Source organism: Thalassophryne amazonica, chromosome 12, assembly GCF_902500255.1.
Source record: "Thalassophryne amazonica chromosome 12, fThaAma1.1, whole genome shotgun sequence".
NCBI lineage: Eukaryota > Metazoa > Chordata > Actinopteri > Batrachoidiformes > Batrachoididae > Thalassophryne > Thalassophryne amazonica.
This window is the reverse complement of record NC_047114.1, coordinates 87,907,888-88,011,279: the sequence shown is the minus strand read 5'-3', so window position 1 is coordinate 88,011,279 and position 103,392 is coordinate 87,907,888. Positions and strand designations below refer to the sequence as shown.

Genomic DNA, 103,392 nt, shown 5'->3' with positions numbered 1-103,392 from the left:
TTTGTGAATTCTGAGGTTTTGTATGAAATAAATTGAAGAAAAAAACAATGTTACAGTATAATACAATTTATGCAATTCAGCAGCACAGTCTGCAGCCACACAAATGAACACAGAGTGCCATGCCAACATCTACAGTTTATGGTATTAATTTCATAAAATTAGTATTGATCTGGACTGTTAAGTGCAATGAGTGTGTTAATTTTTCTGGTCACACAGACACTTCTTTGGTTATTATTATTGTTTAGAAAAGTTTACTTGTGAATAACTGTTCTTAAACTGCAAATGAGACATGTACGTATATTTACTGGTATGTCCATGCATGCGTTTTGCACCAGTAATGCTGATTGCTTTTGCCTAAATGCACTTTGCGTTTGTTAATTAACTTAATGTTCTGTTTTGTTTTTACAGAGGATTTCATGATATGATTTTCTGTTAAGGTTTGCATGTTTAGTTTTTTTCTGTGTAGCATGAATGCAACATGTCATGTTTTATTTCATTTTCTGAACTCACACCAGTCAAGATCTGGAGGTTTACATTAATAAATAAACGATTACAGGATACACCACTTCTTCTTTTTTACCTTCATTCAGTTTCTTTTTCTGGACTTATAGTTTTATATGTTAAAACAAATACATTTAATTTCTTAATAAATTTTGTATTGGTGTATATGACACAGGGGAAGCTTACTACCATTTAATTGTATTTGAATTTTTAAATATTTTCTCAATAATACTTTTGGTATGCTGTAACTCAGCCACATGGGGTGTGCAGCCAGTACACTCTGAGTGCCAGTCCCAAACCCGGATAAATGAGTAGAGGTGTGTCAGGAAGGAATTTCCATTGGAATCAAGGGCAGAAATGTGGAAGGGCAGATGCTAGGTGATTTTGCAAAAAAAAAAAAAAAAAAAAAGGATGGAAATGGCTGTGGGGAACACCTACTTTCCAAAAAAAGGGGAGGAGCACAGGGTGACATAAGAGTGGTGGAAGGTGCACACAAGTGGACTATATTCTTCATAGGAGATACAAGCTAAAATAAATTAGAAACTGTCAGGTGGTGGCAGGAGAGTGTACTTAGAAAGCATAGGATGGTGGTTTGAAGGATGACTTTAGAGGTGAAAAATAAGAGCTCAACGAAAGATCAGATGGTGGAAGCTGAAGGAGGGAGACTGTTGTGTGAAATTCAGTGAGCAGGTGCAAGAGGCACTGAATGGAAGGGAAGCAATTTAGGACAACTGGAAAAGTACTGCAGATGTGGTAAAGGAGACAGCTAGGAGGGTACTGGGTGTGACATCTGGACAGTGGAAGGAAGACAAGGAGACTTGGTGGTGGAACAAAGATGTCCAGGAAAGCATAAGGAGAAAGGGGTTGGCAAAAAAGGTTTTGGGATAGTTGACGAGATGAAGAAAGCAGACAGGAGTACAAGGAGCTGCGACATAAGGCGAAAATAGAAGTGGCAAATGCTAAGGAAAAGGCATATTTTGAACTGTACAAGACTTGTACTGATTGGCCAGACAAATGGACAAAGCTGGAAAAGATCTGCAGCAGATTAGGGTGGTAAAAGATGCAGATGTCTCCTCTTAATGTAGCTACATAAGCATTTGCATTGTCTTTGGACATTTAGATTCTAGCTGACCGCATTTTTTACTTTTGTTTGCCACTAGACATTTGGTTTTAATCAACCATTACATTGAAGAGTGTTGTGGATGGTCAAACTGTGACTGTAGCTAGCGTAGCACTTCATTTATTTTTGCTCAAATAAATGTTTAAACACTTCAAATTAAATTTTAGAGTGGCTACATTTTGATGAAGGCGAAGAAAACCCCACCAACCCCCCATGAACCTTAACAATGAAGTTTAAGAGGAAATTACCACATGCTCAACAGATGAAAAGCCGATTATGTTCTCCACTAAAACTTTTAACTAATGAACACTCAAACAAAAACAAAAGATTGATCATTTATTAGTAAAGCAGCAGGATTTTACAAGTAGTATCAACTGTACAGCTAAGGAATGTAAAATGAAAAATGAGCACATACCACACAGGTCTCTCTCAAAAGAGTGGAGTTTTTTTCAAAGTTACCCAAGACACACCAGATGGGGTACACTGACATTTCACAAATAATAATAATGCCAAGATCAGGAGGATTAAGGAACTGATAGCCGGTGTTATCACCTACAGAAAGTGATCTGTAAAGTAATCTTAATATTTTATGGATTCTTAACCAAGTATAACCTTTCTAACAGCCTTTGGTTAATTCTGTCCTTCAAAAGCACTGCTACTAATTTACAGTCTATAGCCAATTACATCCCAAGAATAGGAAAGTGTGACAGCAAAGGAAATAAAGAGATCACAGAGATAACGATCTTTCACAAAACAAGATGATTCCAGATAAAAATCAATGCATGTAATGATATGACTTCTAAAAGTAAAACTAATTTACAGTATATATTGCTTAGGAACAATCAGTTATGTATGTACAGTAGTCATAAATAATAAGACCAGCAAAGAAACGTCTAAAGTACATGAGGTATGTTTTGCTATTTTGCTTTTTTTAACATTGAAAACTAAAAAATGTAAATGAGCTCCCATATAACACATTCACTTGAGTGCACAGTATAGGCAGCACTTGGTAACTCAAAAACAATAAGGATATATGTAAAATATTTAAATTGGGTTGCAGCATTACAAAAAAAAAAAAAAAAAAATCTCCCACACAATGTGACAACCTACAGATATATCTTCACACCTTTATGACGTCACATACATACAGAAAAGACAATGCACATGGGAACAAGAAAAAAAAAAGGAAAGAAGAGCATTTTCAGTCCAAAGTGTGACATTAAAAAAAAAAAAAATAAATAAATAAATGGAAAACTAGTGGACTAAACGTTGCTCTTAAAGTGCAATTAAACGCCTAAATAATTCAAGAGGTATGGTTTGCAGTTGGTTTCATTGTTCGGAAGTGCTAGACCCTGTCGCATATCACCGTCTCAACCACAAAAGTGTTCTCGAAGTGACGAATACTGTGGCACTTCGTCGTCTCACGCCTGTCGATGCCTACAAGGGAGAGAAAAAAAAAAGAAGCTTCGTTTAGAAAAATGTGTCAGCCGAACACGCCTACTTTCATCTCAAATCAAAAGCAAGTACCCTCCAAAAACAAATCCATATATGTACTCTTGAGGAAGCCTCGCTGCATCATTATGAACAAGCCAATGGAACACGGGGCGACCATGACAATGTAACACCGCCTCCTCCGCAGTGTGTGGATCAGACTACTACTAGTGAGTCATCCAGCTCTCAGGAAGCTCCCGAGCTGAGCCCACACACGCACACAGACATGACCATCAGACTGTTAGAGGAGGGTTTCTCAAAGGTTCACGCACACGTGGAAGGAAGCCCCTATTTGGATTGGTTGTCATCTCCATCTCCAGTGACTCATTGAAGGAATAATTTCACCGTCAGTGCTGGTGGCCCAGCACGTCATCAAACTCATCTCACGCGTATTAGTGTGAAAAGAGGGTGACAAGTTTAGCGAAAGTGACCCAGCGCTCCATAGTCACGTCAGACTGGCAGAGGGACACCCAATGCGTGGGAAGTGCGGCACTCACGTCGACGTTGGTTGCGGCGCCTCAGGCGGTACGTTTCTTTGCCATAGCAGAGTCGGTGGATGAAGGGGCCGAGCTGCCTCATGTTCCTCACCCTCCCCATCACTGTCATCTCCTCCTGGACAAGGTACGTCTGAGGAAGGTACGTCCCCCTCTGTGGCAAAGAGACAACGAATCAGACCATCGGAAGAAGGACGAACAGGAACATTACCCTCTATTGTATCAGACAGGAATTGATCTCTAAAGACACTTTTACAGCCTTAATGACCTTGACATTGACGAGCAGCTCCCACAGGCTCTGAGGAGGCATGACCACGGATGTATTCAACTCGGTGATGTAGCATTTGTCCAAAGCGATGTCATGGTAAGCTGTGAGACCCTGAAATCAAAAGAGTGCAAAAACTTAAAAATGTAACGCAATAAAATAAATCTTCTTGTCATAGCTGACATTAATACACTAGACTGAGTACTGACCCTCGTCAGGAACTGAGCCAAAGGAAGCATGCAACGTTGGAAAGTTTTAGTCCCTGATATGGAACCAGGAGATAACTGGTTATAGTACCACAATGGCCTGATGCCAATAGCACGCTGAAAATGGAAGTATTTTAACTTGTAATGCTCAAAAAATGTTTGCAACCATATGTGTATGATACGTCTGTACGTCGTTCAAATTGACCGGTATCCTTTCACTAGCTCCTGATTACACAAACGAGCCCATGCTGTGGAAAAGTACCCTGTATAAGAGTTGACTGTGCCCCTTACTCGTTGAAAATCGTGGATGATATCGGCAGGGTCACTGCTTCCAAAGCGGGGCAGAGGGACGTTGATCTGTTCATAGTTGTCTTTGAGGTAGATGCCGACATTCTCTTCGATTTCTTGATGGCCCCTTAGAGGAGAGAAGAAGGAGTCCTCAAAGATGACGCGGCAGTGGAACAAGCTGTCTTCGGGCATCTGCTAACAGAGTGCACCAGAGCTGAATTAGTATACAGCACCAAGTGTTAGTTGTAAGATTTGCTTTTTAAATTCTCTACCAATCAGATCCATGAAAAATACACGAGAAACGAGGCAGTGTGAACGGACCTGAGGTACGTAGTGGTTACGATAAATGCAGACAGAAGCCAGCACCAGTCCTGAGATGAAGATAATCAGGCCAACTACGAGGCAGCATAGGCCAGATGGAAAAGGCTTCTTGGGACTGATGGGAAGAACCAGTTGCTCCTGTGGAAGACAATAATTAATTAGCCAAGAGACAGGATTCCTTCTCCAGAGTCGTCATAACCGAGTCATATTTGGCAAACACTTCAAACTGTGGGTGTAAAAATCCAACTCATCATGATGCACTGACAGCTTGATCTCAATATTCAGCTTTTTTGTTGTACACTCTAAAAATTGTTATTGTGCTCTACTCACTTTTTTTTTTACACTTAAAAATACTGAGTAAATTAAAAAGCTGTGAAATCATTTAACTATACTTGATGATCTTGGTAAATCTAAGTAAAAAATATTACGTATATTCATCATTTCCAAATATTCTGAATGAAATTTACAAAACACATTAAGTATATTTCAAAAAATCTAATTTGTTAGGCAAATGTTAATTTAATTCAGTGAAATAAACTCAAATACTAATTATAAATAAATTATTAAATAATAATACATTTTTAGGCATTTCATTTGGTATATCCAACTCAAACAATCAACTCAATGTATTTCATAGATTTCATTAAGTCAGCATAGTTGTTTTTTTTACTGTAATATATACACTGAATTACTTTTTAGAGCGTACGTAGTGCACATGCTGACTCTCCAGTTTTTAGTTTATTTTCCTATTGGTACCGTGCATATCTCCAGATTCTTTAGCATGAAGTGAATGAGCGTGTAGGATGCAACTACCAGCTGTTTTCATTACAGGTTAATTAGTTTTTGATGAATTAATTGTTCTATACAAACAGCAGAAAAAACCCCCAAACAAAAACAAACTCTGCTTCATAATTGCTCCTCTTGAAAACACACATTTTGTGCAACCAACAGTCTATAAAACCCCCTAGTAAAAATAGTTCAAGAGCATTCAAATTAAACTTGTTAAATTAAAATTGTCAATGTTTTTCCATTGGTTTATTGCTATTAAACAACAGACCCAAACCAGTCCTCGATGTAGTCCAGTTTAAAGCTACCAACTAGATTATCTCTCCTTTTTCCAGATTAAGCCCATTTAAACTAATATTACAAATGGTTTTAAGACAATTAAGCAATGCAAAAACTTTCTGGATTAAACACTATCTGGTGTATACCTGTTTAAGTTATGAATCCCTGGGCACAGGTCTACTCTTGTTGAACAACAACTTAAACCCAGATAAACCAGGTTTAATGCAAATGTGCAAAATCTGCAAATTCTCAGGGGTTAATTCTAACGTGAAGCAGCTGCCAAACAGTTAGTCAGGCGAGGAGACCTCGCAGATGTAGGCCGGACTGAGCTGTGCCAGATTTCCGCCCAGGCTTTCAATCTGCTGTAATCTTCCTACTACTGTTGCTATGGAGCATGGATGCAGGAGGAGCAGGTTGTGCCAAGCTCTGACGAAGACGCGAGCACACGCTCGTCTGGGTCTATTCTTAGAGGCCTATTTCCACACTGCGCATTTGCTGCTAGTTCCTTGGCACCCTGAGTGGGAGTGAAATCAGAACAAATGCGTGGAGCAGGACTCCCTTGGCGGGGGCGGGTGCATTAATAGAGCTACACACACTACCTCTGACGTCAGAGCCCAAACCTGTCAGCCAGTCAAGATTCACACAATGTTTGAGATCACACGTTATACGTCAACTGACATATGACAAGTGATAAACATGTGTGCACAAGCGGTGGTTGCGTCACTATGTGTTATTCAGTACTTGGAAGGTGGAAGGGGCTCATGTGCCAGATATCTAAATGTGTACAGCCCCTGGGAAGTGTTCCAGATATGAACACATCCCAGAAAAACGTGAGGCTTTCTTGAACAATCAAAGACCTCGTCCTCCGCAAGACTTTAAAACACAACCTCAGTCTACGCATCATACGAGAGCTCGAGTAGAGCGCTGCAAGAAGAAGTCTACCTGAAGCCCAGGGAGCATTTAAGCATTTAGCAGGTTGTTTTTGGGTGTGATTTAAAGAGATATACAAGATTACTGGAGAAGTAGATTTATAGGAACCCTGTAAAATAAAAATCCAAGATTTTCTATTTCTCAAATCTGGTTAATTTGCTAATCCTTTTTACATTCCTTAAATCTTTCCTGAGCCATTGATCTAAATCATCCACATGATCCTGTTACATCTTAAAAGTTGACTTTCAGACCATCTGTCCATTTCAGCTCTCAATTAATTAATACTGCTAATTCTCAGAAAGAACGAACACACAGACTATATGTTTTAGTTCATCAACACTGAAACAATACCAGCCAAGTCATTTGGTAACAGATTAAGTACTTAATTATTTCAATTTGTATTTGAAAATGTCACTTTGAATGCAATAATATACTGATTAGTGTGTTTAATATCACTGTAAATGAGATCTAGTTTATTTTTTACTTGCAGAATATATTAATATTCATAAAATAATAATTGGCATATTGATGGCCAAAGCCATCCTCGTTATTTGCAGACTATCATTATTCTTTGACTAATGCAATGATAAATAAAGATATAAAAAGAAAACACTTAGAATAATTTGCCAAGAAATTATGGTAAATGGACTGCATTTATATAGCGCTTTTCCATCTACATCAGACGCTCAAAGCGCTTTACAATAATGTCTCACATTCACCCCGATGTCAGGGTGCTGCCAAACAAGGCACTCACTACACACCGGGAGCAACTAGGAGATTAAGGACCTTGCCCAAGGGCCCTTAGTCATTTTCCAATCAGGCTGGGATCTGAACCAAGAACCCTCTGGTCTCAAGCCCAACACTTAACCACTAAGACCATCACCTCCCCAAATTAATACACTTTGACTAAAACCCAGTTTTTGTATGTGTGTGTGTGTGTTTTTTTAATACCCTCAAAATTCCTTGAATTTAGCTCCTTTAAGCATCTCCCTCCAATTTATTCTGTATGTATATGTGATTTTTATTGCAAAACGTACTGGTTACAGGCATGAGAATTCCCCAAGGATCCATGAGTTTGCACAGAGACTGATATGCTGCAATTATGATGATTTCACATTTTGTGGTGCTGGATAAGACTTGCAATTTTATTGGTTGAACCCATTATATTTAAGCCAATCACAATAACTGTAACAATCGTCAAAAGCTACGTCATCCAAACGTGGCCATTTGCAGACGACTGTTACATTTATCCCGATTGGCTAAAAATAAACTAGGTTGACCAATAAAATTGCATGTCTCATCCGACACCACAAAACGCTACACTGATACCTCTGCATTAATCGTCAAAGGAAGGACACATGCCTCCACACAAACTAAGAGGAATTCTTTCAGCTGTTTGTGGTCTTAATTCAGTATTAAGAGCAACATTAAGTCCTATAGTATAAAAATCAGTAATATTTTATGTGCATGATTTTAATCACTATACCCCCAACCCACACACACTGAAAAACCTGTGTACGCCCCTGTTAAAAGTGCACGAAACAACTGATGTAAAAACTCATAAAAAAGGAGAAAGAAATAAAGTTACATAATAAACATTATAACACTAATCAACCCATACAACATTTTTTTTCACTGTGACTAAAGAAGTTCACGTCATAACATGTTCAATAACCTGGAGCATTTAAAACAAACAAAAACAAACAAAAAAAACCCTGCATTTGATATTTATATTTATTTATATTTGATATGCAACGTAATAACATTAAATGTAACAAATCCCTCTTTCCCTTTTTATTTTACTTTAATGAATAAATATTAAAGCTAACAGACCGCTCACGAGCCCTCGTTGCCATGGCAACACGCAGGAAAAGAAGCGAAGAGTGGACTCACGTGACCCTGAGGAATGACAAACTTGTCGTCGTCGTTGTCTTTGTCGGACTTCTGCGCCGAAGTCGTGTGGAAGGTGATCTTCACCATGTCTGCGCACCGTGTCGAGTCTGTTTTAGAGCGCTGCCTTCCTTCACGCAAACGGGAAGCTTTTATAGCAGCCGAGTGGCGTCGCCCCCGACACACAGTGACGTCACACCAGCGTCTCTCTGACGACAAACGCTGTGTGGGGAGCTGCCTCCGCCCTGTCAAAATAAGAGCTCCTGCCCGAATAAAAATATTTTACCGTTGGTTACTTTCTCCGTATTTGTTTCCACTTAACACTTATGTTAGTACAAGTTTATCTTTATTTTTTAGGCAAAGAAATGCCATTATATTCCGTCGTTGTTGATCTTAGTGCACTTATTGTGAAGGAAAGCTCCAGATATGGTAGTGCTTTCCGTATTTTATTTAAAGCTGCGCGTTCCCTCCACACTATTCATCCGGAAATATACAGGTGCATGTCAGAAAATTAAAATATGGTGGGAAAGTTACATTTGCTGTCAATTAATTCGGAAAGAGAACATTTTATACAGTCTAGACTCATTGCATATAAGGTCAAGTATTATTTTTTTTTATTTAACTTTTTGAGAATTAAGGCCTATGGCTGAAAGAAGGGGGTGGGGGAATCTCAAAATATTTGAATATTTCATTTCAAGTTTGAATAACTCACTATTTATGCAGCATAAATAGCATGAACCTCTCTGTCTGGAGACTGCTCACTGGACAGCTGTTCAGAAGACACTCATTGTGTAGGCTGTCAATGAGTGTCTTCTGAACAGATGTCCAGAAGACACTCATTGACAGCCTCCGCAAGGAGGGTACACCACAGAAGGTCATTGGTGAAAGGGCCAGCTATTCATAGAATGCCGGATCAAAGCATACTCATGGAAAGTTGACTGGAAGGCAAAAGTGTGGTAAGAAAAGATGCACAAGCAACAGGGATGACCACGACCTTAAGAAGATTGTCAAGCAAAGCCAGTTCAAGAACTTGGGGGGAACTTCACCAGGAGTGGACTAAGGCTGGAGGGAGTGCTTTGAGAGCCACTTAGCACAGATGTGTCCAGGAAAATGGGCTGTTTAAATGAGCCATCCAGCAGGAGATTCCATCTGCTGAAAAACTCTCTGGAGATGCTGATTTCCTTTTCCAGCAGGACTTGGCGCCTGCACACAGCAGCAATTCTGTGAGTAACTGGTTGCTGATCCTGGTATTGCTGTACTTGACTGGTCAGCCACCTCGTCTCACCTGAACTTCATAGAAAATCTATGAGGTACTGTCAAGAAGAAGGTGAGTGACACCAGACCCAACGATACAGACAAGCTGAAAGCTGCTATCAAAGGAACCTGGTCTTCCACAGCACCTCAGCGGTACCACAGGTTGATCACCATCATGAAACTCCGCACTGACGCAATAATTCATGCAAAAGGAGCCCCAGCCAAATATTGAGTGCATTCAGAAATATCCAGAATTTTTCACATTTCTTTGTTATAAATCTCCTCCCTTTTTTGGTGTCTGAGTGTGTGTTTGTGTGTGTTGGGGGGGTTGATCTTTTGAAATATTCTAACATTTTCAGATACTTTTTTCTTTTTATTTTTTTTGGGGGGGGGGGGGGGGGGTTATATGCCATAATATATCAAAATTGAAATAAAGGAGAAAAGGCTGAAATATTTTATTTACTGTATATGTAATGAATTTAGAATATAGAAAATGTTCACTTTCTGAAATAATTGACAAAAAAATTAAAGTTCTTCACAATATTGGAATTTTTTGAGATACACTTGTAGTGATCGCATTTTGTACATTTTTAATAATAAAGAATATTTTGATCAAGGCACCAAGTGTGTGTGTGGTGGGGGTGTAATTAAAACTGCTGCAGGGTCCCACACTAGGGAGCAGCACTGCTTTCCTCTTCTGTTCTCTTCATCCTACTTTCTCCTCTCCTCTCTTCCTATATTCTATTCGTGTTATCTGTATACTCATCTCCTCTCCTTTCCTCTATTCTCTCGCTGTCTCCTCTCTCCTCCTTTTCAGGTCTCTCCTTTTGTCTTCTCTCCGCCTCCTCTCCTCTGGTCCACTGTTCTTCTCTCCATGTTTTTTTTCCTCTTCCCTGCTCATCATGGGGACACTGACATTACATTATCATTTTCTCACCTTTTAATACATTTGAAAGTAATGAAATAAAGAGTGCAGTGAGAACAAAGGTGAAAAAACTGTATCCAGTACCAATCTGGACCTATGTCAGACCCACAGCAAATTCTGCTGAGTGGGTGTCCAATCTGACCTCAAACTAGGACAGAACACAAATTTATCTGATTGATTTTCCTGCCATTTATTTTTGTAGTATGTTTTTCCTCCCTTGTTTTTTTTTTTTTTTTTTGTATAGTTCTACTTTCTCCTTTCATCAAAATATTAACACCTGCTTTGACACGATGAGTGGGAGTTATAGGTGGGACCCTCTGTTAAATTTGTGGGGTCCTACGAGATTTACTTTGTAATGATTAATTTGCGAAGTTTATTGATGATTATGAATACATTTGCTGTCTATTTTTGATGCCAATACTTAGTTCTCTGTCATATCATTCAATTTTTTAAGTATTTTTTGCATTTTGAGTATATTTCAATGTTGGGGGGATAACCCCCTCCACATCAGTATATATTATGACTACAGCTTTGGAAGGCACACATGAAGATACATTGTATGCATCAGTAAAATAGAAAGATACTGTGGGTCCACAACACCAGAACAATAAATATATCAGTAACAAATCACCCACAGGAAAGAGGCTTCTCCTCTTTAGGTGCAATAAAGTATCTCATTTAATGCCCATACAGTGCATAAACAAAAATAAATCAAATGATCAGTTATAAAAAGTGAGCAACTTAGTCTTAAAAGGTAGATTTTTGAATTGTAAAATTGAATTATCTGGTCTGTTTATGTTTATGTCTGGTGTGGCTACAGGATTTCTTTGGGGGGGGGGGGGGGGTCGCTGCCCTATCAAGCCCCCACGCTGGAGCCTCACTTTCGAGTTGCATGTTATTGTCAGTGTGGTGAATTTTTCTCTCCAGATGTGACTGCAGGAGTTGGAGCAGTTTGGGGACAAAAAGAGCGCAATTACAAGTACACTGAGGGGCGGGTGCGAACTTTGCGCGCACTCGCTGCAGCCAGTTCATGTATTCATATGCAAATGAGCCGTCATATATACCAGCACAGAGCTCTGGAAACGGCAGACTGGCCATCTGTCCTCCTAACGGTTCTTTGGGTCAGCGGGCTCCAACATGGCCCTCGTGCGTAAAGGCGCAAACGGAGCGATCAGAGGCACGGAGGGTCACGGAAACGGAAAGGTAAGACGAGTAGGAACGGCGTGCTTTTTAAGTGACAAACTGATAGAAGATCTGAAGCCAGTGTGGGTCTCTGCTTTTTGTCAGACGAGGAAACCTCTGGTGGAGAAGAGAAGAAGAGCGCGCATCAACGACAGCCTGCAGGAGCTCAGAGCTCTGATCGCAGACGCAGACGTAAGACAATCGGTCGCACACCTGCAGGAGTTACAAACTCACAATTAGTGTGCTGAGTGTTTGCACTAAAGCAGCTTTTCTTTTTTTGTCACTTGATTGCAGCTGCAGTCGAAGATGGAGAATGCAGAAGTCCTGGAGCTGACAGTGAAGCGGGTGGAGGGCATCCTGCAGAACCGTTGTCAAGGTAGACTAGGACATGTTTTATTTATATTTATTTCTAGGAAATTTAATAGTGACATAAAACTTTCTATATCTCTTTTTTCCAGCAAAAAAGTGTTGCTTTTCTAATCTGTGCACCACTTGCTTCAGTTGATTGTCTTATACTATTAAAAGCAACTTGCAGATACTTAAAACTCTTTTGGGAGACTGAATCCATTATAACAAACAAGTCATTAATTATGTTTTTTTATATAAGTCACATGATTTTAGAGTTTTAGTGTTGTTAAATTTGGGGTCCAAATTTGAGGTAGTGTACTGATATGCTACAGTATATGTATTTGTATGTTTAATTCATTATTTATAAAGGACAGGGCGCATGATTAAACATTAATGACATGCAAATGAGCCACAGTTAGATAAAGAGCCTAATTTTCATCTGTTGTCCCATCCGGCTGCTTCAAGTTGGGCATCTTAACATGAGAAATAGAGAAACAATTATCCTGCATGAAGCTGAAATTCCTAACACCATACAGTTCAGCTGAACCCGAAACTCTTTTTCTTTATCACAGCACCTAAACACATCACCTAAGATATGACTCAAAAAAAAAAAAAAAATTGTTTGATGGATTGCAAAAGTTTCAAGTATCAGAAAGTTGATTTTTAGTGGCTTATGAGAACAAACAAACTGAACCTACAATCAGAAAATGTAAGATATAAGACATTTTTATTGGGGAATTCATAATGCAGTCACCTTTTGCTCACTAATTTTAACTCCAGCGCCCACGCCCATCCCTTCAGCTGTTCCCTTGTTTTGCACTCGTGGTTGCCACAGCAAAAACAAGGTGGATCTGCATGTTGATTTGGCACAACTTTTACACCGGATGCCCTTCCTGATGCAATTCCACATTACATGGAGAAATGTGGCAGGGGTGGGGTTTGGACGGGGAGCGTTCCACACTGAAGCCAAGTGCACTAACACTTCGCTACCCACCACCTAGTCTCACTCTAAATTCCGTGATACCATCACAAAATTTTTGAAATCACTTTTATTGACACCATGGTAAACCTTGCATGAAATGGGGTTGTTTCCATTGTATAAGTCACATTTATTTATTTATTTTTTTACTAGTTTGGGAAATCCTGCCACTTCCATTCTGGTGCGACTTACATACCAAAAAAAATCACACATTCTTTAGTGATGATGATAATAATAATAATAATATTAATAATAATAATAGTAATAACTAGCGAGTTGCCCGTGAGGATCCACAGGCTCTAGATTGACCCAAAATACATAAATATAACAAATTGTACCAAACAGAAAACGTCAGCTGTCCCCAGTTTCTCTGTGATCGAAACCATACTCACGTGTAAACAGAGGCCACTTGGCTTTTAATACAGAGATGATTTACTGCCCCCTGCTGGAATGGCGTGTGAGTCCGGAATCATCAACATCCATTGTTCACCTTTGATAGCTAATATCCCTAATTTCTCCAAAATATTAGTCCTATCAACTTTCCATTTTCGCTGCATTCTTCCGTGATCCAAAATACATAAGTGTACCAAATGACAAATGTCAGCTCTCTACAGTGTCTCTGTGATTGAAGCCATACGCACACACACAAGCACACAGAAGTCATTTGGCTTTTAATATATATAACAATAATAATTACTATTTATGTACGCCTTTACTAGGAATCAAAGCACTAAACAAAATGCACTCCAATAATATAATAATAAATAACAATAATAAAAAGAACTCCAGATCAATGCACAAAATCCCAAATTAAAAACGTGAGAATACAGAAAAAAGTGTGATTTATACTCCGGAAAATGTGGTATATGCTAGATTCATATCATAGAGTATATTTGTATGAAATATTAAAACAAAGTGCCTGAGACTTAAAAGCTGATGTACTTGATTTGTTCACAGGTGATTCCAACATGTTTATCAATCATTTCAGTGTTAACAAGTGAAGCAATTTAATTAGGATTTCTCCTTTTGAGTTATTAATTAAATCTCATTTATCCAGATCTCTTAAACACATCTGCAAATTAATTAATTTTATTTTATTTTTAGGATGCACTGGATAAAATATTGTAACTTTTCTATACTGGAGTTTAAAAAAATAAACAAAAAACACAATCTTTTTGTCTTTCCAGGGGTGGACGCTGTGAAGCGGGAGGCGTGTGAGCGGTTCGCTGCAGGTTACATCCAGTGCATGCACGACGTGCACACGTTTGTCTCCAGCTGTCCAGGAGTTGAACCGACGATGGCTGCGGAGCTGCTGAACCACCTCCTGGAGAGTATGCCTCTGAGCGACCAGGAGCACCTCCGCGTGTCACTGCCGGAGGTCACAGAGGGTCCCAGCAGTGAGAGCACTTGTTCTTAGAGCGTGTCCGTGTCTCCGCACACTTTGACCTCCTCCAGCGACGACTCCGACCTGGACCTAGACACAGAGGCCGAACAAAGCCAGGTGTCTTCTGCGGAGGAGCCAGAGAACCACGAGGGGTTGAGTTCGGCTTCTTTACTGCACTCCAAGTCCATGTGGAGGCCGTGGAAGATCATTTAGAAGAAATATAAGCCGTCACATGCTTGTGTGTTATAGGACAATCCAGTGGGATAGACGTTTTTAAAGTTGGTGTGCCATGCTGTGAAAAAACAGCTCTTTGTGGAACTATTCTGGAGCTTAATCAATAGATAATAGCATTTATTTTAAGGAATAAAGAAGTTTTTCCTCAGGTATCTTAGGTTCTGCCCTCAGTGAATGGCTTTAAAGAGACCTTATTCTTCAAAACAGAGTTTCTGATTTTAAAAAGTAAGTGGGAATAATATCTAGAAGTGTGCCTAAGGAAATTTCATTGCTTTAAGTTGAAATTTTAGACTTCTGTGACATATGTCACGCCCCATACGCCAGCAGCATGTGTGGCATTTTACCATGAAATACAACAGACTATAACCAGAGCGACACTCGGTTGAGTGCATACAACTGCTGAGGTCCTCACCTTTGATCTTGATCACTTATCTTTGATCATATTCCTAATTATTGATCCAGATTGCTGAATGTGGATCCTGATCACTGTACTTTGATCTTGGTTGCTGAGCTATAACCCTGAACAGTGAACTTTGATCCTGATTACACTTTCATCCTGATTTGCTGACCTTTTATCATGATTGATCACCCTTGATCGTGAGTTTTGAACCTGATCACTCATCTTTGATCATGTTCCTGTCATTTTATCTTCATCTGTGTGTATTTAGGTCCTGGTTGCTAAAATTTAATCCTGATCACTGACCTATGATCCTGATCATGATCCTTACATCTGAGTTTTGATCCTGATTGATCATCTTTGATCCTGTCCCTGAACTTTGATCTTTAGCTGTGTTTACTTAGGTTCTGGTTGCTAAACCTTGATCACAATTGCTGACCTTTGATCCCAATCACCACTCATAAACATAAGTTTTGATCCTGATCACTCAGCACTCATCATAGCCAGTGACCTTTGATCCTGTTTCTTTTACTTAGATCCAGACTGCTGGACTTTAATAATAATTTCTGACCTTTTATCCCAGTCTCCAAGCTTTGATCCCAGTCACTCTTTTTTGAACCTGAGTTTTGATCCTGGTCACTCATCCTTGATCATATTCCTGACCTTTGGTCCAATTGCTGAACTTTGATCATGATTCAATACTATAATCTTTAACACTGAACTTTCAACCTGATCATCTTTGATCGTGTTACTGAACTTTGATTCTGATTGCTGATTGCTTTGATCCCATGATGAGGAACAAAGAAATCAAGATCAAAAATTAGCGTTAAGCATCAAAGTCACCTTTTATGCCCAACTTTTATAGGTTCATCCTTGGTCCATGTTCTGCTCCGTCAGTGGGGCTCATTAAAGTAGGATCTCTATTTTTTGTATAATCCTGCTGACAAACAATCAAACCAACAAACAGATGCTGGTGATCCCATAATCTTCTTGTTGGAAATCTTTTTTCTTTGTTGGATGCATCATCATGTGGCTGCAAACTTTAATATGTGCTGTTCAGACTGTTATTCTCATACTACAAGCAGTGTACGAACTCACTTGTCTGCTGTATATATTTACTTGTTGACTGGTCTGTTTAGCGGAAACCTGCTCTCTCTTAGAAAGGAATGTGTCATTTTTATTTATTTTTTTTTAATTTAGAACTTTTATTTTTGTATTTCTAAATGTTCAGTGCGTCAGCTATATCCTGTGTTTTAATAAACCTCGTTTGACAGATCTTCTCTTTCAAAGCACCACATTTCACACTCAAGGATCCCACGAACCACCCACAGCCATTTTCCACATATTAGTTAGAATTCTGCAAATGTGGACCATTTGTGCAGAGCCCTCAGCACATCGTAGGCATTTGTCAAGTGTGAATGAGCAATTCACTCACTCCTTATATAGGCCGAGCTTAGGAACTGACAAACATTTTTTTTAAATAACTCATCGTTTGATGTTCACACGCTGCTGTCAGTTTATCCGAACTATAATCTATACTGTTATAGATTATCATCTCGTGGGGTTGCAAGAAATATTATAATAATTTCATTTATAATAATATCATGTTGCCAGATTAAGAAAAGTGAATTTAGCAGGATCACTGAATGAGCACTAGCTTTGCATATTCTCAAAATCAATGTGGCTTCAAGCATTTCATTTACACTACGAAGATAAAAAATATATTGAATGCATTATTATGCATACAAATGTTTGTAACATGTTTGATCACATATTGCACATTGCATTTAAAAAAAACAAATCAAATGGGAAAGAACTGCCAAATAGCTGGAGTTGTAAAAGCTTTCTGAAGGAGTTCACAAGACAGAAGAAGGTTTTGAACCTGTGCTGAGCTTCAGGTTGATATGAAACAAACATTAAAAATCATTAGTGGTGTTTTGCCAAGTCATATTGATTATTAGAAATTAAACAAACTAAAATCAGGACCAAAGGTCAGAGTGTAACATAAAGTTTCTTTACGTTTCAATTAATTTCAGGGTTGCTTTCAGGAGTTATGTATCAAAAATATAAAAAATAAAAATAGAAAATCAGTTGCACATTCCCACTAGTTGAAAGTTTTCAAATGTCCCCTGCCCCAAATATAAAATACTGTGCAAAAATATTAGGCACCCTGATCGCCGCACCAATTCATTTAAAAAATAGTGTTTGATGTAGTTGACAATAGAAAGATAGATGTCAGAAGAAAATCTGATTTAAAGTCACACATTTTTTTCCAACAATATTCAAAAGTGATATTTTTTCCCAAGTTAAAACCTAATTTGCAAAGCTATTTTTTCAATAAAATTTTGATTTAAAAACAAAAGATTTCTTTATAGATGCTTTCCTTGTGGTGACTGCTGCTGCTGCTGATCAAGAAGAAAATGATTAGAAAAAGATGGTAAATAAATAAATGTTCTACATTTATATAGCACTTTTGCATCTGCAAGCTCAAAGCACTTTACAATGAAGCCTCACATTCACCCCTATGTCAGGGTGCTGCCATGCAAGGCTGCACATCAGGAGCAGCTAGGGGATTAAGGACCTTGCCCAAGAGCCTTTAGAAATTTCCCAGTCTGGCTGGGTTTTGAACTGAGGATCTTCTATTCTGAAGCTCAGTGTTTAACCACTAGTGTTTAACCATCACCTCCCCGAAAAACAATTTTTCCATCAGACAACCATTGTGATTCTCTTTGGGAGTGACAAGGATGAACAAGATTATGACTGAACATATCAGAGGAACAGCTCAGGTGGGATGGTTTGGAGAAAACGTCAGAGAGGCGAGATTGAGATGGTTTGGACATGTGCAGAGGAAGGATTGAGGGTATATAGGGAGAAGGATGCTGAGGATGTAGCCATCAGGCAGGAAGAGAAGAGGGAGGCCAAAGAGGAGGTTTATGGAGGTGCTGAGGGAGGACATGCAGGTGGATGGTGTGACAGAGGAAGATAGAGAGGACAGGGTGAGATGGAAACATTTGATCTGCTATAGCGCCCCCTAAGGGGAGCAGATGAAAGAAGAAGAAGAAGACAACCTAAAATAAATTAAGTCTTGTAGTTTACTTATAAGGACTAATGTAACAGCATTAGTAGATTAGCACAAGTTTTAAATATTTTACACAAGAAATATTGCAGACAAACAAGACTGCACCAATTACAAAGCGTCCCAAATAAATAATGTAAAATAAACTCCATCATAGTGTTAGATAAGATAAGATAAGATATGATAAGTAAGATATGTACATGTGTACGTGTATAGGTATGTGTGTGCATATGGGTATGCGTGTATGGGTGTATTTGTATGTGTATGTATATGCATATGCATATGTGTGTATATATATATATATATATATATATATATATATATATATATGTGTGTGTGTGTGTGTGTGTGTGTGTGTGTGTGTGTGTGTGTGTGTGTGTGTGTGTGTGTGTGTGCGTGTGTATATATATATATAGGTATGTACGTGGGTGTGTATGTATATGTGTGTATGTATGTATACGTGTATGTATACATATTCTATTTCTACCTCATTTCTCATGTCTTGTACTGTTACAAGTATTATTATTATTGCTTATCTTCGCACACGCTGTTTGATGAACATTTTCCTCTACTTGCACCCACCTTGTGTGTTGTCTTAAGAGCTGACGTAACATCTGAATTTATCCTCTGTGAGATCAATAAAGTTTATCTATCTATTGTCTATCTATAAGATAAGATAAAAAATTTTGATCCCGCAGCAGGGAAAAATCACTTGTTGCAGAAGCAAGATTCGTATTACAGTAAAGACAAATATTTACATTAAAGAAAGGTGACTAAAGTATACTGTGATGTTTGCTGGTGGGTGCAGAAATACTGATGTGAACAGATTATGTGAAAAACAGAATATAAGGGTGATTCTTTAACTACGGGCACCATTGGCCTTGTAAATGTAATTTCCACCACACCATTGCCTTACAATATAAAGCGCCTTGGGGCAACTGTTTGTTGTGATTTGACACTATACACATGTGCTCTGATGTCACTGTTTATCTCCATAGAAACTACCCAAACAATCTTTCATACAAACTGTTTAGGGACATTACAGTGTTGTGGTGGAAATTACGGCAATAGTGTGCGAAAACTACATTTTGTTTAAAAAAAATCACAAAAGTTGTATGACATTGAATACCCCAATTATGTTTTGATTATTTTACTGATATTTTATTCAGAGATATTTTAAAACATTAGAAAAAACGTTTCTTTACCATTCATTTTTATCATTGAAAATCAAAAGTCTGGGTGTGGGACAAGTACAAAACGGCAATATTTGCATATAATGATGCTGAAAAAAGGTGAAAAAGTCATCATAGACTACTAGAACAAATTTCTTAACACACTTTCATTGTAAAGATACCTATAAAAGTGTGAAATTTCCCCCTTTTTTCTGTTTTTCATACAATATGATCAAAGGACATAATAAGTGCCTGTAGTCTAAGAATAACCCATAAGTGAGCATAAGTGTATATAGATATGGTAAAATTATTGCACAGTATTGCATAGCTGTGCATGTAATAAAGCACAAAAGGTGACAGTAGACATAGCTGATAGTGTAAAATCAGCAGGTAATTATGATGCTAGAAACATTTTGAGGTATTATACAGTCTGACTGCAGTTGGGATGAATGACTTGGTCATTTACACTGTGCCAGGTTTGATAATATTCTTCGCACAGTGATCATGGCTGTGGAGTCTGTTAAATGTTATGTGCAGGAATGATGTTCCTTTTTTTTTTAATTTACTTTTGCACCTTTGCACTATGGGAACTGTCTTTTAATTTCGTTGTACCTTGTGTATAATGACAATAAAAAGCATTCTATTCTATTCTAAACCTGTGCAGAACAGCAGGAGGGTCTCATCGCTGCACCCAAAGAGTGTTTGTGCTTTTCTGCTGCTGATGAGGATCTCTGAGGAGGAGGGGTTTTGTGTGTGTGTGTTTGTGTGCATCTGACAGTTTTTTTGTTGTTCTTTTTGTGTGTTCAGACTGTCTGTGGCTGCAGCTGAGACGCTGTTCTGTTTCCCCTCCAAGCTGCAGATGAATAAGAAAAGAAGCTGCAGCTTTTTGTGTAATGCAAAACTCCCAGCGCCACTTCTCACACTGCGCACGGCCCTGCGCGTGCACGCTGTGACCCAGGAAAGGCCTGAAACAATCCACCGGGTTTACATCTGAAGGCTGGCGGGACACCGGATTTGCGGAGCGCAGCAGGAGGCGCACTTGGCAGTTTTCGCACCTCTGCCACAGCGTGGGAGGGAGGAGGTGAAAGGAGGGGCGGGGCCTGCTGACTGCAGACACCGATTTGCATCACGGGAAGGAATTTCAAAAGAAGGTCAATTTATTAAGCATTAACTTATTCCTATTACAAATTCACTTAATAAGTTTGAAACTCCAAGTTAAAAGAAAGTTCAGTTCAGTTTTTAACAAATACTATTTCACATGATTATATTAACTCATACAATCTGAATGGGCGGTATGGTGGATTAGTGGTTTGCGCTGTTGCCTCACAGTGAGAAGATAATGGGTTCAATTCCCACCTGTGGCCTTTCTGTGTGGAGTTTGATGTGGAGCCACCACTGTGCCACATCAATGCAGGGTTGCCCAATGTTGGTCCCATGGGCTGCATGTGGTCCTTACTCCCTGTTTTGGCCCGATTGCGATGACCGACGTGTGGACCAGAGCACTGTTCTGGTGAAACAGAACACATCGTCTGCGCATTCCACACAGTTTCTACTTGATTTAATCCTGCAGGTGTCATGAAAGGGAAACGTAAAAGGCCACACTGATGGTCTGTCCCTTCAGGAGATAGTCCACCATTATGACACCTTCAGCATCCCAGAGACCATGAAGCTTCCAGCAGACGAGACAGCTTTGGCTTTCTTCAGAGTGAAAAACCCACATGTTCCCGTTACTTTGACTGTCATATGGACTCCACTTGGAAGTGCTGGTCCAAAGTCTCATCCATGGTCACGACTCATCACATGACGTTATCTGGATCTGCCCCAAAAAGCAGAACATTGCCCCTGGACATCTGGAACCTTGTGTGTTTCTGATTGGCTGTGTGAAGTTTTGGAACTCATTGTGCTGAAAGTTTCATCATTCCCATTCCTTCCGTCAGAACCGAATGAACTCTCTCCTGGGAAATGCCTGTGATGCTCCCTGTCTCTTCTGTCAGCAGGGACCATATCATGGATCTTGGCAGTTCTGGGTCTTCCTGATCTTGCTCCACTATAGTATAAGACGGGGCGTCCTCCCTTGACGTCATCACTGTGTCCACATGGATCTCATGGTCATAACCCCCCCCCCGGTTTGTCCAATTTGACACCCTACTCATTTCACTGAAATATTGTGTCTGCAACACTGGACCCACTCAGTCAAAATTTTCACACATTCTCAAGAGAAATGTTGGTTTTCTTAGAGTGTAAAAGATGGAGAACCACATCCTACTTTTTCTGGGTCAGACTCAAAACATCTCCATCACCCCTCATATAATAAATTTAATTGCAGTATTATTATATGTATGTATGTATGTAATTCGTGTGACATAAACATTTACTTTTGGGCTGTGGCCTCTCCATCCAGATGAATATATGACCCTTCAAAGGAAAGAATTTGGACATGTTTAAGACAAATACGATCAGAAGTAGCTCACTACAGCTGGGAATAAAAATGTACAAGTTTGGAAAACACACACACACACACACACACACACACACACACACACACACACCACCACACACACACACACACACACACACACACACACACACACCACACACACACACACACAACACACACACACACCAAAACATAATCCCCAATAAGGACTTTCAAACTGAGCACAACTTCTCTTATTAGCAGATTTCACCAGAAGCACATCTGTGGGTGTGGACATTCAGTTCCATTTGTGCAAAGTGTCAGTGCACTGAGACATTGTGTTCATCATACTTAAAGCTACACGGTGTAGGACTTAGTGTCACCTAGTGGAGAGACTGCAGACTGCATCTTCAGTCAAGATTTTGTTTACCTTCACGCTTTCACTTCGTTGTTGACTGGGTTTCATGCACCCTTGCCTTCTCTTGTGATAAACAACATGCATGAGCCTCAATTTCACAAAAAAAGAAAAAATAAAGAATAGCACTCTAAAAAATGCACTGTTCAACTTAAAAAATTTAAAGTAAGAATTTGCATGGATTTTTTTTTTCAATAAGTCCAACTCAGCCACTACTGAGTACAAGACATGAGACTTTTATAGTCAGACTAGGTTTAGAAAGGCATTTAGCTGGTTTTGTATACTTGATTTTCTTGGTCCTGTACAGGGTTACTTAAGTTGAACCAACTTAATGAAAGGGTTTTGGCATTATTAGGTAGCCAAATGATGTCATTCATTCAGATCTCGTTATTTTACATATGATGTAATAAACTTGTTCATGCAAATTGTTACATTTCCTTAATTTTGCAATTGTTTTTTTAAATTTAGTTGCACTTATCTAATTAAAAGGTTTTGGCATTATTAGGTAGCCAAATGGTTTCATTTATTAAAACTTCTTTATTTTACATTTGTTGTAGTAGACTTGTTCATGCAACTTGTTACAGTTCCTTAATTTTGTAATTTTTTAAAAGTTTTTTTTCTTTTTTTTTAAATGTAGGAGTAGTTGCACTTATATCTAATTAAATTGTTTTAGCATTATTAAGTAGATAATTGGTTTCTGTGTCAGCCTGATCCCATCAGATCTCAGAAGCTAAGCAGAGCACGATCTGGTTAGTACTTGGATGGGAGACCTCTTTGGAACACCAGTGGCTGTGTGTTTCTCCAGGTAAAACTGGAGTTGTGTCAGGAAGGGCATCTGGTGTAAAACTTATGCCAATTACCAATGCAGATCTGGTTCAAATCCGCTGTGGCAACCCTGAACGAAACCGGGAGCAGCCGAATGAACAACAAGTAGCCAAATGTTTTCATTTATTCAAACTTCGTTATTTTACATCTATCAATTATCTTCATTTTGTGGGTGTTTTTTTTTCACATAAATCAGAATAAATTGTATGTTTCAATTCCAGTTTTATGATCAAATGTTTATTTTAAAACTGTTGCCAACCCACGTCAAATTGTTATTTTCCTTTTACCCCACCAATTTTGTACCCTCATCTTGTAAGTTATCATCTTAATAAAAGTGTGAGGGGCTCACTCAATATTATTGTAGAGTCTTTGTAAACAGTAGCAAAAAGATGGTTATGAATGCTATATTCTAATTCTGTTAATCTTCACCTATAAAATTCGACACACTTGTAGCTTTAAATTAAAACTGAAGTCAACCACAGCAGAAATATTTACATTTTATTTACAATTATCCAAGAAATGAACAATTTACTGGCATTTTTGTGGACAGTGATTAACTCATTTCATTTATGGACACAATTTGCTTACTCATGAGATGTTGAAAGAAAGAGAGCTAAATCTTAAAGACTTTAAGTAAATAAATCTGATTAGAATTTCGTGAAGAAGCCACTTTGCAGCCATTGACAATAAAACTCTTTTTCTGGAACCTTTAACTGGGTCACTTAGCTGATCCGTTGAACAGGTGGTTTGGATGATCTGTCCGTCCGTCATTAATGTAGGCTCTTTGCAGCGTGCTCACTTGGGTCAGGCGTCAACTCAGTGGTCTCCCCGGGTGATCCCAAAGGCTTGTGTTGGCTGGCTTTACTGACAGGATGGCTGCTTGCAGTCAGGTCAGCAGCTTGCTGGAACCCAGAGGTGGAAGGTGTTTGTTGAAAATGGATTCTCGTAGCTTTAAAATGTTTGTTGGAGCCAGATTAAAAGTCTTTGTGAATTTAGGAAAAAAGTTAAAAATTTTAAAGCGTTCAAAAATTACAGAAAAGGAAAGTCGCTTTCTGTCAATTTGCTATTATTATGAAAAGTTCAGATCGGTAGTTCTCTTAAAAATTTGAAAGACTTGACACACTTTAAAAGCATCAGGCTATTACTTTGTTAAAAGTTTGTCAAAGGATAACAATGAATGAATGAATGCATGAATGCCACGTGGTAGCTTAGCTTAGCTATCATGGGGCCTTGTTGACCCAAAAATAAAATTAAGCATTTAAGAAAGGAGAGAAGAAAGGTGTTGCAGCAGAGGCTTGCAGGAGAGCTTCAAGAGAAGGGTAGTCGAGAGAGGATTCCAAGAGAGCAAGCAAAACTCTGTTCTAACTTTTAAAGGGGACTTACGTTATTAAACTCCGCCCATTTGGGGTGTGTAATTTCACAGAAAACTTCATGTGTTAGAAAGGCAGACAAAAATGATTCAATTATTTAAACACATTAACTATTTTGGCATACTATTTGTTCTAAGACACTCGAATGGATACACATTATTAATAGTCACTTAAACGCATCCTTTGGATAAACAGAATACTTCACCATCAACATAATGATAAACCAGAAAGATCACACATAAACACACATCAGTTACAAGGAACACATGTCAATAAAATGGAATGATTATATGCAAAGCATTTTGTTTTATTAATCAATACAAACAACATTAAAAGTTTTTATATATGAATAAAAAGAATACTGATGCATTTTTTAAATTTTAAGCAAAAGTCTTTTCCTTAGACCTAAACTCAAGGCCCAAAGTTCATGATCAGGTCTTATCGTGGAAGAGATCTTCCTGCAGCGTCTGGGGAGGTTCTGGCCTTGGTGTGAGGCCATAAAAGGTGGTTCTCCGGGCCTGGGAAAGTTCAGAATCTGACGTGAAGCCATTATAATGTCATGTAATTCATAGTGACCAAAATTTAACCGATAAACAAGCAAGGGCTCCTTTGAAGAACTCTGAATTACAGTTCTGTTTTGCTCTGGGCCACAGTGTGGAGACCCATGAGGGATGTCTCCAAGAGCTTATCTCCAGATCTCCAGATGGACTTAAGAATTTCAGAGCTAGGAGTGAAAACAACAGTCTCTGTCCTCAGTTTAAAACCTCGGGTTTTTGTTGAGACAGCATTAATGTATTTATTAGGGTGAATCGAGGCTATGCGCTACACTCATAACATCTGAGAAACTTAACATCAAAAACTTTGAAATGTTTAAACATCATATTCCAGCTAAAATCAAATATTAGCTAGCTTTATATAAAATTATGTAGCTAGCTAATTGCATTAACCTCCAACATGCTCTGCACCACAGACTGAAATGAGACATCACAACGATGGAAGTGAGACAGGCAAATGTCCAACTAACGAAGAAATGGTACAGTCCACTTTAGATGTGTCTGAAATCATATTCAAAGATTTTTCCAGAATACAAAAAATGAATGTTTATGAGTTCAATGGTACAAATATTTCATGAGGTGAAAGATGGAATGTTCCATTCAAGGAGGTGAAGCCGAGTTGAGTGGTACATTCCTGTTTACGTTCATTAAATATTCATTCCATTGAAAGAATGTAAAAACATTAATTATTTTTTATATCATGGCTAAAATAGATCCTTGTCATTTGATATGATATTAATTTCTAAATAACAGAAAAGGGAGTTACATTTTGGTGTGTCATTGGTGCTTTGACATCAACAGTCCAACACAAACTTTAAATAGGAGTCCAAAATTGTTCTCAGTCAACTTGGAAAAAGCAGATGTAGTGCATCATACTTCCAAAAGAAAAAAAAAACAAACTTTGTGTACTTCTTCAGTCCAGCGAAAAGTCATGTCAGAAATTTATCCATGTTTTCCTCCTAATAGCTCTTCATGCCTCCAGATGGCTTACAGCGTAGTGGATGTTTGTGTGTGTGTGTGTGTGTGTGTGTGTGTGTGTGTGTGTGTGTGTGTGTGTGTGTGTGTGTGTGTGTGTGTGTGTGTGTGTGTGTGTGTGTGTGTATTAGAAGAATTAGCACCGTCAATTAGCTCATTCAAATTGTCGTCCGTCAGCAAAACAAACTCTGCCATGTTTAGCTAAACACCACCCCCACTAGTGTGTGTGGGCAGAGTGCAATGGTACAAAACATATGGAACCAAATTTGCATGGTAAATGGAACCATATTTGCACGCTAAATACAATGCAACACAAATGTCAAATGTATGTCATGTGACATACAAAGCACCAATCAACTGACAAGTAGGATCCACTCAGCCATAATATAATGATCAATATGGGAAGCATAATACTTACAATTGTAGGTAAGGATATGAAAATGTTTTGAACTCTCCAAATATTGTTTTTACCTCTTTTTTGGTGGGGGCTGAGTCCCCAAGTACCCCCTGTAATTCTAATCATGGTTTAATTGTGAATAAGGATAAAGTTGAACCCTTGAAAATCAAAATGTCAGTGCATGTCAGAGCCTCTACAATAGTCCTTGTCGATAAATTGGTGAAATTGTACTTCAGTATCAGTTTTAATAGCAAGGAAATGATTTCTTTTTGTGCGTAAACAGTACTGTAATAAGTATAGGACTTTTCCAAAAATTCTGTTCTGTACATACGGAGAAACCACACAAATCTGGATTATTTGTGCCCCTGCATCTACACAAATGATATTTGTCAGATTTATAAACTTCAGTATTTTCTGATTCAGACTTTTTACATGAACAAATATGGACATATATAAATGCTCCAAGTGATCCCAGTTCTTATTCAAGACAAAAAACAGATTTCAGAATAACTTGTGGAAGCAGTCTTAGTTCAAATTATCATGGATTCACAACATTCAAACATCTCGTTTTTGTCACTTGAAATGCTGCAATGTATTGAGAAAAATAAAAGACACATTCACCTTCAATTATTATTCGGTTAGGACCAGATTCCTGATTGTTCTCTTCCAACCTCAATACAGAACTTCACACTTTACATTAAATCCTACACTTCACAAATGATTAAACCAATGCTGTTGACCTTTCATCATGAGCATGGACAAATCTGTGAATGAACTGGATGATGAAAGTGAGCCATGGAAAAAAAACTTGAAAGATCTTGGCAAGGCCCTGGCGGGGTCTGGTGGTTGTCCCCCAGAAAAATGTGAAATCTCAAATGCATTCTGGTGCTTTCTCAGCTCTATTTACCCACCAAAAGAGTCTCCAAAAATTCATTTTTTTGTTGGGACAGATCACTTTTTCCACCCCAGATAAGGTGGTAAACCTCAGTAGTACAGCATAGACAGTATCCACACACTATGCAAATGAAACATTATACAAGGGACATAGAAATTGAGTTTTTATAAAAGGAATTCTGAAACTTTATATCAGCAATAAATAAACATGTTTATTAAGTAACAGGGCCTGTAAATTATTTCTTTAAGGAAGGAAAGTTAATATATACAACTTCATTACTGACAGATTTTACTGTATTTTCAAGTTATATCCCAAATAGAACAGAATATTTCTTGTCAGAAATGTTTGAATATTTTGCTTGCTGAATATGAATTTTAGAATCTACTGGCACAAGACATTGTACAATCAAATTTAACCATTATAGTACAAACTTCTGGATACGGATTGGGCTGATGTGAATCAACTGCAGGCATGCGCTCATCGACTGGTCAGATGGAGGATTCACTGATTTAACAACTCTTCAGGCAGCAGGTATGGTTGCTGTTGGGGGGGAACAAGCAATAATCCAAAAATATTATCATAAACGTATCTTCATAAAGTCTAACTTTTTGTGCACTGACATTACTTAAACTTTAATTGCATCAACACCTAATAAAACACAGAGTATATATTTTAGTCATGGTCATAAGTTATGTACATTTTAAATTTAGCCTTTATTTAACCAAGTTAGTCCCATTGAGATCGAGACCTCTTTTATAAGTAAGACCTGGAGAATTATAAAGTTTCCAATTCACCCAACCTGCATGTCCTTGGATGTGGGATGCCCACACATACCTTACTGACACCTTTAGGGTCCTGGCTTAATATCAGAATAGATAAAACATGGACAAAATATTAATTAGGCCTGTGCATCTCTGTGGCTAACGTTAGCTCCGTGCTAGTCAAAAATGTGTTGGTTTGGTTCCCATTAGTCCATGGCTGGCATAATCAAGCTTCAAGCAAGTTCTGTAATTTCTGGCTAAAATGGGTTTGTGCTCACATTAGGTTCCGTTACCTTAAAGTGTTTTTAATAGTCACAGCATCATGATCACGGTAGAAAGGCCCCGCCATTTGAAGCTAGCTGCAGCGGCCTTCTGTGTGAGGAATCCCAGTCGACGAGCCTCCAGCGTTAGTCTCCTCTTCTGCTCATTGGTCTCTTAATCGTAGTATAGAGACTGAGCAGGCAATTTAACTCATTTAATACAACCTTTTATTTGCCAAAACAGAACGGAGAGCATGCAGCGCTGTTAGTCAGCTAAGTCTTCTTCTACAATGCGCCAAGGGGTAATTATTTCTATCCCAAAAGCAGACAAAGACCATAGAGTTATTGAAAACAGAAGACCAATCACTCTAAGAAACACAGATTATAAACAACTGACATATATTTTCAAAAATCGCCTTCAGTCCGGAATTTCAAATATTGTTGCAGATTCACAATCTGGTTTTCTAAAGGGAAGATCAATCCATAACAATATTAGACTGGTAATGGATATTATCGAATACAGGGATTTAGTAAACGACGATGGTTTTATATATTTTTTTACATTTTTACAAAGCTTTTGATTCAGTTGAACATCAATTAATTTTCTTGGTTTTGGAACATTTTGGTTTTGGTGCAAAATTTATCAATTTGATTAGAGGGTTGTATCAGAATATTAGTAGCTGTGTTTTACTACCTAAAGGAACCACCCCCAGATTTGATGTCTGGTATCCCCGAGGGATGTCCAATTTCACCATGTCTATTCATTTTGGTGAGCGAAATGTTGGCTATATACTTAAAAAAAAGTGCTGATCTAATAAAGATGAATCTCTTTGGTACAGAAATAATCATATCAATTAGCTGATGATACAACGCTCTTCCTAAAAGATGCCAAACAAATTCCAGTTGCTCTAAAAAAAATAAAACTCTTCTCTGATGCCTCGGGGCTCAACTTAAATTTAAAGAAATGTGAGCTTTTCGCAATTCATGATACACCATTAAAAGAGATATGTAATATTCCTGTCAAATCAGAAATAAAATACTTGGGTACATTCATATCAAAGGACTCGAATTCTAACCTCAATAAGAATATTAAAGCTAAGCTTGATGTATGTACATCTAAATTAAATTCATGGCTTCAACAAGATCTTTCTATACTAGGCAGGATTTACTTGACAAAAATGGAAAGTCTCTCAAGGCTTTTTTATCCAACCTGTAGCATTGCTGTCTCAAACAGCTTAATAAAAACAATTAATTCCTTAAATCTGAACTTCATTTGGAGAAATAAGCTACACTATGTTAAAAAAAAATCAAATGGTCAAAGACATAAAAGACGGAGGCTTGAAAGTAATAGATTTTAACTGCCTTAATGGTACTCAAAAAATTAATTGGTTAAAATCTTGGCTGAGCAAATCCGATTTGTTCTGGTATTGTATCCCAAACTTCATATTTAACAAGGTGGGTGGATTAAAAATATTACTTTTATCGGACTATAATATTAACAAACTGCCCATCAAATTATCGGAGTTCCACAAGCAAGTGTTATTATATTGGAAATTGTTGTTTGTGCATAATTACTCACTACACTGTACTGTTATATGGAACAATCATTATATACGTCATAGAAATAAGTCACTGTTTTATGAAGAATGGATGAATAGGAATATATGGTCTGTTGTACACCTGATGAATACAAATGCTGAGCTGCGAAATTATGAACAGTTCTGTTCGAAATATCACTTCAATCCTCCTATTCATGAATTTACAAGACTTGTAAAAGCTCTATCTAAAGAATTAATTTTTCAAACCAAACATATAATGGTATACCAACCTATTAATCGACAATTGGGCTCCATATTGATCCAGGGGATCTCTCTCGCTGCTAAAAAAAATGCACTAATCAGTTAATTAGACACTGTTTCACTGAGAGCATATTCCCTGGGATAATAAACAAGAACAACATTCTTTATAAATTTGACAAAAAAAACCTATTGCGAGATTAAAAACATTATATTTAAAAATGCCTATTCAACCAAAAGTAAAAGAGACTCACTTTAAAATTATGAATGCTATTTACCCTTCTAAAGACTTATTAAGAAGATGATTTAATATAGATGACAATAAATGTACATTTTGTGAAATGAATATACGAGTAGAAACAACAGATCATATATTTTTTGAATGCATCAAAACTCTAATGTTTTGGAAACGTCTTTCATTAAAAAAAATCTCCTTTAACAGTGGAATATCCGGATAAAATGCTGAAACCGACTTATTCTGAAACTTCTCTGTTCTCTCACGACGTCCTGGATCAATAGAGCCTGAAATGTGGAGGTTTTCAGCTTGAAACAGGCCGATGATGGCGCCTGAGAGCGCTGCACGACGTCTCGCTCCGTGGGAAGTCCTTAAAGCGACAGTATCACCTCAAAATCTCTCATCAGCTGTTAAAATTTTCACTGAAAACCAGCTTAATTTTTCGAACCGTGTCCACTTCGATGTGTCTCACAGGTTTAGAAAAAATTTTGATCAAACAAAGCGCCAGTCTCTCAGCAACTTCTCAGACAAAGGAATTCCGACGAGGGGCTGGACGACTCCTCCCACAAGGAGTGCTCACAGGCGAATGACGTCACCGACAGGCGTGGAAAAACTCACGCATGCGCACGAGGGTTCAAGCATGTCTGACGTAAAAACATATGAATGAAATCCATATAGTTTTTGAAAAAAAATAAAAAGGACCTATACTTTATTGACAGACCTCGTATATTTTTTAACTATGACACACCAACTATGAAATCAAGGTGAGTCCTGGGTTTAGTCTATGTGATATCAGTCTTGGTGATTCTGGAAATCTTGAAGACAATACTGGATCGTCATGCTTTTGATTAATGTGGTTAAAAGACCACTCAACTCGAGTTGAATGGTATGTTCCAGCTTGCAGTGCCACCTGAGGGATCGAAGGTCACGGGCATTCAATGTTGGTTTTCGGCCTTGTCGCTTATGTGTAGAAAGTTCTCCAGATTCTCTGAATCTTCTGATTATATTATGGACTGTAGATGATGGAATCCCTAAATTCCTTGCAATTGAACGTTGAGCAACATTGTTCTTAAACTGTTGGACTATTTTTTCATGCAGTTGTTCACAAAGTGGTGATCCTTGCCCCATCATTGCTTGTGAACGACTGAGCCTTTTGAGGATGCTCCTTTAATACCCAATCATGACACTCACCTGTTTCCAATTAGTTGGTCTTTGAGCATTCATCAACTTTCCCAGTCGTTTGTTGCCCCGTCCCAACTTTTTTGAAATGTGTTGCAGGCATCCATTTCAAAATGAGCAAACATTTGCACAAAAACAAAAAAGTCTATCAGTTTGAACATTAAATATCTTGTCTTTGTGGTGTATTCAGTTGAATATAGGTTGAAGAGGATTTGGAAATCATTGCATTCTGTTCTTATTTACATTTCACACAACATCCCAACTTCATTGGAATTGGGGTTGTATAGAGTTTGTTGTGTTTCCCCTCTCGACCAATCTCTTCAATTCTTTTGATCCAAAGTAATTTTAGTTTGGACCAGGTAATTTATTTTCTTTATTTGTTACTGTGTTAAATCAAAAAATCTAAACCACAGCAGTGCCACAAAACCACGGCAGTAGTTAACGTTAAACTTTCATAAATGATCACTGGAGATAAAAAAGTGTTTTTCTCAAGTGTGACACTGAAGCCTTTCAAAATCAAGGTTAGACTGAAGAATGCAAACATAGCATCTGCTGTTGACACTACAAACTCAAAACTATTTGTATTTTGTTCAAACTGCTTTTTTTTTTTTAGCAATCCTGTGAATCACTAGTATTTAGTTGTATAACCACAGTTTTTCATGATTTCTTCACATCTGTGAGGCATTAATTTTGTTGGTTTGGAACCATGAATTTGCTCGTTTATTAGTGTGCTTGGGGTCATTGTCTTGTTGAAACACCCATTTCAAGGGCATGTCCTCTTCAACATAAGGCAACATGACCTCTTCAAGTATTTTGACATATCCAAACTGATCCATGATACCTGGTATGCGATATATAGGCCCAACACCATAGTAGGAGAAACATGCCCATATCATGATGCTTGCACCACCATGCTTCACTGTCTTCACTGTGAACTGTGGCTTGAATTCAGAGTTTGGGGGTCATCTCACAAACTGTCTGCAGCCCTTGGACCCAACAAGAACAATTTTACTCTCATCAGTCCACAAAATATTCCTCCATTTCTCTTTAGGCCAATTGATGTGTTCTTTGGCAAATTGTAACCTCTTCTGCATGTCTTTTATTTAACAGAGGGACTTTGCGGGGGATTCTTGCAAATAAATTAGCTTCACACAGGCGTCTTCTAACTGTCACAGCACTTACAGGTAACTCCAGACTGTCTTTGATCATCCTGGAGCTGATCAATGGGTGAGCCTTTGACATTCTGGTTATTCTTCTATCCATTTTGATGGTTGTTTTCCGTTTTCTTCCACGCGTCTCTGGGTTTTTTTTTTGTCCATTTTAAAGCATTGGAAATCATTGTAGATGAACAGCCTATAATTTTTTGCACCTGCGTATAAGTTTTCCCCTCTCCAATCAACTTTTTAATCAAACTACACTGTTCTTCTGAACAAAGTCTTGAACATCCCATTTTCCTCAGGCTTTCAAAGAGAAAAGCATGTTCAACGGGTGCAGGCTTCATCCTTACATAGGGGACACCTGATTCACACCTGTTTGTTCCACAAAATTGACGAACTCACTGACTGAATGCCACACTACTATTATTGTGAACACCCCCTTTTCTACTTTTTTTTTTACTAATAGCCCAATTTCATAGCCTTAAGAGTGTGCATATCATGAATGCTTGGTCTTGTTGGATTTGTGAGAATCTACTGAATCTACTGGTACCTTGTTTCCCATATAACAATAAGAAATATACTCAAAACCTGGATTAATCTTTTTAGTCACATAGCACTACTATTATTCTGAACACTACTGTATGTAGACAGGTGTGTCTTTCCAAATCATGTCCAATCAACTTAATTTACCCCAGGTAGACTCCAATTAAGCTGTAGAAACATCTCAAGGATGATCTAAAAAAACAAAACTTTTTTTCACATTGTCATTATGGGGTATTGTGTGTAGAATTTTGAGGATAGAAAATAATTCCATCCATTTTGGAATAAGGGTGTAACATAACAAAATGTGGAAGAAGTAAAGTGCTGTGAAGACTTTCTGGATGCACCATATGAGCACATGCACTCTGACGGAACATACTGTCACCAGTTTTACCTTATTTTAATTTTTTTCTTAAACACCTTTAAGCAACAAATTCACTTCTTAAAACTTTGTGCTCAGTCAAAAAAAAAAAACTCAGCCTTTTTGTTTCTCCCTCAAATATTTTACACTAACAGAAGAAATGTTACTTTTTGCATTTTTGCTGTTGTTGATATTGTTGCTGCTGCTGTTTGTTTTCTGTTTGCATATTGATGACCTCATTTGGGAAACAACACTTGAGTGTGCATATCATGAATGCTTGGTCTTGTTGGATTTGTGAGAATCTACTGAATCAACTGGTACCTTGTTTCCCATGTAACAATAAGAAATATACTCAAAACCTGGATTAATCTTTTTAGTCACATAGCACTACTATTATTCTGAACACTACTGTGTATGTATATATATATATATATATATATAGATAGTAAAATGTATCAGTCATAAAGGATTGCATTGGGAAACCCCTAATATTTGAAGGAGGTTACATTTTCCCCAGTTTGTTTGTCTGTTTGTGAGCAGAATGTAACCCACAATTTTCACAAATCGTTAGGAGTTTTTACTGAAGATTCATATCCTGATAAGCAAGAAGCGATTCAGTTTTCAAGGCCATAAGTCAAAGTCAGTAAAAATCTTAGAAACCTGGAAAAATCCCTATTCTTTAACATTTAATAAATTTTCAGAAATTCATAACTGTCAAAGATCAAATTTCTTTCATATTTGACAGTGTTATGTAGGACGGTATCCGTTATCGACTGACAAAGTTTGATCCGGATTTGATCCAGATTACAGATTTTATGGCTATTTAAATTAAACATTGAAAACCCCATTTAATGTATATTTTAACCAATATTTTACGAGTGTTGGCAGAGGTTTGAAAGCACGGTGCTCTAGTTGTGAAAGCAAACATTTTCTAAAATTCCAGCTCTGAATGTATGAAAGCAGAAGAAACACTTTTCTCAAACACAAAATTAATAAGACAACTTTTTTATTTTTGAGACTATTTAATAAAACATACATTTCTCCATTAATGAAAAAAAAAATAAAGAAACAAATATGTACATTCTCATTAGTGTCTCTTCAAATAAAAAGAAAAAGACCAATAACGAATTCAGGAAATATGCAAGTTACCACAAAGAACATTTTGTATCTAAAACAGCAGCATCAGCTTTGAAGTGACGGAACATTTTTCAAGTCGTCTGAGGTGATTTATACCCAGCAGTAACCCTAAAATTCTACTTTTGAAGTTAATGAGCTTCTCGTCACCTGTCAACATATTTCAAACAGATACATTCTCCTGGTTTCGCTTTTTGTCACTAACCCTCAAGTGGAGGAGGCGTCCAACAACCAGGCTACACAATCAACATGTTAAAATGTATACACAGTAAGCATGAATAATCCATTTGCCTTTTTTTTTGGCTTTTAAAGTATTTATTTAATAACTTAAACATATGTGCTTTAATTGTAATTTATTTTAAAAAAAATATGACTATTTTGAAATTACCAGCTCTTATAAATCAAGACAAAGATGATTATTACAAATCTTCAGCTGGTACCAAGTGACGGAAATTCTGAAAGCTCCAGTATATTTCAAAAGAATAAAACAAAAACAAAATTAAAGAACATGTAAATATAGTATAGGCTCTCTCTATGCCACTCCAGGCCAGTAGGGGGCGCAGAACAGACATCAGTCAACTTGAAGTCACAATTTGAAGAGTTGGAAACAAAACAACAGTGCTCAGAGCTAGTGGTGGGCGATATCGGGAATTTTGGTATTGATCCGATACCAAGTAAATACAGGCCCAGTATCGCTGATACTGATACCGATACTTTTTCATATTTAAGCTTCATCGATCCAAAGGATCCAAAAGACCTAGGATAGAATTTCACCAAATATTGTATGTGACAACAAAATACTTTATTATCACAATCAACATTTTTGTTTAAAAAAATATCACTTAACACAACTTAAAATCTCCTGAGGTAGAGAGCTGACTCGAGGAGAGCACTGAGTGGGCGGGCCAGGCTGAGCCTACCTGCATGGCTGTTGGCTGGTGCCGCTGAGCCACATGATGGCGCAACAACAAAAGACCAGAGGGGGGAGGGTGCGCTGCTCCGTGTTGTGTGACAGCGCAGCGCTGCTCTTACAGACAGAGAGCAGACTTTGATGAATCTGCGTGCACAGCAGTCAGTGCGTGCGGAACAGAAAAAAAGGTTGAGTATCGATCTTTTTACACGAGGCTCGTTCAATATCAATATCAGTTTTGGTATCGATATTAGGATCGATCCTCAGCTACTAATGGTGGCGTGGAGGCCTGATTCCCAACTCAGGTTCTGAGCTATATATATTTAAAAATAAAAACTTGAATAGTTTTTTTTGGGGGGGGGGGGGGTTCAGCCAGAAAAAATAACAGTAAAATTTGAAAGTGGGGGTGAGGATCACACAAAAAACAGAAAAGAAAAAAAAAATCATGAAAATAAATTAAACTTCACACTGCACCTTCTCTAGTGACACCAATTATATGATCATAACCTTAAAAGTATCACTTGTACTGCAGCTATTTGACATGTTCTTAAATAAAAGGTGGTCATTTATCTGAGGTTTTAAAAAAGTATTGAGTTTTGAATGTGCTGGACTGAACTGATGTTGGGAATTTAAATCTGTGTCTCTGCCTTTCAGAAAACCCACATAAACTTGCTGCCAGTTTTATTCCCTGAAACTGCTGACGTTAAACGTTGCAGCGTTGCCAAGAACCAGGAAATCACAACATATTGACGTTCAACTCCAACGTAACCACAACAGTTAGAACACCGCAGAGCCACTTCCTGCAGAGTGCCGCTTTTTGTCTGACCTTTACCTCACTGTGTCGGGTTCTGCACACCTCCGCGCATCACAGAAAATAGTGCAGTCACAATCGCAGAAGCTGCTTTTGGCACACACACAAAAAAATAAATAAATAAAAAAAATTCTGCATGGTGTAACTTTGGCACCTGGATAAATAAATACACATGCATCACGGGTTCCACTATAATCACATTGTAGAAAAGTCTCTTGAGTTTAGATGGCGTCTAAAAATGAACAACCACAGCAGAGGAATGTAAAATATTTGGTGTGTGGACCCAAAGGCCTCCCTGATATCCTTCCAGAACGCAACGCTATAAATAGTCATTAAAATGATGTCGTTCTGAAAATCTGAAAAAGTTTACAGGTAAACTGTCTGTGGCTGGAGGACCGAGACCAGTGAGGGGCCGCGGCAGGAGGAGGGGGCGCCGGCAGCGTGTGAGCGCTCCTCCCTCAGCATCTTCTGGCAGGTGACCTCCCCCGTCCCCGTGTCGTCAACGTTCAGCTCCGGTTCGTCCTCTGACGTGGCTTCCGAGCCGTCATCGCAGCACAAGCACATCTGGGCCGCACAAAAACAACAAAACAAAATAAACACTTCACAATTTTTTTTTTTTTTTTACAATTTCACGAGATTTATCTAAATAATAAATTAAAAAAAAAAACAAACAAAAAAAAAAACGCAGACAACAAACCACAGACTGACATCAGGAATGTGAACCAGAATTAGGAGAAAATAAATAAATGAATAAATAAATAAAGAATAAATAAATTAAAATTACAGAATTAACACTTTAGAGTTTCTCCCTCGTAGCTTGTGGATCTGAAGTTTTTATGTTGTTAAAAAAAAAAAAAAAGAAAAAAAATGGAAAAACAAATTTACTGCAGTACCGGTGAAACTGAATTTTTATTTAATTGATTAACTTTTTTTTTTAAGGCTCCAGCCTCCACTTGAACCCTTAATTGGAGCAAGTGGCTACAGAAAATGAGTGAATGAAAAAATGAATTGTAATTTGAGACTGATGATATTACAACATCTGGAGCAGACACTGAAATTAAATAAAAATACAGCGCAATGCTAAAATACCCTCGGGCCGTATAAGCATAAAAATCAGGAAAGAGAATGTGACCTTTTGACCTCTTAAAATACATCCAGGTTAGCCATCGTTAAACGTGTCCAAAGTCTGTGTCCCAAGAATGTTCCCTGTGAGTTTGAAGACCCTGGCAGTAATAAGACTGGATTTATGCTGAGCACAGACAGACGGATGGACAGACAGACAGACAGACAGACAAATGCAAAGTTTTCGCAATACCCGAAGGCCATATTTTGGCCTCGGGTAAAAACTGGAATTACGCCTGGAGCTGCTCCCACATCTATGGAAACAAACAAAATCTTTGTCCCAATTAAAGCCGTGGTCACAACCCGCTGTACTTGCACGTGCGTGCAGTCTACTTGCAAAAACGTGGGCTAAATTTGGAGATCCGTACGTCGTAAGTACTGCCTCAGTACGAATTTAGGAACACGCAGACACGCCGTAGAGGTTTTAGTGCATGCAGAACGTTCGCTGCGGTCAGGTGGCGGATTCACCAGCAGTACAGATGACGCACGTTGTGAGTACTGCCTCAGTACGGATTCAAAGCAGCACATTTTCATTCAATTACTATTGAATTAACCAAATCCGTACGTAGGCAGTATGGATTACGGCACTCACCACATACTATGGAGGCCGACAGACTTGCATGCACAACGCAACTTCTCACTTGAACTTGTACTTTATTTCCAAACGTCAGCAACACACACTCCACAGCTTCAGTCTGTTAACTAGCTGTAACTTTTCGAGGCAAGTAAACACTCGTACAACTGACCGCTGCAGGCTGGACATGCTCATGCATCGCTGACGCCGAAAAACACCTGCCACTCCGGTCCCGCTCATAAAAAAGAAAAGCGACCCCACACACACTGCTTTGTCAACTGTCTTTATCATTACGCTCCTAGAGACGTGCGTTGAACGAACTCCCTCCCTCCTCTTGCTACTGCCTCCGTACGTTTTCACAAAAACGTAGTGGCCGTGGCATCCGCAGAAAATGTACGGCGACAAAAAACGCACGGTGGGTTGTGACCGGGGCTTAAGACACAGTATATAAAGTTTCAAAACACCGAGTTTAGAAGAGTGCAGCTGACTGACTAGGGAAATAAACATGGAACTTTCAAAATTAGTGTGCAAACGTCCGGATCTACAGAGACGAATAGAGATAAATCAGCCCAGTTATAAAATAAAAAGTAGTGTGTGTGTGTATGACAAAGGTGAATTTGGGGACGTACTTTGACATCTATGACCTTGGGTAGACCTCCGGTCTTAATCCAGGGATGGACTTCGATCAACTCCTTCTTCTGCTCGTCTGTGAATCGTGGCTGGTTCTTGTGCAGGAGCCGGAGCTTCTCTTTGTCCTCTCTGAGCACCATCTGAATGTCTCTGGTGATCAAAACAAACAACCACAATCAATAATTACTGATCAAACAGAATCACTGCTGCTGGAACACAGAACACAGAACACACACACATGAAAATATTACTGCACAAAGATTTTTTAGCATCTATTTTATCTGTGTTGAATAAATTTTAATTGATATAATTCTTAATTTAGGAACCACATGTTACAGCTAAACCCTGCTGTGGAAAAAATCAGTCAGATCAGAGTATAAGTGAGAAACAAATTCTAAGAATTTAAATAAAAACAGAGGAAAAATACATAGGAGAATCCAACAAAAAGTGCTAAAAGGTTCAAGTATAAGTTATCTGATGATTCTGAAAAGATATTGTTGGTCCTTTAAAAAAAAACAAACAAAAAAAACAAACAACAACAAAAAAAAACTTTGAGGTGATAAGAATCCCTTTTTCATTAGGATATCAGGAATACTGTGCTAAAGTGATCAAATATTCCAATTCCAACAAAAATCAAATGCAACATTTTAGCGTCCCCACTACTTAAAGAACCTAATCAATTAAGTTTAAAAAGCCAGCTGTTGATGATCACTCAAATAAAATGACTGCAAAAACATGATTAAACAGAATCAAGTTTACATACATAAAAAAATTGCAGATTCCCTAAAGTAAAGAAATAATGTATTTTTCCAACCAAAAATACATTACGCATTTTTTCAATTGACCTAACTTACCTATACATGTATTGATAAAGCGGCCTGTTGATATTTGTAGAGAAACAGATAAAATATATGTGCAAATAGGATTAACTGAAAATGACTGAGATTAAAGAATGTCTGAAATGTTCATTTTTTGAGAAAATGATGAGAACTCAGATTGTCAAAAAATTTCCACAAAAAGTAAAAATACTTTTGTTTTTTGCTAAGGTTTATGATTAATGTTTGTTTGACACCTAGTGGTAAAGTACTACCATTGCAGTCATTCTGCTCAGACTGTTACAAAGCTGAACCAAACCATTATTTGCCTGCACCCCCCCCCCCGAAGTAGTTAATCTTCTGGTTAATTTCTCAAATGCCAGAGATATTGTCCATCACAATGTTGTATCTTCAAATTCTACATTTTATTCATACAACAGTGAAAAATCCAAAAGAGGTTTCATTATTATCCTGTAAACAACTCGGAAAAGAACTTGGAAAAGAGCAAATGGATTTTCACCCTTATTGGTAGAAATATTCTTTGGCTGAGTGTCTTCAGATGACTACATTTTGGAGCAGATTGGCCAAAGGTAAAGGTCAAGGTTGTTAAAAATATACTCTGATTTTTTTTTTTCCAGAGGATAACTCCACAATCTACAGAAGTGATGTAAAGCAAACATCAATATGAAAATCATACGTCATAAAGTGGTATGAGTGACATCACAAGGACGTCCCCAAAACATAATAAAATGGTGTCAGAATTGTCTAAAAAAACAAAACAAAACAAAAAAACACACACACACTTTACATTATGTCTCCTGATCCTAGTAACCTGCTCGACGGACATGTCTGGTGTCCATAATCGGCAGTTTGACAGAACGCACATGTGATGACAGCATCATGCTGCGCTGTCTGACTCACCGTGACGGCAGCTGATATGTCATCATGACCTTGTCATCTGTGTTGGCGGTGAGCAGCCACACGGGGTCCTGCAGTACGTACTTGACGAGGTTTGGGTTCTGCTCCGACTCCGCAGGCCTCCCCTTACTGCTGCTCAAGTGACCTTTGACCTTCTGGCTGTTCTGGGAGGAGTCCACACTACCGAAGTATTTACTACTGTTGTTACTCCCTGAGAAAACAAGAAAGATTAAACGCATTAAACAAAGCGCAAATAGTATTTCAGAATTTCCTAGATCTGCCTCGTCACTGCAATGAAAGTTTTTCCGGGAATTATCGAAATTTCTGGCCTGTAGCACGTCGCTGTATATAACAGGTATTGTTATATCGTACTAACAATAACATAAGGGGATTCGTGCTAGAATATGTGGTCACACTAACTGTTAGCGTTAACCTGCAGTAATCCGATAATTTTCAGAAAAGTTTCAGCACTCATCCAAACACGCAAAAGATTTGGATTCCAGCCTACTTTCAAATACAAGTTTCATGAATACTGGTTTGTTCAGTTTCCAGGAACTCTGCTAACAAGCAGTACTGACTGACCTTGCGTGGCCGCCAGACCTAGGCTCACAAAATGAAATAAAGTGACCAACAAACTAATCTCAAGCTACAAATAACTTCAAACTACACATATGTTAAGACGGCACAAAGGCAGAAGTGTGCTTCAGCTACATTCATACAAAATCCTTCCAGAAGGGTTGTGTGAACTTGTGACCTTGTTATTTCAATTTTAGAGCATAACCACTGTTATACAATCAGAAAATAACTTTAAAATAACAGTTTATATCTGTGGTTTACTACATTTCTGTCGAAACATACTCTCTCTCTTACAAACCCCATTTACTGTATACGTTACTCGACCATGTCCCACACTGTCTTCTTCTGTAGACTTGCAACCATGTTATTTTAGTTTTAGAACATAATGGCTGCTAAACAATTATTTACTAAGTTTCTGTACAAAAATGCAAAGAAACTGTACACCTCACTCAACACTGTCCCACACTCTTTTACTTTCATGGCTACATTCATACACAATTTTTTCTGTGGGGTTGTGTGGACTCATGACTGCTTTATTTCAATTTTAGAACATAACTGCTGTTAATCAGAAAATATCCATTTATAATACTGGTTTATGTCTGTAAATTTCTGTGAGAAAACACACTCCATCTTACGGCCCCTGATCACTCCACACCTCATTCAACCCTATCTGTCGCTCTCTTTTTCCTTCATCATACATAATCCCTTCAGCAGGGTTGTGTGGAGGTACGACCATATCATTTGACTTTTAGAACATAAACACTGAGAAACAATCAGAAAGTAAGAGTTTACTTTTCCAACCTAGTACATTTCTTTGTGGAAACAGCTTGCCTTTCTTATTGACAACCACACCTGCTCCAAATCCATCATCAATTCTGCTTCTACTAACCACCCAGCAGGTGGCAGACACGTCTATGGGACACTACTCTGATCTGGTGCACAAAGATCACCAGAGATGACAGGATTGTGCTTGTTATATGTCCCCAAAATTTGTTGGCTTACAACACAAGAACTCCGAGTTATCATGTTAAGAAACTGGAGGGGTCTCATTCATTCATTCATGTATCTATTTATGCAGCACATTTTCCCAAAGTTTAAATCAAACAAATCAATTTTATTTATATAGCGCCAAATCACAACAAACAGTTGCCCCAAGGCGCTTTATATTGTAAGGCAAAGCCATACAATAATTACAGAAAAACCCCAACGGTCAAAACGACCCCCTGTGAGCAAGCACTTGGCAACAGTGGGAAGGAAAAACTCCCTTTTAACAGGAAGAAACCTCCAGCAGAACCAGGCTCAGGGAGGGGCAGTCTTCTGCTGGGACTGGTTGGGGCTGAGGGAGAGAATCAGGAAAAAGACATGCTGTGGAGGGGAGCAGAGATCAATCACTAATGATTAAATGCAGAGTGGTGCATACAGACCAAAAAGAGAAAGAAACACTCAGTGCATCATGGGAACCCCCCAGCAGTCTAAGTCTATAGCAGCATAACTAAGGGATGGTTCAGGGTCACCTGATCCAGCCCTAACTATAAGCTTTAGCAAAAAGGAAAGTTTTAAGCCTAATCTTAAAAGTAGAGAGGGTGTCTGTCTCCCTGATCCGAATTGGGAGCTGGTTCCAGAGGAGAGGAGCCTGAAAGCTGAAGGCTCTGCCTCCCATTCTACTCTTACAAACCCTAGGAACTACAAGTAAGCCTACAGTCTGAGAGCGAAGTGCTCTATTGGGGTGATATAGTACTATGAGGTCCCTAAGATAAGATGGGACCTGATTATTCAAAACCTTATAAGTAAGAAGAAGAATTTTAAATTCTATTCTAGAATTAACAGGAAGCCAATGAAGAGAGGCCAATATGGGTGAGATATGCTCTCTCCTTCTAGTCCTTGTCAGTACTCTAGCTGCAGCATTTTGAATTAACTGAAGGCTTTTTAGGGAACTTTTAGGACAACCTGATAATAATGAATTACAATAGTCCAGCCTAGAGGAAATAAATGCATGAATTAGTTTTTCAGCATCACTCTGAGACAAGACCTTTCTAATTTTAGAGATATTGCGTAAATGCAAAAAAGCAGTCCTACATATTTGTTTAATATGCGCTTTGAATGACATATCCTGATCAAAAATGACTCCAAGATTTCTCACAGTATTACTAGAGGTCAGGGTAATGCCATCCAGAGTAAGGATCTGGTTAGACACTATGTTTCTAAGATTTGTGGGGCCAAGTACAATAACTTCAGTTTTATCTGAGTTTAAAAGCAGGAAATTAGAGGTCATCCATGTCTTTATGTCTGTAAGACAATCCTGCAGTTTAGCTAACTGGACCATGTTTAGAAACATGGTACATTTCACAGAACACTAAGAAAATGTGAATAATTCAAGGTTAGGTGCCTGACATACCTGTCCCACTGCCAGAGGCTCCACTGCCTGATGTTCTGCTCTTGGACGTCCCGCTAGCTGAGGTTCTGCAGCCGTTGGACTCAGAACCCATGGAACCAGATGTGGCGGAGCCAGTGCCCGAGCAGGAGTCTTCATGTAGGATAATGTCCAACATGTCACTGGATGAGGAGTTGGCATCACTGTTGCTCCCGTCACCTCGTGAGCTTGCCTGCAAGAAAAAGAGCCAACTGATTAAGACAAATGTGATTTCACAACACTTGGGCACAAAGTGTTTTCATACAGGCAAACAGGTCAAATCTAGGCTCAAGTCTCTCATGTGCATTCTGGCAAAGTGTAGCTCAAATTTCTTTTATCATTCTCTGCTCCACTTCACCATGAAGCTGTATAAATGGTGATGCAATGTACACTATGCAGCCACAGAAGCCTATACCTCTTTTGGGGTTGCCTGGGTGTCTTGGTGGCTTCCCTCACTAGTCTCCTTCGGGCATGGCCAGTCAGTTTTTGAGAACTGCCTACTCCAGGCAGACTGTGGTCAACAGTGCCCATTTGATAACTGTGCTGCTCGTGCATGAATGCAATATCATACAATAATCTGAGTAACATTTGTCTGTCTGTTTGCTCCAACACATTTGATATGTGGATGACGGTTAAACCCTTAAATTTCCCTCAAAGGCTTTCTTTTGGCAAAGGTCAAGGGCATTGGGAACAAAGGTCAAAATTTTACTTTTCACTCCAATATCCAACAAACTTGGCCCACATATGTGGATAGGTTCTGGAATTGTCCAGGTGGGGTTGAATGTTGCAGGGAAGAATGTGAGTGGATAAACATGATGGTTTTCAGATGATCTGCCTACCTCTTTGTTGTAAGCCCTCAACCTACAGCACACTTTATCCCAATATTGGTAATACAAGGGTCCAGATAGACCAAGTAGAATGAGAGCTGGCTAAAGGGTGTAAGGGATAACGACATCACATGTTAATACCCTGGGACACGTTTCAGCCGAGGCATGAGGCTGACTTGACATCACACATGGCATAACAATATAAATGGAGAAAGCAGTATGGCGATGGCATTGAATCTAGTACGTCTGAGTGATATTAAAAAGAATGTCTTAGCAAACAGGAGTGAGTGAGGCCCTGGTCTTAGCGTTGTACATCCTGACAGTTTAGAATTGACTATCAGTTACTGGAAATAGGCAAGTTATAGAAGAAAAGGAAACAAAGAGGACTTTTCTGTGGTCTACCTGCTTTAGATCTCTCTCCTTGGCTTGGCTGCTGTTTGCTCCTTTATCTCTTTCAGTGAGATTGGTCCCCTGTCCTCCAGAAGGTAGTGATATGCCCTCCTGCCTGTCAGTGGACAACTCCAGCTTTAATAGGTTAAGGGGAGAGCTGCAGCTGGACTGGAACAGGGGTGGGGATTCTTGACCTCCTCCAGACTGTGGTGTTGAGGAGCGTGACTGGCCCTCCATAGGGGCCTTGTGGTTTTCCGAAGATGGAATGAGATCCACAGAAGGAGTTTGGAAGCCTGGTTGAGGAGGGAAAGCATTCGGTGAGTGGAACTGAGTCTGAACACTTGAAGGAGCTGGACCGCTGAAGGTGCTCTCGCCAGGGAAAATAGTCTGTCCAAAAGATTGTGGTGGAATAGGAAGGCTGCTGGGCTCTATGTGGTATAAGGGCTGCGGTGGCTGAAGTCCAGGTGCCAGTGGTGGATACACGTAGTGGGGCAGTACTAGAGCCACAATAGGAGCCACCATGGGGGCAGTGTAGGGAGTAGGATGAATTGATGGTGTGCAGGATGGAGGTTGGTTGCTATGGGCATCCATTAAGCCCGTTGGCGTGGGTTCAGTGCGATGACCTATAGAATTTGCTCTTGGGTAAACCTGGAGGGGGCACCCTGGCATCAGCGTGGGGTACACTAATGGAAATGTGGACTGCGATGTTTCCGATGGTGACCAAGAGGTTGGGTTAAGGCCGTGGTTTAGAAAAGGTGGCCGCAGCTGTTGTTCTGTGTGCTGTGAGACGGTGCTGTCAGAGGACTCAATCTGCCGTGCACGCTTTAACTTCTTGTTAGACTTCTTGTTCCGCACACCCCGGCGTGTTGTGGGTTCCGCGCCTAATCCACCTTGTTTGCAGGATCGACCACCTGGCATAGTTGGGGGGGGTTGAAAAAGTAAAAATTTGACAAAATGCACGACATTTTACTTAGAGCTTTTAAAGTTGTAGGACAGTGTAAGGTTTCTACCTCTGCTGGTGATCTGCTCCTTCTGGCACTCCAGATACTGAGAGCAGTTTGTTTTGAGTCCTGTGGAGCTGGGAGACTCCCTAAATCGATGCAGAAAGGCCTGTTCCTCCTTCTGTGTATGAGCTGCTAAAACCTGCTTTGTCAACCCCAGTTTCTTGTACGGCTCCCTCTCATGACTGGGAGGTGAAACAGCACAAGGAGGTGCCGCGGGGTTCTGGATGCATTCTGTCGTCTCTCCTGCACCTGGAATATCTTCTATGATTTCTGCATGGACAATAATTTAAATTTATTATGTTGTCAAAAAACAGGTGGAGTTATCAGTATTTAAACTCCTCTTGGAGGCCTCCTGCTGACTGGGAGGTGAACCTGCCACTATGCAAACAATGTGACAACTGTGATACACAACCTTTTAAAATAATTTGAACTACGTATGTGTATTCTTTTCCATTGCTTCACAGCAATAAGATCAAATGTTTGAACCCACCTGGTTTCTCCTGTGTGGATCTGATTGAGTATAGGGGAAGTGTAGCTATATTGGACCTGTCCCAAAATTGGACCACCACCCGTTTTCAATTCCATACAAGGCCATTAGATCATTATCGTGAATAGATTAAATCTCATGTGGAATGTTATCTCGACATCATTAGCCACCAGGGCTGTGAAATGAAAATTGTAAAATCCGAGGAACCAAATTAAATTTTCATCTACTGATACATTTTCAACATCTCCTGGAAGAACAAATCTCAAAATTAGTGCATATTTAAATGATCCTAGATTCAACCTTTCATTTGAACCATCAATGATCATATTGAAATAACAGAATATGACGTGGAAGTAGGACCTGGTATGATTTTCCTTTTAATTATAACTCAGAACAATTAAACTACATGAAATTCATGAAGACTGAAAAGACTGTTAAACCATGTCAAAAACCACAGCTAAAGCTTGTAGAATATTTTAAAAATCAGAGTAAAATATCAATAACATACCTTATAGTAAAAAGCCACACATTCTTGTGTAAATTCCTGTAAATCCACTCAAAGCCACAGTGTCTTTTTTCCCATGAAAAAAGTCTACATTAATAAAAACTAATTTACATTGTTGTGTAAATTCATGTAGCCTCAATTCATTCAAAGCCACAATGTCTTTTTTTTCAATGAAAGTCTAGATTCATGAAAGAAAAAAGGCACATAATCTTTTCTGAAATCCTGTTTGAACAGCACAATGTTTATTTTCCAGAGAGAAAAAAAAAATCTTACCAGTTCGCTGTTCCCGTTTATCTTTCAGGTGTGTTCATGAAGCCAGCAACAATTCCACGGATTCTTGTCCTTATCACACTTTTTCAAACCGTCTTTCTCACCATCTTCGCTGTGTCTGATGTAGCTCCGTGACACAGACATGGTGCAAAATTCTTTTTAAAAACTTTAAAGTTCTAAAAGTGTGCGATGTCCACATGCTACGTTTAGATAAGCTTCGCACAGGAGCCACACAGTGTCACCGCAGCAACCAACCAGTCCCACTTTACGACAACTGTCGTAACAGCCAGGCTTTGAGTGGCATTTTTCCTCTGTGAATCTCTGCGGATCCGAGGAAACTGATATGTATTTGTAACACACAGATCAGTGTCCGCGGACTTATAAAACTTGCATGATGTCACAAAAAAGAAACGTGTTGCGATAGGCATTTTAAAAAGTCAGTGATGATGACAATTACAGAGTATAAATAACACTAACACCCCCCCACCCCCCAATGAAATCCGCGGAATTCCTCGAATCTGTGGAGTTTTCACAGCCCTGCATTAGCCTTGTATGGAATTGAGAACAGGTAGTGGTCCAATTTTGGGACCAGTGGGAACTAGAGGGCTGCATTTGCGTTGGGTCCCGCTAGGTCCCGTGGGACCCAACGCAAAACTTGCGGGAGCGGTCAGAACTTTCTTGTGGGTCGGAGCTGGCGGCTACAAATAAATACTGCAGGAAAAGAAGCAACAAGATGTCTCAGTCAACAAAGGAGAATAGTGTAAAGTATGCGTGCCCACACGCTACTTTCATCTTAAATAATCTAACAGGAGCAGCAGACATTACAGGAGCGAACAGAGAGAGAGACACAGACACAGTGCAGTGAGTCTGCCTCTCTCTGTGTAACAGCATAGCGAGTTACTGAACTGTCACATGAAACTGTCTTTAAACTGAAAACAACCAAATAGTAACACTATTCCTGATCAGTGTGTCAAAAGACATACAGGCCAGGGATTCAATGAAACAAACAATATCATGAATTTCTTTATTAATAGCCTAAATGACCTGTTTTCTCTTGCGGGACGGGAGAATACACAAAATCAATGCATCTCTATAATTGTGCACTCAGAGTTTCGCAGGTGCAGGCAGGACTGGACACACCCATTGTGGGAGCGGGTGGGACTGTAACTCACATGTTGCAGGTGCAGCAGGAATGGTCAGAATTTCAGCAGGAGCAGGCGGGACCAGCATGAAGAATATAGTCCTGCGCAGGGCTCTAGTGGGAACTGCCTTACTACCATGTTACCCTCATGCCATACTTGATTCTCATAGTCAGAAATGTAATAGTGGCTCCTAGTGTCATGAAATGGCATTAACATTAAAATTTAAAAAACCCCAGACAAAGTAAAAAGATCTCCAAAACCTAATGGCAAACTTACCCTTAGACAAATCAAACTTTCTACACATCCCAAGTCACCATACGCATAGTGAAACAAACAAATAGGGTGATCCTAAATACCTTTGTCCCCAGAAAACTATGTTCTGTAAAAGAAAAACCATGGTAGGGGGGTTCAAACTGATGAACACGTACCTGACTCTGGTTGAAGTTTCTTGTCCCCAACATGCACAATGGTACTGCTGTAGCTACACAGGCTGGTTATGGACACCACACTTTCCGGTTTGTTGGGTACAGGTAGTGGCAGTGAAGCGCCTACCACTGCTGTCGCTGCCTCGCTGGATTTTTTGTCTTGATCGTCCAACACAGCGAGAGCAGTTGGATCTTTCAACAAAGGAGGTTCTGCCAAAAACATCAGAAAACATTTTAGAGCATGAAGATTTAAGATCGAACAAGATCATTGAACTGGAAGAACGCATCGGTTTGAATTTTGTAAGGACCCATAACAGTGAAACGTACCTTCTGACACCTGCATGCGGTTGGGACCCTTCTTGTCCTCTGAGTTGGAGGACGTGGTGATGGAGGAAGACTGGCACTTTCTCTTCATTGTGTTGGGAACATTACAGCTCTCCAGATACCTTAAATCAGGACAACACACTCATCACTTACTGGACTTTTATAACCTTGAGAGAACCAGCCGTTAGTGTTTCATTAAGTCGTGTTGATATTTCACTTCGTACCTGATGACGCTGTCCAGACAGCTGATCTGCTGGTACGAGTACATGCTCTGATCATTAAAGGTCAGCTCCTCCTGGATGGAAGAACGACTCTCTTCCACAGCCGTCCCCGTCTCCCTCCAGTTGTGAGGTACAGCTGAGTCTTTGGGGCGCACCACAACTGGACTCTTGTGAAACAAGTCTACTGGAAAGAGACCAGGTATTAGGGACAGAGTTCGTCCATTTACAGTTTTCTTTTTTCCTAATCTTCACAGACACGTGGGTGACCGTCTTTTGGACTTACTGCCGCTGCCTCTCTTGTTATGGGGTTTGGTGGCAGAAGCCAAGGAGACCTGATGCTCCTGGTTCTTCTGAAGGTGAATTCCTTTACAGATTTCCTGAAATGTTCTCTGTGAAAAAGACAGAAGACATAAGACCTTGGCTCTTTACATGTAAGCGAAGGGTGCAAAGGAGTAGTAATTTTTCTTTTAATTAATCCTGAGTGTGTTTTGGGTATAACATATATTAAACCAATCAGTCAAGATGCAACCTAGTGCATTGATATTTAGATGATGGACTCAAGTGAGAGGTTTTCTGGCAAGGAAACCAATGTGCATCCAGTACCTCAAAGCCCTCAACCAGATGTGATTTTAAGATTTTTTTTTATGTATGAAACTGTTTACATTGGATGTATCAGATATTTTGTTCCAAGTCTATAATGAGAATGACAGCACACTGATATAGTATACTGTTACTGTTGTTATTTTATTACTGTAGTCTTTATATTCTTATACATCATGATCATGTGGGATGGAAACACGTACTGTCAGGATTTGCCTTTTACTCACCGGTCTGGACTTGCAGCCTGCCTCCTCCTGCTCTTCTGGTCTCATCTTGCTCCTGATGCAGTCCAGGCTCTCACTGGAGGAGCTCATACTCAGAATGTGTTCATTGGTGTTCAGGCTGCAGTAGCCATCGGGCCCTGAGCTATGAACCGGCTGAATACAGACACAAGAAGGGAAGAAATACAGGGGAAATTATTTAATTTTACCTAAATATTTGTCTACTTTCCATGTTAGAGCTTAAAGGGATGACCAGTGATAAGCAAGAGTGGGTATAAAGGTGGGTGCAAGCTACAAAATGCTAGATGTTGCTATGCCAGTTGGATTAATAAGTGAATTTTGCATCCTTTAAAATCTGTTGCATAAGAGTTGTGTACATTCACCACCGTACATGGCTGTACACATAAGTACTCCAAGCTACCCTTTAAAATGGACTTCATGTGCAAATTCCTGAATGACTGGAAGAACACAGACCCATCACCTGCAGTAGTTTTTAAGGTAAATTAAAAACTGTTCAGTATGCATTTGATTGGAAATTTGGTTTGGGCCATTTGAGTGTTATTAGTGCTTGCGAAGGAAAGTTTTTAAATCAGTACTGGCGCCACTGCCAATTCTGCTAATTGGATCAATTCTTTACTGATAACCTTATAGAGTCCTTATCAATTTCCTATGGGAAAAAATGTAGGCCTATACAAGTATTCAATTTCTTTCATTGGCTCTTGTAATGAGGAATGGATAACATTTGAGGCGTATGATTTTGATAGAGTGAAATATGTGGAACCGGTTCTTAATTCACGTCCCGAGTGTTTGCAATGTGTTTTTGTATCAAATCACAGGTTTGTACTCATTTTAAATTTGTATTATCTGCAGTCTACATTTTGTTACAAAACAAGTTTAAAGGTGTGAAAAATTAACACAACCCTTGTTTGGCCACCTGCCCCAGTTGGAAGAAGGAAGGAATGTAGCATAAAATTAATGGCCAAACCACTGTCATTATCCTGGCCGCCAGCAAAGCGGCGTCAACACGGTATTTTTTTCACTGGAGTGAGTGTGTGTGTGTGTGTGTGTATGGATACAACTCATAAATGGCTGGATGAATTTCTTTCATATTTGGTTGAACTATTCCTTGGATTGATATCTACAGGTGATTAGATTTTGGAGTAATTTGGTCATAGGTCAACGTCAAAGAAAACAGGGCCTGAAAAACAGCTTTTTTTGTATATCTCAACAATCAAGAAGCCTAGATGGATGATCTAAAGCATATATTGATCAGCAAAATATTTGTGATTGATTAGTATGAATGACTTCAAAATGAAGTCACACAGATGTCATAGGATGAAGTCATACATAGTCAAAAACACCATTACAGATGTGTATTAGATGTGTATTTTAGAGTGAGCAGGGTATACATCAGCCCTCTAATACCCTTCATTCATGTTTAGTTTTTTTTGCAAAATGTTTGAGCCCAAAGGTTTATCCTTGGTCTCACCTGGAGCAGGAGTTGACGGATCTGCTCAGTAATGTCCTGGATGTCAGAGTCTGTCGCCTTCATCTCACTTAGAGTGGAGATCGGAGCCACAAAAATGTCCTCATTCACCGGACCCCTGAGGAACATAATGATGATACCTCAACACCTTACTGAGATAAGTCCGACTGTGCTCCCTCTAGGTTTTCTGGAGAGGAACTCACATTCTGACTTTGTGTCTCCCAATTACAAAGGAGACTTTGCGGCTCCAGGGGTTGACAAAACTGGACCAGCTGGTGTCGAGGATGATGTATTCTCCGTTTTGTGCACAGAAGCGCAGAGACGAGTGGTCAAACGGCTGCCCCGCGTACTGAAGGACTGCAGAGAAACGTGCAGACACAGACAGGTCACGACGGCTTTCTTGCACTCACACAAATTCCTTTGATTTTTGTGCACTCACTCTTTCTGTGAATAGCCAGCATGACTGGTCGGTCATTAGGATGGAGGTGGAGGAGAACCTGGGTGCCGATCAGGTCCTGGGGGAGGTACCCGAGGAGCGGAACAGCTCTGATACACATAGAATAAATGACACATACTGTAACTCTGCAGCAGCATCACATCTTAAAAAAAAAAAAAAAAAAAAAAAGAGTAAATCTCTCCGGAAATTTGGGATTTTAAAAATGATTGTGTCTTGAGGTTCACACTACAGATTCCCACCATAACTCACCTTTCATCTATATCCTGGAACACACAACTTGGAGTGTGTGTGGTGGTGAAGATACGCTTGTCTGTTGGGATTCTTGGTGCTTTATGGAGAAAAAAAAAATTGTTTAGCTCCAATGCAACTGGGACAAGTTTATTTTCTTCAGAAACAAAGTTTATTCAATCAATCAATCAATTTTTTTTTATATAGCGCCAAATCACAACAAACAGTTGCCCCAAGGCGCTTTATATTGTAAGGCAAGGCCATACAATAATTATGTAAAACCCCAACGGTCAAAACGACCCACTGTGAGCAAGCACTTGGCTACAGTGGGAAGGAAAAACTCCCTTTTAACAGGAAGAAACCTCCAGCAGAACCAGGCTCAGGGAGGGGCAGTCTTCTGCTGGGACTGGTTGGGGCTGAGGGAGAACTTTAGTCCTTAATAATAATTTTATTATTAAGGACTTAATTTATAATAAACTTTAGTTATTATAAAATTATGTTACATCAATGGTTTCTGTGTAGGCTCTCAGTTGTCCAGGTGGTTTCCATAGTAGAGGTTGCTTGACGTGAGGATGTTTCGCTTCAAATCGCAGAAGCTTCCTCAGCTAAACTTCTTGCTCTGGTAGTCTGACTTCCGTCTTAACTCTTGTAGAGAAGAATAAAACAGAAGCCAACAAAAGCTGGAGTTTTTAACTTAACCAGACCCCTCCTACCGAGAGGCCGACTGCTATAGGCTAGTGACTAAATAATAGCTCTAATTAGCACCTATTGTGCTCTAGTTAGCACCCTCCTAATGACAGGACAGCTGTCCCTCCTAATGATGGGACGGAAGTCTCTCCTGATGGCTCCCTTGACGACTCTCCTGATGATGTGAATGACTCATTACCATGAACAAAAGACTGAAACTGCTTTGACCTGAGTACCCCATTGTAAACAGGGGACAAAGCGTGTCTGAGACCCCCTCCCCGGTTAAGGCTGGGTTTCAACTGTTTTACAAAGAATGCTTCCTTGACACCTCTCTCAAACCATTTCTTCTCTCTGGCTAAGATTTTAACTTCCTTGTCCTCAAACGTGTGGTTAGTGTCTTTCAGGTGGAGGGGGAGGGGGTCTCAGACACGCTTTGTCCCCTGTTTACAATGGGGTACTCAGGTCAAAGCAGTTTCAGTCTTTTGTTCATGGTAATGAGTCATTCACGTCATCAGGAGAGTCGTCAAGGGAGCCATCAGGAGAGACTTCTGTCCCATCATTAGGAGGGTGCTAACAAGAGCACAATAGGAAATGGTTTGAGAGAGGGGTGAAGGAGGCATTTTATGTGAAACAGTTGAAACCCAGCCTTAACCGGGGTCTGAGACACGCTTTGTCCCCTGTTTACAATGGGGTACTCAGGTCAAAGGAGTTTCAGTCTTTTGTTCATGGTAATGAGTCATTCACATCATCAGGAGAGTCGTCAGTCCCATCGTTAGGAGGGTCAGCTGCCCTGTCATTAGGAGGGTGCTAACTAAAGCACAATAGGTGCTAATTAGAGCTATTGTTTAGTCACTAGCCTGCAGCAGTCGGCCTCTCGGTAGGAGGGGTCTGGTTAGGTTAAAAACTCCAGCTTTTGTTGGCTTCTGTTTTATTCTTCTCTACAAGAGTCAAGACGGAAGTCAGACTACCAGAGCAAGAATTTTAGCTGAGGAAGCTTCTGCGATTTGAAGCGAAACATCCTCACGTCAAGCAGCCCAGTCCAGTCGAAGATTCAAGCTTCTCTACTACATCAATGGTGCCACTTCAACTCGTAATTCATACTGACAAATTAAGATCAATCATGCATTTGACCTTCTGCTCCATGGGAAGGTTTTGTTCTCCCAAACCTGTGTTACCATATTTTATAAAGTCCTCACCATCATAACCTGAGTGAACCCTCTCAGCCAGGAGGAGGCAGCAGAACTGGTCCTCAGAATGCACAGAGTCCTGGACTTTCATCAGGTAGGGCGTCATGCGGAATGGGTAGTAGTGTAGGTCGCCCTCACACTCTTTACCCCCACTGGACAAAAGATTAAAAACAACACAAAACAGTCAAACAAACCCAACTCACACCAGAATGTTCTGATCTCATACAACAATTGACAAATAATATCAAATCTCATCTGCATTTCACATCAATGGACACAAGGTGGCGATGTTGAACAATTTCATCCAAATGGTGACCATTTCTGCTTTCCTAAATGTCTCTCTTTACAAGGATGAAACAAGAGCAATTGGACATTTCTGACGTCTGCCAAGGGTTGACGAGCATGGAAATATAGACCTGGAATGGACATGCGCGCCTCAATCTATTAGTGTTGCTCAGGACAGGAAGTCACCATTACAAAGGGTGGAAATGTGCAGATCATCAATAATAAACTGACTGCTTTTTTTGCACTAGCGTCGCTATTTCTTAACGGATTTTAATAAATGTAGGCTTGTTTTAAAGCCCTTTGAAAGCTCTTTCTAATGCACCTATGCATGTGTGGGTGAAAAAAATCTTTCATGTAAAATGCAGAAATTTGGGGAAATTATGACAAACTGTGCTGCTTTTCTCTCTCTATTGTCATTATTTGTTAACAGATTTTAATAAAAGTAGGCTTGTTTTAAAGCCCTTTAATTGACCTTTCTAATGAACCCATACATGTCTGGATAGAAAAAAAAATGTTTTATGTAAAGTGTGGAAATTTGGGGAAAATATGCCATTCTGTTCATTTACTGTGATGGTTTTTTTCCTGACATCATAATTCTCCATGGATTTTTATGAATGAAACCTTGTAAGTTGTATTCAAGCTGATTAAAAGCTCTAACGAACCCATACATGCCTGGATAAAAAAAATCCTTATGTATTAAAATATAAATCTGAAGTATGCCTTGCCATTGTGCTCATTTACCTTGCTTTTTCCACTGTAATATTACTGCTAGTTTTTTAATGACAACATATATATGATTTTTACTAACATTTTATTACAAGTAGATATAAAGCCATTCAGAATTTATGACTTTTGACCCTCAGTCAGGGTAAAAAGTACCTCCTCCATCCCCCCCAACCACACTGTTAAAATTTAAATGCCGTCTGTGACCACCACGTACATATCATATTAAACAACTGCAAGTATATATACATAAATATATTTAAACATTTTTGTTTTCGTATTTGTATGCATGTGAACGCAGCTTAATGAAAAGAACTTACGGTCTTGAGTTATAGTCTCAGTATATTGATATTAAATTGCGACATAACGACTTTAAAATAGACATTTGCTTTACATAATTACATTAAGACTCTTGTACAGTGTCTTTGTAGTTGGTGCAGTTGATGGTGAAGCACTGGCTGCTCTTTTCCCCTCATTTCACTTCTGTTTAACTGGCTCAAGGTGCTCTCTCCACCCTTAGTAATGGCCGCCATGCGGCACGCCGCTAGTCACGTGACGTCCATTCCAGTCTCTAGTTCTATGTTGACGAGGACTCAAAGCAGATATGTGATTCACACTGTGACCCGGACTTTACCTGGATCCAGATTCTACAACACAATGCAATAATTGCAGACTGATCCAGAATGGTCTGACTGATCAAGATGTTGCACTGTGATATTTAATTCACAAGCTGAAACAAAATAGTGTCTTCCTGATCTTGGTTTAACATCATGATGTCGTATCCGTGAAGTAGTTTTGACATAATCCTTAAAAGTCCACAAAGTGAAATCCTGATCCAGATCACCTCCAAAATTTAATGGAGTCTTCCAAAGCTTAACACTAATATGTGGTGAAAATTTGGTGAAAATCAGTTCAATAGTTTTGACATAATCCTTCAATGCCTATATAAAGGGAAATCTTGATCCAGAATCTGGATCACCTCCAAAATTCAGTGGAGTCTTCCATGCCCTAATATCTATCTGTGGTGCAAATTTCATCAAAATCTGTGCAGTAGTTTTGACGTAATAATGCTAACAGACAGACAAATAAATAACCTCTGATGATTATTATGTCATTGGTGGACGTAATAATAATCATGATAACAGTTTGTCTTTTGGTGATCCCCAGTTGCGACGTAGTTGCGACGACGGTCACCACACACACATTAAGCAGGTTTTAAGATGTGCCTTAAAAAAAAAAAATCAAGTGTTTTGTCAACAGGCAATACTTTGTAACATAATCTTTGTTGGCAATGACAAAGGTCAAACGTTTCCTGTAAGTCTTCACCAGGTTTACACACACTCTAGCTGGTAATTTGGCCCATTCCTCCATGCAGATCTCTAGAGCAGTGATGTTTTGGGGCTGTCAGCGGGCAACACGGACTTTCAACTCCCTCAACAAATTTTCTATGGGGTTGAGGTCTGGAGACTGGCTAGGCCACTCCAGGACCTTGAAATGCTTTTTTACGGAGCCACTCCTTCATTGCCCGAGCTGTGTGTTTGGGATCATTGTCATGCTGGAAGACCCAGCCACGTTGCATCTTCAATGCTGTCACTGATGGAAGGAGGTTTTTGGCTTAAAATCTCACAATACATTTCCACGTTCATTCTTCCCTTAACACGGATCAGTCGTCCTGTCCCCTTTGGAGAAAAACAGTCCCAAAGCATGATGTTTCCACCCCCATGCTTCACAGTAGATATGGTGTTCTTGGAATGCAACTCAGCATTCTTCTTCCTCCAAACACGACGAGTTGAGTTTTTACCAAAATGTTCTATTTTGGTTTCATCTGGCCACATGATATTCTCCCAATCCTCTTCTGGATCATCCATATGCTCTCTGGCAAACTTCAGACGGGTCTGGACATGTACTGGCTTAAGCAGGGGGACACGCCTGGCACTGCAGGAGTTGAGTCCCTCTATGCGTAGTGTGTAGCCTTTGTTACTTTGGTCCCAACTCTCTGCAGGTCATTCATCAGGTCCCTCTGTGTAGTTCTGGGATTTTTGCTCATCGTTCTCATGATCATTTTGACCCCATGGGATGACATCTTGCGTGGAGCCCCAGATCGAAGGAGATTATCAATGGTCTTGTATGTCTTCCATTTTTTTTTTACAATTGCTCCCACAGTTGATTTATTCACACCAACCTGCTTGACTGTTGTAGATTGACTCTTCCCAGCGTGGTGCACATCTACAATTTTCTTCCTGGTGTCCTTCGACAGCTCTTTGGTCTTGGCCATGGTTGAGTTTGGAGTCTGACTGTTTGAGGCTGTGGACAGGTGTCTTTTATACAGATAACGAGTTCCAACAGATGCCATTAATACAGGTAACAGGTGGAGGACAGAAGAGCTTCTTAAAGAAGAAGTTACAGGTCTGTGAGAGCCAGAAATCTTGCTTGTTTGTGGGTGACCAGATACTTATTTTCCACCATAATTTACAAATAAATTCTTTAAAAATTCTACAATGTGATTTCCTGGAATATCTTTTCCTCATTTTGTCTCTCATAATTGAAGTGTACCTATGTTTAAAATTACAGACCTCTCTCATCTTTCTAAGTAGGAGAACTTGCACAATCAGGGACTGACTAAAGACTTTTTTACCCCACTGTACGTCGACCTGTGTTGACGACTGGATATTTTCTCTCAAAAATTCTTGAAAGGGTAGTTGTAAAACAGCTAACTGATCATCTGCAGAGGAATGGTCTATTTGAAGAGTTTCAGTCAGGTTTTAGAATTCATCATAGTACAGAAACAGCATTAGTGAAGGTTACAAATGATCTTCTTATGGCCTCGGACAGTGGACTCATCTCTGTGCTTGTTCTGTTAGACCTCAGTGCTGCTTTTGATACTGTTGACCATAAAATTTTATTACAGAGATTAGAGCATGCCATAGGTATTAAAGGCACTGCGCTGCGGTGGTTTGAATCATATTTGTCTAATAGATTACAATTTGTTCATGTAAATGGGGAATCTTCTTCACAGACTAAAGTTAATTATGGAGTTCCACAAGGTTCTGTGCCAGACCAATTTTATTTACTTTATACATGCTTCCCTTAGGCAGTATTATTAGACGGTATTGCTTAAATTTTCATTGTTACGCAGATGATACCCAGCTTTATCTATCCATGAAGCCAGAGGACACACACCAATTAGCTAAACTGCAGGATTGTCTTACAGACATAAAGACATGGATGACCTCTAATTTCCTGCTTTTAAACTCAGATAAAACTGAAGTTATTGTACTTGGCCCCACAAATCTTAGAAACATGGTGTCTAACCAGATCCTTACTCTGGATGGCATTACCCTGACCTCTAGTAATACTGTGAGAAATCTTGGAGTCATTTTTGATCAGGATATGTCATTCAAAGCGCATATTAAACAAATATGTAGGACTGCTTTTTTGCATTTACGCAGTATCTCTAAAATCAGAAAGGTCTTGTCTCAGAGTGATGCTGAAAAACTAATTCATGCATTTATTTCCTCTAGGCTGGACTATTGTAATTCATTATTATCAGGTTGTCCTAAAAGTTCCCTAAAAAGCCTTCAGTTAATTCAAAATGCTGCAGCTAGAGTACTGACGGGGACTAGAAGGAGAGAGCATATCTCACCCATATTGGCCTCTCTTCATTGGCTTCCTGTTAATTCTAGAATAGAATTTAAAATTCTTCTTCTTACTTATAAGGTTTTGAATAATCAGGTCCCATCTTATCTTAGGGACCTCGTAGTACCATATCACCCCAATAGAGCGCTTCGCTCTCAGACTGCAGGCTTACTTGTAGTTCCTAGGGTTTGTAAGAGTAGAATGGGAGGCAGAGCCTTCAGCTTTCAGGCTCCTCTCCTGTGGAACCAGCTCCCAATTCAGATCAGGGAGACAGACACCCTCTCTACTTTTAAGATTAGGCTTAAAACTTTCCTTTTTGCTAAAGCTTATAGTTAGGGCTGGATCAGGTGACCCTGAACCATCCCTTAGTTATGCTGCTATAGACGTAGACTGCTGGGGGTTCCCATGATGCACTGTTTCTTTCTCTTTTTGCTCTGTATGCACCACTCTGCATTTAATCATTAGTGATCGATCTCTGCTCCCCTCCACAGCATGTCTTTTTCTTGGTTCTCTCCCTCAGCCCCAACCAGTCCCAGCAGAAGACTGCCCCTCCCTGAGCCTGGTTCTGCTGGAGGTTTCTTCCTGTTAAAAGGGAGTTTTTCCTTCCCACTGTAGCCAAGTGCTTGCTCACAGGGGGTCGTTTTGACCGTTGGGGTTTTACATAATTATTGTATGGCCTTGCCTTACAATATAAAGCGCCTTGGGGCAACTGTTTGTTGTGATTTGGCGCTATATAAAAAAATTGATTGATTGATTGATTGATATTTGGACCCCTGGAGCATCCGTTCGCCGCCGTGTCACAGACATTTTTTAGAATCTGCGCCATCAGGCCGCGTCAGTGTGAACTGGCCCTTAACACGTTCAGCCAGACAGAAGAGTGTGTGACTGTTTAGAGTTTAAACCTTGAAATCTGCTCACACAGGCACATGGAGGAAGAAAAGCATTTCAGCTTGCACGGAGTCATCCAGATTCAGGATTAAGACTAATTAAAGATGAGCTTTAAAGCATGAATCTGACCTGGAAAAGTATCCGATTTCAAGTTTGCAGGCAGGTGATGTCAAAAAGCTCAATGAATAACAAGTCGAATAAAAACATTAGCACAAGCTAAATATAGGCACAAAGGACAGATGGTCTGATGCTGCACGGCCAACCCACCTGATCCGACAGAAGAAAGACTTCTCCTGGACGCAGTCCGGCGGTGATGACTCTGAAAGAGGTTGGAAAGGAAAAACAGAGGAATGGTTCTAATCACAAGCAACATGATCCGGAATGCTGCTGACATTTGTGAGCTGAAAATCGACGTGTCTCTTTTTAAGACTACTGCTTGCTGTCAGGCGTTACTCCCGCGGTGCCGCTCACACAGTATTTGAGTACCTGCTCCGGTGCACATGCTCCATGAGGGCAGACGGTACGGTGTGGTGAAGCTGTAGAACACGCTGACGTCCTGCGGTGTGAGAAACTCCACAAACTTGGCGTTGTTGAACACGTCCTGTTTGCAGCTGAGGATGGAGGCAGCCTGATCGGAGATGTAGACGATCCTTCCGGTGATCAGCGACACGGCGACTGCAAATATATCCTGGTGAAGAGAGAAATCACTTTTTGTAGTATGTTTGGACACTGAAGACATTATTGTTGATGTCAGTCGTTAACCTCACGTTGTTTTTGAGGGTGTATTCAGATGTTATGCTGTCGATCTCCTCGATGGTGTAAGAAGACACGTCCAGGCCTGAAGGCTGGCTGTCATTGATCATCAGCAGCTGGAAATACTCCTCATTGGCTGCAAGAGGAACAACGGAACAAACAAAGAGCATGAATGTGAGTACGAGGTGATCTTTTATAATGGTAATCATAAGGTAAAGCAAATATACTGATGTCACACAAACTTTGTTTCATGATGAAAAACACCTCAGGCCCAGCCACAAATGTATTATAACAAACCAAATTATACACTTCATAGGCACCCAACAGAATACTATACCATACTACAAAAATACAGCACCATACTGTATTATACTATACCATACTACACTATATTATGCGGCATCATACTATACCATAGTACACCATACTATACCACATCATAGTATACCACACTATAAAAATACCACACCATACTGTACTATACTATGCCATACAACATTATACGGCATCACACTATACCATACCATACCATGCTATACTATACCACTTCATACTATATCATATTATAAAATACTGCACCATACTCTATTATATACTATACCATACTACACCAAGCTATACTATACCACATCATATTATACCAGACTAGAAAAATACTGCACCATACTGTATTATACTATATCAAACTATACTACACCATACTCTACTATACCCTACCAACAGAATACTATACCATACTCCAAAAATACCACACCATACTGTAGTATACTATACCATACCCTACTATACTACATTATACGGCACCATACTATACTATACCGTACTATATCATAGTATACCATGCTATAAAAATACTGCGCCATACTGTACTATACCATAATGCATCATACTGCACCATACCATGCTATACTATACCACATCACACTATATTACACCATACTATACCATACTGCATCATACCATGCTATACTGTACCACATCAAACTATACCATACTATACCGTACTGTACCATACAACATCATACTATGCCACATCATACTGTGCTATACAGTACTATACTATGCCACACCACACTATTCTATACCATATAACACCATACCTCACTACAACATGCTATACCAGACTACACCACACTATATCACACCATACTAAATTATATTATACCATGCTATACTATATACTTATACCATACCATGCTGCGATTTGCTATGCCATATTATACTATACTACACTATATTATACCATGCTTTACTATGCCAAACTACACTATACCATAGCATGCTGCACTTTACTATGCCATACTATACCATACTATGCTATACTATGCTATTATACTATATCATGGCTTACTATACTGTGTGATACTATACTATACCCTAGTGCTGTCACAGAGGACCACCTGCCCCACACATTTTCCATCTGTCCCTGCTCTGTCACAAACTGAATGGCACATTCAGGTGCCTGTTAGTACTTGATTGGCTGCACACCTGGTCAAAGGTCACATGACCAATAGAAAGGCAACGCATGGCTTTGTTAGTGTTTAGTAATAACCATAGGTGTATCTCCAACCACCTCCTCAAAATAACCTTTTTAAACATACCCCATGACAGTGTTTCCCAATACTTGTCCTCTGGACTTAAAGTACTACAAATTTTAATTTTCTCCCTGAACTTATCAGAGCAGATCAGCTCGGTCAGGCGTATCCAGCTAATCAACTAGTGATGAGCAAGGACAGAGTGATGAAAGTAGCTAGTTAGCAGTTTTGCGTACGCATATGTGCTAGGTTCGGTCAAAGCACGTGGGTGTTTAGCACATGATGTTTACAACGTTGATTGATTGCCCATGATCAAAATCTAAATGATAAAAATTGATTTTCCACACATCACAGAGGATGTTTTGGATAAGAGTTGGACTACCAATATATTGACTTCAAGGTGTGAGGTCCTGGCCACCTGTCTGTGTCCTTGAATAGGACAGTTGTGACACAGCAAGAGGAAGATGAAGACGAAAAAGAACCACCTCCACCACCACCTATATAGGCCCTGAGGCCCACTGGTGCAAATGCTTAACTCTGGATTCCATAGTGTGATGCCAATAAGAGTCTATAAGTTCCCCTGGATAAGACGCCAGTCCATCGCAAGTTACTTCCCCAGGCAAGATGGGTACCCATTTCCAGCTGGGTAGAGTAGGACAATGCAGATGACGTATCTTGGGAATCGAACCCAGGCCTACATATTGGTAGTCCAACAACTTACTCCATCGATCTATTTGCTTCCTTTCACATGTGCTTTTACTTATACAACTATGTCTTGAGCTCAGGATCTGCAAATGCACTCAAAACTGTGAACTGGCTTCTAAACACCAATGTTGTTTGAATGAAGCCAGAAATAATGTTATAAAACCACTGTACACACCTGGATGAATAAGAATGGAATGAGAGCAGATCTGTTCACACTTACAGCTGATAAATTAAAAAGTACAACTGCAACAGAAGGATGCAAATTAGCCAAAATGTTGCTCCTGAGGTACCCTGAGTGAAGCATCCAGAAGCTCCACGGATGTCACGTCATTTACCTTCCACTTGTTTGACACAGCGCAGGGCGTATTTGAGGGTGTTCAGCGTGGTGGACTTGTTATTCTGTCTCTTCTCAGCGGGTAGATGACGCTTCAGTTCCTTCAGAGTTTTAAGCACCTCTTTCTGCGTCTTGGCTTTGGCGGACTCCTGACTACTGCAAGTTGGACAAAATACAAAGGTCTCAGACAAACGAACACCTCCAAGGAACATTCATGAGACTACAGATTATTCTGGTTTTATATAGTTCACATTCCAGGCCGTATTGCAGGCAGTGTAACGGGGGATGCGCCAACCTGCAGCCGCTGGTGGACGGGTTGTCCTGCTCTGAGCTCAACAGGCTGAAAGCGTTGGAGCTGCTAGGAGGAGACGGACTGTGGGAGTTTGAACTACTGAAGACACAGAGAGCAAAAAGGGACAATCAGAGACTTAGACAAAGATGAATGCTTTAGAAAACACTTTAATTGTGTGGTAGTGTGCAGAAAATCTGTCCTACCAAATAAAAGAATGTGTAGGTTTTGTATGAAATTGTGCAACGTGGATCATTTCAATTTTTATTTTTTTGCCATATTCCAATGCTAGAGAACTGGATAGCTAGACATACTAACATACACTCAACAAAAATATAAACGCAACATTTTGGTTTTGCTCCCATTTTGTATGAGATGAACTCAAAGATCTAAAACTTTTTCCACATACACAACATCACCATTTCCCTCAAATATTGTTCACAAACCAGTCGAAATCTGTGATAGTTAGCACTTCTCCTTTGCTGAAATAATCCATCCCACCTCACAGGTGTGCCATACCAAGATGCTGATTAGACACCATGATTAGTGCACAGGTGTGCCTTAGACTGCCCACAATAAAAGGCCACTCTGAAAGGTGCAGTTTTATCACACAGCACAATGCCACACATGTCGCAAGATTTGAGGGAGCGTGCAATTGGCATGCTGACAGCAGGAATGTCAACCAGAGCTGTTGCTCGTGTATTGAATGTTCATTTCTCTACCATAAGCCATCTCCAAAGGCGTTTCAGAGAATTTGGCAGTACATCCAACCAGCCTCACAACCGCAGACCACGTGTAACCACACCAGCCCAGGACCTCCACATCCAGCATGTTCACCTCCAAGATCGTCTGAGACCAGCCACTCGGACAGCTGCTGGAACAATCGGTTTGCATAACCAAAGAATTTCTGCACAAACTGTCAGAAACCGTCTCAGGGAAGCTCATCTGCATGCTCGTCCTCCTCATCAGGGTCTCCACCTGACTCCAGTTCATCGTCGTAACCAACTTGAGTGGGCAAATGCTCACATTCGCTGGCGTTTGGCACGTTGGAGAGGTGTTCTCTTCACGGATGATGCGAAGGAGATGTGTTGCACTGCATGAGGCAAATGGTGGTCCCACCAGATACTGACTGGTATCCCCCCCCAGTAAAACAAAACTGCACCTTTCAGAGTGGCCTTTTATTGTGGACAGTCTAAGGCACACCTGTGCACTAATCATGGTGTCTAATCAGCATCTTGATATGGCACACCTGTGAGGTGGGATGAATTATCACAGCAAAGGAGAAGTGCTCACTATCACAGATTTCGACTGGTTTGTGAACAATATTTGAGGGAAATGGTGATATTGTGTATGTGGAAAAAGTTTTAGATCTTTGAGTTCATCTCATACAAAATGGGAGCAAAACCAAAAGTGTTGCGTTTATATTTTTGTTGAGTATATATATGGATACATAAATGGTAAATGGACTGCATTTATACACTACTTTTCCATCAATATCAGAAGCTCAAAGTGCTTTACAATGATGCCTCCTCACATTCACCCCTTCACACAGACACACTCACACGCCTGTGTCAGGGTGCTGCCATGCAAGGAGCTCACTACACACTGAGAGCAACTGGGGGAATAAGAACCTTTGAACTGAGGATCCTCTGGTCTGAAGCCCACTGCTTAGCCCCTAGATCATCACCTCCCCATTATCGATCTATACACAATCGATCTATACATACATAGATTGATTGATCGAAAAACAGATATTTCATACACAACAGGGAGACAGAACCTCCTATGGCTCATTCGAACAATTGAATTAACTGAAATAATCAAAATGTGCTTGTGTTGACTTCCAGTGTTAATTCAGGGGGGCGGGGTTAATATAAATATTGCATTGTCTATTTAGGAATTATAGTCATTTTTTATGCAGTCACTCCATTTTATAAAGAAGAAAGTCCTGTGTAGACACTGAGGCCCATGGGGGGTGCTTATCCCTGGATTCTGCAACCTGAAGAGAAGGAAAGTCTATGCCTCCTCTGGACAGGACGCCAGTCCATTGCAGGTTACTTCCTCAACTAAGACTGGTACCCATTTCCAGCAGGATGGACTGAGACAATGCAGATGGAGCGCTTGCCTCGTCTCTGATGGAGCGCTTGCCTCGTCTCTGATGGGGCACCCCATCGTTGATGGGGGCCTCGTCTCTGATGGAGCGCTTGCTTCATCTTTGATGGAGTGCCTCGTCTTTGAGGGAGCGCTTGCTTCGTCTCTGATGGAGCACTTGCTTCGTCTTTGATGGAGCGCCTCGTCTTTGATGGAGTGTCTTGTCCAAACAGGTAGCTTCACTGTCTTTTGGTGACATTCCAACTCTTTTACCAGGGGAGGTGATGGTCTAGTGGTTAAGGTGTTGGACTTGAGTCCAGAAGATCATGGGTTCAAATCCCCACCTGACTGGAAAATCACTAAGGGCCCTTGGGCAAGGCCTTTAATCCCCTATTGCTCCCGGTGTGTAGTGAGCACCTTGTATGGCAGCACCCTGACATCGGGGTGAATGTGAGGCATAATTGTAAAGCGCTTTGAGCATCTGATGCAGATGGAAAAGCGCTATATAAATGCAGTCCATTTACCATTTTACCACCTGCACACCAGGTAGAGCAAGTCCAGAAGGATTTTCTTAAACAGGTTAAATTTTAGTTACCGTTAGCCAGAGGGTACGTGGGTACTGTGAGTGTCTTGACTAAAGCCAGCTGTTGCATTCTTGAGTACTGAAGACTGACTTTGACATAATTAGACAACCTGGTTGTGCTTACAGGGGTTATTTACGAAGTGTTTTCTATTCTCAGCCCTGTAAGCCTGGTAATCATAGTAACTCGTGTTACATCAGCCTCTCTGAGAGCTGCTGGCTTAGTGTATTAGTGCACATTTAATTAAGCTTGTAGGTTAGCACAGGGGACAACATACGTAATAGTGACGGGCAGGAACGTGTGATGGAATGATTTCACTGAGTAAGTCAAGTCGCACTCTGTAGGATATTTCTCAAACTCAAACCCAGTTTGTTTGCTTTGACATGCACAAGATACAGATACGATACTCTCTGGTGAAGTGACTCCTACATACTCGCTTCCCACCTGGGACTTTTCTGTGTGGAGTTTGCATGTTCTCCCCGTGTTTGCGTGGGTTCTCCCCGGGTGTTTCGGCTTCCTCCCACATCCAAAGACGTGCAGGTTAGGTGAATTGGAAAATTTACATTGTCCGTAGGTGTGCGTGTGATTGTGAATGTGTTTGTCTGAGTACATGCGGCCCTGCGATGGACTGGCATCCTGCCCAGGGTGTACCCCGCCGCATGCCCTATGACTGCTGGGATAGTCTCCAGCACCCTCCCTTTTTTCCCCCCAATTTGGGATTTGACATTTAGACCACCACATTTACACCAAATTCCCTATCTGATGCAAATCCACATTAAATGGGGATTGGGCAGAGGCTATCTTAAACCGGACTAACGGACTAACGAGTTGGCCACACTGCCCCATAGCAATATTTAATCAGTTTATAGCCTAAAACTGCACCTATGTATGAATGTGAACCTATATGTCTTAATATCTTCTTCATCTAATGGACTGGTGATGGCCATCTCTTTCCCAAAGGGTGCTGGAAGATGCTCCATAACAACAAAAAGACAATGAATGAATGAGGTAGTACGGAGTCAGGTAATAATAAAAAGTCCAATGATCTCTCATAAATGTTTTTGGAGGTAATTTAAGAAGTTAAGGCCTTCAGAATTAACTGGTTCAGAACTGTGATACCACTGGTTAAGATCTCCTGATTGCAACTCAACAGTTCAGTTGTACAGTTTTTTTTTTGCCATTCAGGTCTTTCTCAGGTACACTCAGATACCCCTGTAGGATTGGATACAATTATGAATCCAAGCCTAAGGGTTGACCTTGCCATGACTCAAACCTCAGGCTCCTGGAGAGGAACAGTGAAGAGAAAGAACTTTTATAGGCCCTGAGGTCCATTAGTGCTGGTACGTATCTCTGGATTCCATGGCATGAAGTAGATGAGAGTCTATGACTTCTCCTGGAAGGGTCACCAGTCTGACACAGGTTACTTTGAAAGCCAAGTTTGGCATCCTTTTACAACTTGGTGGAGTGGGGCAATGCAGATGAAGTGTCATACAAGGACAGACAAGTAGCATAACTGGGACTCAAACCCAGGTCTACCTACTGGTGTCCCTCAGTCCGCTGAGCTACCTGCTTTACATGGAGGGACATGATAAATTAATAATTAAAATAAACCCAATGAAAGTAGCCCATTGCTGTAGCTGTGAAAGCGAGTACTGTTTCTTCTGTAAACACTGTGTTGGTGTGTGGTCCAGAGTTTGAGGTAATGAGCTTAACGATGGTCTACAAGCAGCAGAGTGAGGCACAGGCTCACCTGAGCTACAACACTGGTTACTATGAATACCCAGGATTAGGTGGCTAAGAATGGAAAACCCCTTCACAAATCGTACTTCTAAGCAGATCCTATATCTATTTCTATCAAAGGCACACTTTAGGCTGACACAGACCAAGCACGTATTAGCTTGCCAGAATTAGCAATAGTGTCAAAGTAGGCTAATTGGCCATGAAGACAACATTCGAAGAGGCACAGAGACTATTTCCACGTACGCGCTCAGCCATGTCACCTCTGTTGACCAGCAAACTGTTCCTGATACTTGTGTGTAGCCTGATTTGGAAAATCACAAAACCTCATAAACAAAAATGCACTTCTGTCCAACCAGTTCAGACAAATCACTTGAGTTAAGGTGAGTCTGCTGGTGTTTATCCATTTACTTTTAATAAAACCCCAATTGTGTTGCTTATTTTGTAGGATATTGCATTCAGGACGAGCAGAGCAGGTGAATCTGTGGGATAGGAGATGGACTACCAATCTACAGAGTAGGAATGACTAACCGTTACCCGTCTGTAGCCTTGGGCAACAGTCGTCATCACTGTCCCAATCCAGTCAATCAAGCAGTAAACTGATATTGGCTTTAGCTGGCAAAGTAACCAATCATAGACGCTAATCTGCTTCACACTACAGAATCCAAGAATAAGCACTGACCTGATGGGCCTCAGGGTCTATGTCAATATTCAGGACCAATGCAAAATACACAGAAGTCTAATTGTTCTCTTATGCCCATATTTACATCTTATTTCAGTCTGTTCAAAACTATTAAATATATGGACAATGTTTTATTCCATTGAATCCAAATGTAAGATTATGGATTATGGACGCTGTCACAAAATGAATTTGTGACACGAATTTGTTTTGTGACGGTATCTTGACTCTGTGATGTCATCGTGAACTAGCATGAGATTGATATATATATATATATATATATATATATATATATATATATATATATATATATATATATATATATATATATATATATATATATATATATATATATATATGCACACACATACAGTACATACACTGTATACATTTTTACAGATAGGCCCTTATTTTTATGGATGGCCCCTCATTTTTATTTCCAACCACATATCAAACTGCTGCTTTTAGGGCTACAGTAAGCTTATGTGATTGTTAGTATTGTTAAGATTTGGGCTTCCCATCTTCTAATATTACTCTGTCTCACTGTATTTCTTGGCTACTTGAGAGCTGTTTGATGGCTATACTGTATTCAGTGAAAAAAGTGTTCAACTCTGCTTTTTGTCATTTATGTATATTCATAGATCAGCAATGGAATGTCACAAAGACTTAATTTGACCACTTCCTCAAACTACAGTGTGCCACACCTCATTTTAATCCCTGTTGTTGACAATCTTTGCGTCACAGCCAATCCTAGACCACAGAGAAAGTCACCGCTTTGTTATATGGCTTTTTTATATGGCTCATATAAAATCCTTGTATGGATTTGTGACCATGTTATTTGAGTTATAGAGAGTAACTGTTGTGAAACAATCAGAGCATAACAATATGCTTTGCTGACTAACTATATTTCTTTATGTAAACTGTCTTTCTCACTGACAATCTTGCTCCTAGTCAATCATCAAAGCAGCATTGACTAACCAGTGGGATTAATCTGATAAACCAAACTCTTTCTGAAGGACCCTGACAAAAGTAGCCAAGGATCGTACTGGGACCTGAATAAAACTCGGCTCTCCAGTTTGGCACAGAGTCTGCCTTCTCATGTCAGAGTGATGATGGAGAGCTACCACATTCTTTTTAATATTTAACTTCAGTCTGCCAGCAACTGGTATGATAAACCAGCTGTAGGGTTTAAACAAGTACATTGACTTATGCAAGCTGGCATGAACTCTGGTTAAGTTGGTTCCAGGAATACTGCTAAAAGATAAAATTAAAGGACCACGTGAGGCTTGGAGAGCAGTGACGATACTGAGCATCACCAGAAATAAGATGTGACCTAATAGCTTTACAAAATTCAAGATGACACTTCATTCTTGCATACGAATTACTGACCTTTTGTTGCTTCCAGAAGATTCCAGCAGGGCAGAGTCTTTGCTGAGGCCACTGGAGCTGCCAGCTGATTCATGGCCGTTACTTTCATTGCCATGACTCTCATTGCCGTGACTTTCATTACCATGTGATTCAGTTCCACTCCCACTTGATCCACTGCTCTTCATCTCCATGTCCTCCTCTGGGTGCGCATGGGAACGGGTGCTCTTGCGATGGTTGTGGGGTGAAGCATGAGGGTCCTGACCACTGCTGTCACTACCCTCAGATGGTAGGCCTAAGTCAGGATCACCTTGGCTGTAGCCACTCATCCGGCACAACTGTGCCATGGAACCGCACACTGATGCTCCCCGAGGTACGGAATCTGTAGACCTGGAGGCTCCGTTTTCGTCTTCCAGTCCCGCAAAGTGATAAGGCTTGGAGTCAGAATCTTTTGACATCAGGAGGAGTGATGCCGTTTGAGGATCCTTCCACCTTAGTTAATGTGATGATGTCTGAGTAAAATTGCACATCTTTCACAAAGGTGTTGTTGGTGGGAATAAGAGATGCAATGAGTTGATCTGAAAAGAAAAGGTTGCTCAAATAAGTAACCAAGTAACACTTCTTATTTGAGGAAATGTTAAAAAGTTAACAGAAGCTTGAGGAATTGCTTAGGCTAGCTGTCTTGCTTATTGCTGTCCTGGAATTTATTGTACACATTTTTAACACATTTGTTAGAAACTGCCAACCTGAACTGCCTTGCTCATTCACATGGATGTGCAGGACACACAATATATATAGTCTATTTTGTGTGATTGTATATTTTCTGACTGTATTTCACTGACTGAGTTTGGGGTCCTGAAGCAAGTTTCATTATAACTAAATCTACTGTTAACCCGAGTAAACGTCTGATATGAACTAAAGACTAAAATACCTATGCATGGTTACTAATACCAACCAACTCCAATGCAGTGCTTATGCATGGCTGTTAATGTCAGCCATCTTCAATGCAATACCTAAGCATGGTTACTAATGCCAATGAAGTTCAAAGCAAATACCTGTCCACTGGTGGTGTCCAAAGTATTCCAGAAAGGGCAGAGAGGGCACAGGTTTTCCTTGCAGTCACTGACTCCAGCAGGTGATTTCATTGATGAACTCATCCCACCTGCTCAAAGTGAAATCAGTGAAATCACCTGCTGAAGTCAGTGGCTGCAAGGAAAACTTGCACCCTCTCTGCCCTTTCTGGAATACTTTGGACAAAACTGCTGCACAGTTACTAAGGCCAACCAACTCCAATGCAATACCTACACAGTAAAATCACCAGTGTTAAATTAACACTGACAATGAACATATGGTCCCACTCTGACCAGAGTGGGACCATATGTTCACTGGTGAATTTACTGTGTATGCACGGTTACTAATGCCAACCAACTCCACTGCAAAGCTGTTTTTAAAAGTTTTTTTTTTAGTATTCACATGACTGACTTCACTGATTTAGTTAAATGGTAATGGATCACATATGTATCCCTACATTACAAGGTTACAAACTGGTTTTATGCTGCAGTATGTTGGACTAAAAACAAAGGTAACAAGTGCAAAAAGAAATCAAATTGAAAATTAAGCTTTGTTCTTAAATCTGTCAGGAACAAAACAAGGAATAAACTACACAAAATAAATACATCATTTTCTTGATTGATATGTCCACACACACCCAAACCAACAGACTTAAATATAGAGAGACAAAAAATAGATTTGACTGATTTCTATAAAGCGATTCTCCACCAATCCTCCTTCAAAAAGGTGACTTTTTGTCTTTTGTCTGGAATAAGATCACAGCATGGGCTTCGACCCCTGACCTCTGTGGCCCTGCAGGTGCTCCTCTGATGTACGGTCAAACTGCTCTCTGGGGCAGACCACGTGACATTTATGAACAGTAGGCCTGCTCCATCTGAGCCTTCCAAACCCTTGAAATTATCATCCAACCTGACAGACATAAAACAGTCTGCAGCATTTATGCAGCTGCATGGGGTGCTCGCGACCAGCATGTACCTCTAGCACCCCGTTTAGCTGCTTCATGTAGTCAGAGGAATTTAAACCACATGGCACCGTTTGATGATCTGCATGGCTTGTGTGACTGCCTGGAATCATTTGTTTTGCTCCTTAATGAGAACTTTTCAATGTGCAGCTTTGTAGGTGCAGTAACATGCACAATGCTTGCAGTCCATTTCTGTGTGGAAATGGACTCTCTGTATTCATTGCATACCTCACGTAACTATCAAACAGTGGTGTTCTTGGTGGCCACCAAACCTAGGCTTTAGAAATGAAAGACCCTGACCATCAATTCATACATATAATCCTTTCTGCAGGTTTGTGTTGATGTGCGAGCGACTGTGTATTTGAGTTTTAGAACATAACCACTGTAATACAGTCAGAAATTTATTTTTGGGCAGAAACACTCTCTGTCACACAGACCCCATTCACTGCATACCTCACTTAACCACCACAGTATGACCGTGTTATTCGTGTTTTATAACTGAGCTGCTGATGTATTGATGATGTATTAGGAGCAGGTGTAGTTGTCAGGAAGACAACCACACCTGCTCCTAATACAGAATAAATACTAAGGTGATTGCCGGCCACTAGCCCTAAGCTTCACTAAAAGCCCCAGACTTTAGATAAAGTTAAGGTCGCAGCACACTCCGTTTCCTAATAAAATTAATTAAAAGAGTAAAAAGCATAGTAACATGCTATGCCAGTATGTTAGCCATACGAAAGGGAAAATAAATGTGTCTTCAGTCTGGACCTGAAAGTCTCCACAGAATTTGACTGTTTTATTGATGCAGGGAGATCATTCCACAGAACAGGGGCAGGATAAGAGAAAGCTCTGTGACCCGCAGACTTTTTATTCACCCTAAAAACTACACAAAGTAGTCCTGCACCCTGAGAACGCAGAGACCGGACCGGTACGTAAGGTTTAATTAGGTCAGCTAGGTAGGGAGGTGCCAGTCTGTGAATAATTTTATAGGCTAGTAGCAGAACCTCAAAATCTGATCTCACAGAGACAGGAAGCCAGTGAAGAGACGCCAAAATGGGTGTAATGTGGTCAGACTTTCTGCTTCCTGTCAAAAGTCTGGCAGCAGCATTTTGAACCATTTGGAGAGCCCTAATGCTGGACTGCGGTAAACCAGAAAATGAAACACTGCAGTAGTCCAATCTAGAAGAGACAAACGCAGGATATCAAAGTTGCTTTCTGATTGAGTTGATGCATCAAAGTTCACCACATTTTTTTAACCTGTTTTTCTCTTATTTTCTGCACTTTTAATTTGGGGAGCTACAAGATGATAGTTGATAGATTTACTATTTTTGAGTTGTTATATTAGCAAACCAGAGGGTATGGACTAATCCATCTCACTGCATTTACTGGGTACATCCTCTTCCAAAGCACCCAGAGTAGAAGGTCTACCTCAAACCTGCAGCATGGCAGTGTTCCGTACTTCCTTCTCTGCCCTCCAGTGTAAAAACTCTTCTCTGGCTGAAGACAGATCCTCTCTGATTCACCTTTATTTTCTATTTCACCAGGTTTAATTTGCATATCAAGTCCATGCTGGTTGCAATCCTGTTGTAATCCTTAAACAAACAAACAAACAAAAACAAAAAACCCTCCAGAAATTATGCTTAAATTGTTTGATTTAATTGCTTGTAATCAGTTGGGTTTTAGCCTTGCAGTGATGTTATGGCAATAAGATAACCTTTGTACCTATTACGATTTTACGGTACAAGATGTTCTTGGCACATCACAAAGTCAACTTCAACAATTTTCCATATTTTCCCTCACTAGTGTGCTGCAATAACCTAAACGCTGAAGTGATTTTAAGGACCAGGATTACAATCTATAAACACAGAAATTCAATTTAACAAGCAGTTGATGCTTCCCCTGTGATTAGCTGTAAAAAATAGTAAAGATAAATAAAGTACCGACTGCACGAGTTGTACTCAGCATCTCATAAAAACAACCTGATTTGGTATCAATTTGGTCAAAATAGAAAAAGTTGTCAGACAACAAATTGGTTAGAATACTTCCATCTGGCTATTGTTGATTTACTAAATAAGACATATAATGTGAAATAAGTACAACACAAATTTGGGGTGTCCTTACGTCATAATTCTTAACTGAAATCATTCAACGTGCACATAAGCCAACTGACCACAGTGACAGTTTTAGCATCTGTAATTCTGCAAAAACCCACAGAAGGTCTGATTCAGACAAATATTTATGGCAAAGCATCAACAGTTGCACAATCCCGTTAATAAATAACTAATGTCACAATCCTGTGTTCTATTTGCTCACCATCAACAACCCCTGAACCAGAATGCTTTTCTCCGAATGACTGTAAAACAAAGCCATACATTGGCTTTTACAGCATTGAAGACCAGTTTGGACAATAATCACACGTCACTTCTGTGAATTGTCTGCTTTGCACAGTGACAGAATTAGACAGATGACGTACAGTACATGCCATACATGGGTACAAACCAAACTATCCACATGTTTATTCTTGCATGGTTGTGTTTTTTTTTATGTTGCAGCAGAAAATACTGCCACTCAAAACTTGTACTGAAGTCAAAGTGACAGCTGCCAGTATGCTTAATATACTAAAGTCCAAAAGCACACAGACCTTCATTCCCCTCATCTGCTCTTCATAAAGGCTGATCTGTTGGCTCAGGAGCAGCAGACAGAGAACCAGAGCCCAGAAGAAAATGAGAAGATTTACTAATCATGGACCCCACAGGGATCCTCAGGCTCTATCAGAGTGTACGAGCTCAGACAAGACAGAGTTCAGTTCAATATAAAATCATCAGCGGCTGCCCAACTGACCAGCTCTGATACGCTTCATGTTTTCACAAAATAATATTATTATTCAAAGCAAACACCATGCTAAATTTTAACCTTAAATCTTCATTCATTTTTGAGATACAGAGTCTTTAAAAATGGGACACGATGCTGATTTTACTGTAAAAAGGTTTGATACAGAAAATGATTCTACGTTCTATAGGTTAATAAACATTTCACGCTGCATGCATGAAATGTTCAGGAGCTGTTCTTAGGTACAAGATGTATTCAACTGCCACAGAAGAACACACACTATTATATATATATATATATATATATATAAAATAATAATAATACATTTTTATTTGTACCGCACTTTATATTTGAATGCAAATCTCAAAGTGCACATAAAACAGCAATAAAAGAGATAAGATAAAATGACAATACATCATACATACATTAGTTAAAAACTAGCTGTAAGCTTTTCTAAAAAGGAAGGTTTTTAATCCTTTCTTAAAAGCATCCACTGTCTGTGGGGCCCTGAGGTGGTCTGGGAGGGCGTTCCACAGGTGGGGAGCAGCAGCCTTGAAGGCCCAGTCCCCCATGGTCTTGAGCCGTGTCCTGGGCGGGAGCAGACCTGACCAGAGGTATGTGGAGTGAGGAGGTCAGTGAGGTAGGTGGGGGCATCACCATGGAGACAGTGGTGGGTGTGCAGAAGGATCTTGTACTCTATACGGAACTGAATGGGGAGCCAGTGGAGGGTGTGAAGGATGGGGGTGATGTGCGTGTGTTTCCGCACCCTCACCAGGACCCTGGCAGCGCTGTTCTGGACATACTGGAGCTTTTGAATGCTCCTGCCGGGGATCCCGATGAGGAGTGCATTACAGTAGTCCAACCTGGAGGAGACAAAGGCATGGACGAGCCTCTCCGCAGCCGAAAGGGAAAGTGAAGAACGGAGTTTGGAAATATTACGGAGGTGGAAAAAGGAGGTTTTGCAGATGTTATTGACATGACTGTCAAAAGAAAGGTGGGGGTCAAACCTGACCCTGAGATTGGTAACAGAGGGAGAGAGGGGAATGCTATGGCCAAAGAGGGAAATTGAAGTAATGAGAGAGGAGTGGAGTTGGTGAGGAGTACCGGTTTGAATGGCTTCTGTTTTTGAGCCATTCAGCTGCAGGAAGTTCTGTCTCATCCATGCCCCTACCTCCTCCAGGCAGGAGTTGAGGCAGGAAATGGTGGCAGAGGGAGGAGCGGAGGGAGTGACCTTGATATAGAGCTGTGTGTCATCAGCATAGCAATGGAAATGGATTCCATGCCTGCCAACGACACACCCGAGGGGAAGCATGTAAATGGTGAAGAGGGTGGGACCGAGCAGGGAGCCCTGGGGGACCCCACAGGTGACAGTGTGGGGGCGAGATTTAGCATCCCCCAGGACCACATGCTCGGTCCGGTCAGTGAGGTAGGAGTGAAACCAGTGAAGGGCAATGTGGGAGAGACCAATGTGGTGCTGGAGACGGTGCAGGAGGATGTGATGGTCTATGGTGTCAAACGCGGCAGTGAGGTCGAGAAGGATGAGGAGGGAAGTGGAACCAGAGTCAGAGGCCATCAGTAGGTCGTTGGTCACTCTGATGAGAGCTGTCTCTGTGCTGTAGGAGGGGCAAAAACCAGATTGAAATTTCTCATACAGATTATTAAATTTGAGATGATTGTGAAGTTGAATGGAAACTACTCTTTCAAGGATTTTGGAGATGAATGGAAGATTACTGATTGGATGGTAATTTGAAAGGGTTAGGGTTTTTTAAGAAGGGGTTTGATAAGAGCTGTTTTTAGGGAGGTTGGTACTGTTCCAGTTTCAAAGGAAAGATTGATTATTTCAGTAATGATTGGACTGATGGATGTGGAAAAGTTTTTGAGCAGAGGCGAGGGAAGGGGACCTAGGGAGCAAGTAGATGGTTTTGAGATACGGATAACCTTCTCGACCTCGTGCTGCGTTGTGAGGGAGAAATGGGGAAGATGTTGTGGGCCAGGAGTAGTTGGGAGTGTCAAAGGTGGAGCTGTATGTAGATGAAAAAGTAGAACAAATATTAGCAACTTTGAAGATGAAAAATTCAAGGAAGTTATTGTAATTGGCTTGGCTACTGTTGGAGTGTGGTATGAGGGGATCTGAAGCTTAAGGAGGTGTTTAATGGTGGAGAATAGTTTTTGGGAATTACCTGTGTTATTGTTGATTATCGTGGAGTAGTAACCGGACCTAGCTGAAGATAGAGCTTTTGCATATGATTTTTGATATTCCCAGTAGGCCAACTAATGCACCGTCAGGCCAGATGTTTTGTAGGCCCGCTCCAGGACGCGGCCAGACCTTTTCATTGCCCTAAGCTGGTCAGTAAACCAGGGAGCTGAACGGGTGAAAGTGACAGTTTGAGTTTTAAGTGGAGCATGAAAGTCCAGGATGGAGCTGAGGCTATTGTTGTAGTAGTCCACAAGGTCAGCAACTGATGAATCCTGGGGGGCAGAGAGTAGTTGAAGGTCGTGTTTGAAGGAGGAGTATTCAATGTTTTTGATGTTCCTAAATGTTATCTGTCTTTTTGATTTAATGAATTGGGAAAATGTGGGGATTCTGATACTGACTATCTGGTGGTCAGAGGCACCAATGTCAAAAACCTGCAGATCTGTGATATGAATGGAGTCTGTAATTACCAAGTCCAGTGTGTGACCTTTGCTGTGTGTAGGGCCTTTAACGAGTTGTTGTAGGTTGAGACAGTCCAGAACTTGTTTGAAATTAGATGCTTGTGAGCATGTATCTAAGTCCATGTGTATGTTGGCAGCACCAATCATGAGAATATTTGAATAGGATGTGCAGAGTGAAATGAGAAAGTCATGAATGTCAGAAATGAAGGATGGATGTGGTTTAGGGGGCTGATAAATGAGGGCAACTGTGGCAGAGAATGGGTGTTTACAGTTGAAGACAAGGCTTTCGAAAGAGCAGAAGGATGGGACTGGTAGAGGGGATAGCTCAATGTTGCTGCGGTATAAAACAGCAAGGCCCCCACCACGGCCAGTTGTACGGGCCTTTTCTAGGTATAAATACCCAGGGGGGTAGGCCTCATTGAGTGAAGAGAAGACCTCAGGCTGGTGCCAGGTCTCACTGAGGCACAAAATGTCCAAACCCTTTTCCACAATATGGTCATGGATGAGTCCTGCTTTATTTGAAAGTGACTGAACATTTAATTGTTCAAGTGTGATGAATTTTTTTTGAGTCCAGTTTATTTATTGGGCGAAGGACACTGTAATCCACTCTGGGTTTTCCGGCGTGGATTACATTTTGTTCCGGCTGGAACAAAATGTTCCAGCACTAAAACTGGACAGTCAAATGTTTGCAGAGTCAGTGCTATAAATACACACCAGTTATTGTGGCAGTCTACTCATTTATATTTATTTATTTTAAAGGGCTGTGACTCAAACAAGAACACATTACAAAATTCACATCAAGTTTTATATTTTGACGAAGATTTAAATAATGCATATAGCTTCTTCATTATTTGAGGGTGAATTCAATATGTACAATTATACAATCATTTAACTATCATCTTCAGAGATGTCTTATTCTGCAGTTTGGAGGGAAGAGGGCTCGAGGTGGATGCAGATTTCCAGCATCCCCAACAAAAAGCTGATAAACTGAATGCAGAACAATTTAAGGTCAGCAAAATCCAATCATTTTAGATGGTCGATAAGCACAGGTTTGTCTCGTATCTGACCTGATCTGACCCATAGCCGAAGATGTTTTGTGCACACATCATGACATTTACATTTCCTGTGCAGGTCTGCAGAGCAACAGGTTCAGGAGATGTGAATGGTCATGGTGCCTAACAAAGGAAGACGGGAACAATAACATTTATGGCTTCTCTTCTTCACTCCTTGGACCTTGTAAGTGATTTAAATGTAATCTGTGGATTGCTTGAGGCAACGACAGCCTCCAACAGCCTCCTCATCTCTTGGGAATGTGTTGCTGATTTTATTATTTGCTGCAGCATGTGGTGAATAAACGCTGAGGTGTTTGCACTTACTGATGTGGGAGGTTGCATTAAAAAAAAGCAACATGTCAAGTAGAGCTGGTGATGTGAAAAGTTGCACAAGTTCTATATTTCTCTATATTTTAAGATCTGGAGAGAAATGATTAGTTTCTCCATCTTCAGTCATGTCAAGATGGTGGCACAGTTGGATTAAAACAAAACGTCCTCCACACACAGACTGTGGCAGCTCAGGGAGAGTGCACCATTGCTGCATGTTACCATGGAACCCTTTTGACTCTTGGAGGGCAACCGCCCAGGCAGAAAACTGGGCCAACCCCATCTGTCGAAAGTAACCACATTTGCACAAAATGATGGGTGTTGCATGTTCATATTGTGTAGCACCAGAAAGCTATTACTCCTCAAAGCACTAAAAACCTGGTCTAAAGTCCAGCGTACTGTGTTTGTAGAATTTAAACAGCGCAAGTGCAGATGCACCTTACATAAGTGGGTTAATAACACACATACACAGGTGATATATGCCAACGTTCATGCACATATCAGGGGTAGATATAGAGGGAGATTTAGGGGGTTGCAGCCCTCCATTGAGTCGCAGACAATAGCTGTGATAAAATGTGAAAAAGGTCTTGCATAAAGAAAGGCTGATTGATGAACACTGCTGTATGCAGAGTTAGATTTCCTGTGTTTAAAATAAAGCCTCTATATTACAAATCAGGGGTGGGCAACTTGTTCCAGAAAGGGCCAAGAGGGTGCAGGTTTTCTTTGCAGCCACTGACTCCATCAGACGATTTCACTGATTAATATCACTTTGAGCAGATGGTATCAGTTAATCAGTGAAATCACCTGATGGAGTTAGTGGCTGCAAAGAAAACCTGCACCCTCTTGGCCCTTTCTGGAACAAGTTGCCCACCCCTGTTACAAATGATGACTAGAGAATGAGTATTTAGCTTCCCAGATTGCCTTAGAATGCAGGAAAAAAGGTTATAGAAACACCCCTCTAGTAGAGATGCATCTTTGGAACACACAGCCATGGGAATTTGGAGTTTTAAATGTTGTTATTGTGGTTCATGTTAATTTAACAGTGTTGTTAGTGTTACTAACTTATTGTGTTTTGTTGTCAGTTAAGTGTCATGTTGCCGCTACCATGAGTAAAAAGAGTATTGCTTTGATGTCTTCTGCCACCATCTCCGTTTGTACATGTGTAAAAATTACAAATACCTGCGTGCAACAGAATGCAGAAAAAACAAACAGCTCTGTATGCGTGACTGGGGACAGCTGACATTTGCCGTTTGGTATGCTTATGCTCTATGATCATCTGCTTTGAGATCAGCTGCTCCGTCACTGATGAAAATGTGTTTGGCTATGAAATAAGAATAACTCAATAAATAAAATCCCAAAACAGTGCCTCCTCTTTTGGTGCAACTGTGGGCAGAGAAATTTGTACCCGGCGGAATGCCAGACATTCTTCCTGCAGATTGCATGGGAAAGATAAACAGCTCTAAATAAATAACTTCTGCCTGGTCAGCCTTACTTACGTCATTCATTCTTTTCCCTCTAACTGCGCTCAGGAGAAAATAAAAGCCCACTCTGGCTACAGACATTAGGTTATTTTTGTTTGTTTGTTTGCTTGTTTTTTTAAGCCTCTTGGTTTGTCTTATTGTCTGACAACAACTCATTATGTGTCATATTTGGACACTTAGGAATGATGGTTGTTCCAGAAATAGTGTGCTGTATCATTTTTTAGGCTTTCAATCAAAGAATTCCAATTCATAAAAAAAGATTGTCACATTATGTTTGCTTAATAACTGCTTTGTTATTCAAAGACCTAATCAGTCATTAGGAGAATTTTTTGTTTTGTTTTGTTTTTGGCTTATGCCAATATATTGGTATAGAGGAGGATTTTCTTAATTAAGAAGACCTGAACGTTCGGCTACAATATGTACAATTTGCCAGAAGGTACAACTGAGATGTAAGCCTAGATTTGTTTTGGTTAAAGAAAATCCTCCTCTGTACCTCTTCATCATGAAGCTGTATAACTGGTTACAAATAAAGCCTTTAAAGTGCTTTGACGTCACTTGACACAGATTGGAATCAGTCTGAATCAGATGTAATCTGTTCTAAATGCAGCATGCAGCGTACCACAATGCACCTTGTTCATCCCTGCACGGACATCATATCTTAGGAACCAGTGGTTGCACTGTATTAATGTCTGCCTGACATGATTTGTATGATGCAAATTTTGTCTGAAACTGAAGCATTAACATAGTAAAAACCAAAAACGACAAATTTCACCAATTACTCATAGTCACTGCTGAAGCTGGACAGCAGATATTGATCTTATATTTCAAACAGACCCCAAGTTAATATAAGATGCAAATGAACATTTTCCTGAAACTAACTAGGAACACCTGCTTTGACCTTTGAACCCAATGAAATCACCCCACTTCTAGCTCAGTAACTGCTGGGGCTAGAAAGGAGATTTTGGTGTTGAATTACTGAGAGACCCCAAGTTTTTATTCAGTGCAAATGAACATTTTCCTGAAACTGACCAACAACACATGCTTTAACATTTGACCCCCAATGACCCCTTGTATCTTGGGACCTGCTGATGCAGGAGAGCAAATTTTGATCATGAATTACTGAGAGCTACCAAATGTCTGAGTCCATTTAACATTTGCATTGAAAACTTACATTTCAATACCTGTCAAATTCTGATTTAGCAATGCTGTAAACTATATGCCCAGGCAAACACCATTGGATGCAAGTTCAGCTTCTATTCAAAGCAGGTGAAAGCATAGCCCTGTTAAAGGCGTACTGTACACTGCTTTATTGTGCCCATTTATGGTCAAGCTATAAGAAATCTAGCATTCAGAGGCTGCAAGTTGCGTACTTTGATGCTATATGCATCCTTTTGAAAATACCCATAGTGGGCAGTGCCAGCCAGATGTTTGTCACTGCAGGAGTGAGCACATTCCATGCACTCTTAAGACATTTAATGTTTAAATTTATGAATAGACTGGAGGAATCTGGGAATAGTATTATTTTGGCCCTTGTAAATCCCACCCTGAGCTGCTCTGAGGGAGCACGGGCTGAAATGTTTGCACATAATCTGATTTTTATCTATTTATTTATTGTGTTTTATACTGTATATTTTTGTATTGTACTTGTTTTGTGCTATTTATGGACCTGAGTCTGAAATAAAGTTTCTATTCTATTCTATTCAATGCAGAAGAGAAATTGTTTTAAATGCTGGGAATAATTCAATACCAACATTGAAGACAAACAGCCTGCAAATCTGCTTTGATGTCTGCAAACTTATTTTAAAGGATTTCAGATAAACCAATAGATCAATAAGGGGAAAAAGATGAGAGTGGATGAAGCCTTGCAGAAAACACTGAATGCATGGGGATCATTATTATCACGCACATCAGGCATGATGACAGCATGAGAGAGAAAAGGACAAAAAAAAAAAAAAAACAAGAACAAGAAAAAATAAAACCCTCAAACTGGTGCCTCATGCGAACTTCTTTACGTCAGGTTTCACTTTGGCGTGACGTCACAAACAACTCTGATCTATGACCTACACAGCCTACACATCTACCAGTCTGCTCAGATTACAGGAGTTATTCCAGATTACAGAGACAGCCTGCAGTATTCCATTGACCGGGATTCAATCCCACACTGACACAGTTATGCAGCTTCCACAGTATATATTTTTCTCTTTCAAAAACTTTGCCTTAATTTATTTCCACGCTCAGAACACACGTCATCAGTCCGCCACCGTTAAATTCATCTTTAGTTCAGATCACACTAAACAAACAAATAAATAAATAAAAAGAATAATAATAAATGAATAAAAGTCCGCCGACCTCCTCACTCGTAGTTCTCCCGGTGCTGTTTGCGTGGATTCTCTCCGGTTCTTCTACCTGCTCGCTGCTCTCGCACGCTTCCACGCTCACGCACCGACGGGACTCTCGTCTTCATCTCCAGCAGCAGCAGTGACCTCTTTCCGGGCTCCGCCCTAAACTCCTCCCACCATCCCCGCTCCCACTGGTTCACAGCGCCACCGAAGCTCCGCCTCCCGCCGCTCCACACCAATAGACGCAGGCTGTTTTACATAAGGGGTGTGATCGCCTGCACGTTGAAACACACGATCACAGCCGCCGTGAGCGGATCCAGAGCGGCCCGGTGCTTCACCGGCATTACGCAAGTGTGTGTAGCGGTGTTTTAGTGTGCAAAAGTTTGTTCTTTGCTGCTTTCATCAAAGACTGGACGTCTGTTTTATACGGAGTTTATCCGCATTCTTGCAGTTGGACTATCAATTTCTTTTTAATCCACTAGATGGCGGATGCAACCTGTGAGCTGTTGCCAGCATCCGCCATCTTGCTTAGCCGTCAGACATTAGCTTAAACAGAAATCAATGATGCGTTGACTTGAACTTGGGTTAAAGTGATCTGAAAATGCTGTTTTGTGATTGTCAGCTGGTTAAATAAAACAATAAATAAATTGTAGAGTGAGCTTTTTCTCTCAATTTGGTGGGTCACACAGTCACTTTGACATTATTCTACTAATAGGGCAGACCGGGGTAATTCCATACACAGGGCAATTCTATAACCAGATTTATTTTCTCCTTGTTATGGGTCTTTAGGATTGGAGGGGAGAAAGTTATATTTCAGGTATATTTTATGGCCATGGCTATTCACACGGCGGCCCTGTCCATAACTCTCATTTCACTATTCGCATGGCAAGACTCTGGTGGCAAAACGTGGAAGTACTTGTATAAACAAACATACTGCATTCAAGATGTCATAACTCCTTGAATATTTTCGATTTTGATTATTTTTTTATTCAGCCGTGTCCATAACTTTCATTTAAGTATTCGCACGGTAAGACTGGTCGTATTCGCACGGTTAAAATAAAATTTTAACTATTAGAGAAAAAATTACTCATAACCATCCCAAAGATGTATCGTTATCTTTGGCTGCTTTCAGTGATGCCGGTATTTGGTTAGACTCTTTCTCTCCGATTGTTCTGTCTGAGTTATTTTCATTAGTTACTTCATCCAAACCATCAACATGTCTATTAGACCCCATTCCTACCAGGCTGCTCAAGGAAGCCCTACCATTATTTAATGCTTCGATCTTAAATATGATCAATCTATCTTTGTTAGTTGGCTATGTACCACAGGCTTTTAAGGTGGCAGTAATTAAACCATTACTTAAAAAGCCATCACTTGACCCAGCTATCTTAGCTAATTATAGGCCAATCTCCAACCTTCCTTTTCTCTCAAAAATTCTTGAAAGGGTAGTTGTTAAACAGCTAACTGATCATCTGCAGAGGAATGGTCTATTTGAAGAGTTTCAGTCAGGTTTTAGAATTCATCATAGTACAGAAACAACATTAGTGAAGGTTACAAATGATCTTCTTATGGCCTCAGACAGTGGACTCATCTCTGTGCTTGTTCTGTTAGACCTCAGTGCTGCTTTTGATACTGTTGACCATAAAATTTTATTACAGAGATTAGAGCATGCCATAGGTATTAAAGGCACTGCGCTGCGGTGGTTTGAATCATATTTATCTAATAGATTACAATTTGTTCATGTAAATGGGGAATCTTCTTCACAGACTAAGGTTAATTATGGAGTTCCACAAGGTTCTGTGCTAGGACCAATTTTATTCACTTTATACATGTTTCCCTTAGGCAGTATTGCTTAAATTTTCATTGTTACACAGATGATACCCAGCTTTATCTATCCATGAAGCCAGAGGACACACTACAATTAGCTAAACTGCAGGATTGTCTTACAGACATAAAGACATGGATGACCTCTAATTTCCTGCTTTTAAACTCAGATAAAACTGAAGTTATTGTACTTGGCCCCACAAATCTTAGAAACATGGTGTCTAACCAGATCCTTACTCTAGATGGCATTACCCTGACCTCTAGTAATACTGTGAGAAATCTTGGAGTCATTTTTGATCAGGATATGTCATTCAAAGCGCATATTAAACAAATATGTAGCACTGCTTTTTTGCATTTATGCAATATCTCTAAAATTAGAAAGGTCTTGTCTCAGAGTGATGCTGAAAAACTAATTCATGCATTTATTTCCTCTAGGCTGGACTATTGTAATTCATTATTATCAGGTTGCCCTAAAAGTTCCCTGAAAAGCCTTCAGTTAATTCAAAATGCTGCAGCTAGAGTACTGACAGGGACTAGAAGGAGAGAGCATATCTCACCCATATTGGCCTCTCTTCATTGGCTTCCTGTTAATTCTAGAATAGAATTTAAAATTCTTCTTCTTAATTATAAGGTTTTGAATAGCAGGGGTGGTGGCCAAGTGGTTAATGAGCTTGGTTTCAGTTCGGAAGGTTCTGGGTTCAAATCCCACCCCTGCCACATTTCTCCATGTAATGTGGAGTTGCGTCAGGAAGGGCATCCGGTGTAAACCTGTGCCAAATCAACATGCAGATCCACCTTGGATTTGCTGTGGCGACCCCGAGTGCAAACAAGGGAGCAGCCGAAGGGACTTACTTTACTTATAAGGTTTTGAATAATCAGGTCCCATCTTATCTTAGGGACCTCATAGTACCATATCACCCCAATAGAGCGCTTCGCTCTCAGACTGCAGGCTTACTTGTAGTTCCTAGGGTTTGTAAGAGTAGAATGGGAGGCAGAGCCTTCAGCTTTCAGGCTCCTCTCCTGTGGAACCAGCTCCCAATTCAGATCAGGGAGACAGACACCCTCTCTACTTTTAAGATTAGGCTTAAAACTTTCCTTTTTGCTAAAGCTTATAGTTAGGGCTGGATCAGGTGACCCTGAACCATCCCTTAATTATGCTGCTATAGACTTAGACTGCTGGGGGGTTCCCATGATGCACTGAGTGTTTCTTTTTCTTTTTGCTCTGTATGCACCACTCTGCATTTAATCATTAGTGATTGATCTCTGCTCCCCTCCACAGCATGTCTTTTTCCTGGTTCTCTCCCTCAGCCCCAACCAGTCCCAGCAGAAGACTGCCCCTCCCTGAGCCTGGTTCTGCTGGAGGTTTCTTCCTGTTAAAAGGGAGTTTTTCCTTCCCACTGTCGCCAAGTTCTTGCTCACAGGGGGTCGTTTTGACCGTTGGGGTTTTTACGTAATTATTGTATGGCCTTGCCTTACAATATAAAGCGCCTTGGGGCAACTGTTTGTTGTGATTTGGCGCTATATACACTCAACAAAAATATAAACGCAACACTTTTGGTTTTGCTCCCATTTTGTATGAGATGAACTCAAAGATCTAAAACTTTTTCCACATACACAATATCACCATTTCCCTCAAATATTGTTCACAAACCAGTCTAAATCTGTGATAGTCAGCACTTCTCCTTTGCTGAGATAATCCATCCCACCTCACAGGTGTGCCATATCAAGATGCTGATTAGACACCATGATTAGTGCACAGGTGTGCCTTAGACTGTCCACAACAAAAGGCCACTCTGAAAGGTGCAGTTTTGTTTTATTAGGGGGGGATACCAGTCAGTATCTGGTGTGACCACCATGTGCCTCATGCAGTGCAACACATCTCCTTCGCATAGAGTTGATCAGGTTGTCAATTGTGGCCTGTGGAATGTTGGTCCACTCCTCTTCAATGGCTGTGTGAAGTTGCTGGATATTGGCAGGAACTGGTACACGCTGTCGTATACGCCGGTCCAGAGCATCCCAAACATGCTCAATGGGTGACATGTCCGGTGAGTATGCCGACCATGCAAGAACTGGGATAGTTTCAGCTTCCAAGAATTGTGTACAGATCCTTGCAACATGGGGCCGTGCGTTATCCTGCTGCAACATGAGGTGATGTTCTTGGATGTATGGCACAACAATGGGCCTCAGGATCTCGTCACGGTATCTCTGTGCATTCAAAATGCCATCAATAAAATGCACCTGTGTTCTTCGTCCATAACAGACGCCTGCCCATACCATAACCCCACCGCCACCATGGGCCACTCGATCCACAACATTGACATCAGAAAACCGCTCTCCCACACGACTCCACACACGCTGTCTGCTATCTGCCCTGAACAGTGTGAACCAGGATTCATCCGTGAAGAGAACACCTCTCCAACGTGCCAAACACCAGCGAATGTGAGCATTTGCCCACTCAAGTCGGTTACGACGACGAACTGGAGTCAGGTCGAGACCCCGATGAGGACGATGAGCATGCAGATGAGCTTCCCTGAGACGGTTTCTGACAGTTTGTGCAGAAATTCTTTGGTTATGCAAACCGATTGTTTCAGCAGCTGTCCGAGTGGCTGGGCTCAGACGATCTTGGAGGTGAACATGCTGGATGTGGAGGTCCTGGGCTGGTGTGGTTACACGTGGTCTGCAGTTGTGAGGCGGGTTGGATGTACTGCCAAATTCTCTGAAATGCCTTTGGAGAGGGCTTATGGTAGAGAAATGAACATTCAATACATGAGCAACAGCTCTGGTTGACATTCCTGCTGTCAGCATGCCAATTGCACGCTCCCTCAAATCTTGCGACATCTGTGGCATTGTGCTGTGTGATAAAACTGCACCTTTCAGAGTGGCCTTTTATTGTGGGCAGTCTAAGGCACACCTGTGCACTAATCATGGTGTCTAATCAGCATCTTGATATGGCACACCTGTGAGGTGGGATGAATTATCTCAGCAAAGGAGAAGTGCTCACTATCACAGATTTAGACTGGTTTGTGAACAATATTTCAGGGAAATGGTGATATTGTGTATGTGGAAAAAGTTTTAAATCTTTGAGTTCATCTCATAAAAAATGGGAGCAAAACCAAAAGTGTTGCGTTTATATTTTTGTTGAGTGTAAATAAAATTGATTGAATTGATTGACTGATTGGTGGCAAAAGGCCGACCCTATTCAAATGGCGGCCGTGTCCATAACTCTCATTTAATGCAGTATGTTTGTGTGACCGCAGGACCTTCATGGCTGGGACGGTGGTGGTATCGAACCTGGACGGCTCGCACTAAAGACTATTCCTCTACCAGGTCAGCCAAAGAGGAATCGGGGACCTTTTCAATCAGGACCCGGGACCTTCATCCCGCTATATTTTTTTATACAAGTAGTTCCAAGTTTTACCACCAGAGTCTTGCCGTGCGAATAGCCAAATGAGGGTTATGGACACGGCGGCCGTATAGCCACATCCATATTTTATAACAAGGCTTCTGATTGGCTGTTGACCTTTGAACCTGTCTGGCCAAAAATATGGCAGTTGAGCAGACAACAAAAAACAATCCATATTTTTAGGGTCCAAAACTACACCATCCAAGCTTGCATTTTGTTAAGTATGTTTTATGTTTATGTTTATAAACTCTCAAGTAATTGTACAGAATTGATATGTTTTCAAAATAAAGGATATAATAATGTAAAAATTAGATATTATATCTTGACCTTCAGAATCAGTTGTAAAATGATTTGACATATTCTCAACACTGAATGGGGTAAATCCATACCCCTGGGTGTGGAATTACCCCAGAGGTAAACAATGGGTGGTTAGGAAACAATTTCTTAGGAATACATTAACTGATATGGGATTACTCACACATATATTTAATGATTTTTAAATTTTAAAATGTCTTTTTAAATTACTATTTTATCTATCTTTTAATATATGTTTTGATATTCTATTGGAATGTGAAACTAACATGGGTTTAGCAAGTTGTTTCCTTAATTATAAATTTCAAGATTGACTAAAAGATATATGACTGAATTTCTGACATTGCTGAACGTTTTACTATTAACGTTAATGGGATATGGAATTGCCCCGTTCCAAATTTTATTGAGATTTTTGTAATTTTAATGAATAAATATTATGTGCATGTGCAAAGGTGTAGTTCATTCATTTATGTTTTTGTTTAGTAGGTGTTGATTGTTTCTTAGAATGAGTTTGAATTGATTCTGCTTCCACATGGTTAAAATATTCAAATTTATAAAAGTAGGGTATGGAATTACCCCGGTCTGCCCTATAAGAATATACACAAATTAGATTAATTTCTCTGTGATATACTGAATATTCCAGTCTAGTGTGTTCAGATTTTTTTCAACTGGGTCCAGAAATTATTGAATAATCTTACCATCACCCTGGCTGGCATGGCTGTTTCATTTTATTTATATTATTTGATATTTTCGCGGAGAAGCGCTCAAAAGTGGCGCCAAAGGTGGTTTAAGAGCAGTCTTTAATATTAATATCTTTAATATGATGCGAGTGTGCGGAGCTCTTACATTCATTATTTTCCATCCTTAACTTCATAATGAAATTAATTAAGCATCAGAGAAGTATCTCGTGTCATGACAGACATAGTGTGTTTGACAAACTGATGGTATTATTTTCTGTCTGGACTGGGACAAATAAATTCATTCAATTCATTCATTCTATTATATAAATAGTCTGATCCTCTTCTGGATTTGTTTTGACAAATAGTGGCTGTCTAAATGTGGGACTGAGTTTGAATACATTTAACAGCATAGTAATAGCACGGAAAATGCAGATTTATCCTGAAACTGTCTTAAAAACACTGATCATGTCCACGTTGATTTCTATTGATGGCTGGTTGTTAGATGCTAACCAAGATGGCGGCGCTCTGGCAACAGCCAGTGACTGAGCAGCTCGCCCCGGTCCTCCATCTAGTGAATAAATAGAAATAGATGAGTTGGACAGACACTCAGAGTGCAAAGATACGGTGGCTGAGAGAGGCCGCAACACTTTCAAATTAGCAAATGCTAGTGTGATGGAAGCCAGCAAGAATCACTGTACATGTGGTAGTCAATAGGCCTCACTCCCCCAACAGCCAAGGGACACTCAGGCCAAAGCCCGGGATTTAGCCGAGGGGACACAGCATCCGCCTCCCATGCTGAAAACTCTAAGTTTGCGTCCCAGTGGTAGCAAATGGGAGGAATCAAACACACAGTGCAAAGATAAGCCATTACACTAATGGGTTTGGAATTGACAATGTGTTTGTAGCTACAACGAAGGTCCGAGTCTTTCGGACTGTGGTATTTCCTGTGATGGGTGGCGCTAGGGGCACGATAGCTCCCCCTGGATTAGTTATAGCACCCCCAAGAAAATAATTTACTATTTTAATTTAATTTCATTCCATGTTTTAAGGCCTTGTCCACACTGAAACTGAACTTTTGCTATACAATCTCTTTTTTTTTTTTGTCATTTTCAAAAACTGTTCCATTCAAGAAATGTCTCCGTTTTCACGGACCCAGTGAAACCGTGTAAAAATGCTGTAGTACATATGCCAGGCCTGTATGTAGCGCTGTAACGCTTCTACAAAAAATGGAGAAGAAGACGTGGGGCTAATCAATGTAGCAACAGAAGCTAAAACTTTAGAAGGTAACACACAGATTAAATAAAGCTTCTTTTTTTTTATCACACCTGTTGCCAGGATTCATCAGCACAGCTGAAAACTGTTCTCCACAACACCCTTGTTTTGGAAGATGACGGAAATGTGTTAATTCCTTATGATGGAAGTTACTTAAGGGTTTTGAAAAGGGTTTTGAAAGAAGTCCCTCAGTGTCTGTCTGGTCTGAGTGAGTTTCTCAGCTGGAGGACGTGGACGCTTTGTCCACCACCAACAAGAAGAAAAAAAAATATGCTAAATTACACTTAAATTACACAGCATTAAGAGGCAGGGCGATGACATCATCCTTTTAGTTTTCCACAGTAAGACACTTCTGGTGGTTTCAGATTTATGTGATTAGATAAATATTCCACTCATAAAAGAAAATAAACATTCCTCAACAGGATTGATTGTTTTACACAAAATGAGCGTAACGTAACGTTCAATGACATCACGTTCGACGATGTCGTGCTGTAGTGAGTGTAGTTTCAAGATGCTGAAATGGATCAGTTTTTGCTGAGTGGAACTAGAAAGAAGTGAAGTCTGTGTCACCTAAAGAACTCTCTGATGAACAGCAGTGGGGACGGACACACTACTGACCCGCTGTCACTCCTGGCAATCACCCCTCAGAGAACACGACCTCTGGACAGCAACCAAATCATTGATGCTTTTGCTCTTAACAAACAACAGCGGGCACATTGTGCTGTTATGAAGACATCAAGGGTAGGTGAAAGATTTTCTTTCTGCCTGTCGTTGGCATTTTTTTCCCTGAGTCTATAGACTACATGTGCAGGTCTGTGGATATTTGTATTTGAACAGTAGCCTAGCTCTCCATGTTGCAAGGATCTGTACACAATTCTTGGAAGCTGAAACTATCCCAGTTCTTGCATGGTCGGCATACTCACCGGACATGTCACCCATTGAGCATGTTTGGGATGCTCTGGACCGGCGTATACGACAGCGTGTACCAGTTCCTGCCAATATCCAGCAACTTCACACAGCCATTGAAGAGGAGTGGACCAACATTCCACAGGCCACAATTGACAACCTGATCAACTCTATTTGAAGGAGATGTGTTGCACTGCATGAGGCAAATGGTGGTCACACCAGATACTGACTGGTATCCCCCCCTAATAAAACAAAACTGCACCTTTCAGAGTGGCCTTTTGTTGTGGACAGTCTAAGGCACACCTGTGCACTAATCATGGTGTCTAATCAGCATCTTGATATGGCACACCTGTGAGGTGGGATGGATTATCTCAGCAAAGGAGAAGTGCTCACTATCACAGATTTAGACTGGTTTGTGAACAATATTTGAGGGAAATGGTGATATTGTGTATGTGGAAAAAGTTTTAGATCTTTGAGTTCATCTCATACAAAATGGGAGCAAAACCAAAAGTGTTGCGTTTATATTTTGTTGAGTGTATATAGTGCCAAATCACAACAAACAGTTGCCCCAAGGCACTTTATATTGTAAGGCAAGGCCATACAATAATTACGTAAAAACCCCAACGGTCAAAACGACCCCCTGTGAGCAAGAACTTGGCGACAGTGGGAAGGAAAAACTCCCTTTTAACAGGAAGAAACCTCCAGCAGAACCAGGCTCAGGGAGGGGCAGTCTTCTGCTGGGACTGGTTGGGGCTGAGAGAGAGAACCAGGAAAAAGACATGCTGTGGAGGGGAGCAGAGATGAATCACTAATGATTAAATGCAGAGTGGTGCATACAGAGCAAAAAGAGAAAGAAACACTCAGTGCATCATGGGAACCCCCCAGCAGTCTAAGTCTATAGCAGCATAACTAAGGGATGGTTCAGGGTCACCTGATCCAGCCCTAACTATAAGCTTTAGCAAAAAGGAAAGTTTTAAGCCTAATCTTAAAAGTAGAGAGGGTGTCTGTCTCCCTGATCTGAATTGGGAGCTGGTTCCACAGGAGAGGAGCCTGAAAGCTGAACATGTACATCAATTTCTTTTTTTTTTTTATAAGGCTGTGTTATTTATTTCCCTCCAAGTGTAATTTACAGGTTTTTAAAATTGATTTTAAATTTTTTGATTCAATTTTTTCATTATATTCTAAGTTGATTCACTGTGCCCTGTGAATTAGTGTCCAGGGCACAGTGAATCAACTTAGAATATAATGAAAAAACCCGATTATAAAGATTTCGTCAAAATGATTAAGCATATGCTGATGCATATACAAACTATAATCCAGCAAACCAGCTATGTAATGTGTGAGTGTCTTATATAGTGATATAAGTCCTTTAGAAACTATTATAAATACAACTGTCATAATTTCTGTTCAAACGTGAAAACAGTTGTTTAAATACACAAATTATATAAATAATTCATGGAAAAATAAATGTATAAGCTTCAATAAGTCATATTTGTCATCCATTTGATACTGGGACTTAGTAAATCACTTTCTAGACTGATTCACTGTGCCCGGATGCATGTGACACACGAGTCATGTTATCAAATAACTGATCGTCTGGAGAAGACATAACACATGCTCATTACTTGGACGGGGTAGTCTTCTAACTAATAGCAATTTTTGGGTCACCTTTCCTCTGTTGTGAGAAATAAATACAAAGACAATGACATCCACAAACTTGCCACTTAGTTTTACCCTTTAATGTCTCCAAAAACAAAACACTAATTTATAAGGGGATGTCTTTATGCAAAAAAATATGGCATAACTGCTGCAAATATATATGTAGTTTTGGAGATAGAGCTACTGATTCACTGTCCCCCATGTTTCACCGTGCCCCAGTTGTGACGCAAAAAGAGGCCTTTTGCTTGGAGGATATTTACTGATGGACCGTTCATTGCATTGCAAAATAAATAAATGCAAAAATATAACTCACTTGAAAGCTAAATCATCACTGACCTATCTGCTAACTCTGTATTTTTTTGTGGTTTGAATCTGCAGCAGACCCCTTATCAAATTAAGATGTTGCATGTACTGTAAGTTATATTTATCTGTGTTTCCTGTGTTTGTGTTGCCTCATTTGTCATACAACTACATTTTGTAGAATTGAAGCAGGTTTTTTAGTATTTGTGGGGGTTTTTTTGTTTGCTTGTTTTTAAATGATAATTTAAAATATGTTTTCTCAACTACACACAGCCTAAAACTGAGAATGGACCCGAAGCATCATTTAATGTACTGAAAAGCCTAAACCTAAAATGTGATTCAGAAAGAGAGAAAAAAGAGAGAGAAACTGAAATTATAACTGAGTCATCAGGTCCACAGAGACCTTGGTGTAATTAGTGATGCATGTGTGTTAATGAAGCAGGACTGAAGATAACAGCCCTGAAAACTACCTGAAAAACAGGATGCAAAATATATGACCAACTGAAGTGCTTTCCTCCTGTTGGATGCCTGAAAGCGAAAGTGTGAGAATGACGCAGATCAGTGCAGAAGTGTTTATTATCCACAAGGCCTCTTTGAAAAAGGGAATTCTCAGTATGAGGGGGTGTGGTGGTGCGACATCATGAGTATCAGCATCACTGCTGAGATGTGGTCTCAAAGCCGCAGTTCAAGTTCATCTCCCATCATCGTGTGGCGTTACTTTTAGGGGTTCAGAGGTCAAACAACTGAGGAACGGCTCATTTTTTCAAATTAAAAACTGCACGTCAGCAGCAGCAAGTCACCATTCTGGAGGAGAAACGTGGGGTACACCTCAATAAAACCGAAGTATCTGGGAGCATTGTTGTGGTGTGGTGTTGCATCCACCACACTACGGAGCCTCCTTGGGTCCTGGATGGGAACCATCCAGTCAGGCAACCGGTCCATCCCCGCCCCTCAAAAGTTGCCATCCACCTGTCACAGCCAGATGAAGAGTGCACGTGTCCTTGGTCTTCTCCAGCCGCTGCGGCTCCTGGATGATTAGCAGAGAAATGCACCACATGGTCAAAATGTGGTGCTGACACTCCCTCACAATCCAAATAGCACTTCTAATGTCAGTCTAGCTAAGTCAGTGCGTGTTTGACACAAAGTCCTTATAATGGAGGTGGCACATCTGGGGGGTCATGGATATCAGGACAGATCATGTTTGTTTGTTTGTCTGTTTGGTTTTTTTAGGTCATAAATGTCCTTTTTCATTTCCATTCCACCAGCTTCAGGCAGCCTTTAAGTTGAAAGCCCTTAAACATGTCAGAAAACCATTGTGATGTTACTCCAGTGCTTTTTCAGGCAAAAGGAAGGAGAGGTTTATTTTCGCTGATTTGTCACATAAAATTGATCACAAACAAACAAACAAAAAAAAAAAACCAAACTCATCCATGATATCAGATTGGATAGATGCTTGGTTCTGGCTGAGGGTGAGTACTTTTTATTCACTGTACATTATAAGGTAGTTATTAGCTGTTCATTGTTGTCATAGAAGCAAATGTCACAAGAAAGGAGAGCTTTTTCAGCCCCACTGAAAATGCTGAAACTGCAGGCATGAAGCATTTTTGGGTGCTCACTGAGTGCTTTTCGACAACCCCCCCCCCAAAAAAAATCTAACAAACAACCAAGCAAACAAACAAAACACTATATGGGCACGGGCCATAGGTCAGTTTTTATGCTATGTGCAGCTGAAATTTACTCACAATGCACGCAAATAAAAAAACCAACAAACTTGAGTTGTAAACACTCTCTTTACTCTAATGTCCGGCTGAGTTTGACGCCATTTTGAGGTGTAACGGGCTGAGCTAGATCTTTGTAAACTTCCTGAAGCAGCTTTTACACCACATCCTCTGGGAAATGTTGGTTGATTAATTTATTTTTAAGGCTGCTCAGCAATCTTGGCCCCACCTGTGCTTGGCTCAGGAACACCAGGGGGCAGGCCTGACGCAACTCAACGCAACCTCAGGTGAACTTGATGTACACAAACTACATCCTCAGCCATTGATATCTTTAGGTAATTCTTTCCACAGTGAAAAAAGAACCAACTTAAAAAAGCATTACAATTGGTAAAACCTGAATGAATTAAGATGTTTGAACTTAAGTTCACAAGTTAGGTCAACTTACAAACCTAAGTTCAAACAACTTAATTAATTCAGTTTTTTTTTTTTTTTTTACCAATTGTAACACCTTTTTAAGTTGGTTCAACTGTTCTCTTTTTTTCAGTGCATGCTTGGCATGAGAATTGTACATGATCAGCCTGCAGAGAGCTGCCTTAGAGTCCGGCCAGACAAGTCTTTCTGTCCTTTCCTTACTCGTGCTGATCGATGCAGAGTAGCATGTTGATCTCACACACAGGAAATCTGATGCTAAAGGTGGCCAAGTGTAAGAACTGCTTAAGCAGACTGACTCCATCAGAGTAAAAGTGCAGCTAATAAAAGAACTGTTCTATTTCAATCTGTCCACGTCTTAGTCCACTTAAAGAGGACTGAGGATGGTTTGTCTAAAGTGGATTTTATGTCACATGACTACACTGAAAAAATAGAATGTTTGAACCAACTTAAAAAAGTATTACAATTTGTGAAAACCTGAATGAATTAAGTTGTTTGAACTTAAGTTTGAAAGTTAAATCAACTCTAACTCACAAACTTAAGTTCAAACAACTTAATTCATTCAGGTTTTTACAAATTGTAACACTTTTTAAGTTGGTTCAAACATTCTCTTTTTTCAGTGTAGGACAGCAAACATCCAATTTGAAACCTGCAAACACTTTCATTCCAGTGAATGCCAACTCTATGGAGAATAACAATTTTCAAGCAACAAATCTTATTTCCATGTACATTAAAATATTTATAATTATTATAATATTTTTTGTAGATGTACTAAAATGATAGTAAAACCTGAATAAATACAATGTAATTTGCTTACAAGAAACGGTGACTTTCATGACCACTAGGACCCTGTGATTAGCAACAAGGCTACACCGACACAACCAACGCCAAAAACTAACAATATTCTATTGTATTTCTTCTTTAAAAAAGTGAATTAATCTTGGCACATCCTGCCATCAGGCAATAACAGGACAAAACCTGATGTTCAAGAAAATAACAGCAAGTCTGATTGCTTTGGATAGAAAAACTCAAATTCACTGTTGATTTCTTTGAAGGGTGGTGGCCACGTGGTTGGTGTGCTTGGTTTTGGTGCGGAAGGTTCTCGGTTCAATTCCCACCCCTGCCATCTTTCTCCATGTAATATGGAGTTGTGTCAGGAAGGGCATCTATCGTAAAACTTGTGCCAATTTAACATGCAGATCCACCTTGGATTTGCTGTGGTGACCCCGAGTGCAAACACGGGAGCAGCTGAAGGAACTTACTTTTACTGTTGATTTCTTTGGTTTCCAAACTCTTTGGGGCACTCGTGCATCCTTCAGGAAATGTAACACATCTCTAAGTACCATTCAACATGGGTGCTGATAGAAATTCATGTTTAAATACACTTTTTCCTCCTTTGGAAGATCTCTTTCCTGCCCACAGCTAGTCAGTATAGTCGGAAGTGATTCAGTTGATCTGGGCAAAGAGTGATCACCCTTGAGATGGAAGCAAAGGTTATAGTGGTTGTGATTGTGCTACCACCAGGCTTTGTGTGAGAAATGAATAGGATGCGTTGTTGTTCACGTGGTTCTGACGTCACATTCCTTAGGTTTCTTGCTCTGGGTGAGAAGATGGTATCTTTTTATAGCTCTTCGAGCACACATTCCTCCTCTCTCTGTGAACTTCACCCTCCCACATGCGATTTGTCAGTAATGTGAAGGTAGGTGTCAGTTCTATAAAATAGAAACAGATTTGATAGGATTGATGGCAGCCTGGCTTTGGGGAAATAAAACCAGGTGTGCAGTCTTAGATTGAATTTGCTCGAACTTTAGTGACCTCATCCAGTCAGCCAGTCCTCAAGATTACTGTTAATCCAGTTTAGATTATATCAGACCAAACCAAGAGTCAAGGTGTCTCAAAGTGGTACATGTCAAGGTCTAGACTTTAACCACCTCATAAGCAAGCACATGTGTGGAAAAGACCCCCCCCCCCCCAACACACACACACACACTTTTTTATTTAATAGGAAGAAACCTTAAAATAGACCAGACTCCATGGGGTGGCCATCTGCTCAGGCCACTCTATCAAGACACAACAAGGCACAGAACAAAATTGAGAGAACATGCAATAATGTATAAGAAAGGTGTAACTTAGACACCAAGCTACAGCTCCTTGTGCGCAACAGCGGAGCAACCTGAATGAATACAGAATAAGAAACTGTCGATCACACTCTCAGAGAAACAGTGTGTCAAGTCTGTGTGCATGTCAGTGCAGGATCTCAGTTACCTACACCATCTAGCCTTCTTGTTGCTCTTCAATAGATTTGTCTATTTATCCAAGGGAATTGGTTTTTAAAACATGTTTCTGCAAGCCTCCCATCCTGTACACCAGCATGGACACCCAAACATTTTCTGTATATTTGTATTGTCAACTGTGTTTGTAGCATGGTCCAAGCAGAGGGTCACCCCTTAGAGTGTGGTCTGCTTGAGGTTTCTTCCTCAAATCCTCAGAGGGAGTTTTTCCTCACCACTGTTTCCTGTGTGCTTGCTCTAGGGTTTGGTAAGGTTGGACCTTGTGTGAAGCGCCTTGAGGCAGCTTTGTTGTGATTTGACGCTCATATATAAATGAAATAAATTGAAATTGAAATAAATTGATAGTTTATGGGAAATGGAGACATCACATTCGATTGGGATTGGGTTGGTTTAGCCATGATGTCGATCAGAGTTGACAAAGATAGGTTGAAGGATTGGGTAGCGATCAGTAGGGGTGGTCTGGGTAGCAAGGCAGCCATGAAAAAGATGGCAGCAGCGTGATTGTGTTGCTGCAACACAGTCAAAGGGGTACAATGAGCAGGTTCCCCAGGAAATTATAGAGGAACTATCATATTGTCTGACAAAGTCAGGAGTGGCAGAGAAGTATGTGAGGGTGGTGCAGATTATGCATGAGGACAGTGTGACAGTGGAGAGGTGAGCATGTAGGCAGGGTGGAAGTGGGGCGGAGAAGGAGAAGTAAACTGTGATAGATGGGTGTCTACAAGAGTGAATGAGAATTTGCATTGTCCCAGTCTACTCAGCTGTATATGGACACCAGAAGTAACCAACCTCATCCAATTCACACTACGGAATCCAGGGATAAACTGATGGAGCTCAGGGTCTATATAGGATTTTTAACTACAATTATTGTTCAGTCTTATAGGTGTAATACCAACAGTTGCACCAAAGCAGATGCCCAGTTCTGGTCAGAGGTTTACATACACCCAACTGTGCATGCATGTCAAGTGATGCAATACTGGGCTTTGATGATTTATTTGAACTGTTCTTTTGGTGCGGCTGAAAGATTGTTAAACACACAACTGTAACAGACGGTAACAATTTGGTGCCGAGTAATCAAGCAGTAAAGGCCTCTGATGGAGACACACACACACACAGTGTACAGTATAGCTCCTACACCACAGCTGTCGGAACTCAAAAGATCTCTTTCAAACAAGCACTGATGAAACACAACTGGAGCTACAATTCTCACTCATTATCTGAATTTATTAATCTATACGCTCAGTTCTACATGAGAAATGCTTTTTGAACACCATTTGAACACCATGGCACGGTGGTTTATTGGTTAGCACTGTTGCCTCACAGCAAGAAGGTCATGGGTTCAATTCCCATCTGTGGCCTTTCTGTGTGGAGTTTGCATGTTCTCCCCATGTTTGCGGGGGTGTGCTCTGGTTTCCTCTCACATTTAAAGAAATACAGGTTAGGTGAATGGGAAACTTTATAATGGTCCAGGTCTCCCTTGCAAAAGAGATCTCGATCTCAGTGGGACCAACCTGGTTAAAAAAAAAATCTTCCCACGTTCAACTACACTGTTGCCTCCATTGTACAATATCAGCGTCTTCAATATCAGTAATTCATTACATTTTTCCTACATCAGCAACTCTGTTTCCTAAAGCCAATCAGCAGTCGGAAGTGAGTCACTCTTTCTGTTTTTCCAACTGGCGGTGGAGGTGGAGAAGAAGCATTATCCTCGTTACAAATCCTAAGACACTTTTGATGATTTGGCTCTACCGGCGAGGGTTCATGAGTGGAAACAAACATTAATTTTCCTCCAAACTGAGTTGAGGATAATTATCTAACATACCATCCATGCATAAACCTGCAACGTGACATCCGTTAACAACACATGGTGTGCAGTCGCCCTCCATCTGCGAACACATTCCTTCCCACGTGTAGTTTATCGGCAATAAGTAGGCGGGTGTCAATACTCCTCAAACTCTTGGATGTCTCCAACCAAATGTGACATATGTCACAGATGGTGTCAGAAGAACTAAAAAGTGTGTGGCATTAACGCAGTAGCTGTCAATAGCGCATGGAGCACAAGCTCCCTCCCTCTGTGAACACATTCCTTCCCATGTGCCGCTGATCAGCAGTGTGTTTGCAGGTGTTATTGATCCTTAAATATCAGTGTGACAGATGGTGACAGAAAAATTTAAATATGCGTCATTCAGGTATTTTTAATGCATCTTCAATGACTCCAATCATGCAACAAATCATACAACAGGAATGTTTTGGACTATTACTCAGGATTTTGCAGAAAAAGTGTGTTTCGAGAGCACAAGTGGACACAGAACAGCAGCTAATCGATAATTAGCCAAGTGGCCTCTGTGTCTGTGTATGGCTTCAATCACGGAGAAACTGGGGAGAGCTGACATTTGCCGTGTGGTATTCTTATGTATTTTGGGTCAAGGATGAATGCAGTGAAAAAGGAAAGTTGATAGGACTAATAATTTTGGAGAAACTAATGTTTTTAATATTTCATAGTAGCTAACAACACTGGATGTTGATATTTACATTCTGGACTTACACGTCATTCCAGCAGGGGGCGGTAAATCATCTATATATTAAATGCGAAGTGGCATCTGTGTATACGTGCATGCGTGATTTTATTTAGTAAGTTCAATGTAAGTACATAATATAATTGTAAATACATTAAAAATACATGGATGACACAAGAACATGAAAACACTTATTTCCATTGTGTTCTATTTAAAAATCAAATGACAAAATAGAAGTAGTAGTAATAATAATAACACTAATAATAATAATAATAATAATAGTGTCTATATGATAACAAGAACCTAAACAATTTATAAATACATTAAGACAGTAAATTAACATTAAAAAATTACATAATTAACAGGAAAGGGTTGAGTTCTTCCTCTAGAAACTTGAGGTCTAAGGTCTAAGGTTCAAAAAAACATTCTGGACCCACACACCATTCCAACTCATTATAGAAACTTTGCATAATTTATTACCACCCTTGAAAAATGTCAGCTACCTATTTTATAAACACAACACTACCGAATCTAGAGCCCCGGATCCCCACGGGCAAAATGATACTGATTATTTCATATGGACAAATTTTTGATTAATTGATCTAACACACACACATGCATAAAACACTGTTTAAAAGTTGTAGGGATATCTGCTTTGCCAACCTTTTCTTCCTGATAATTGTCAATAATCTGTTGTGTGGGCCGCTGAAGAGGAGGTACTACTGACCCACCACCACCAGAGGGCACCCTGCCTGGAGTGCGGGCTCCAGGCACCAGAGGGCGCTGCCACCTCACAGGAGCAGCCGGGGTGACAGCTGTCACCTACGACAGCTGTTACCAATCATCTGATCCGCATCGGTATATCAGCAAGACGTCATCTCCACCTCTTTGCCGAGATATCGCTCTACCGAGGAGGTAACGTACTCAGCCAATTGTGTTGTCTTTTTGAACATAATACGTTGTTGCTTTTGCGCAGATAGTGAGTGGAACAGCAGGAGACTGTATTGGACCTTTTTGATAAGTACACACATTCCTGCACTAACCAGTGTTTTCCTGACGAGAGGTGGAGGTGGTTTTTCCACCATACGTGTTGCTGGGTGCAGGCGCACCCACATCTGACTGTTTTTGTTCCTCGCCAGCAGTACCAGATCCGACAAGCGGAGGCAGTGGCCACCTGGGAGTTTGGGACTTGGCGGCTCCAGTATTCCCGGGGTTCGGTGGCGGAGGAAATCGTGTGGTTCCGGTTCTGCTTTGGACAGACGTCTTCTATCTTCGAGCCTGCCCACATGACACCTTTTGTGATTTGACTTATTTGTCTATTATTGTAATCTGTTGTGTTTGTTGTGCTTATTTCACAACAGTAAAAGTGCTATTTCACTTCCTCCATTGTCCGTTCATTTGCGCCCCCTGTTGTGGGTCCGTGTTCCTACACTTTCACAACATAATCTGCAAATGAGCACAAATATGTAAATTGTGTGACCGTTTTCCTCCTTTAAAAACACAAAACACTTGTGCATGTACAAAACCAAAATTCAAAAGTAGTGTAACCCCAGTTTATTCAGTTGTGATTTGTTATGTCTCAGCTCCATAGGGGGCAAATCAACTGAAATAGACATAAGTCCTTCATGGGTCCTGCGGCCTGTTGGTGCCAGTACTTATCTCCTGTAGCATCGAGCAGTTAAGAGTCTACGACTCCCCCTGGACAAGATTACATCCTCAGTCAAAGCCGAGGAGCCATTTACAGCTGGGTGGAGAGGACAATGCAGATGAAATATTTTGTCCAATTACACAGACAGGCGGCATGACCGGGAGTCAAACCCAGGTCTACAAGTTAGTATTCCAACTCCTTACCCCACTGAGTCTGTCTGAGGGGCTCCATGCCATCAACTGAGCGCAAGTATTCTTGAACCCTCATTTGTTGTCCTCTACAATCTCCTCCTCTTCCTGTACACACTGTTCCAGTGTCTCCTTCCCTCCTCGTCCCTGTTAGTGTCACCGCCATCTGGTCCCAAGGCACCATCTGTCCCAAGGCACCATCTGTACCTTGGCTGAGATCCTGCGTTCCTTCAACATCACCCGGAGCTTGCCGCCTCTTGTTTGTGCAGGCTCCTACCGGCCTCCAAACTCAGAGTTTTGTCTTTTCTTTAAGCAGGGATCTTGTGAAGCACACATGCCAGCTGCAGCAGGAACAGCCATATACAGCGGTCTGGAAAAAGGAAATTTAATGGCCAAATATCAACTAATGGCCCCAGCCTGATTTGGGGCATTAGGGATCTTTGGGCAATTGAAAATATGAAAATTTGGCCCTAATTTATGTTTACCAGAGAAACAAGCTCTCCTGCACTTTTGTTCTTTGACTTTCGTTGGCTGCTCCCCCTTTTGTTCAGGGCTGCCACAATGGATCCAGCACAGATCTCCATTGGGATTTAGCATAGGCTTTATGCCGGATGCCCTTCCTGATGCAACTTCTGTTTTACCTGGAGGATGGAGGATGGTTTTGTTAGATATATTTGTCTGTTCAATCATTGTTTTTTTTTAATTTGTTTTCTGTTCTTGTATTGGTATTAAAGTAGTTATTTTACTTAGGATTGTATTCTTAGTTTTCATTGCTACAGAACCTGGGAGAGGTCACTTAAAGTGATATTCTTTTCTGGCCATGATAATTTGTGCGCACGTTTTCCTTTAATGAGCCCACGAATTAATAAAACATGCGCACGTTTTGCTGGCTGTGATAATTCGTGCGCACATTTTCCTTTAATTGAGCCCTCGAATTAATAAAACGTGCAGTCGTTTTCCTTAATTGAGCCCTCGAATTATAATAAAACGTGCACACGTTTTCCTTTCGTTCAAAATGATATGACCTTAATTGTCATCCTCACGATGGGGAGACGCTTCGCCCTCAGCATCCTTTTGCTATGCCATGCTGGGTAGCTGGAGTTCTCTATATGTCCTTGTGCACCCAAACCATGATGATACACTCTGACCACATCCATTTCTAATGGGGAACCACTGAGTGCACGTTTTACAAATTGTGGCCACGTTTAAGTAGATCGTGCCCTTGTTCTGCGCACAATATCATAAAATGAGCGCACAATATAATAAAACGTGTGCACAATATCATAAAACGAGTGCACAATATAATAAAACGCAGAGGTGTCAAGTAACGAAGTACAAATACTTCGTTACTGTACTTAAGTACACTTTTTAGGTATCTATACTTTACTCCTTTACTTATTTTTCTGCCTACTTGACTTCTACTCATTACATTTTCACACAAGTATCTGTACTTTCTATTCCTTACATTTTTAAAACAAACAGCCTCGTTACTCTTGCCTTTAGTTTAATGTTTATATATATATATATATATATATATATTTCACGTCATGTGAGCCTGTAATTAACTTTTCTGCAGCACGACTTTGCTTTGAACCGTGAACCAATCCAAGCAGTGGTTCGCAGATTGAAGCAATGCTTCGACCTATTGCTTCGTTTATTCTTTCTTTCTTTCGCTTAATTTTCCCCCGCTAAAACCCTAAAGAGCATACTTCTGTGAGTATTATTTATATTTTCTATGTTAAACCGACCTGTTATGGTCTTCTGAAACAGTTGATAGATTTATTTTACAACTTAAAAACGGGAGCGACGCTAACGCGTTAGCATGTCTATGGCATTTTCAATGTTAAAAGCATGAAGCAGCTGTCATCACGTTCGGGTGCATTTGTTTTCAAATTGTAATATTTCTTAAAT

General features: G+C 40.2%; 3 protein-coding genes across 6 annotated transcripts; 1 reads left to right on the top strand and 2 right to left on the bottom strand.

Moving 5' to 3' along the window:
* Nucleotides 1-2,404: 2,404 nt before the first annotated feature.
* Nucleotides 2,405-8,716, bottom strand: itm2cb (integral membrane protein 2Cb). Its single transcript, XM_034182677.1, has 6 exons — nt 8,575-8,716; nt 4,687-4,824; nt 4,369-4,560; nt 3,875-3,985; nt 3,610-3,760; nt 2,405-3,058 (listed from the first exon to the last, which is right to left on the bottom strand). Exons 1-6 carry the CDS (start codon nt 8,659-8,661, stop codon nt 2,967-2,969), a joined length of 771 nt encoding a protein of 256 aa, XP_034038568.1. The 5' UTR covers nt 8,662-8,716; the 3' UTR covers nt 2,405-2,966.
* A 3,022-nt stretch (nt 8,717-11,738) lies between these two features.
* On the top strand, nt 11,739-16,549 carry hes6 (hes family bHLH transcription factor 6). The gene is given in 4 exon segments (XM_034182678.1): nt 11,739-11,953; nt 12,038-12,124; nt 12,227-12,308; nt 14,447-16,549. Coding segments are annotated over 4 exon segments (645 nt in total). The 5' UTR covers nt 11,739-11,887; the 3' UTR covers nt 14,857-16,549.
* A 20,233-nt stretch (nt 16,550-36,782) lies between these two features.
* per2 (period circadian clock 2) lies at nt 36,783-82,453 on the bottom strand. 4 transcript variants are annotated; one of them, XM_034182668.1, is made up of 24 exons: nt 82,346-82,453; nt 69,645-70,198; nt 63,174-63,269; nt 62,880-63,034; nt 60,319-60,440; nt 60,038-60,239; nt 59,819-59,870; nt 54,029-54,171; nt 52,167-52,245; nt 51,900-52,006; nt 51,664-51,817; nt 51,464-51,578; nt 49,981-50,130; nt 49,437-49,542; nt 49,157-49,337; nt 48,936-49,054; nt 48,612-48,818; nt 45,786-46,049; nt 44,788-45,686; nt 44,398-44,487; nt 43,544-43,751; nt 40,576-40,783; nt 38,839-38,989; nt 36,783-37,077 (listed from the first exon to the last, which is right to left on the bottom strand). In XM_034182668.1, the coding sequence occupies exons 2-24, from the start codon at nt 70,076-70,078 to the stop codon at nt 36,880-36,882; spliced, it is 4,440 nt and encodes a 1,479-aa protein (XP_034038559.1). In that variant the 5' UTR covers nt 70,079-70,198; nt 82,346-82,453; the 3' UTR covers nt 36,783-36,879. The 4 variants fall into 4 exon arrangements, with proteins under 4 accessions (XP_034038559.1, XP_034038560.1, XP_034038561.1 ...); XM_034182669.1 differs by having other exon boundaries at nt 49,157-49,334; XM_034182670.1 differs by having other exon boundaries at nt 63,174-63,266.
* Between the last annotated feature and the right edge of the window lie 20,939 nt (nt 82,454-103,392).

What these genes read in the sequence shown, in the direction of transcription:
- itm2cb (XM_034182677.1), bottom strand. Translation starts at nt 8,661, where the DNA reads ATGGTGAAGATCACCTTCCACACGACTTCGGCGCAGAAGTCCGACAAA. An exon ending in TTGTCATTCCTCAGGGTCAC is followed by an intron (nt 4,825 to 8,574) that starts GTGAGTCCACTC and finishes TGTCTTCCACAG; the next exon opens with GAGCAACTGGTTCTTCCCAT. An exon ending in AGCTGCTCGTCAATGTCAAG is followed by an intron (nt 3,761 to 3,874) that starts GTCATTAAGGCT and finishes TCTTTGCCACAG; the next exon opens with AGGGGGACGTACCTTCCTCA.
- per2 (XM_034182668.1), bottom strand. Translation starts at nt 70,078, where the DNA reads ATGTCAAAAGATTCTGACTCCAAGCCTTATCACTTTGCGGGACTGGAA. An exon ending in GAGCATGTGCACCGGAGCAG is followed by an intron (nt 59,871 to 60,037) that starts GTACTCAAATAC and finishes AACCTCTTTCAG; the next exon opens with AGTCATCACCGCCGGACTGC. An exon ending in TGAGGGCTTACAACAAAGAG is followed by an intron (nt 43,752 to 44,397) that starts GTAGGCAGATCA and finishes TTTTTCTTGCAG; the next exon opens with GCAAGCTCACGAGGTGACGG.